Source organism: Schistocerca cancellata, chromosome 8 (assembly GCF_023864275.1).
Source record: "Schistocerca cancellata isolate TAMUIC-IGC-003103 chromosome 8, iqSchCanc2.1, whole genome shotgun sequence".
Lineage (NCBI taxonomy): Eukaryota > Metazoa > Arthropoda > Insecta > Orthoptera > Acrididae > Schistocerca > Schistocerca cancellata.
Genome location: NC_064633.1, coordinates 427,886,584 through 428,030,762, shown reverse-complemented (window position 1 = coordinate 428,030,762; position 144,179 = coordinate 427,886,584). Strand labels below are relative to the sequence as shown.

The window sequence follows — 144,179 nt, the reverse complement described above, 5'->3', positions numbered from 1 at the left end:
AAACTCCTGAAACTTGCACTTTTTCTGAGAAAATATGGACACTTCATTACTTCACCCAAAAAAAGGTTTCCTATCTTAAACGTGGTTTATACTTACTCATCTTCTTTCATAGAGACCATTATTAATATCCCAAGGAAGAAGATAGTTAATAGCCCATTATAATATCAAAAATTCGTCATTAGAGTTCCGGATAGCTCATACCCACCTCATAGCTGGTGTAACAATTTCTCACCTCATTCACGCCGGGCTAGAAGGAGCTGTAGAGTGTAAGTACTTGAATATATCCAGCAAGTAACTGAGGACGCAGATTCCAAGTGCCACTCTGAGAAGAAGAGTTTGGCACAAGGGAGGGATTCGTGGCGGGCCGGATCAAACCAGTCAAATGAAAAAACTGCAATAATTGGTAACTCCCTATCCCAGACTACCCCAATGGTGCGGAATAATACAGAAATGTTATTCTCGGTTAGCAGGCGCAGATATTGCAGTTTGCTGCTGAATCCTTTGCTTCCGTTGCGCTGTCGATATTATCTATTACATTAACCACTTCTCACTTAAATTGCTGCATCACACTATTCATGCTCCCTTTTTCCATAATATCGGTTTTGGTGTTCACGATTCCCATTAACACTTAAACAGAGCCCAGCCAGTTTCATTCAGTTAGCACGCTATAACCAGCAGCTACTACCAACTCACTGTATTCAATTTTTGCGTGCTCCTCGATATTTCTAATGATGGAACCCATTAGTCTGCAGTCTGTCACCACGATCTGAGTTTTAACCAAGGCTTCAGGTTGATTTTCATCATTTGTAAAAATATTGTTTTTACTCCCAATTTTTTTTACTTTTCCCAGTTGTGTGGAATTATTGTTTGTGTGGTTGTTTGTATAATTTCATTTTGTTTGTAATCCTTCCCTGTATAGGTTACTACTCACTGCGTGTGATTTAGTTTTAACGTAGAAATATGAAGTAATTTATCGAACTAATGCTCTCGTGCGCAGCTGAAACATTTAGATGATTTTATAAACCCCGGTGACGTCAAAATATTTTAGTTAAGGTAATGTCGCTTGTCGTATACAACATTTTAAAGAACTAGTTTGTCTTTCAAATATCGTTCATAGCTAGAGTTAGATACCACCATGCAAACAGCACAAGCTCGTTGCTACGAAATCACGGTCTCGCCGTTTCCCTCAGAGAGACCAATTAAATCTTACTATTTCTTCTATCTCATACAGATAATAACATGTATTATGAGCAACGCTGTAACATGATATACCAAGCAAGCAAGGAACATACATAAAATAGCAATCAAACAATATTTTAAACTACTGACTAAGATTGGCTGAATGATTTTAATTAACTTTAATTGCCAAAATTTACACTGAATTATATGATAATATTAATACGTGAACACGAAAACTGAAGTGCCGGTTTTTAATATTGATAGTACAAGGAGGGCAATGATCTTTAAACAATACGAAAGGTACTTTGCCAGAGATGTGCACAAAGAAAAAATAATGTGTGTATGTAGCCGTTAAGAGTGTTAAAGGGAAGCAGAGGCTTTCGCATATATAACACTCATGTTACATTCTTTATCACGCATTAAAATTTCCAATACCCGAACATCGAAAACTAAAGAGCTGCCAATCTCTGCCGTGCGCACCTATCAGGCGCTGTGGTAGAAATGACATACGAAAGTAACAGCATTTCGTGGAATCGCACTCTAGGTGCTTTCATGTTTGCATGGTTCACTTGCAGTAAAACGTGCATACCGGGCAGCTACACTCACAATCACGCTACTTTCACACTGGTGGACCCAACAAGAGGCGCCTAACGGCGAATTTTTGTAGTGTTGATTGTTTGCGCGCAATGTACAAATCCCTGGCAATTTTGGGTAGCAACTCGCATATGAGCCCAAGAGATTAGTATAACGTACAAGAAGGATAACCTGTCGACGAAAGAAAATATGTGTAGAGCGAGCTCATTGAGGGCCGACGGCCTTGCCGCAGTGATAACACCGGTTCCCGTCAGATCACCGAAGTTAAGCGCTGTTGGCTAGCACTTGGATGGGTGACCATCCGCTCTGCCAAGCGCTGTTGGCAAGCGGGGTGCACTCAGCCCTTGTGAGGCAGACTGAGGAGCTACTTGATTGAAAAGTAGTGGCTCCGGCCTCGTGAACTGACATACGGCCGGGAGAGCGGTGTGCTCACCACATGCCCCTTCATATCCGGAACCTGTGACGCCTATGGGCTGAGGATGTCACGGCGGCCTGTCGGTCCCGTTGGGCCTTCATGGCCTGCTCGGGAGGAGTTTAGTTTTTTAGTTTAGAACTCACTGAGGACGGAAGTAACCCTATTTGGGTCAAAGCTGACGATTGACACTAGTAGGAAGCACTTACTTCCTATCTGGGCTACTGTTACAACGTTACTGAGGCACGCAAAGAAGATTAGTAATCTTTTGCGACAGCAGTGGATTGTAGGGCGATATCAGTAAACAGAGGATGTATGTCGATGTAGAAAATTACTCAAGTAATTATTTGTCATGTGAATGATGATTAGGAAATCTTCTTTTATAGACTGTTTCGAGCGTACAATAAACAGTTTCACAAATTTAGACGAAACGTTTATACTCCAATATTTCGTGATCTTTCAATGTTAATGACTGTACTTCATACATTTATCGTGGCGCAACGCGTACGGTGGCAGTAAAAGAAATAATTACTAAACGTAGTGTACTCATCGTTAACTCTCCTTCCCCAATTTCCCACTGGCAAAAGTGTAGTTCAAAGAGAAAAATGGAATTGTGCAATACAGAAGATAGTGTCAGCCTATAATATCTCGAATTAAGGAAGTTCGAACCAGCGTCATGTGGGTCAGCTACTCTGGCCTCGCTCCTTGTAAGTAGTATTTTCTGATAGGCAGTGCACAACTGACTACACAGAAATAGCTGATACGTTGCCTAAAAGGTATACAGGAAAGGTAATTAATTTTTCGAAATATTATGTGCAGGTGATGTGGGAAATCGGTCACAATTGTTAGTAAAAAAAGTCGTATTTTGGAAAAAATTGAAAATTTGTGGTAAGGACCATGGGAGCAAACTGCTGAGGTCATCGGTCCCTAGCCTTACGCACTACTTATTCTAACTTAAACTAACTTACGCTAAAGACAACACACACAGCCATTCCCGAGGGAGGACTCGAACCTCCGACGGGCTAACTGTGGCAAGGCGCCCTAGATACCGCGGCAGAAATGTCAGTTGTTTCACTGTATAACACACATCTGCATTGTTTATTTTATTTGGCTGTCGATACGGTCAGATTTAGACTTACTTAGGCTCAAAAATCATGTCGTGCTGTGTATTTTATTATTGTCATGGGATGTCTTGAGACGATGGACGCGTTTGTTATGAGACATGCATTACCTAAGTAGGACATTTCTGATATTTGAGTAAGTAGTCCCTGCAGTTTTCGAATACGCAAGTGAGCAGATTTTAAAATTTGATAGTCGGAATGAAAAATAACTAGAGCTGCGTATCGTACGATGCCGTTTCTGATACTTAATTTTTCTTTGTATATTCGACTGCCACTCAATTTTGGATTTCTAGCGCAAAAATAAGTACAAAAGATTTTTTAAAACTATGTTATATCCGTGTCCTGCTTCATATAACAAATGTGACAGGAACTACGTATGATGTAAGCGTGCAGAGTACCATCTAAGGTATCTCGCAATATGACGGGCCGCAGCAACGAAGGACCGAGAAACGAGCGTCCGTCGTAATTTTCCGAATGCCGGTGATTTATGGCTGACCTGGCGAGAGGCGCTTCCAGAGGCAGATGCAGCTGTTATTGAAATCGGACTGCGCAAGGAGGGAGACTACCTCCTAGGAGGAGTTTCGGGTGGGGGTGAAGGAAGCGTGGCGGCGGGAAGGAGGGAGAGGTATAATACCTGGGCTAGGCCGTGACCTGGCCTGGGGGGGGGGGGGGGGGTCGGTGACTGAGACCTGGCCATCTACACACGCGGCGTCACTGGTTCCTGGAGAGCTCACGCTAACACCAGCAGAACAAAGTGTCTACTGCGAGAACGTACCAATCCCTTTGCTGTGTCGTCACTCCTGTCTTCGCAGCGCACTCTCTGTGATTTCACGTGGTGACCCATAAACCACAACCTCCTGGGAATCTGTATGTTACGGATGATGCAATTCTTTGAGTTTGATACACTTTTGAAAGTCTCAGAACACTATGGACAAAGTTCTTTAAGGCAGTTTTGTGAGAATGTACTAAATTATTATACATTTCGTCTAGTCGTACCACACTTTTCTGTCACACATGTGACAAGTAGAAAGGACATTATTTTACTCGTTATAGTTAGACAACACCGCAAGTGTTTTCATAAATTACGCTGTAGGAAGTGGTGGAACCAGTCGTAAAATTATAGAAATGATTTTATTGCACCTTTAATACTTTCGGGCCCGCGCAAATTGTCAGATGGAAGGGTTTATTTCTTGGCAGGTTTTACATTCGTGTCTTCATGAAACACTCTCCAGGTTTGATTCTCTGTTTAGATCCATGCTGACCTACAACTGAAACAAATGCGTAAATGTATCTTGTATAAAACGAATGGTGCTCTGATTCCCTCATACCTTACTCTTTCTGCCTCCGTAGCATATCGCGCCAATCCCGAACAGACTTTTACAATTAACTGCTACCTTTGTTTATGATATGAGCCACCGATTGTGATAAGTTTCTGCGGATTAGTTGGTAGAGTGTTCCGAATTATTCTCATATCGCCGTAAAATCATAGAATATCCAATTATTCCTCGTTAGCTGTACCTCTTAATTCACATGCTGTCTCAAGCAAAGACACTGTAACGACTGGCGCTCACTTCTCCTACATTGAGAACATATCCGTACGCTGAGCGAAGCTCAAGCATTCAGCAGAGGTAAGACTGTCTTGCCACTTAATGACGCAGAAACTATTTAGTAAGAAACTGATTATTAAAAGTCAAAATTTCACTGCATACATTAAGAAACGTGTTTTCATGAGCTCATTGTAAGAGCCTTCATATGTAACGAAATTACCTATATTTACATTTAAAATGTGGTGCATGCTTTAATGTTTCTGAACGTAAGTGATACCAGAGCTACAAAGAGGAGAAAGTAATTCCTCCCAGGTGTTCTCTTGGGTTGTTCCTGTGTAACGTCATTCGTCATGAGTCAGCTGTAGCAAGGTTATGTAACAAGGCAGTATATGTGATCACATTTATAAATGATAAACACAAATGGGTTAAAAAAAAAATGCAAGTACTAGAACAGGTATAATAAGTAACAGGTTTAGTAAGTATCATGAAAAACTTCTCCTGGAAAAAATACAAAATGGATTATTGACCTGAAAGAAGAAACGCACACTATGCTGAAAAGTAGTGAACTTCGAATTAACAAGTAGTGAAATGTGTATAAAATGTGCTTCATAGCTGTCCTTTCCAAAACTTTCCGTCATCCTACTATGCAATATAACACCTGCTGTCAAAACAAACTGCAACAAATACTTAAATAACTACGTAGCATAAATACATGACTTCAACATTATCCTCATCTGTAAAGAAAAAAATTCATTGTCAATCACTTCATTATTCATAACTCCATCATTATCATTACCTGTAAAGAAAAACTTCATTATTCATAATAGCATATTCTTCATCATTGTTCATCAGTATTCATTATCATCTGCAAAAATATCACTTCATTACTCATTATACAATTATTCCTTATCTCTAGCATATTTCATCACTAAAACTAAGACGTGTAGTTCAGTCTGACAGCCTGCATCAATCACCTTGTATTCTGAAAGAAAAAATTAGTTAAGACTGCTATTCTACGATAAGTATAGTATATTCTTGTTAATGCTTGTTAATCCTGATCCATTTACTCTTCCTCATAAGGTTATTGCATCTTCTATCGTTTATTCCGTAGGTGAAATTCCCATTTCTGTTTAATTTATTTTCTTTACACGTTATTTCTTTCTGAAAATGATGAACAAAGATTAATGTCTTGCATTTACATCATATACCCACTAAGTAATTACTGATTAACGGTAATATAATTAAGCATACAGCATAACATGACAGAAAACGTAATATGTCGAAAGCACAGACAGTGTTCAAAGGCAAAAATGTACACGGAATATCACAATGCAGCAGCAAAAAAAAATGTAAAAGTCACGATGTTGAGATGTCATAAGGCCAAAAAAAAAAAATGTCAAAGTCGACTGGTGTGTTTTATATCTTAACTATTTCACAGTGCATATAGACAAAACTGGAATACAATCGTACATAAAAAGTGGAAAATGTGCATGGTCTGATGTGTAACGACAAGAAAAGCGACCTGCTAACCTTACCTTGCCGGGCACTTGCCAAGAAAAAATACGATAATCATCAGTAATTAGTCAGGTGAAATAATTGCATTAGTAAATGGCATCATAGCATGTTACATTATAAAGTGATTTCATTCAATAAACGGTTTAATGTTTGAGATATGGTGATTGCCTTTCGATTTTCTGGTTCTCAAAGTTTCGACGTGTACAACATTGGGGTGAGGGATGCTGCGAATCCGATATGGACCTGCGTATAGAAGTTCAAATTTACTGCACTTACCTTTTATTCTGCTGGATAAATGGTGTGTACGTACTAATATTTTCTGTCCAACGTGAAAGTCGCGGCGTGTACAAACCTGTTTTTGCTGTCTTCTCCGGCGCTCTGCGGCACGTTTGATGTTGTTCAGCGCAATGTCAATTATTTCGTGGTGTCTTAGTCGACGACAGGTAGGGAAGTTGACTAATTCTTTAATTTTGTTTGGTGGTTCAACGTTTTTCAGTATAACAGACGGAGATAGCATAGTGGATTCATTTGGAATGGAATTAATTACATCTTGGAATGAGAGTATGTGTGTATCCCAATCAATATGTCTTTTGTGGCAGTATATTCGGCACAGCTTACCAATTTCTTTCATTAATCGTTCACAGGGGTTCGAAGAAGCATGGTACTTGGATATATAGATCGGAGAAATGTTTCTAGCTCGTAACATACGTGTCCATATTGCAGATCGAAACTGTGGTCCATTGTCGGAAATTACTTTCATCACATGCCCTACATGAAATAGAAAATGTTTTACAAATGCTTTTGAAACAGTTTTAGCAGTAGCTTTGCGTAACGGAGTGAAAGTAACAAATTTTGAAGTGAGCTCAACAGCGACAAAGATGTAGCAAAAACCTCTGTTAGTTCTCGGAATCGGACCAAAAATATCTACTGCGGCCATGTGTCTTAATTTAACAGGTACAATGGGATATAAAGGAGGAATATGTGAAGTGGTGTCTGATTTAGCTTTCTGGCAAATTTTACAAGACGCTAAAACTCGTCGTATTCGTTTCTCCATGTTGTTAAAATAACAGTTCTGTCTCAGTATAAGAAAACATTTTCGTGCTCCGTAATGTGCGTAACTTAAATGAGTATACCAGATTAGTTTGTTAACCAGTTCGTCGGGAATGCATAATAACCAATTGTTGGTGTCAGGGTGAGAGCGGCGAAACAAAATGTCATTGCGTACAGTGTAATGGTTTCTAATCGTAACATTATTCTTATCTTGCCAAAGGCGTTTAATTTCTTTCCACACGTTGTCTTTACTTTGCTCTTTTGCTATGTCCTGTAATGACGACGAAATAAAATTTTCAAATGCAACTTGTTGGATGTACATTACGCTGAAATTTGCTTTACAGAAGTTGGTTGCGATGTCTTGCTGATTGTTGCAAAGAGAACGGGATAATGCGTCTGCTACAACATTTTGTGTGCCGGGAATGTGAACAATTGTGAAATTAAATTCCTGCAAGTAAAGTTTCCATCTGCTTAACCTGTCGTGAGTGAATTTAGCTGAAAGTAAAAATTGTATCGCTCTGTGGTCTGTGTAAACGGTTGTATGTCTGCCATAAAGAAAGTGCCTAAATCTCGTAAAAGCCCAAACAACACATAATGTTTCAAGTTCAGTAACGGAATAATTTCGTTCAGCAGGTGTCAGAATGCGGCTTGCAAATGCGATGTTTTTAATTACTATAGAACCATCTTCTTCGATTTCCTGAAAAATATGTACGCCTAAAGCTGTGTTGGAACTGTCGGTGGCAATGGAAAAATTTTTGGTAAGATCTGGGTGCGATAAAAGTGGAGCATTCAACAAGGCTTCTCTCAGTTTCACAAATTCAGAATGTGCTTGCTTATCCCAAGACCAAATACTGTTTTTACCTGTTAATTGGCATAACCTGGGTGTGTCTAAAGCGGAGTGATGAATAAATTTACGAAAAAAGTTAATTAAGCCCAAAAAACTGCGTAGTTGCTTTTTTGTCGTAGGAACAGTAATGTCACGTAGAGCTTGAAGTTTTTCCGGATCAGGTGCAATGCCTTCCGCTGAAATTACGTGTCCAAGAAATTTTATAGAAGTTTTGCCAAAGTGCGATTTACTAAGATTAACTGTGAGTCCTTGTGCATGGAAAGTTTGTAACAGTTGTTCAAGAATCAGATTGTGATCAGACCAGTTAGCTTCTGCAATAAGAATGTCGTCTACATACGTCGTAATTCTGTCCTTAAGTTCTGTCGGAAGTATTGTGTTCAAACCGCGAATAAAAGCTGCAGAAGAAATAGTTAAGCCGAATGGTAATTTACAAAATTGATAACAGTCGCCGAAACAGAGAAAAGCTGTATATTTTCTGCAATTTGGATGAAGTTGAATTTGCCAAAATCCCGATTTCAAATCTAATGTAGAATAAATAGCTGTACCATGAAATTTCTGTAAAAGTTCCTCTAGTGTCTGTGGTCGATCTGTTTCATTAATAATAATGTCATTAATGTGACGTGAATCAAGTACGAGGCGAAGTGAGCCATCTTTTTTCTTAACAATATGTAGCGGGTTTATGTACGGACTAACTGCTGGTTCTATAATTCCTTGGTCGAGCATATCCTGCAATTCTTTTTTAACTTGTTCTCTGTGAATATATGGAATGGGATAATGCTTTGCTTTAAATGTATCATGCGGTTTGACTTGAAATTCATACATAAATCCGGACATAGTACCAGGAATGTTGTCGAAAACTGGAGCTTGCTGTAAAAGAATTTTGTGTAGTTGCGTTCGTTCGTCGTCTGTAGTTGCACTGCTCTCTTTAACCTTATCAGAAATCATCTGTATAACGTCGTAGTCAGCTTCGTCTGGAGTATTATAGTTGTGTACGTACGTATCCGTGAACAATGTGGAATTACAGTCTATGCCACGTGATACGGAAATGACCTCTGTGCGATTAATTGTTTGTTCTTCCGCAGATAGTGAGTGCTGAAAATCTAAAGCCAATTGTACATCTTCATCCTTTAGCATTAAATAGGAATTCTGAAAGTCAATGACTGCATCGTGTTGTACCAGAAAATTAATACCTAAAATTACGTCTGTTGTCAATAAAGGAACAATCCAAAAATTAGAGTGGAAAGTATGACCTCCAATACAAAATGATAAATGCGTCTGTAATTTAACGTCTACTCCTTTACTCGATACTGCTCCTTTCACTTTTGTTTTGCCTAAAGGTAATGTCGGATAGGTATTCTCTTTGTTGCACTCGTTAAAAGTCTCCTCATTTATTACTGATATAGGTGATCCGGAATCAATTACTGCTGAGAATTTTGATGAACCAATTTTAATTTCGATGACAGGATGTGAAATAGTTTTCTGAACAAATGGTCTTTCCTGCAAGAGAGTGTCTCTGATATCGTCAAAAGTAATTACATTTTCGTGAACAACATTTTGCTTGTCAAACGTAGTGCTTGTGTTATTGGAAGATGCGATCTGTACATTATCTAGTCAGATTCTGTCTGACGTGTTACTATTATTAGGAGGATTCTGTGGCATTTCGACGATTTGAACTGTCCTATTACTTCTTCCAGACGTATTACGCTCTGGATGGTACCTACTGTCGGGTTCATTCATGAGAATATGTTCTTGTTGATTACTTTGTTGCTGGTAAGACCGACTGTTATTATATGTACGCTGATAATTGTGTTCATCGTTTTTACGTCTGTCGTGATAGTCATTCCTATACGGTACATTGCGATAGGAATTGAAATATTGTCTTCTTTGTACGTAGTTGTTTCCTTGCTGTCGTACGTTACTATTTGTTGTATCTGGGACTATACGTGCTCGCGGCGGAACATTGAAGCCTGGTTGACCTTGTGCATTACATTGTTGGTTACGTATACTAACCGGTTGCCTTTCATGCTGTTGCGGTGGAAAACTTCTATTGTTACCAAAGTGTGGTTCCTGTTGCTGATAATTCTCTCGATACTGATAATTAGAATTTTGACTGTTATTAAAGTTTTCGTGGTTGTCATTCCTAAAGCGTCTGTTACCTCTCCTATTGAAATTACGTGTCTGATCATAATTGCTGTACGTTTGTTGGCCTTGGTTGTTATACGAAAAGTTTTTGTTTACGAAAGAATAATCAGATTGCTGTACTTCTAAAAGCTGCAAAAGATCCCTGAATGCTGAAATATTTTCTTTTTGATGACCCGTCAGAAGTGACACTCTTAATGACCTTGGTAATTTAGAGATGCATAATTGAATAAGTGCTGATTCACTGTACGGTTCACTTAGGTACTGGTTTTGTTGCACCATGTGTTCAAAAAATTGAGTGACACTAGGAAAGTTTGAGTTCTCATAATTTGGTAAACTAATTAATTGATCTTTAATTCCGCGTTGCGTCGTCTTCGACCAATACGCTGACAGAAATGCATTCTGAAATTCTTCTACTGAATAACATTGCCTCGCGATCGGTCTCATACGAGTTGCCGGCTCGCCTTCCAAAAAACTGCAAATAAATTCAAGTTTGTGTGTTACGGGCCAAGTCGGTGGAAAAGCAAAGCTAAATTGTTGTATCCAATCCAGGGGGTGAATCTGTGTTCTGTCATTCTTAAACACTTTAAATTTTCTCACTGACAGAAAATGTTTGTAATCAAAGTTATCGTCTCTATGTGATGGAACAGGTTCAGGATTGTAAGAGAATCTGTTGAACTGTGGTTGTTCGGAATCTAAGTCCCGTACTCTCTGTATATTACCCAAATTATACGCGCTGCGTGAGTCTGGCAAATGTTCGAAAAGTGGCGCCTGCTGTGATGTGTTATTAACTGAAATATTTTTCATCTCTGTTAGTTCTTGCTGTAAACTCGACAGTTTTCTACGCAACGTGTTGTTAGACGAGTCGATCTCATTAATTGTCTGCTGCAAATTTTGAAATTCAGGTGTTTGGTTAAATGAAACCGGTGAAGTATCGTCTGATTTATTGTCATTAGCACTTTCGATAGCATCAATACGACTGGCCAATTCATCATATTTTTCAGTCAGTATTTTTGCCTGATCATCGGTTTTAGAATCGGACGCATTAATCTGTTTTTGCAACTTACGCGTAGTTTCGCTCAGTTTTTTAACATCAGCTTTGATGACATCGCAATCCTGTGTTAGTTCTAATTGTTCGAATCTGTCTGTCACTGTTTGAATATCTACTGTATGTGTATCTGTTTTTGATTTAAGATCAGAAATTTCATCCCGTAATTCCGCGTTCAACTGTTCTATGGTATTAATTTTGTCGGACACTGTAGTAATATTATTGTCTACATACGTCTTCGCTTTCGCGAACATTTTACGTTTGTCTTCTTGTCTTTGTGCAGTGATTGTTTCCATGACCTGACGTTTGACTTTATTTTGATCTTGAATAAATTTGCGGAAACGTGTATTACTGTTTTCTATGTGGTGATTAAAGCGTTCGTCAATCTGAGTATTTTGTTGTTCGAATTTCGCGTCGATCTTTTCATCCATTGTGCGCGAAAGTTCTGCTGTCATTGCTTTAAACTCGTCGCGTAATTGTGTAGCTTTTTCAGAGCATTGTTTAGCGACTCCGCTAATTTCCTCTCTGAGTGTTTCTGTTGCGGCTGTTTGCATTTCCCTTAATTCTTGCGCAACAGACTTGATTTCTTCGCTATTTTTACGTGAACAAGCCTCAATTTCCACGCGCAACTGTTCCTTAGTGTCATGGCACTGCGCGGCAACGGCTCTAATTTGTTCACTAAGCTGTCTGGAATTGTCGTCTAATTTTTCATTTAAGTGTCTGGAATTGTCGTCTAATTTTTCATTTAAGTATTGTTTGAGTTTTTCGTTATCTTGTTTGACCTGTTCACTAAGTTTGTCTTGTTTTTCGTTCTGTTGTTTGACCTGTTCACTAAGTTTGTCTTGTTTTTCGTTCTGTTCACTAAATTGTTGTTTGAAATCTTCACTCTGTTGTTTGAAATTGTTGTCTATTTTCTCACTTTGCTGTTGTAGCAAACTTGTCATAATTCGTACCAAGTCAAAATTAGCGTTTATATTCTCTGTGCTGTTTAGTGGTGGATCTGGAATTGTCTCGTTTTCTATAACCATTTGGTTATTCTGAGACTTACAAAAAGGTTTGCCAGTCGAATGTACACGGTCGGTCACTATTTCGGAATGAAATGGATCCGTCGTACTTTGTGTATCCTGTTCATTTTCATTAGAAAAATTCGTCTGTACATCACTTGAATTCTCCGAACCGGGTGCGTTAAGCTGGGCAGCGCTCATTACAATAGAGCGCTCCGCGTCATCAATTGTCGTCAAATTCACAGAGGAGACAATTGAGTTGGCTTGTTCATCATTAAGATAAAAGTCATCATTAGTGATTGGAATGCACTGATTGTTAGTGAACGCAGCATTGTCATCATTACACTGCGTGTCACAATTACTATCGGTTACATTATTTAAGTCGGTAGTTTCGTTCATAATACCTCGCGATACACTATTCATAGTCTTTCGCGGCATTTTTACAGTAGTCACAATTATTCACAAAACAATAAACACAAATGCAAAAACAACACACAAATACAACAGAGCAACGAATTGTCGTTGACCTGTAGAAAGAAAGTCACAAGTTAATAAAAGCGTTGCGCCAAATCCTAATTATATCTAAGCAAATAAGAGCAGATATCTGACTGTTGTTCAAAAGACTCTCAACGAAATACGATCCTGGACTGGGTGTCGCCAAGTGTAACCTCCCCACAAAAATTTAAAAGACAATATTATATAGAAATGGGAGCCAAGTGTAACCTCCCCACAGAATGTTGACCGGACGATAATTTGAATGTTAACAAGAATACAACCTAACGTAATCTCCCAGCAGATAAATTTACTGACAATGACAATTAAACAGAAATTCGCAATCTGACTCTGGTGTAAGCTTCCGCAAAAATAATGAAAAACAATTCAGTGCTAATGAAATCTCAGTGATAATAATAATTCAATTAAACCGAAATATCGGTCTTTGGCCCTGTACAAAAATCAGAATTAAATTCTTACCTCATTGTAACTGCTAGTCACATTTCTGCTCTTATTCTTGCGCACAGCATGGAGGAACTGCATTGCAAATAATAATATTCTTTTTTTTTTGTAATTTAACTGAAATTTGTCTTTAAGGGAAGTGGAATTAATTCAATTAAATAAATTTTTTTTCTAAAATTGCTTTTGAAATCAAAATTATTATTGGGGCACTTGTTGGAAATTAATTACAATAAATAAACTTTACATTATCTGATAATTACCTTAATTAACAATATACCTCATTCAGCATCTTGACCAGAATGCCATGTCGACGCTCCCGACTGCGTCCTGCTCGCGACCGTGACCGGACCAGACCACTACTGAACTGCTCTCAACGACTACTACTGTACTGCCCTCAACTAGACAGAGCTACAGACTCGCAACGACTGACTGACAGACTGAGAACCGCTCGCAACACTCGCGCGGTCAAGCGCATACTCTCTGGTCACAGATGCTACAATGCCTCGCCATCGCTGCTATGTTACATACGTGTTTCAAGCTTTGTAATGGTAAATCTCTGTGTTCCACAAGAGCACGATGAAATGGTAAGACACAGCTGGTAAAGCATCTTAAATTAAGATGCGTGTGTGAGATACCATTCGGTTTTGAAATTGGATAGAATAGCACGTGTGACTTTGTAAGATGTCGTGGTCTCCTGACCTTCATTGTTTACATATTCTGCCCTCACAACCATAATCCAAACTCGATAAGATAAAGTCAATGTTGTATTAATTCATGTAAACGAGATACAAATAACTAATAAATCGCAAGTGCGCATCGTGGTTGAAATACTCGAGGCTGGCATACACACATACATTCCAGACACGACGGTCACAGGAGCTTTTAGTTCGAGAGAGGTAACCGCACTCCGGTGGCCGCCCGTGGAGCGGACAGCGTTCACCTGAGGGAAAAGAGGAACGATCCCATGTTCGGCTTAAAAGTAAATTCCGCTACGTTGTGTGGGAGCGGCCAGCATACGCATTCTTTACACATAGCACGCAGTTTCAGAGATTTTCTCAGGGAGACAGCAAACGCCAAAAGCCAATACTACATATTTCCGGATTGGTCGCCTTAAACGAAACATCATTCTCCCATTTTAGAAGAATAATGCTGATTGGTAGACGACATTTCTGACGCCTTGAGCTGAAGGAGTAATGGAAGAGACCGAAAAATATACCCCTTTACGTCTGGCATAGAGAGGCGCCATTCCATTGTCGCTCTTGGAGCGAGGAACAAGTCTCTCTTCAGTACTTCACTGGGAGAGCACCTCTGTCGAGAGCAAATCGAAGTGCGACTCTCTATATTGAGTCCTGGCGATGAAGCATTGTTCACGGTGTTGGCTGACACACTTATTGTGCGGTGTGAACGGACAGAGTTATAGTTAAACGCCTGCCAGCGAATTTTTTTAGCGGCATCGCGGTGGACTGGTTATCTGATCGGTGTACCACGCCAATAGTTAGACTAGGGGCGAATAGGAATCCTTGACTTCATCAAGGTGTAGGGAGAGTTTGATTGGCGATGGTCAATCCAGATAAAACGAGAGTTATCTTATTTGTCAGCAGCGAGTGGCGCAGACAGCAGTCATCGCAGCTTACGGTATTGTGCGCTATAGGTATTGCGAGCCCCATATTTCCTCCACAACATTACTCTTCACAGCATTTCACACGCGACAACGTAGACCATATCTAGCAACATTCTAAAGGATAATTATTCAAGTTGAGTAGGCGCGCCTCTCAGCCATTCTGCCAAGTCAACAACCATCTTAATCTTTGTATAGAAATTTCATTAGCGAATCCTATCCCTGAGAGGTAACTTCACATTCCAAAAAGAACCAGGATATGACTTGTTCAATTCATAACTAAAAGTGCCATTGTATTTCTCAGAATTTTTGCAAAATAATTAATAACTTTCATTAGCTTCATGTTTTTCTTACACTAACTAGCACTACTCCAGTACCCAAGTATCTCACTAGTTACGTAATAAATTTTGTGAATTTTTGTGTCATTTCCATACATCAAAATGGTTCAAATGGCTCTGTACACTATGGGACTTAACTACTGAGGTCATCAGTCCCCTAGAACTTAGAACTACTTAAACCTAACTAACCTAAGGACATCACACACATCCATGCCTGAGGCAGGATTCGAACCTGCGACCGTAGCGGTCACGCAGTTCCAAACTGACGCACTTAGAACCGCACGGCCACACTGGCTGGCTCCTTACAGCAGACGACTCCAGAAGATATTTATTGCTGAAAGTTTTCAGGCATTTCTCTTTAGAACTTTAGGAGCGTCTGTCTGACTTCTGTAGTAATGTGTGGGTGGAAATTGCATTTGCAGGAGCCACAGGGTAAAGGGTACATCTCAGATTAATCCGTTACGCAGAATAACAGAATCTCAGATCAACCCCACGCTCACAACTTATAGGTTCATTGTGCACGAGCACCCCAGTGCCGAGAACATGGTATGTGTAATGTGTTTCCATGCTCTGTGAAATTGTTATATGTTCTGGGAGTTTTGTATCGTGAAAGAATGGAATAGTAATCACAACCCGAGATTTAAATTGAATAGTAGACTAACAGGTGGACTTGGTGGCCACGTGGTAGGCAGAGTGTAGATCCACCGTTTGCTAAATACAGTGAATTAGTTACGATGGTAGAGAGTTTCTCTGCTTAACTGAGTAAATAATCCGTTGGCTTACAATAGCAAAGCACCCATGCGATTGACATTATTAATATATTGTAGGGCGATTTTAATAATTGTCATGTGGTAAATGTTTACGAAGGTTCCAAGTAACACGTGGGTTCGATCTTATTGTCCAAGGAATGCCACGTGCCTTGAGTGAATTAGCTTGTCTTATTAGCGTTGTGAATAGCGAGATCACTATTCTATTCTTGGACAGTTTCTCTTAGTTAAGATACACGTGCGACTCCACCGCAGGAACAGATCCTAGTCGGCATTTTGCTTGAGGAACCCTCTTAGCGTTCTAGTCTGAAAGGAGTTGGGCTGCGAGGTGAAGTACCGCATTGTGCAGAAGGGACAGGGGCTGGGCTGGACCGAATTCTGGTCGCTCTGGGGAAAATCCGCCGTCTTGGAGGGAAGCAATAGAGGCCCTCTAAGCGATGTGTAGCGGCTCGTTAGTGTGCGGAGTTTTCTGCCAGACCTCTGCTAATTTAGAATCGCGGAATGCACCTTAGCTCGGAACTTCAGAACCAAGTCCCGATAGCGTTCGACTATGCTGCAGTACTTGTAACTTGTTGCACCATACTAATCGTGACGTATGAAATAAAATCCGGTGTGCACTAAATGTACGACTCCAGTACACAAGTACTAGCATGAACGTGAATACATCCAGCCCTCATCCATTACCTGAGTAAATTATCCGTTGGCTTATAATGGTAACGCACCTATGAGAATGATGTTATTACCGAGATGTACAATGTTGCAATCAGCAAAATAAAATGGCTCTGAGCACTATGCGACTTAACTTCTGAGGTCATCAGTCGCCTAGAACTTAGAACTAATTAAACCTAACTAACCTAAGCACAGCACACACATCCAAGCCCTAGGCAGGATTCGAACCTGCGACCGTAGCGGTCGCTCGGCTCCAGACTGTAGCGCCTAAAACCGCACGGCCACTGCGACCGGCAATCAGCAAAATAAATTAATGTTTAATTCATTGTTTTGCTATTATTCCAAACAATTAAAATAGAATCCCATATTTATAACGAGGACGAAAATCAGAGTAATAATTATCAGAGGCAGATAGAATAATAAATAAGCTAGACGCGTTAGAAGGAGACAGGACTCTTTCTACTTGTTTCATTAACAAAGCTATTTCCATGAAACGAACCTTGCCCGTAACAGGAGCCATTGAAATATGTACAGGAATCTTTCAGTGGATCACAGCAAACAGCGTCATATGTGAAAACGAGTGAGTGTATCCGGGGTGTGGATTACCTCCTTTGTTGTAGTTGTGCTCTTCATGATAAGTGACAGTCTGCTGATCGACCAGCAGGTCTCATGTTTCTTTTTCACATTTTTATTTAAAGTCAGTTTTTTAATGCCTTGGATGTCGTTTGATAAGCGGTCAAGTTCACAGCAAGGAATCTCAGTGATTTCGAAGATTAGGCTGTCAATTAATACGAGGGGCGCTCAGTCAGTAATGCATCACATCTTTCTGTAATTGCCTGATATTGTCAGAAGTAGAAAGGTAGGCCTCCAAAACAGAAATTTTAGAGACCAGATCGCAGTAGATACGTAGCTTGATTACTAGTTGAAGCAAAGCTATTGACATCTTAAGATCATCGCACATGTGAATTTTAAAGTCCCAATGTGTGTCACATTGCTACCTGGCCTATGAAAATATGGACGTAAACTCACAGAAACGATAGTCCCATGCAACCTCTAAGAATTTTAAAATAAAAGCAATAGATTTATCAGGAAGGCAGAGAGGTGACAAAAACATCAGGTAGAGCACATCAACTGCTGTCAGATGTGTGGTGTTGATACGGAGCCTAGGCAATAAAACTTCTATTTTGGAAGCCTTAATTTTTTTCTCCGTTAATTTCGGAAGAAAAAATAGGGAATTTGTTGTGGACATCATGGAATATTCCCGCTTCAGCCCCTATACCTTCATGAAGTTCTGATAGGTGGCGGCGCACTACACGGTAGTCAAAATGGGTCTGTGAGGGAGGCGCGTTCCAAGCAGAGAACTGTCATTGAGTTTCTTTTGGCGGAAAACCAGAGCGTCGCTGATCTTCGTAGGCGCTTGCAAAATCTTTACGGAGACCTGTCAGTGAACGAAACAACTCTCACCGTTGGGCGGGGGGTCTGTCATCATTGTAATAAGGCGCGCAAACCTGTATGACACATGAGCGCCGGCCGGCTGCACACATCTGTAACCCTGCGATGCTGGAACGTACGGACACTCTCATTCGAGGGGACAGACAGATCACAGTCAAACACCTCATTGCTAGTGGGGTGACAGTCACCTTACAGTGCCATGAGAAGTGTGGAAGCTCTACTCTTCCGCTGTTGAAGCCAGGCCGCTAATTGAAAATTTACACCGAAACTTATTCTTGGCTAGGATAGTCATTGAGCAGAGGCGTGGAGCCGAACGCTAGTTTCCAGAAGATCGCAATGTGCAGTCCGGCTTATTGACTGGCGAGAAGATTCGACTGCAGAAAGGGGATTTCAGAGTTGTTAAGAGGTGTGTTTTTATGCGGGTTAATACTGAAAAACTCGGAATTTGTTGGTTTATTTACCGCTGTGCCACTGGCCAGAATACTGCAAAAGCTATCTCATTGGCGCACAGAATGTTGTGCAAACTCAGAAGCGAGACTTAATCTCGAGAACGAGTAGAGAAACACTTCTCCCATGGCAGGCAATGAGAGGTAACTTCTTCCATAGGAGGTGACAACTAAGGGACTTCTTCTTCAGCAGTCTACGAGCGAGGACTTGTTTGTTACCACAGCAATCAGCTGCACAACATCGCACACGCAGTATTCGGCTCAATGCCTTGCAGAATTTGGTGAGATCACTGTGGCTTAGGCAGAAGGCCGACGGGCATTGAGTGTTAGAGGGCTTTTTCACTATTCATCCTCTTGTGTAGTATATGTGTTACAACCAAACACCCAACAGTGTAGCGTAGCGATTAGCATACTGGACTCAGATTTGGGAGGATGATGGTTCAAGCCCACGTCTGGCCATATTGATTTACATTTTCATGATTTCCCTAAATCACCTGAAGGAAATGGCAGAATGGTTACTTCGAAAGGTACAGCCCCTCTCCTTCTCCATCCTTTCCTAATCCGAGCTGTGCTCCGTCTATAATGACCTCGTTGTCGACTAGACGTTAAACGCTTATTTCCTGTTCCTTCCCCTCCTGCAATTAAACATTCTTTGAGCGTTATCAAGTAAAAACTGAGCAGGCACCGAGAGTGTGTACTTCCACAGTTAAGTTGTTAGTGGACGACTTTACATTCTTCCATTGTCTTCCGGTCTCTACGAAGACTGTTGTGTCTTTCTTGCTGACTGTTTATTCATTCAGTGTTCATGGCACTTCTGAATTTCAGTTAGATCTTTAAAGTGTGTTGTTCACGCAAGTTTTCTGGCAAGGCACCGGCGATCGGTCGGTGGAGTGCCGTTTCCTTATTTTGACCTGGGGATTTGCCAAGCTGTGAAGGGCGTGAGCAGCCGAAAACGCGGCTGTCGAGGCGCTCGCACAACAGGAGCAGAGTTCAGTTGTGTCTGCGTCTGGAGACAGTGTTGAGGCCCGTTGTAGTTTGTTGCGGACGGCCCCTGCGCTGCTGCTATCTATCGTCCGAGCGGGTTCGTAAGGAGGCGGCAGATGCCGGAACAGGAGGTTGCCGTGCCGTGGCAGTCACGTTGAACTGCCGTTTGAAACTGCACAGACCGAGGCTGGGCGTTAATTTTCTCGTTACTGGCTGGACTTTACGGTGACCGTACCCGGCGTCTGATCGTTAAGTAGATTTTCATATTTCTGTCACCGAGGCACTTGAGTTGTGTTCATTTGGCTGTGAGCTAGGCTGACTGCATTTGGCCGTTAGCAGTACCTAGTAAATTACCACAAACCTGCTGAACTTTCATACAGTGTGAACCAGATTAATGCGTCGGCACGTCGCACGTGTTGTTATCCCGCCCGATGAGCGTTCGGATTTGTGTTTTGTAATTATTGTGATACATAAATTTCCTGTTAACTGGAGAGAATAGTGAGCGCTTAAAACTGTCTTGTTGTCTTGCGCCGATGTTATTTCTAAACTGTGTGGTCTGATGTATGTCAGTGTCAGTTCACATGTAATCCTTTTCACCGTGCACATAAGGATTTGTATATTGTTTTGTATCCCACCTGGAAAACGGCGCGTGGGACTGCTTCTGAAAACATAAAGGCTGGACGAATGAAGGAAGCGAGTAGGAGCATATAAGGCAAAACACGTCGGTACTGCAAGTAAGTAAAAGGGGTTTACTAGTGTGTAAAAATAGGCAATCTGATTACATAACTTTAGGTGAAACGCATGTAGGTGAGAAGCCTTAGACCAGTCATGGTTAGTGCAAAGTCTTTATTCGAAACGAAGCTTAAGCGAAGTGTCGCGGCCATTGCTCTTGAAGAACTCCGCGAAAGTCGTGCGGCGCTCCTAGAGCTGCCCAGCGTCGGCTAGAGGGTGCTGTGGTCGGCGAAGATCTTCCGCTCTGGTAGTGCCAACCTACGCTGTGGCATCGGAACTATCGACAACACATATTGTACTTCTGAAATTATTGTTTCTCCTATTTTTGTTGCAGGCAGACAGTTTGCTGGTTATGGTTTCTACATAATCCTGAGCACCGGCTCGTCGGTCGTGCCATTGAATCTGTCTACCTGTATTATGTCTGTTAGTCAAAGGTTTTTGGTATGAATCATGGTCAACCAAAGGAGAAAAAAAAAAAAAAAAAGTCCCCGATTTTATTGCCTGTTTTTTATTATTATTTGTTCTCCTGATCTTTGTCATACAATCAGTAGGCTGAAGAGCGGCGTACTAAGCTGCTGCCAGCCCGCCCCCTTCGGGGGGAATTGAAATTCAATAAAGGAAAAAAAAACCAAAGGAGCAGGTTAAAGAATTGTTACGTTCCTGTACTTGAAACGAAGCCTTGGGTGTTAGACCACTCAGTGTTAAACTGTTCCTTTCGATTTTACTTGGCCGGCCGCGGTGGCCGTGCTGTTCTAAGCGCTGCAGTCCGGAACCGCGGGACTGCTACGGTCGCAGGTTCGAATCCTGCCTCGGGCACGGATGTGTGTGATGCCTTAGGTTAGTTAGGTTGAAGTATTTCTAAGTTCTAGGGGACTGACGACCTAAGTCCCATAGTGCTCAGGGCCATTTGAACCTTTTTTTTATTTTACAAATGTGTACCGTTGTTTCACCAGCTGAGACATAATCACGTATACGAACAGTGATCCAATACTGTCAAATATTTTTTATTCCAGTCTTTGATCACAATATCAATTCTTTAGACGATGAACGGATTCAGTCCGTAGTGACCATCCTCAGATCTTTTCTACACCACGTCCTTAAGTGATAAGGCCATAATGGAATCGTCAAAACTATATATTTATATGTTTTTACGCTTACATGATCGGATCTGAAGGAGTGAATACAGTCTCTAAAAGGCGTTAAGAGCTTTTTTTATCAGTTTTTTTTTTCAAAATAGATATACTTTCCGTTTCTTTTTGACGGTTGTAGATGTTACGGTATTCAGCCTAATAGCAACTGCCTTCTGGTCGCTAATCCTTGTATTCGTCACGATACTCGATATCTGTTGTGGAATGATTTCAAAGGGAGAGTATCAATGGCAAGTGAGTGATATATACCACATAAATTAATAATCCCCCATGGTACACAAAACGGGTCAGATAGATGTTGCAGAAACAGCGAAAAAAGAATGCCAAATTTAAATGAGCGCAAAGTCCTCAAGACTGACAAAGTTTTGCAGAAGTTCGAAATATAGCGCATACTTCAATGCGAGATGTTTTCCACAACGAAATTCTGTCTCGAAATCTGGCAGAAAACCTAAAGAGATTCTGATGATACATAAAGCACACCAGTGGCAAGACGCAATCAATACCTTCACTGCACGATAACAACGGTGAAGTTACTGATGACAGTGCTACTAAAGCAGAGTTATTAAACAAGGTTTTCGGAAACTCCTTCACCACAGAGGACTAAGTAAATATCCTGAATTCGAATCAGGAACAACTGTCAAGATGAGAAATACAGAAGTAGATATCCTCAGTGTAACAAAGCTCCTTAAATCATTTAATAGAGCCAAGGCCACCGGTCCAGATTTTATAGCAGTCAGGTTCCACCCAGAGTATGCTAATACAGTAGCTCCATATTTAGCAATGATATACTAACACTCACAGAAAGATCCCTACCTAAAGACTGGAAAATTGGTCAAGTCACACCAATACCGAAAAAGGGAAGTAGGAGTAATCCGCTGAATTACAGGCCCATATCACTAACATCGATTTGCAGTAGGGTTTTGGAACATACACTGTTTTCGAACATTATGAAGTATCTCGAAGAAAACGATTTATTGACACACTGTCAGCACGGATTCAGACAATATTGTTATTGTGAAACACAACTAGCTCTTTATACTCATAAAGTAATGAGTGCTATCGACATGGGATGTCGAATTGATTCCATATTTTTAGATTTCCAGAAGGCTTTCGATACCTTTCTCATAAGCGTCTTCTACCCAAACTGCGTGCTATGGAATATCGTCTCAATTGTGCGATTGGTTTCCTGATTTTCTCCTTCTAATAATTTCCGGGTATGCAGCCGGATTCCGTCGACGGGAAATTATTAGAAGAAGAAATACACCGGGAAAATTTCAGAAGTCACATCGTCATTTTCTGTCAGAAAGGTCACAGTTCGTAGTAACAGCCGGAAAGTCATCGAATACAACAGAAGTAATATCAGGCGTTCCCCAAGGAAGTGTCATAGGCCCTCTATTGTACCTGATCTGTATTAACGATATAGGAGATAATCTGAGCAGCCGTCTTAGATTGTTTGCAGATGATGCTGTCATTTACCATCTTGTATGGTCATCAGATGACCAAAACGAATTGCAAAATGATTTAGATATCTGTATGGTGCGAAAAGTATGAATTGACCCTGAATAAAGAAAAGTGAAAATTATTCATATGAGTACTAAAAGAAATCCGCTAAATTTCGAAGTTACACAAATCTGAAGGCTGTAAATTCAGCTAAATACTTATGGATAACAATTACAAATAACCTACTCTGGAACGGTCACATCGATATTGTTGTGGGTAGAGCAAACCAAAGACTGCGATTCATTGGAAGAACACTTACAAGTTGCAACAGGCCTACTAGAGAGACTGTTTACACCACGCTTGTCCGCCCTATTCTGGAGTATTGCTGTCCGATATGGGAAGCACATCAGGTGGGACTGACGGATGACATCGAAAAAGTACAAAGAAGGGCAGCTCGTTTTGTATTATCGCGAAATTAGGGAGATAGTGCCACATATATGATACGTGAACTGGAGTAACAATCATTTAAACAAGGCGTTTTTCTTCTGATGAAATTTCAGTCACAAGTTTTGTCCTCCGATTGCGAAAACATTCTTTTGCCACCCACCTTCATAGGGAGATACAATCATCAATATAAAATAAGAGAAATCAGGGCTCGCACAGAAAAATTTATGTGCTCGTTTTTTCGAGAGTGGAACGGTAAAGAGACAGCTTGAAGATGGTTCATTGACCCTCTGCCAGGCACTTTAATGTGAACAGCAGAGTAATCATGTAAATGTAGATGGCATTTACAAAGGCTGCTACCAAATAATGTATGACTTTTTTTGGGATCAGTTCTAGTTCAAATGTTGGAATTGAATTTCTGTACTTTATTTAGCACACAAACTTTCTGATTTTGTCTTAGAGCCAGCTGTTTCTCTGGTATCACACTCTGAACGCTCCCAGTATATTATTTATTTTGTAATTTGTCTCATTTTTTGCAGTAATGTGCGGAGCTGCGTAACTCTGTGGTATCGGAAGTTTTTTCTCAGGGAAACACAAAAAGGTCGTCTGTGTAAAATGGGGCAGGTAAAACACAGTAATGCAGTTGTTGAAACGATCGGTATTGTAAATTGTCGTAGCTGTGTTAGGAAAGAACCAAAGCTCCAGGCTCTAATGGAAAGCACTGAAGCTCAAATAGTTACAGTAGTAAGAAATACATTGTTGTTTTAATCTCTCGTAAATGTGGGATTTGAAGCTTAGAACGTTTTTCATTTGTTCTCTTGAATCATATAATAACCGGATTGACATACTGCGCCAGGTCAGATCATTTAAATGAGCCGAATGTTCATTTTGACTAATTTATTTCAAGAGATGATAAGGAAATATGAGGTTCAGTGATTGTAACATTTAGTAATTCGAGATTATAATATGTTGAATTTCTGTTTTACGAGTATTTCAACGTTTTACTTGATATACAGGGAGAGCATTAGTGGCAATGTGAACTTTCAGTTTATTACGTGCCGTGCAAGATTTTAATAAATTTAACAACTTGAACCACTAAGTTTTATGTGTTGTTTTTTTATGTTGATAACTAAACTGCTTCCCTATTCTTAAACACGCGTATGTCTATGTTGTGAGGTTATCCTAAAGAATGCACGTGGTGTGATTACGTGAAGGCCATCCGGTAAGAGTCGCCAGACAATTCTGAAACCACGTAACTGTGTTACATTTAACGGCGGAAGAGACTCGACTTACTAAATGAATGAAAAGAGACTAGCGATCAGATCGATCGTCTGAGACAGACTGAGATGGGAATCGGAATTCGAATCTTCAGCAGCACCGGTGTCGCCGCTTATATAGGCTGGCAAGGCGCCCCTCCCACGCGATCTCGCACTGGCCCCCTGACCTCGGCTATTTGCAGAAGCTTCCATACTACTAGTTACGTGGCGCACACTACCCTTATCACAAAAACACAGTTCCTCCCGCTTCCTAGCGTCCCTGCTGACGTTAGGTTACTCGTTTACTCCCATACCTTGTGCAAAATTATACCCTTACCTATACAATCACAATACTGTACTTCGTGGTACTCATTCGCTACACATACGTAACACTTGTTCTCGTCTCGAAAGTGAAACTAACTGATCGAGACCAATAAGGAGAAAATCCCGCAAATTTGTTTTTTAAACAGTCAGGATAAATTACTTGTGAGCGGGCAATGCAGCAAGAACATTACCTGAATATCTTCACATCCCTCAAAATCTATTTTCATCAAATCATATTTCCAAAAAGCAGCATACTCTAAATTTGTATGCCTGTGTTTGGTCAGTTAATTTGAATTCACTCAGCTGTGTAACCGACAACCGACTCCTTCACTTACATCCCACTGAATGCTACCGGCAGAGACAGTGCTACTGACAACCAAAAATCACATTGCTTGTACTGAGAGCCTCTGCGGCGTAACAGATCGACTACTGAAGACCTCTGATTGAAAAATATTCAGTGTCGAATAAAAAGAGAATTCACCTCACCTTCAATGAACACGAAAGAATAAGCTAGAAATCTTACAGAATATTGGGAGAAGTGGATAGTAGTTATTTATTCTGTGGATCTCTAAAAATATTTTGACTTTAAAACTTGATGCAGAGAAGAACCTTGTTAAAAATGCAATCAGATGTATATTTAAAGACGCAGAAGTACAGTTTTGACCAAAATCCATTGTTTCAAAACCTGTACGTGGCTGGAGGAGCAATCGTAGAATGAAATCTTTTGTAGAAATAGTAAACAGCCAATCAGTCGCAAATTGGAAGATTCATTAAAACCCTCTTTACCAGGGTTTCATCAGAATCTATGTATCCGATTTGTTTGTATTTCACTCTCTAGAAAATGTATTTATAAACGTTGAAACCATGGCAAAGCGGTTTTATTAAACCTACCATCTGGCCACTGGTTGGCTGGTTAACATATCCACAAGAAGATAATCCTTTGAGCATTAAGGGGGATTTTCGATGTAAAATCCCTACTGAAGAAAGTTTCACCTGGGCCAGAGATTTATATTTTGATTCAGGCACTCAGGACAGGGAAGCCAGACCATTTTTTTCGCATTTTTGGGAAAAACGTATTTTTTAGGAAAGTTTTCAGAAAGCGGGTACGTTGGGAAAATTTTTGGTGCCGAAAATTTCGGTGCGGGGGAAATTGGGGAAGTTTTTTGTCTACATAGCCCTACTACTAACGCTTCTCTGATATTTCAGTTCAAACACACATAGCTAGTTTTCTAGATATTAACTAGGTGTCACTCTCTCCTCGTATCAATTGATATACCTTTCCTTTTGTGGGAGGCATCTGGCTCACTGTGAAGATATCTCTCCGTGACATCACTATGAATTGTACGTTCTCACCTTCGACCGTTTGGAATGTCTATCGTCTTTTGTGGTTGTACCGAGTTCTGAGGAGACTCCATACAGGATTCGTCGTTTTAGTTGAAGCTTGTATTTGATGGATTTTATATTGTAGCGGATGTACTAAGAATTTGTTTTTTCAAATACGGAGGGTCTCTGGAAAACGTGTATTGGTATCGTTTGCAATAATAAAATGTAATTTAATGACGGATGGGCGGTTAAGGACATTCAGGAAGTCTAAGCAGAAAACCTAGGTACTAATTTTGTGTTCACCATGGCGTAATGGATAGATAAGTCGAGCTGCAATGTCTGATATAGGTGATTCGCTAATGAGAAATCAATATAACAATGAAAAAAGCTTGAAGAAAGCAAATGTGGTGCTCTTAAAGCAGTTTTTTTATTTTTTCTAATCAGGCTAGTGCTTTTATTTACAAATTAAGAATTTTAGTTTATTTAGCAGTGCTATATTTTTTTATATGTACCATAATTTTACAGCCCTGAATACATAATTTCACCTTTTATAGTTCCCAGCACTAATAACAAACAGTACTTTGGGAAGTAGGTAAGAGTAAGATATTTTGGGGAAAATTTCCTAAACAGTATCATTTAGGGGGAATTTTTTATGATCTACGGGGGAGTTTCGAAAACTCTGTTTATAAAACGCTGATTCAGGAACGAGTGTCTGGTAGAGATAGCAACTGTTCCGCTATCAAATAAGAGAAACGCCACAATGGGGACACGCTAAAAGCATGGCGTTGTCCAACATGTACATATTTAAAGTTCTGAGGATATATGTACCGTCAAAGTGTCAAAGAAATATCGTGAAATGACCACGACTGCCGGATTAGATTAATTACTGATGATGTGTAGGCTTTCCGCCAGTCTCTCCACTAACAAGCATCTTTCGTAGCTACTACAGCAGAAGAGGAACGGATAGTAGTGCCCCGTTGTAACGTAGCTTGCAGAGTATAGACGTAATAATTTTGCTTATTGAACTAAAAGTATATGATTTATACTTTCCATTATCCACTCATCTTCCAAAAATGGGAAACATTTTACCTAATTTACTCTAACGTATTTTATGAACAAGAAAAAAAAACACCAGGTCTTGTCAGTGGAGAAGAAATTTTTTTATTGACGAAAACAATTATGAAATACTGGTTACCAAAGTGCTTCAGTACTGTTAATTAATATCATATATATAACCAGTTTCTCCTCAGACTCGTGTGCTGTTTCAAAATGAGAAATTAGACATAGATGTTTCAAATATTTACCAGAGATGTATTTACAGTTTTAAAATTACTGGAAATATTCTTCTGGTACACTCATGTTCCTGTAAATATTGGCAAGGAAGCTTGTTGATGCCTTGGGTGTCCTCGTCCGCTCAGTGCTGTTGAAATCCACATGATAAATTCCGAACTTCTGGCTGTAAGAAGAGAACAAATTGTAGTAAATAAAAGCCGTCCGGCTAAATATTAGAAGAGTTGGTTCATCACATACAAACACCAGCGATGAAATATCAGTCTGCATTTTTGTGCAGAATTATTATAAGTGTGTAACTTATGGCAGATGCCGTAAATCCCTGGCGATAAAAAAATCGGTCTGTGTTTCTCTGCAAATTTATCGTTAAGTGTGTAACTTATGGCAGGCGTCATAAATTGAAACACAGTGTAAAATAATAAGTATTACATTATTATTAATCCCACTATAAGAAATCCATAACGTCGATCAAGTTCATCATGTTCACTCGCTGTAAGAGGTATTGATCAACTTTTTTTTCATTTCTTAAAATTAATTAATGAAAACAAACTGAGATCTTGGTTCAGTTACTTACACACCTAAACAAAGGTGCAGGTTGGATCGTATTTATATTTTGAAAGCTACATGGAGATTTGTAAACAGATGTTTCCAATGGATGCACATGCGCAGATATACAGTATAAGCGGTGAGAAATGGTACCAGCGTTAAAATCGCGTGCCTATCCAGAAACTTACCAAAGGTGTGGCGAGATAGACCTCAGCGAAGTGTGCTAGTACAGAAGGGCGCGAAAAACGCGGAAACATATATACATAGAGGATGTTCGGAAATTCCTGTTACCCGCGCGACCGCTACGGTTCGAATCCTGCCTCGAGCATGGATGTGTGTGATGTCCTTAGGTTAGTTAGGTTTAAGTAGTTCTAAGTTCTAGGGGACTGATGACCTCTGAAGTTAAGTCCCATAGTGCTCAGAGCCATTTGAACCAACCAAATTGCCGTTACAGTTTTACAGGACTTTTAGTGAGGAGTAAGTAGACAAACTTTTGAATTGGAACACCTGTCCGTAAAAGTACCGTTTCCATTGTACCACCATTGGAAAACACGTTGATAACGTGACGACTTTTACAAGTAACTGATTAGGGTTGATCTAGTACATCATTTGTTTTTACGGCTCCATACATTAAAACCCAAAGGAATTGCTCTTATACTCTCTTCAACGGCATGCAATACAGCCTCTAAGAATTCGGTCTCTCCTTAGAGCACCACAGTCCCGCCTAATGACGGTGAAGGTAACCCTTATCGAAGCTGTTGCGTAACTGTCGTGAAAATGGTATGTGATGGTGTCGGACGTTGGCGACAACGATGTTGATAAAGGTGACGAGCAGCTTCTCCATTACCGTGAGTTTCGCCTTTCGAAAGGACCATGTCGGTGTATTCCGCAACCGTGTACTCAACAATGTTGCTCTAGCGTTCGCAGACAAATGAATCAAGGTCGAATCAGGTCAGAGAGGCAGGACGGACATCAAATGAAATCTGCAGATTTCACGTAACCCCCCCCCCTTCCATGACTATACTGTTGCATACCTACCCAGAAATCATGTTTTCAAACGGCTGTAGCAAGGAAATGGTACACTTCGGACATGGGTTCCAATTCAAAATTTTGTGTACTCACAATGAGAATTTCCGAACGCCCTGTACACACCAACTCTCCCTCTCTCCGGAAGAGTTCGATTCTTCTCTGGTCAAGAGTATCCGAAATTGATCACTAGATATCACGAGAGGTGGTAAGTATTGTGTTGAGGGTAGGCAGGCACACTGAAGCGCCAAAGAAACTGGTATAATATTCAAATACAAAGATACGTAAACAGGCAGAATACGGCGCTGCGGTCGGCAACGCCTATATAAGACAAATGTCTGGCGTAATTGTTAAAGCGGTTATTGCTGCTATAAGCAGTTTATCAAGATTTAAGTGAGTTTGAACGTGTTGTTGTAGTCAGTGCTCGAACGATGGGACACAGCATCTCCGAGGTAGCGATCAAATGGGGATATTCCCGAACGCCCATTTCACGAGTGTACCATGAATATCAGGAATACGGTAAAATATCAATTCTCCGAGTCAGATGCTGCCGGAGAACGATCCTACAAGGTCGGGACCAACGAGTGACAGAAGTGCAACCCTTCCGCAAATTACTGCAGATTTCAATGCTGGGCCATCAACAAGTGTCAAGGTGCGAACCATTCAACGAAACATCATCGATACAGGCTTTCGGAGCGGAAGGCCCACTCGTGTAATATTGATGACGGCACGACACAAAACCTTATGCCTCGAGTCGGCCCGTCAACACCGAAATCGGACTGTTGGTGACTGGAAACGTGTTGCCTGGTCGGACGAGTCGCGTTTCAAACGGTGCACGTGTACGGGTATGGACACAATCTCACGAATCCAAGGGCCCTGCATGTCACCTGGGGACTCTACAAGCTGGTGGAGGCTCTGTTATGGCGTGCTGTTATGTGCATTTCGAGTGATAAGGGATCCCTAATACGTGTAGATACGACTCTGACAGGTTACACGCAAGTACAGGGTGTTTCAAAAATGACCGGTATATTTGAAACGGCAATAAAAACTAAACGAGCAGCGATAGAAATACACCGTTTGTTGCAATATGCTTGGGACAACAGTACATTTTCAGGCAGACAAACTTTCGAAATTACAGTAGTTACAATTTTCAACAACAGATGGCGCTGCGGTCTGGGAAACTCTATAGTACGATATTTTCCTCATATCCACCATGCGTAGCAATAATATGGCGTAGTCTCTGAATGAAATTACCCGAAACCTTTGACAACGTGTCTGGCGGAATGGCTTCACATGCAGATGAGATTTACTGCTTCAGCTGTTCAATTGTTTCTGGATTCTGGCGGTACACCTGGTCTTTCAAGTGTCCCCACAGAAAGAAGTCACAGGGGTTCATGTCTGGCGAATAGGGAGGCCAATCCACGCCGCCTCCTGTATGTTTCGGATAGCCCAAAGCAATCACACGATCATCGAAATATTCATTCAGGAAATTAAAGACGTCGGCCGTGCGATGTGGCCGGGCACCATCTTGCATAAACCACGAGGTGTTCGCAGTGTCGTCTAAGGCAGTTTGTACCGCCACAAATTCACGAAGTATGTCCAGATAGCGTGATGCAATAATCGTTTCGGATCTGAAAAATGGGCCAATGATTCCTTTGGAAGAAATGGCGGCCCAGACCAGTACTTTTTGAGGATGCAGGGACGATGGGACTGCAACATGGGGCTTTTCGGTTCCCCATATGCGCCAGTTCTGTTTCTTGACGAAGCCGTCCAGGTAAAAATAAGCTTCGTCAGTAAACCAAATGCTGCCCACATGCATATCGCCGTCATCAATCCTGTGCACTATATCGTTAGCGAATGTCTCTCGTGCAGCAATGGTAGCGGCGCTGAGGGGTTGCCGCGTTTGAATTTTGTATGGATAGAGGTGTAAACTCTGGCGCATGAGACGATACGTGGACGTTGGCGTCATTTGGACCGCAGCTGCAACACGGCGAACGGAAACCCGAGGCCGCTGTTGGATCACCTGCTGCACTAGCTGCGCGTTGCCCTCTGTGGTTGCCGTACGCGGTCGCCCTACCTTTCCAGCACGTTCATCCGTCACGTTTCCCGTCCGTTGAAATTTTTCAAACAGATCCTTTATTGTATCGCTTTTCGGTCCTTTGGTTACATTAAACCTCCGTTGAAAACTTCGTCTTGTTGCAACAACACTACGTTCTAGGCGGTGGAATTCCAACACCAGAAAAGTATTCTGTTCTAAGGAATAAACCATGTTGTCTACAGCACACTTGCACGTTGTGAACAGCACACGCTTACAGCAGAAAGACGACGTACAGAATGGCGCACCCACAGACTGCGTTGTCTTCTATATCTTTCACATCACTTGCAGCGCCATCCGTTGTTGAAAATTGTAAGTACTGTAATTTCGAAAGTTTGTCCGCCTGAAAATGTACTGTTGTCCCAAGCATATTGCAACAAACGGTGTCTTTCTATCGCTGCTCGTTTAGTTTTTATTGCCGTTTCAAATATACCGATCATTTTTGAACATCCTGTAAGTATCCTCTATGATTATCTCATCACCTGCGTCCATTCATGTCCATTGTACATTCCGACGGGCTAGGGCAATTCCAGCAGGACAATGCGGCATCCCACACGACCAGAATTGCTGCAGAGTTTCTCCAGGAACACTCTTATGAGTTTAAAGACTTTCACTGGCCACCAAACTCTCCAGACATGAACATTATTGATCATATCTAGGATGCCTTGCAAAGTGGTCTCCACCCTCTCGTACCCTTAGGGATTTATGGACAGCCTTGCAGGAATCACGGTTTCATTTCCCTCGAGCACTACTTCAATTAGACGAGTCCATTCCACATCGTGTTGCGGCACTTCTGCTTGCTCGCGGGGCCCTGCACGATATTAGGCAGGTGTAATAGTCTCTTTAGCTCTTCAGAATAGTAACAGGAGAATCGGTCAACCAGGAGCGCTCAGTGGCTTCGAATCTTGATTAGTCGCTCGATGTCACCTGCGCAACCAATTCACCGGAAATCTCCCTACTAAAACTACCAAAGTAGAATGTTGGTGGTGTGACTGTAAAGTGGAAACGCGAAGGAACAACTGTTAAAACAACATTCGATAGACCTCAAGCGCTGACAAGCAGAGACATTCGACCATAGCAGTGTGTGCTTGTAAAAATTCGCATGGAATCAGCGGACGCTGCCACTCGTGTGCTTCAAAGTGTGTTATCAGCATTCCAATTTGCACAATGACTGTAGGTTAAAAAGAATAGGGTACAGCGGTTGAGCGGCTTCTCACAAGACACGCATTTCTGTTGTCTGCGCTAAGCGACACTTGAAGTGACACACTGAGCGACGCCACTGGACAGTGGATGACTGGAAACCAGTGATCTGGAGTGATGAATCACAATACACGTCTCAGCATCCCGATGGAAATGTTTGGCTCTGGCGAATTCCTGGAGAACCGTATTTAGCATGGTGTGAAACGCCAGCAGTGAAGTACGGAGGGGATGGTGTAGCGTTATTGGTGTGTTTTTAGTGATCAGCTTGTGATCCTCTTAATGCGCTTAAGAAAATATTTTACTGCGGCGTGTACTGAGTACAGTAGAGGAACAGTTCGGAGAAGATTACGTACGTGTGACAGCGCACTACTTCATAATGGCTCTGAGCACTATGGGACTCAACTGCTGAGGTCATTAGTCCCCTAGAACTTAGAACTAGTTAAACCTAACTAACCTAAGGACATCACAAACATCCATGCCCGAGGCAGGATTCGAAGCTGCGACCGTAGCGGTCTTGCGGTTCCAGACTGCAGCGCCATTTAAAATGGTTCAAATGGGTCTGAGCACTATGGGACTCAACTTCTGAGGTCATTAGTCCCCTAGAACTTAGAACTAGTTAAACCTAACTAACCTAAGGACATCACAAACATCCATGCCCGAGGCAGGATTCGAACCTGCGACCGTAGCAGTCTTGCGGTTCCAGACTGCAACGCCTTTAACCGCACGACCACTTCGGCCGGCGCAGCCCCTTTAAACGCACGGCCACTTAGGCCGACGCACTACTTCATAAAACAGAATCTTTGAGGCAACGATTTTAGGACAACAAAGTTCCTCAAACGGCCTACCGTGCCCAGAGTGTCGACCCGAAACCAAGTGAAAACCCTTGCTCCATAACAAAGCGTCACTACTTTTCCTGGTTTCGGCTCCCAACGAAGATGGCCAACATAAAGGCGAATGATGGACACACACGATATTAGTGCCCTCTAATGGATGTTCGGATACATCTCATCAGATAATGTACGCTAGCTGCGTTATGAGTAGATGTTCCTACGAGAACACACCTGTCCCTTTGGATCCCTAAATGGGAAAAATATCGACTTCTCTCCTTCAGGAAAGAGTCTAGGAGTATTTAATAAGTGATAATCTAAATTGGACTGAGCACGTAACTAAAATGTGCAAAAAGGTATCAGCATCTCTCCATGCCCTACAAAATAAAATAAACTCTTCCCACTTGACCTGAAAATGAAACACATACTTGCAATTATTGATTACAGCTTTGTTATCCTTCAAGGCCTTTCTCAGAAAATCTCACGGTGCCTGAAGCTGGTTATGAACACCTGTGTCCTTTATTGGGTAAATTTTTGAAAAAAATTGGAAAGTACAACAAAACCTATATCTTATTAATTATCGCAGCTACTGAATATTGGTCGCCACATTTACTAATGGGTTTGGCACGGTTAGTTTAGCTGGTGGCCAGATGCAGCTCTTATAGCTAACCCGTGGCCCCTAGGACGACGGAATATGTGATCCCGAACTGTCTACGTGCAGCGTTAGTCATGTGAAAGTGAACAAAAGATTTCTAAATGTTTGTGAATCGTGTAAATGAGGCGAAACTTCGGTAATGAGCATAGCCTATCAGTAACGCTTGGAATTTGCATAGACTGAGCTTTAACCTAATAACCTGCTCCCATTTTGACAGCCAACAGAGGTGGGTATTGAGATTCTCAGCAGCTGTCTTCAGGTTTATTGGTTTCGCACTTACATACAAGTGGAGGTCATCAGCGTGCATATGGTATTACCAGTAGGATAAAACTCATGGTATATCATTGACATTCATCCCTCGTGCCGGAAGCGACGCATTACTGGCGAGACGTCAGATAAGAGCTAAACCATTGCAATGCACTTGGCGAGAAATTTAAGATGCTAAGTTTGGCAGATAGACTCTCGAGGTCAACAGTACCAAAGGCTTTGAAGAAGTCTACGAAACACATGCAGTCGCCTCTGGTGCAGCCATGGCAAATTTCAGGTCATGTGCTACCTTTATTGATGCAAAAGTTGAGCTGCGACGTTTACGGAAGCCTGATTGGTATTTGGCATCAATACAGTTCTCTTTTCAATAATGCTTCATTTTTATTAAACAAATGTACAAAATTGTGAGATTTGCGATATACACACAGAAAAAAAATTCAGAAAGGTAATTATAAGGGTGATGGGAGGGGTGTTCGGGATACAGTGGATAGGGGTAGTTGTGCCATGGTATACTACCAGGGTATATTACCTATCGAGTAATAAAGCTAAAACTTTTTTAATTATATCCGATGCCACATGAAATAATAGCGGCTTACCTGTAACCAGAATTCCATTCGAAGTTATCCAGCAGGCTCCAAGCCGTATATCCTATTACGTTTGCCCCGTCTTCGTTAATAGCTTTCAACAGCTCTGCGAGGTATTGCTGAAAAGATTATGTTGTCTTCAACAATAATTTACTCTGATCATCAAACTCGAAGCACAATCACTCAACAAGTAACTGATATTTTCTTACTACTGTACGGGTTCCTTATGTAACTCAGAAAGACGTATCAGAATTTTTGTACTACACAACTCACCATATTTTGGCAAAATACCATTTAACCAAATTTAGATAAGAACTTAAAACATTTTCTACATTTCTTGCATTTCTTTATTGTAATATTAAACACTGGTGTAAGCTAGTGCAAGCACGACATTGAGCATTATGAGACTTTTCAGACTTGTATTTTGTCAAAGGTAACAATACTTCAAGATTCAAATTACAATTAAAGCAATACAATGAAATGAATACCCTCAGCTGCATACAGGCGTTGATATACGTCAACGGGGACAGTTGAAAATGTATGCCCCGACCGGGACTTGAACCCGGGATCTCCCGCTTACATGGCAGACGCTCTATCCATCTTTTTTTTTTTTTTTTTAAATCTTTAATCTCATTCAGTTCAATGTTGTTCGTTGCAGTTGTTCGGTGCGGATGTCCCAGGACACGTGTTCAAGTCAGTGTTGAGCCGTTAACTCAGTTTTATTGCAGAGGGCAGCTAACCCTCTGACCGAACACGCTGAGCAACCGTGCTGACATCCATCAGAGGCACCGAAGACACAGAGGATAGTGCGACTGCAGGGACTTATCTCTGGCACACCTGCCGTGAGGCCCACATTCCCAACTTATTGTCCCGCACTATATTCGTAGTGCCCCTGCCCATTACACTCATTACTCGTGGCTATACCGATTCCGGTAAGAGTTCGGTCAATGCGTGTGCATCTGCACAGAAGATGATCAAATAGCCGGTGAGCCTCAACTATATATATGAAGTGGCATCTGTTCTTTCGGACATATCCCCGTTGACGTATATCAACGCCTGTATGCAACTTAGTGTATTCATTTCGGACATGTCTGAAAGAACACATAACATCTTCATACATAAACCTTAAGATTCATTTTCTAAGTGATGGTGGCAGGTCTGGGAACATCACGGATAATCAGAATCGTCACCTAATATATCATAATAACCAAACATTCTTCATAATGAAGCTACAGGCTTTTTACCGTAGCTCCGAAAAGAACCTTGTTGCTGTGAAATAGAGCTCGATATTTTAAAATATACATAACTCGTCATCCCTTCGAACTACAGTGTAAAGAATGATTTCACAGTATTTAATAATTCCCTCGCTCACCGTCTAGTACGACGCAATTCTTGTGATATGAAATTAGTTTTTAATCTTTGGACAGTCCACGAGAGATGAGCAAGTTATTTTACTTCTGAATATCAGTAATTTGACAGGAGCCTGAAGTATTTTGATGTACAGAAGATAGTGTCGATTTCAGCAACTTGTTATTCATATTCAACAGGCAATATTCGTTATCGTGGGTGTGGGAACACCGCCACTGAACACTACACGTACAATGTTCAATCTGTACTGTCAGCTGAGGAGTACACTGATGCTAACAAACTACAGATCTAGCAATACCTCTTACCAGTAGCACAAGTAGCAAATGTTAGCTTGGGAACATTAATAATCGTCTCTTGGACGCGAATGTTTTAAACAGCATCAGGGTGGTCATCCTATTTGAAACCTACACATTCAAGGACGCAGTAATCCAGAAGTTACATGTCTCAGTCCTATTTGCGTTACGTGCATACCTCAGATTGACGCGCAACTGATAACACGGGATCGTGAAGCAGTCAAACGTTTCGGTAACTTGTGAAGTGCGTACAAGACGATTCGCAGTCGTCCTCAGTTTAAAACTGTAGTAATGGAGGATAAGAGGACGCATGCATTAAACGTAAAGTTCTTCCGCTGCCTAACTAAATTAAAAAAATACGAATCTATCAAACACCCTGGAATTGACTGCTTCTTCCTTATAATGAAAGTAGACAGTCCTTTATGAAACGATGCAGGGGTAGAAAGAACACAATCCTAATTTTGTTTATGAAACTGTTTTTATCATGTTTATAGAACTTTAAAATAAGTCTGTCTCCAAATACCAAATATACTTTGAGTTGTCCATTTGGTTAACAATAAATTCTCTTGATCAGCAGCGAGTAGATTTATAACAGGTCAATATACAGATAGTAATAACGAATACGCTGACAGCAGTAATTTTTAAGGAAGAATAGGGTTTAACGTCCATTCGGCAACAAGGCCATTAGAAATAGAGCACAAGCTTGAATTGAGAGGAGGAAGGATCTCGCGCATGTTCTTTGCAAAAATAACCATTCCAGTAATCACTCTCAGCGAGTCATCGAAAAAGCTAAGTTTCGGTTTCCATTGGGATTTCAACAAACTCCCCCAGAATTTATGTCTAGTGACTGCACCACCTCATTCTCAGTTAAACTGAAAAATTGATGCTCTTAGAAATATATAAAATTAATGCTCTCACCGATTAAGCTATCGAGGCCCGACTCACGACGCTAATTCTCAGCTTTTCTTCCGTCGTTACCTCTCACCTACCTTCCGTTCATTCTCCAGCATATCTATCTCGATTGGAATCCTGGACGTAGGATATTGTAAGGGATCCCCTAGGCCATGCCTAAGCTATGCGGGACAATTTCTGTGAGGTATGGAAGGCAGCGAATACTCTGTTCAGGAAAGACAGGAAAGGGATGTATAAATGAAAAAAGGCCAAGAAAAACCGGAAGACTGCAGCTGTATTACATCGCGGTGAGGCAGGAATTCCTAAATCAGATGTAGGATTGTAAGGCACACTCAGGAGCAGATATAGATTCAGATCACAATTCAGTACAGATAAAAAGTAGGCTGAAGTTTAAGAACCTAGTCAGGAAGAATCAACACGCAAAGAATGAGTGAGATACCGAGGTGCTAAGGAATGAAGAGATACGTTTGAAGATCTCTGAGGCTACAGATAATATGATAATGAATAACTTAAAAGGCAGTTCAGTTTAAGAGGAATGGACGTCTCTAAAAAGGGCAATAACTGAAGTTTAAGAGAAAAACGTAGTACAACGAAGTTAACTGCGAAGGAACCAGGGGTAACGGAAGAAATAGTTCAGTTCTTTGACAGAGGAAGCAATTACAAAAATATAAATAGAAATTCAGGAACACAGAAATAAAAGTCGCATAGGAAATACATAGTAAGTGAAGGGAAGCTAAGGCAAAGAGGCTGCATGAAAACTATGCAGAAATTAAACAAGGAATGATCAACGGCATGACTGACACAGGATACTGAAAAGTCAAAATAATCTTCGATGAAATTAAAAGCTAAATCTGGATTATTAAGAATGCAGTGGAAGTTTCACTGTTAAATGCAGAGGAGAGAGCGGATAGGAGCAAATGGTACACGGAAGTGCATAATGTAGGGTTGGACCTGTCTGATGCGACATATAGAAGAAAAATACATAGAAGAGAAAACAGTAGTAGATAGGAAAGGATTTCGGATCTGGTATTAGAATTTAAAAGAGCTTTGGAAGACTTGAAATCAAATTAGCAGAAGGGATGGATAATATTCAATTGGGAGGAAATGGTAGCAAACTGACTGTACACTTTCGGAAATCATCCACACAATTCCGAAGTTGCAAGAGGTGAATATCGCGAGAATTTTCGAACATTCAGCTTAACTGCTTAAGAATGTAAGCTGCTGACAAGAATAATGTACGGAAGACTATAAAAGTAAGTTTTAGATCTATTTGATGACCATGAGGTTGGTAATTTACACCATGTGCAAGAACCTAGAGGGAACGATAAATGTGGAATTCCAAGAACGGGAACTGTTCAGTGGTATGAACGCTCTAATGAGTGTAGGATATGGACTGAAAGTAAATTGAAGAAAGATGAAAGTAATGGAGAAATAGCAGGAATGGGAACAGCGAGAAACCTAACAGGAGAATTGTGGATCACGAAGTAGACGAAGATAAGGAATTCTGCTGTATAGGCCGCAAAATAACCCATGATGGACGCAGAAAGGAAGACATGAAAAGCTAACTAACACTGTCAAAAGTGCATTAACAGCCAAAAGGAATCTGCTAGAGTCAAACATCAGCCTTATTGTGAGGAAGAAATTTCTGAGAATGTGCGTGCCGAGAACAGCATTGTATGACAGTGAAATATAATCTGTGGAAAAATCGGAACAGAAGAGAATCGAAGCATTTGAGATGTGGTACTACACAAGAATATTGATAATTAGGTGGACTGATAAGGTAAGAAATATGGAGGGTCTCCGGAGACTCGGCGAGGAAAGGAATGTATGGAAAATACTGATAAAGGAAAGGGAAAGGAACGAAAGTTGGATTTCATACCCGGTGACATCGAGGTCATTAGACACGGAGCACAAGCTTGGATTGTGTCAAGGATGGAAAAGGAAATCGACCAGGTCTTTTTGAAGAGATCATCCCCTCATTTGCAAGGGACGATTTACGGAAATCACGGAAAACCTAAATCTGGATTACCTGACGCAGGTTTGAATCGTCGTCTTCCTGAATGAGAGTCCAGTGTGCCTACCAATGCACAACTCCGCTCAGTGGCAGGAAACAGGGACAGAATAACTGGACATCCGTTAAGACATCAGAGAACAACTTCTATGGTACTAGAAATAGCTTTAGAGCGTAAAAGCTGTAGAGGAAGACAGAGATTGGAGTACATACAGTAAATAATTTGTGACGTAGGTTGGCATTGCTCCTTGGAGATGAGGACGTTCGCACGGGAGGGGAATACGTGGCGGGCAGCATCAAACCAGTCAGATATCTCATGCATACAAAAAAAAAGGTAGGTATTGGTGGAAGTAAAAGCTGTGAGGAAGACCTGCGAGTGGCGGCATATAGTTTTAATCGGCCAGGGAGTTTCGAAATGCCGCACCCCCTGCTGCAGAGATATTTATTACTTAAACAGAAAATCATAATCTCTAATTCTGCTTTTAGTTAGCTTGTTTATTCTTAGAATATCACATTTATCTCGCAAGCAGATATGAAACGTCGAAGTTACATATGATTAATTCGTACTTACGCCATAATAGCTTATGCGTCCTTCATCGTCGAGTTCTCCCGTATCAGCATACCCGTTCTCCGCGATAAAGATTGGGTAGTTAGGATATCTCGAGGACACCCAGTTCACAATATTACGGAAACCCCACGGCACAACCTGAAGAAGTAATTACACAAAAAGTATTAGACAAGATTAAACGATGAATGATATGCAATTACTATGACGGTTTAGCCTTTTCCTCACTTGTGTTGCGGTAGAGACGAATGAGGGCTTATGGTACTTATGCCTGGGAGAACAATGGAAAGGTATAGAAACGTAACTCGAAAGACTTCCGTTATTTGTGGGCACAAGCACCCTGTGACAGCGGACTAATAGCATAGCTGATTGTGGTGCCTACTTGTAGAGGAAAATTTTATTTACATTATGTGACTAGTTAGTGGAAAGAGAAACGGTAATCGTTTACTCGATGCGGATGGTGCTAACAGCTTACAAGCATTACATATCTGTTCGAAGTGCACGTCACTCTGTCAGTGGCATTTGGAGATGTTGTTCACTAAAAGTAGAACACTGTACAGTATTATTCCGACTGGAAATAGTTTCTGTTAGCAGCAGATTTCGAACCAACTTAACTGTGTAGACAACACCACTCATGGATGACCTCGAACAAGGAGCCGCCTTCTAGCATTCGTGAAGTTCACGACGTTTCCATGTTGGTGACTGTAGTATAACACGAAGAAATGTTCTGCTTTGTGAGCTAATAGGAAAGCTGCTTTGGCATCATCAAGGCTAAAGTGCATCATAGATGTCTGTCACTGATCAGCCAGAACGTGGTATACAGGCAATGACGCCTTGGTAGGTCGCTAGAGCGAGCTGGCATCACATCTGCACACACAAATCATCAACTATTTACCGAAAATTCCAGGAAGTGGGTGATGAACTCTGACGCAACGTTCAGTCATATCCCAGATGTGTTCCATAGTGTTCAGATCTGGTGAATTAGGGTACCAGTTGCTCATGTCGTGGTGTTAACATAGGCACATGCACGGGTCATCGGCAGCGGAGGCCCGTCCTTAGGAGCGTTCGGTGCACTGTGTGTTCAAACACATCTGTTCTCTCCCAAACATTAAAGTTTGATGTTGGTTCCGCCACAGTACGCCGCCTGTCCTGTTTTACCAATTTGCCAAGCTTACCACGTCCGACATCTATGATGAGGCGTCTGGACGTACAGGGTGTTTCAAAAATGACCGGTATATTTGAAACGGCAATAAAAACTAAACGAGCAGTCATAGAAATACACCGTTTGTTGCAATATGCTTGGGACAACAGTACATTTTCAGGCGGACAAACTTTCGAAATTACAGTAGTTACAATTTTCAACAACAGATGGCGCTGCAAGTGATGTGAAAGATATAGAAGACAACGCAGTCTGTGGGTGCGCCATTCTGTACGTCGTCTTTCTGCTGTAAGCGTGTGCTGTTCACAACGTGAAAGTGTGCTGTAGACAACATGGTTTATTCCTTAGAACAGAGGATTTTTCTGGTGTTGGAATTCCACCGCCTAGAACACAGTGTTGTTGCAACAAGACGAAGTTTTCAACGGAGGTTTAATGTAACCAAAGGACCGAAAAGCGATAGAATAAAGGATCTGTTTCAAAAATTTCAACGGACTGGGAACGTGACGGATGAACGTGCTGGAAAGGTAGGGCGACCGCGTACAGCAACCACAGAGGGCAACGCGCAGCTAGTGCAGCAGGTGATCCAACAGCGGCCTCGGGTTTCCGTTCGCCGTGTTGCAGCTGCGGTCCAAATGACGCCAACGTCCACGTATCGTCTCATGCGCCAGAGTTTACACCTCTATCCATACAAAATTCAAACGCGGCAACCCCTCAGCGCCGCTACCATTGCTGCACGAGAGACATTCGCTAACGATATAGTGCACAGGATTGATGACGGCGATATGCATGTGGGCAGCATTTGGTTTACTGACGAAGCTTATTTCTACCTGGACGGCTTCGTCAATAAACAGAACTGGCGCATATGGGGAACCGAAAAGCCCCATGTTGCAGTCCCATCGTCCCTGCATCCTCAAAAAGTACTGGTATGGGCCGCCATTTCTTCCAAAGGAATCATTGGCCCATTTTTCAGATCCGAAACGATTACTGCATCACGCTATCTGGACATTCTTCGTGAATTTGTGGCGGTACAAACTGCCTTAGATGACACTGCGAACACCTCGTGGTTTATGCAAGATGGTGCCCGGCCACATCGCACGGCCGACGCCTTTAATTTCCTGAATGAATATTTCGATGATCGTGTGATTGCTTTGGGCTATCCGAAACATACAGGAGGCGGCGTGGATTGGCCTCCCTATTCGCCAGACATGAACCCCTGTGACTTCTTTCTGTGGGGACACTTGAAAGACCAGGTGTACCGCCAGAATCCAGAAACAATTGAACAACTGAAGCAGTACATCTCATCTGCATGTGAAGCCATTCCGCCAGACACGTTGTCAAAGGTTTCGGGTAATTTCATTCAGAGACTACGCCATATTATTGCTACGCATGGTGGATATGTGGAAAATATCGTACTATAGAGTTTCCCAGACCGCAGCGCCATCTGTTGTTGAAAATTGTAACTACTGTAATTTCGAAAGTTTGTCTGCCTGAAAATTTACTGTTGTCCCAAGCATATTGCAACAAACGGTGTATTTCTATCGCTGCTCGTTTAGTTTTTATTGCCGTTTCAAATATACCGGTCATTTTTCAAACACCCTGTAGTTTCACCTTGGGTTCGCCACGTGTTGAAGACACTCACCACAGCACTCCTCGAACGCCCTACAAATCGTCCAGTTTCCAAAATGCTCGTGCCGGCTTTTCGGGCCATCAAAATCTGCCCCCAGTAAAACTCAGGTCGCGCGCCTCCTCATTCTACACACGGACAGCAGCTCACTGACACTATACGCACCGTCTGTGTGTCTGACGAACAGTCATTCCTCGCCAGGTGACACTGCTATCGCCTGGACGGGCTTTTATCGATAGTAGGTCGAAGGTGAAAATGCTATAAACGACTGTGGCTGTGATGTAATAAATTTCATTTGATGAAAAAGGCATATCGTAAAGATATGAAAAGATGGCAAAATTGTACATATCTGCTATATGTGTGCAATATCCACGAATACGGCCTTTACACCGGTTCATTTCGTCTCCAGTTTAACGCGAAAAATTCTCTGTGTAGAAGTGTAACAGCATCATGATACCACAGCAGGTTTTTCTTGATAGTATTAGAATTAGGAGCTCTACGGAAAGAGGTCACGGCACAGCAACAACGTTGCCGAAAGGCACACCATCGAGTCAACGTCAGCATTGTACAGTGATCAAAATAAATGTTAGATATTGATCTTTTGGCAACACCAGGCATAACAGGAAACAAAAATTGACATCGTTTTGTCGAGTGCAGTTATGAGAAAACAAAAAGAAGAAAGTAAACACACTTCCACTAAGTAAACTTAAACAGAATAAAGAAACCTTAAGAAAGATTCCATTGCGGACACTACATTTTGTGTCAGTGTCAGTTGCGTAACATATTGTTTATGATCCAGTTTGCCTTCCTCATAATTGGAGACACTTTTGATTGCGGTTAGGCATATTCCTTACCAGACTTTCCAGATGAGTCTGCGGGATATTGTACCATTCCTCTACAGCGTCCCAATGATGCCCTGTAATGTCACAGACTGGACAAGATTACCATACAAGACTCATCCTTACAACATGACTGACCCACTTTGATGAGGGTTGCACTATACCACACAGTTAGGGTTTAAACGCTGTCCTTGTTGCCTCCACGCATAAATATCAGTATTTACAGCATGGAGACTAACACAGGTCTCATCAGAAAAGATCTCTGTATCCCTCTGCTACATAGTCCTGAAAGAGAGGTTTCGTGTCCATGCCCGAACACGACTGTAGAGGAGGACCCTTGAAAAGTCTTCTGGCAAGTAATTCCTCCTCGTTGGGCTTATTTCGTATCGTTTGTGCCGACATCTGCACTCCTATAGCTGTTTGGAACTGCCATCATAGACGTGTTGAAGGTTTCCGCCTGTTGTTACACGCAGATATCACTCGTGCACACCTGTCTTTTTTTAATTTTTTTTTATTCTGAGGCCACTTCTCTACCAATCCTCACTTGATTCTGTCACTAGAAATTTGTTCCAGATTCTAGAGAAATCACTTTCACTCACAGTAACATTCGATGCTGTTTCCACCTTTCTCATTCCCTTATCATACACTATTGCTTTTCGAACCATCCTGACGCAATACAACTCTTGAAATGACACACAGAACAGGTGCTGCAATGTTTACAGGTGAAACGACTGCACATACTGCCCCCTCATGATAGAAACAAGGTCTGTTTCCGCTGGAACCACATTCCAAACAAACCAATAGATTGATATCGTAAAATTTTTCTGGATCAGAACGTCAGTATTAAGGTTTCGGCGATATGCAACATCTATTTTGACCACTTTATTGTTTTCTTACTCTACAACGTTCAAATTTAAAATTTGATCGAGGACAATCTATCTTTTGGAAACTTCACGTCGTTTCATCGTTCATCAGTCCATTGCTCTGCCACATTCGTACAGCGTAAATATACTCCGTAAGGATTGGGACCAAAAGTCATTAGTTTCGGTCATCCTACGTTATCATTATTATAAGCCTTAATACCAGTGTCCACTTAGGAACAGATTTATTTCGTACGACAACGTGCCTTAGTTACATTGGTATGTGAATCAATGGCTTTTCTGCAGAATGCACGCTCTTACGAAGCTTCTTGACGCACGTCGGTAGTGTACCCCTACATAATTGATACCCAAATGCTAGATATTTGCCTTACACAGGGAACACTTTTACCGGTACAAGTTTTAATTTGGCAATATTTTTGATTTAATGACATGTAGCAGTCTAATATAGCACAGTGCTGTTTAAAGTACAATAGTGTAAGTAGGCTGTTTAGGTTTTTGTATTGGTAACGCCACGTAGCGCTTTATATGAAAATCACTGACTGTGCTGTATGCAGTCTGAGGCTGGTCGGCATTGTTGCAATAGTCACTATTGTAGTGTTGGGTAGTTGGCTGTTAACAGCGCATAGCGTTGCGCAGTTGGAGGTGAGCCGCCAGCAGTGGTGGATGTGGGGAGAGAGATGGCGGAATGTTGAGAGCGGACGATCTGGACATGTGACCATCAGAAAGAGTAAATTTGTAATGTTGGATATCATGGACTGATCTAATTGTATTATGACATTTGAAAACTATTAAGGTAAATACATTGTTTGTTCTCTATCAAAATTTTGCTAACCATGCCTATCAGTAGTTAGTGCCTTCAGTAGTTTGAATCTTTTATTTAGCTGGCAGTAGTGGCGCTCGCTGTATTGGAGTAGTTCGAGTAACGAAGATTTTTGTGAGGTAAGCGATTTGTGAAACGTATAGGTTAATTTATTCACGGCCATCTTCTTGTAGGGATTATTGAAAGGCAGATTGCGTTGCGCTAAAAAATGTTGTGTGTCAGTTTAAGCACAATCATGTATAATTTTTCTAAGGGGAAGTTTCAATAGTATAACCCAGAATTATTATAATAATACACATTTGTTAGTTATGAATGTTTCTAGGTTCGAATATCCATACTTGATAGGCTCTTACGTTTCCATGACATCTTACACTGTCTAGGAAGAGGATTTACAGCGCCATCGTTGAAAGGTAAATAAACAGCACGGAAGATGCATGGCGAGTAGCTATAGAAACCAAGGAGATTAACCACCTCTCACGTATCACTATGTCAGAATTATATAGCAAAACTACATAGATGGAAACACCTTTCCGATACTACTTTCGTGAGAACTTGCGATGGAACGGATACGTGAAATGACTGTTAATTAGTGCAGTCTACACACCTGACAATTGCCAGAGCGCAGGTGGGAGCTACCTGCGGAGTCTGCAAATCATTGTTTCGTTTCTTTCTTTTTTGGGGGGGGGGGGGGGGGGAGGGTGATTGTGGAACTCACCTTGAGCCAGATGGCGGAGCTGCTGGGCCAGGTGAAGTTGATTATCCGCAGAACACCACAGTCAAGATCCATTGACGGCGAGTGACCCAAAGCTGCAGATATCACTAGCATTGTTGTGTACGAATTCAGCCCGAAGAAATCCGCAGACCCTGTCGGTGAAATGTCAAGTTAAAAAGTTTAAAAATTAGCTCAGTGAGCCTTTATTTTAAAATACGTGGTAATGAGTTCAATTATATGTGCGTCTTAAGAGTTGTGGCGTATCTGGCTTATTGTCAGACGATACGTTAATATATTCCATGTATTTCTTTTGACATGTAGAGGTAGTAATGTAACTGAATGGAACAATATAAAAAGCACAGATCAATGCCAGTCAATTGAAGACTGTGGTACTACCTAAGTTTCGTATTTCATTGTTTCAAACTTACAATAGCAATATTAAATGAATGTTTGGAGTGTGAAAAGCTCAATCAGTTTACTCAATGTTATCTGATAATGTTGTCAGCTTAGTCCGAATGAAAACTAATGCCCAGACTACAATTTCTCACAACACCATACAATAGAGCAATAGTAATAATTAAAGTAATCATTGTAATGCTGTCAAAAACATGCCAGCATTGTGTGTTGTTCAGTAATTCGAATGTTGCAAAGAATCCAACACAGAAAGCGTTTCACAACGTTCCGATGTATAGAGGAATTTATGTCAAACGAATTATCGTCTGGAACTTGTTGCTGTAATTCATGAAACCAAATTTTGTAATCTGTCTCAAGAAAATTCGAAGATTTTTATTGCAAGTTTAACTATGTACAGTTCCAACAATACGTAGAGACCATTTGTAATTGTTATTTATTATATAAGCACTAGTGGTGGTACCCACAGTAAGGGAGTCTTGGGTTGAATTCCGTGATGTGTAGCCTGTGTATGTCACTGTATCAGTAAATTTGCTAACATACCAGAAGTGAAGTGTTATACATGACTTAAACATTAACAACCGGTAAAAAACGTTTTGACAATGCCAAAAGAACCAAAGGACTTTTAAGGACAGTCATTTATACGTTTCGGGTATCTGGATTACAACCATTCATGCAAGGACAAGACTAAAGTTGAGTATTATTCGATGTATGTGTATGAAGGGTGATCTAGCAATATTTTATGCTGACATACTAAGTGTCGCGAACACTTAGTGTGACAAACTGAGTATTTAGAACCGGGTACCAATGGGTAGAAATCAATATTTCAAGTGGTACAAGCTGTTGAATGAGCAGAACGTCTCTAGCACGTGTTATGTAAGCTGATGAGATTTAATGGTAAGTCATCCGTTATGTGTTTATGGGTCAATTGTTGAGTCAATCAAAGTTTTCAGTTCATGAATAATTGCTGACGAGGGTACAGTACATGTTGCAGCCAACTACATCTGCCTCATTACGCCGGGCTCCACCTCGCGCTGTGTGGGTTATGGTACTTCTGGTTCCACTAACTGATCGCCTTCACCCACCTTCCCTGATCCACTCGGGGATGGCGAGTGGGAAGAAGGTGCTTGAACAGAAACACTGAATATGTAGTGTAGCGGAATATCATCCCCGGAAAGCTCAAAGAATATGCAAAGAAACGTTATGGGACAGAAGTCATCCTAAGTGGCATGTACTAGACAGGCGAACTCTTATTAATTGAGCCACGAAGAATTAAATACCACAGATATATATCTTAGTAACATCAATGCTGCAGAAGCAAATAAAGCAGAGGCAGACTTGTCATTTTAACATTAAGCGTCCGTAGGGAGACGTAGTGACAAATAAGATAAGAACGTAGAGGACATCACAGGAGCAAAAGGAAACACGTAGAACGAGACAGAAAAGAGACTGCCTGGTTTCTGCATCCTCTGGTGCAGGTGACTGACCGTTGATCATCCGCTTCTCCTCCTCTGTGAAGCTGGGCAGCCGAGACCTGGGTCGACCCTCGGCTCTGCTGTTGTTGTCCACACGTTCCCGCACCACGGCCGGGTAGTCGCCGTCCACGTATATAGGGTTCGCGTACAGACCCAGCTGTAAGGTGTGCATAATACAGCCGCTGCTTAACACAATACTGAAGCATCTTAGTGAAGAGCAGCTGAGAACTGTTATTTTGATCTAGATCCTACGGTTAAATGGTTCAAATGGCTCTAAGCACTATGGGACTTAACATCTGAGGTCATCAGTCCCCTAGACTTAGAAACTACTCAAACCTAACTAACCTAAGGATATCACATACATCCTTCCCCGAGGCAGGATTCGAACCTGCGACCTCAGCAGCAGGGTGGTTCCGGACTGAAGCGCCTAGATCCTATGGTTAATCTGCAGTAATTCCCATTCCCGTCACCTGTCCCCATTTCACTAAAAATGCTACATCACAACCCTGTACTGCCTTATGTACATATTTTCAGACCTGCCATTAGTGTTCTCTCTTTCTTTACCGCTCTCACCTTTCATTCCCTCAAATACAGTTTCTGCTAGTGACTTATTTCGTAGTCCAAACACATTATAAAAATGGATGTGTATGTGAGTGTGTGTATGTACAGTGATACTCAACAGCCGCAGTACGCCCTGTTATGAAATCTGCAGGAATGGGGAAACCTGAATATTCCAGTAAAGTACGGGTGAGATGGTCTATCTTTTACCTTATGTACCGAACATGGGCGCCATCTTGAAATCGGCTATCTGGAATCTTTTTCTTACATGGAAAGGGGCTCGTGTTATATATCAAATAACATCGGAATTTTCTGAGATGTTCATTCCTTTAAACATATTCGTGATGGTTGTTATAGTTCAAAAGTTACAACACGTTTTTGTTACAGGTAACTGAAGATGGCTTTGACCAAGGAGTAGACAACTGAGGTCATTTTGTTCTCTGGAGAATCGTACTTCCGAGGCATGGCGGCAGATTTTAACAACCGGCACCCAGAAAGACAACACAGGTGATTACTTTCCAAATTCTAAAAAAACTGGGACGAGCTGACAAGGCACAGTGTGGCCGCCCAAAAAACGCTGCTAACGAACAACATAAAGAACGGTTTTGGTGTCTTTCGTGAACAGCCCACACTGCAGCACACGACGTCTGTCAGCAGAATATTGAATCAGCCACTCATCGATCGTACGAATCCTTCGTGCTTATCAGTTCCATCCACTCAAGAATCACCTCCTCCAGCACCTAACAGAGAATCACCCGGACAGACGTATGTAGTTTTGCGCTTGGGCCCTAGAGCAAGTTCAACAAGATCCCTCCTTTGTACACGATATCTTGTTCAGTAAGGCAAACGTTTTCGTCAGTGGTGAAGTCAACTGTCACAGTCACGGATACTGGAGTGACCAGAATCCGCACTGGATGGAGCCTTCAACGGTAGTTGATGAGGTAAAAGTTATGTTGTGTGGAATATGGGGTACCAGCGTAGTTGGACCCATTTTCATTGCCCATAACCTAAATTGTCAACGCTACCTCGAAATTCTGCAAAAAACGGTATTTCCGTTAGTTCTGAATGTAGATGGCAGCTTTACTCCTTAATTTCATCAGGATGGGCAACACCATACTACGGAGCAGTTTTTTGTCAGTGGTTAGATGCTAAGATTCTTGTTCACTGGATTGGCCGACGTAGTTCTGTGGAATACCCACACAGAACATCTGATCTCACACCACTTGGTTGTGGGATCACTTGAAGAACTGGAATGTGCTGAGAAAATAAGAAGCAGACGTCATCACACGTTCTCGAGCAACCTTAAAGAATCGTGTGCCTGCATTTCTGCGGAAACGTTAAGCTAGTGCATGATTATTGGATCCAGCGCCTTCAAATGTGCGTTGACCGAGAGGAATTCGATTGAGACCACATTAAATGACTGTCCGTTATGGAGAACAGTCCAGCCTGTAATTCCAGCCAGAATGATTTGTTAACTTTTGAATCATAATTGCTACTTCCAATTGGTTTATATCACAATAACCATTTTGATTAAAAAAAAAAGACACATTCAATATGGTCGATTTCTAGATGGCGCCCATTTTCGGTACATATCGTAAAAGATAGACTGCCTCTCCCTTACTTTAAATGAATATTTTGACTCACCCTGTATAATCACTTACGTCTAGAAAGAGTAACTCTGAGGTAAGAACCATCTACCAATCACAGGGGTTTGGGGGGGGGGGGGAGGTTCGTAATTAAAAAGAAATGTAGCCCACAATGGGCGAATACTCAGATTTTATTCATGCAGCATTTGAGAATGACAGCAATAAACTTTCCAAATCATTTAAAAGCTTTGCGAAACAGTTTCTCGCTGATAACCCCCAAAAAATAATGAATGGATAAATGTCTATCGCTTACTTCATTTTCCCCGTTAATGCAAAAAAATATTAAATCAGGCGCGACGTTTGATTATTACTTCTTCGCTACTGACTGTATTCGGAAGTTTGCAGACAGTATTCACATAAACCAGTTAATATACTTGCAAAATTACATTATTATACGACACACACTTCAGGGGAAATGACTCCATAAACATTGAGATGATTAAAAACTGCCGCATGATTTATAAGGTTTGAATTTATTTTTTTTATACTAACTCCATTTGCAACCACGTTTCGCAGGCAGTATCCACGTATACCGCTGAAATTGCGTCTCATACTTTAGGAGATACTATATCATAAAGCTCGATCTGCGGGAAACGAATCTGCAGCACGAAATTAGCTAGACATACATATTAAATACGTGCACAGATACGTGTATAGTGTATTTAATATGCGGATTCGGACAAAGCAGTGGGTAAAATACTCCTCCTAAACTTGTGGATCGATTTCGACCAAACATGGTACACGTATTACTTATTCTGTGGTAAGAAACAATGTGAGGGTGAGAACTAGCAGCCTCCCATTGCAGTGGGAGGGATAACTTGGACAGAGAAGGGAGCGAAAAGAGATGGAGAGACAGGCAGGGGGAAGGAGGGCGTGGACACTGATATGGTGGAGGAGGAGATGGACACAGACAGACTGAAACTGGAGATGGACAGAGAGATGGAAAGGATAAAATAAACAGAGAAAAGGAAAAGATGGACAAAGAGAGTGAGAGGAGGAGATGGACTAGTAGAACTGTACTAAATGCATACCCAAGCAATGCCGGTACTCAGAAAGAAAGGTTTTTCATCAGCATTATGAATTGTATGATTTCTAAATTAGTATGGGTATTATTATTACTAGAATCCTCTTTCTCAGCTTTCACATTTACAACAGAGGCGTAAGTAAAGTTCAATAGAGTATGCTGTGTATAAACGTGAACAGGACAATTGGGCTTTTGTACATTGTTCAGTTTTTTCGACATGCCAAGAAAGGTCGTTTAGAACTTAGAATATGCACGCATTGTTACCTGAAGGCTAGCAGGTTGGTGAGCACAGCAAGTTTCCGAATTGGTTGCACTACAGCAACGTTATACGAACATTCAGTCACTGTTGCGAGACAAAAGCCATTGAAGATTTGCCTCTTAGTGCCCGTGCACAGTCAACAGCTCTAACTCACAAGTAGATTCCCGGAGCAGAACGCAACATAAATGAGCACCATCGTTTTGGAGGCAACTGCGACGGTCTTGGCGACCCTCGCAGTACACAAGTGATTTCACACGATAAATCCTGTCTCTATATGTCCGTTACCAAAAACTGTACGAATCTCCCAGTAAGCTGGTGCTTGAAGAACATGGCTTGGGAACGCGTGGAAAAGATCCTTAATCTGTGGCGTCAGGTTCTCTTCACTGATGACAGGGGTATATGCCTGACGCCTGAATACTGCCATAGAAGAGAGAAAGCCGCCCCGGTATACCATTGCATGTTCTACGCAAGCAATTCCCTATGTTTAGCTCAGAGGTATCTTGGTCATATTTCGGCGCATAATCAAGTGCAGATGTCGAACGATTTCACCACTGTCGACGTTAATTTGAGAGTGTACGGTATCTACACAGTACCATCGAATCTATTATCCAGCGCGACAGTATTTTGGCGATTGATTGATACTTGAAGATAATACATAAGCACATCGAACCTACTTCATGAACACTTTCCTTTAGCAGACAGTATCAACGTAATTCAGTAGCCTGCGGTACTTCCTGCCAAGAACCGGAGTCACCATTTGTGAGACCATCTGAAATTTGCAATACAGCGTTTGCTAGAACGCTCCTGTCACAATGAATGGCCTGATAACAGCCTATGTCTAAGAGGTGGGCAAGCTTTAGTAGCAACTTGTGTACAATTTTGGGGAGAACACGCTAAGGAGGATCCAACCAAGTAATCCAACCAAGTAACAATATTCAAGGTGAGTAAAATGGTATTCAGTTTTACCTAAGTAATTTCCTTATAAAAGATGTACAAAGATGTTGACTTCCGAATACAGAGTGTTTTTTTCGGCTATTGTGTTCTTTTCCTCGTTTCCGTGTAGTCCTCCTAAGACAATGCTGTTTCAACAATGCTTCTGCTTTTCCTGTGCCTTGATCTTGACTTTATCTCAGTGTTTCTGCACTATTCTTTCTTAGTTTCACTACCCGTTTTTCACGTTTACAGCTTCTAAACGTAATTCTTTTAGGATTTATAGAAGAGTTGTTCGGTCAATTGAATCGTAAACATTTCTGAAATCTACGAACGTCGCTAACAATGTGTCATGTAAGATATAACATAATTACGATTCAGTATTAGTTAAGCACATGAAAGTTCTTTCCTGAACCCTCCCCTATTGTTTTATTCCATCGCTTTTATTTGAAAGTAATTTTATTAATTTCATAAGCCTTATTCTTAGGTTACCTGCTCCCCTTGAATCTAAGGACCCTCCTTTTCGTAGTTATGCATGTGATACAAAACCTTGTTAGAATTTACACTTAGAATAGTGTATTAATCCATGGCAAATGCTTTATTATGTCCTAGCAACCATTAATAGTAAGGTAGTAGACCTCTTGACAATATTGGACTGTTTCATTCAAGGATTATGTCGATAGACGAGCCAGACGCTCGAGCTGAAGACCAACAGAATACTTTAAAATAAAATTATCGTACCTGGAACTGGAACATACGTTCCTGAGCCTCCAGAGTCTCTTCCAGGTCATTGTACGGTTCGAACCAGTCACAGTTCAGCGTGATACTGATTTTACCTGCAAAAGAGACGCATATTTGAAGCACCAAAACACAATGCAGTATTTTATAATCGTTCTGTGTAACTGAAAGGGGAAAAATAAACTGAGATCAGACAGATACATGGTGATAAAACATGCTTTCCTATCACATAGACGAAATAATATTATGATGTGTTGGATATCGATCTCACTAGGACCAACAGTTATCAAGAGATAAGAATTTCACTAGCCATCTAGTGTAAACGTGACCACGACGTCTTATAATGCGTGTTTGAAGACTATCAAGATGAAAAAGAAGTGCAAGAACTGAAGCTATTAAACCCGCACCTAACGGAACAGCCATTACGCTCTTTCTTCTGGAGTAAATAATCAGCACACGTTTAGGAGCCCACAACCATATTCCATCCGATGAAATCCCACATGTCTTTGTGGAGAAACGTTTTCAGGAACGTATCTCTGTAGATTTGTGGTGTGGTACGACAAGTAGTGGCTTGGCTGGGCCTAATGTGTTACCGCACTGTCGTATCGGGCCAGGTTATATGGACTTTATAGAAAGAGCTTCCAGCATTTTAGGAAAAGGTTCCTTTGGCTACAAGAATGGATATGTTCTTCCAGCACGAAGGGCCCTTTGCACATTCAAGTTGTCAGGTGACATACCAACTAAAGCATACTTCCCATAGAAATTGTCACAATTCTTGAAGTACAGTACCACCATAACTTACTCCTTTACCTTTTTGCCTGTGGGGACGAAAGATGGAGTCTACAGAGAGAAAGAAAATACAAAATATGAATTGATCATTCTGTTGTGAATAACCTTGCCGTGATAAAATAATACCAAGGTGGCATAAGAAGAGCAACACGAGGATTTGTCAAGAGAATTCCTAAATGCTTTCAAGTAGAAAGTGGAACATATGGAAATAGACTTTGAATTATTTGCCTTTGCTTCTCTCCTACGAGCATATTGTTGGGTTACACCATAACCTGTAACCACTGAAAATGAATTCCTGGCATAAGGAGTGTTTTCTTATAATTAGTCTGTAGTACTATCTTCCAAAGTATTTGGCATACCTCCTGAAACCCATTATGCAGCTGAGTAGATAGCACAGAACCTTAGACCACACTAGTATGCGGTGTTGCGTGCAGGAACCTCTGTTGGAACCTCACGACGGCACCACAAGTGAAGACAGTCAGTGTCAGGAACCCTCGTGTTTCATTGTGGCTTCCCACCGGGAAGTCATTTATGTCCGAGCACAGAGGCGCCCAGCCAGTCTCGGCCCAATCACCGACCACCTGTAATCATCGCTAACGACGACAATGTCGTCACAGCTACAGAACTGTACTCTCAATTTTAATCACGTTAATGACAGTTACACTCTGATGTGAAACAACGTTTCAGTGTCAGAATCAAATGCATGACATTCTTTGGACAATAATTATTGCAAGCCTAAGTACTTACCATGAGCAAGCGTTAATAAATTACTAATAATTAGTGTCTGTGTTGCAATATTGCCCGACCTCTCACTGAAGCAATCTACTTGCTACGCCACAAGTATCGTGGATGATACAGATGTTGGTGTTATGTAGGGTGAGGACGGGCGACCATAGGTGATGAGAGCACTCCACGAATCGTTTCACGCAGTACAGCGAGCGAACATAACGATGAGTTTTAGCACTCCCTGCGTTAACTGTGAAGAAACTAACGTAAACACTCCACTTGATCGCTTAGTATTTCACTTCAGTATTAACCGTGGAATGAGCTATAGTCCAGTAGATTGCATTTGTGCACTTCGTCACCATTAACAATGGTTTTTGTACTGAATTTGATGCCGAGTCAATTTGACACAATGATGATGCAGAAAGTGTGGTGTAAAATTCTATTCAAACCCCCATAACTTTATCGCGGGTAGATATCTTTGTTTTCTTAGTAACTGATAATGCCCAAGATCCGAAATCAGCTGATACAACAAGTGGGAAATGAAATTTTCTTTTGTTTTTTGAGTATTGCTTGACGTTGAATTTTTCTTTGTGTAACTCTTTACGTATGTTTAAGTTAGGTATCTAAAGTATGCTTCTTCATCTCATCAGTCATCAGTCTTCATCTCATCATGTCATCAGTTACTCCATGGATGTGTTCAAATCTCTGTCATGCCCTACAGTTTTTACCTTCTACAGTTCCCTCTAGTACCAAAAAGGTTACTCCATGACGCCTCAACACATGTCCTATCATCGTGTCCCTTTTTCATGTCAGTGTTTTCCACATGTTCCTTCATTTGTCGATTCCGCAGAAAACCTCTTCATTCTCTATCTGTCCACCTGATTTTCAGCATTCTTCTGCAGCACCACATTTTTAACGCATCTATTCTCTTCTGTTTCGGATTTCCCTCTTTCCATGATTCATTAGCATACAATGCTGTGTTCCAAAAGTACATTCTCAGAAATTTATGCCTCAAATTAAGACCAATATTTGATGTCAGTAGAATTTTCATGGGCAGGAATGCTCTTTTTGTGCCTAATAATCTGCTTTTTATGTCCTTCTTACTTCGCCCGCCATGAGTAACTTTGACTACAAGGTAGCAGAATTCCTTAAATTCGTCTGCTTCGTAATCCCCAATTTTGATGTTAATTTTTTTGGTATTCTTATCTCTGCTAAATCTCATTAATTGTGATTTTTTCCTGTTTACTCTCAGTCCATAATCTGAAATATTTAATAAGCGATTCGCCAGCAAACTGTTTACAAGTTTTCGACCTTACCCAATATACACATGAACAAATACACATTCACGAACCGTAAGCTTCTTATTTTAGTACATACAACTGCAAAACCCAGTGTGTGTTTCATATGATTACCATGATGGAGAAAATTAGTTGAAAGCTGGACACACCTGTAAGACAGGAGCTGAATTACTGTGCACAAACGAAATTATGGCACTAGCTGTCGAACCTAAAGTGGAGAACTGCACAATATTAAAATAAGATTAAATGAAAATGTTAACTGAAACCAGTTTCAAATGAATACATTCATTTATTCAACCAAATACTCAAATATGAAATACATAGGACTATCTAACAACCTCAATGTTTCAAAGATGCACTGCATGGAATGTACTACGTGTATCTGCTGGTTCTCAGGGCTACTTGAAAGTCCTGATAGCATGCCCACCGAGCTTTTCCATAATTTTCCTAAATCGCTACAGGCGAATCCTGGGATGGTTCCTTTGAAAGGGCAGGTCCGACTTCCTTCCCCATTCTCCCCTAACCCGATGAACCGATGATCTCGCTGTTTGGTCCCTTCCCCCAAATCAACCAACCAAAACATATCCGTTTGATGCAAAAATAATCAATGTACATCTAACAAAACGAACACAGTGGCTATGGGCTGTCGGTTGGGCTGGGAAGTGCAAGCGTCTGCCCATAGCACTACTGGATTTGAGACATATCTGCAGTGCCTTGACTAAATTCTGATCAAGGGTTTTTCTAAGGTGCCGGTGCTACTAATAATGCTGTCCATAAAGTATCAGCATGAGACATGCAGAGCATTTCCGTCATAGCTGTCTCTCTGAAGTATGGAACATGGAGCGCTGTTCCACCTATACGAACACTGAACCGTGAAGGAACTCCTAAATCCATCCCCGTCTCCATCTTCGGACGAACTCTTCCATGCACACCCGCCTCCCTCTTCTAACTCGGTCTCCTTTCTAGAAGAACCGTACAACCTACTATTTTCTTCCTGCCAAACAAGACATGACCGCCTATCAATGAATAAGAACACTTAGCCCACAATGCTATGATTGCTTCTTCCGCAAAATTCCCACCAAGAAAAACACGGCACATTAAAAGTCCAGTGACTCTTTCATCAACCCCTCTTTCCCTAAAAGCCTCTCTTTGTGATCCTTGTTCATCACACCACAATCATTTCCATCAGCATTTTTGCACCCATCAGGTAGCGTCATATCAGAGGTTCTCAGAAAGTAAAAACTGTAATGGAGCCGAGGCTTTTATTTTCGTGCTAGCCGCGATTTTTAGGAAAGTGCTAGACTGTTATTTACTGAAGGCACTCTACAGAACATGGCAGAGCGCCGGTCTGCCACTGACAACAGCTCGTCGCCTAGGCACTACTTGGCTGCTAGGCTGGTGACGAGCAGTAGAAGTGATCCCGCAGGGCAACTTTCATGGAGACAACACCTTTCCTGTGAGAATGTCAGAGACTTTGGTGGCTTTTAAATTCTGCTGCTTTGTTTCGTCCCACACTGTTTTGTCTGTCACGGATCCAGTGTGTGCCCCTATCCCAAGCTCTCTGAGAATGTGAAGAAAAAAACGACCTGCATCATGTTACAGGTATTTAGTTAGCGGCCAGCATGCAGAGTCACTGCAGTCCATTTCGCTTTTATAATCCGTTATTCTAACATTCTGCTTGTTCATTATCCTCTTAGCAGAGCGTCATTCTCATATTAAATGAAAATAGCCATACCAATGGCTTGCCGAATATCTGAGATTGTAATAATGTGGAAAAATGGATTGTGTTTTCCTGGTTTCATAGCACCGATAACCGAGTACCGCAATCCCAAAATGTGTTTCATAAACCACATATTTAGTACAATTGCTGTGTATTAACTTCTGTACTCTCTCATATATTTTGTCTAAGACACGTCATTCCTGAACTAAATTAAAAATAGTTCCAGTCGCCTAGTTCAAAGCAGGGTTGTCGGGGCCCTTGGTCGTAAGGCAAATGTTTAAGCTGGAAGTCCCCGTCCTAGAAACGTGGTAACTGGTCCGGACAGTTGTCTATTGTAAGGCACCGTTTTCGAGTTGGTGTAGTGCACTGGCCTAGGATTGAATCCGCCCCGTGCACATTGATCCAACTCAGGTCAGACCTGAATAGAACAGAAATACAAAAAATATGCGCGTGCCGACTTTAATCTTCCGAGATCTTATGTAGATTGTACTCGTGTCTCAAGTGGCGGGAATAAGGAATTCACTATTGGTTCCGGTATATGTTGAGTAGTGGAGTTAAAAGTGTAAGACTTTGATCAGAGACGGGAGCACTAAGCGTGAGTAGTGTGGAGGCTGCATGAGACATTCTACGATATTGCGGAGGACACGTTTAGTGTGAAGACAGTGTGCTTGTAATGTTACTTGAGTATCTTATGATTTGTTCTGTGGTCTCCGTTTGAAGGGGTCGTGACTTTGGTGTCTTGTATTATGGGTTTTTATGCTCTTGGTTCAGCAGGCCGTTAACTTCTCCAGACTATGCTTGTTATTGGGGTCTGCCTGTAGGAGTACAGAATTATGAGCTGGAAGAAGTGAATAATTTCCCATGCTGTTTGTTTGAGGTCTTCCATGCATTAAGGGTATTAAATTTAAATTGGGCATAACTCTCAAAATAAGAGGGTTTGTGTTGTGTCCTTTGGTTTGGTTGTCTGGTTTCTTTTTTTGGTACAGTGTACTACGAGCAGCGGGCACAATTAGCTCCGGATTGACCAGTACAGGGGGCGGCGCCTTGATTGAAATATGTTCGGACGCCGTTAGCTCGGCCAGCTACGTTTTGGTGAGGTTCGGCGCTACTTCTCTGTATCCTGACAGAGTCGCTGCTCGCCCCAGTAGTTGACAGAAGTTGAGTACTCTCTCTTGTAATTATTTGGAGATTCCTCTCGTCAATGTGTTCTGGCAGCGCCAAGGCGCCTCCCTTGTTCCTAGTAATTGGGTCACTCTTGTATTAAGGTGGGTCATCCGTTGGGGGTTTGGCCGCTGTTGCGTGGAACTTGAACTGGCTATTAACATAACTTTCTTTTCTGCCTAAATATTATTGTTATACTTGAAGGGATTTCACGAGTGAGTTCAGTGGAATAGCTCACAATATAATTGGTGAAATTACGTTGATCTATGATCTGTTTATTAGTCTAAGTTTCCCGTTGGGGAATTTGCTCCTTTACTTAATATTTGTTATTTAATGTTCTGTTCTGTTGCTTGTTTTACCAACGAGGATTTAGTCCCGGTAAATTCCTGTTAAATTTGTGGGCTATTATGCTTGCTTATCATCTATATTTATCTAGGTCTATTTGTTGTTTAGTTAAGAGGAAGGATCTTTGCTTTTCTTGTTTCATTCCATTTACTCTTGTAACGACTGTACAAGGTTTGTAAATATATTTGTTATTGGTGGCTATTGGAAGGCCGGTTTTGTAAAAGATTTTGTAAAACTATTTTTGGGGACGTGTGCAATAAATCTTTATGAACTACAGGCCTATGTTTGTGTTTCCTTATGATTGCCCTTTTTGACGGTTTGAGGATTGCAAATTTTACGTCACACTAATATTTACAGAATTAATACACTGTCAGAATGAAATATACGTGGGTTGAAACTTAAATAGTGGCAACTATTTATTCACAACCGATACAAAAGAGTTACATGTTTGCACCTGTTACTGTCCTTCAAAATAGTCACCAGCGTTGTGTAGAACCCGTTGCCAGAGAGGTGGAAGGCGTAGTATACCGTTAGCAGAGCCTGTTCTGTTGATGGTGCGAATGGAGCTGTCTACTGCCTGTCGAATCTCTGGAACAGTTCTGAAGCGAATCACACGAAGTGGTTCCTTCATCTTCGAAATCAAATAAAAGTCACAAGGACTTAAGTCCGGGGAGTATGGTGGATGGTGCAGTACTTCCCAGTCCCATCGACCCGACAGAGCAGCCACAACTAGCGCTGTGTGCGACAGCACATTGTCGTGCCAAATGATGGGTGGGTTGCGCAGAAAGTGTCACCGCTTATTTCGCAAAGCTGGTCGTAGGTGATGCTCCAAAAACGAACAGCATGCACTTCTTCTTCACAGATGCCAGAACGACCTGACCCCTGCATGTCTGCTACAGTTTTCCGACCTTCGTTAAAGGCTTTCACCCAGCGTGTCACTGTTCTGTACGGCAATGCCGATTCCCCGCACTCCTCTTGAAGACCTTGATGACACTGTCGTGCTGTACGACCTCTGGCACATACAATCTTGATGAAACTTCGTTGTTCCTGTTTAGAAGACATAGTGACACCGTTACGCTAGACTGCTCGCTCACAAGTGACTGTGTTCCCCTCGACAGTGCGCACGCCGGTGACGTAGGACGGGCGAGTCCATTTGGTCGGTGGTAAGGTAGGTACGTCAACAACGTGTGCTGTCAGCGACAATAGTAGATTCCATTGCATAGTGTCTCCACAGCAGATTGCCACTATTTAAGTTCAAGCCTACGTAGTTATACACTTTTAATAACTTTATGATGCACAAAATATCTAATCTCGACTGTTGTAACCAAGTGCTGTGAAAACTGGTATCTACAAATATTTTTACCTAAGCTGGTCTAACAGTTTCTGTTAAGACACCTATCCATGGAGCAGAAGCAGTTGCCTAGCAAAGAGTCTTTCAAACCCTCTTTAAACTGTTCTTTATCTAAATCCAAGTTTTTAATGGTTGATGGCAGTTTATTGAATATGTGTGTTTCTGAATACTGGGGTCCTTTCTGAATCAAAGTAAGTAGTTTTAGAGGTTTCTGTAATTCGTTATTATTCCTAGTATTAAAAACAGAGATATGTTATTTGCAACATAGCCGGCCGCTGTGACCGAGCGGTTCTAGGCGCTTCAGTCGGAACCAGTGATGTCCTTAGATTAGTTAGGTTTAAGTAGTTCTAAGTCTATGGGACTGATGACCTCCGATGTCATGCTTTGGGCCATTTGAACCATTTGCAACATATTCCATTAAGGAATAAATATACTGAGAAACAGAGGTTACGATACGCAGTTGCTTGAACGAATTTCTAAACGAATTTCTACATGATCTTCTTGAATTTACACCACAAACATATCTTATTATATGCCTCTGACTCTGAAAAGTTTTGCTCGGTTTGACGAGTTACCCCAGAATACGATCCCATATGACACTATAGAATGAAATTAAGCAAAGTAAGCAAGTTTTTTATATTTATATCTGCTACATCTGACGTCATTCGCATTGTTTAGGCACTTCAGCAATTCAGTGGTACGCTCTTTGCATGCGTGACGTATTCCCTCGGCCTGTGCCACTTTCGGAATCGCTCATCCGGGGATTCCAGAGAATGACAACTGAAGTGGATAAAAAGATGCCACCTAAGGTAAAAGATCGGTTTTTCGAACCATCTGTCGATAGACAATCAGACAGCGGTGCTTCTGGTAGCGATAATGATACAAGCGACAAAAAAGACTACGATTTCGATTTAAAAATGTAAAATATAGAATCCAGCATTTCAGTACGTCATCTCGACTTCTGCTTCATTATAAGCGACCTCACAATACTTGACACCCGATGTTTTACTGGAATCTTCTAAATTTATAATTTTTGATGTGTCAAATAGGTAATTCCAACATCAGATCCCTGCTCAGTAATGCAAAGAATCTAAAAAGAACACCGTTTTGCAGGGTTTTATATCCAATTTTCTGTTATGTCCAGGTTTTGAAGCGAGTTGGCCACTTCACGGCGGATTTAACACTAGGACCGACGTGCCGGCCACCCTTGAAGTGGTTTCTAGGCAGTTTCCCACATCTCACTAGATCAATACCGGTCTGGTACCAAACCTCCACTTCAGTTACACACTCCGCAAATATTTAGAAAACTTTCGGTCACTTTCATATGAATAACACTACAAGCAGACAGCTAGGCGTACATACGGTCAGTCTCTGGGGGTAACGGGATAGCAACGTGAAGGGTATCCGGTCACCTCTTAAATTAACTATGCCAAATGCGTAAATTACGTCGCCTACCCTGCACTGACGCGGGACAAAGGCATAAGAAAAAGAAGAAGAAGTAGAAGAAGGAAGATGAGAGCAGGTGAATTGCTGTGAAGCGTCTGGACCTACCATTCTGCGTGGGGCGGTACTGCTCGTCGTAGAGCCGGTAGACCATGCCGTGTGCCCTGATGACGGTGTGCGCCGCCAGGTAGTCGCCGATGCCCGGAGCGTTCTGTGAAGGTGCCTGACTGCCGCTGGAGGCGTAGCCGCGGGTGAACGTGTACGGCTCGTTGAACGTCAGCCACCATTTCACCTGCCAAAGAGTCGTGGTCCCACAACAACATTAGGTACAGTGGCTCTGCATTCTAGTGGTAGTAAATGTGGTTTGATTTTGAACATATTATAATAAACGGTTATACTAATTGCTTTTACAGATTTTTCTTATTATTTTCCATGTGTTTTCCTATTTTAGTTCAAGTCATTTTTTACTTATGCCAGTGCTCACCTGCCAGTGACTTTTGTAACAAGATAAAAACTGGCATTTATCAAATAATGAGTGGTGCAAGGAGATACATTCTATTTCTCAAGTCTATATTTGCTACATTAACGAAGGTAGATATATGGGTTCAATAATGAGTGGCACTTCGAAGCTAAAAGTTGACTTCCGTGCTATCTGTAATTTGTCGGTTGAATTGGCTGGTGCAGCTAGCTCTCTCGATCGCTCGTTCTTCACCTACCTTGCGTGTGCTTGGCAAAGGCCTTGCCGCAGTGGATACACCGGTTCCCGTGAGATCACCGAAGTTAAGCCCTGTTGGACGTGGCCGGCACTTGGATGGGTGACCATCCAGCCGCCATGCGCTGTTGCCATTTATCGGGGTGCACTTAGCCTCGTGATGCCAATTGAGGAGCTACTCGACCGAACAGTAGTGACTTCGGTCAAGAATACCATCATAACGACCGGGAGAGCGGTGTGCTGACCCCACGCCCCTCCTATCCGCGTCCCCCTCGGAGGATGACACGGCGGTCGGACGGTCCCGGTAGGCCACTCGTGGCCCGAAGACGGAGTGCTTTTGCGTGTGCTTCATAGCAGTTAGAAGATATCAACCAAAGCCGTTTTGCGTTCTCAGTTTTAACAAATGCAAATGAGTGACAGTTGTGTGGCGTCGGGAGAACTGCCGCTACGATGGACTGGCCGATGAGGATCTTGCCGTTCTCGCATCTCACCGTTCGCCTACAAGGTCGGCTTGCCTTGCGTTGTGTGAAATTTTGTGGTGGCTTGTGGAGGACTGCCTGCCTTCGAACAACTTGGGTGAAATAAGACACAGTAAAGTAACAGAAGTCAATGCTGTAATTGCAGTACTTTGTGTAAGTTAAAATGTAGCCCATGTGAAAACCTTTGTTCTGAGAACGAGTAGACGTATGAATTTGAAATTTATGACACATAGTGAGGTCTGTGGTTCTTTTGTGTTCCTAAAATAAGGAAGCTTCTAAGTCAGTGCAGTTGTAAGACACAGCCCTTCAGGTTCTATGTTTTCCTAATCGCACACTCACACATCAAAAGCTGTTGATTACATCCCGTTCATCTAGAATCATAAAATTTTGCTAAAAGAACGGTTTTATACATACATAAAAAATTTAGCATCATCTCAGTTTTGAGAGTTCCAGATCCTGTACAGAAATTTGGAATAGAGATCAACATATCATTCCCGCCCTTTTTATTGCTCATGAAAACCACATATTGCATGCTGTGCCACCACACAGCAAGACCTTCAGAGGTAGTGATCTAGACTTCTGTATACACCGGTACCTCTAATACCCTGTAGCACGTTCTCTTACATTGATGCAACCCTGTATTCGTCGTGGCATACTATCCACAAGTTGATCAAGGCAGTTTTGGTCCATACTGTCCCATTCCTCAACGGCGATTCGGCGTAGATCCTTCAGAGTCGTTGTAGGGTCACGTCGTCCATAAACAGCCCTTTTCAATCGATCCCAGGCATGTTCGATGGGGCTCATGTTTGGAGAACACGCTGACCACACTAGTCGACGGATGTCATTCACCAGATGTGCACGATGGGGCGTGAGCTGTCGTCCATGAAGACGAATGCCTTGCCAATATGCTGCCGATATGGTTTCACTGTCGGTCGGAGGATGGCATTCCTTACGTTACGGTGCCTTCCCTGACCACCAACGGCGTACGTCGGCCACCCCAAAAGTGCAGAGAACCTCCACCTTGCTGCACATGCGGGACAGTGTTTCTAAGGCTTTCAGCTTGACCGGGTTGACTCCAGACACGTCTCCGTCGATTGTCTTGTTGAAGACATATGCGACGCTCATCGGTGAAGAGAACGTGATGCGAATCGTTAGGGGTTCATACGGCATGTTCTTGGGCCTGTCTGTACCGCGCTGTATGGTATCGCGGTTGCAAAGATGGACTACGAAATGGACGTCGCGAGTGAAGTTGCATCATGCAGCCTATTGCGCACAGTATGAGTCATAAACAACGTTCTGTGGCTGCAAGGAAAGCCCTTAGGCGGCCTGAGCGAGGCATCTCATCGACAGTTCCTGTCTCTCTGTATCTCCTACATGTCCGAACAACATCGCTTTCGTTCACTCCCAGACGCATGGACAATTCCCTTGTTGAGAGCCCTTCCTGGCACGAAATAAGAATGCGGACGCGATCGAAGCGCGGTATTGACCGTCTTGGTATGGTTGAACTACAGACAACCCGAGCTGGTGGAATGACTGGAACTAATCAACTATCGGATCCCCTTTCTAACAGGCGCTGCTCATGCATGGTAGTTTACATCTTTGGGTGACATCTCTGAACAGTCGAAGGGACTGTGTCTGTGATGCAATATCTACAGTCGACGTCTATCTTCAGGAGTTTTGGGAAGCAGGGTGATGCAAACCTTTTTTGATGTGTGTAGTAAATCAAAGAAAAAGATCGGAAAAGTTAATTTGTGATTATATCGCACGACGGAAAATATTATTTTGTCATTTGTTATCCGACGTCAAACTTGAAATTAAGACAGTCAGTACTTCTGCATTGCCGGCCGGTGTGGCCGTGCGGTTCTAGGCGCTTCAGTCTGGAACCGTGTGACCGCTACGGTCGCAGGTTCGAATCCTGCCTCGGGCATGGATGTGTGTGATGTCCTTTGGTTAGTTAGGTTTAAGTAGTTCTAAGGTCTATGGGACTGATGACCACAGATGTTAAGTCCCGTAGAGCTCAGAGCCATTTTTTGAACTTCTGCATTCAGGCTGACTTCGTCGAAATGGAAAAAGTCAAACATCAGGCACAGAATAAATTCAGTGCTCATACGACGTCTTTGGGAATCTATCCATTATCATATACAGGGTGTTACAAGAAGTTACGGCCAAACTTTCAGGAAACATTCCTCACACACAAAGAAAGAAAATATGTTATTTGGACATGTGTCCGGAAAAGCTTACTTTCCATGTTAGAGCTCATTTTATTACTTCTCTTCAAATCACATTAATCATGGAATGGGAACACACAGCAACAGAACGTACCAGCGTGACTTCAAATACTTTGTTACAGGGAATGTTCAAAATGTCCTCCGTTAGCGAGGATACATGCATCCACCCTCCGTCGCATGGAATCCCTGATGCGCTGATGCAGCCCTGGAGAATGGCGTATTGTATCACAGCCGTCCACAATACGAGCACGAAGAGTCTCTACATTTCGTACCGGGCTTGCGTAGACAAAAGCTTTCAAATGCCCCCATAAATGAAAGTCAAGAGGGTTGGGGTCAGGAGAGCGTGGAGGCCATGGAATTGGTCCGCCTCTACCAATCCATCGGTTACCGAATCTGTTGTTGAGAAGCGTGCGAACACTTCGACTGAAATGCGCAGCAGCTCCATCGTGCATGAACCACATGTTGTGTCGTACTTGTAAAGGTACATATTCTAGCAGCACAGGTAGAGAATCCCGTATGACATCATGATAACGTGCTCCATTGAGCGTAGGTGGAAGAACATGGGGCCCAATCAAGACATCACCAACAATGCCTGCCCAAACGTTCACAGAAAATCTGTGTTGATTACGTGATTGCACAATTTCGGCGGATTCTCGTCAGCCCACACATGTTGATTCTGAAAATTTACAATTTGATCACTTCGGAATGAAGCCTCATCCGTAAAGAGAACATTTGCACTGAAATGAGGATTGACACATTGCTGGATGAACCATTCGCCGAAGTGTACCCGTGGAGGCCAATCAGCTGCTGATAGTACCTGCACACGCTGTACATGGTACGGATACAACTGGTTCTCCCGTAGCACTCTCCATACAGTGACGTGGTCAACGTTACCTAGTAGAGCAGCAACTTCTATGATGCTGACATTAGGGTTATCGTCAACTGCACGAAGAAGTGCCTCGTCCGTTGCAGGTGTCCTCGTCGTTCTGGGTCTTCCGCAGTCGCTAGTCATAGGCTGGAATGTTCCGTGCTCCCTAAGACGCCAATTAATTGCTTCGAACGTCTTCCAGTCGGGACACCTTCGTTCTGGAAATTTGTCTCGATACAAACGTACCGCGCCACGGCTATTGCCCCGTGCTAATCCATACATCAAATGGGCATCTGCGAACTCCGCATTACGAAACATTGCACTGACTGCAAAACCATGTTCGTGATGAACACTAACCTGTTGATGCTACGTACTGATGTGCTTGATGCAGACTGTAGAGCAATGAGTCGCATGTCAACACAAGCACCGAAGTCAACATTACCTTCCTTCAATTGGGCCAACTGGCGGTGAATCGAGATAGTACAGTACATACTGACGGAACTAAAATGAGCTCTATCATGGAAATTAAGCGTTTCCGGACACATGTCCACATAACATATTTTCTTTATTTGTGTGTGAGGAATGTTTCCTGAAAGTTTGGCCGTACCATTTTGTAACACCCTGTATAAATATTTTATGTGTAATAAACATTCACTGACTATTCTGCGAAAGCTTGTTTCACATACAACATAAAAATTCATTCCAAATAAATGATTATTACTGTAAACTGAGGCCAACGGCCTTGCCACTGTGGCCACAATGGTTCCCGTCAGATGATCGAAGTTATGCACTGTCCGACAGGGCTAGCACTTGGATGGGTGGTCATCTGATCTGCCGAGCGCTGTTGGCATAGGAGGGTCCACTCAGCCCTTGTGATGCAAACCGAGGAGCTACTTGATTGAGATGTAGCGGCTCCGGTCTAGCAAACTGACATACGGCCGGGAGAGTGGTGTGCTGACCACATGCCCTCCATGTCCGCATCAAGTGACGCCTGTGTGCTGAGGCCTGTTGAGTCGGAGTTAAGTTACTGTAATTTGATGTATAAAGCCACCACACTCATTTTATGGTATTTTTATTGATTATTTTTAATTACATTTATACATTTGTGGTTGTATCGTGTTTTGAGTGCATTCTTAGTGCTACTGAAGTGTGTCTCCGAAGAAATGTTTTTGTGTAGTGCTGCTAAGCCCCCTGTTTTATTCGTGTGGTATCACGTGAAAAATGCGATACACCGTATTCCCGTTATAATCACGTCAGGCATCCCCTATAATAAATAACCCAACTGCTGAAGTAAGGCTACCTTATTAATATTCCGTTTGTATTGTCAATACAGTGACGTGTTTACTTAACCGCTATTAAACAGAATATCAGAGCGAACGTGTCAGCGGACGGTCCCATCGCCATAGACAAAAATCCATTTCCTAATTAAGTAGCCTACACTTTCGGCACAAGCATCTTGCTTAATAACATATCTACAGATGTTTTGTTTTCCGTAAAGTGCGCTAAATATTTCCTACGTAACCTGTGACTAAATTCTGCACAAATATGAATGAGAACCAATTTCTAAAAATATGAACCAATTTTAAGAGTTTGGGCGTGCTCTTAATTATGAAAGTGGAGAAGCAGATTGCAGCTCACCATCACTCCTGCATTATTAAAATGAATCCAATATTACACAGCGTAGATCCTATACAAATTTAAACCACTCGTTTAAAGATGCCAAAATACAGTATTTTAACTAAGAAAGCGATATGAAGTGGAACGAAAACGTGAAAACAGTATTAGCAGAGGCGAATGGGTAGCAAGTTGCTTTTGAGGTTTTGAATCTGCCAAAAAATATCATGCTTGTCACTAGCCCATCTTAATTCCAATTCCTCCCACATCAGGTGTCCTTTGAAGTAGGCGTGGCCGTAGTCACCGAACGAACTACGAGACACGCAGTTACGTAAATGGTTAGTCACATGTCACTAAGCGACCATTAGTATAGTCATAGCTGTTGTACTATCCGAAATTTTCTGGATTAGGAACATAGCTTGTAAAGTCTGGAGTATTGAGCTCTTTAAATTCCTTATTGCAGTAACGTGGTGAAGGAGACCGAGTGCAAACTTTGGACTTATGGTGGCCGAGGATCGGATTTTTGGGACGTAACCCTGCATTCCTCCAAGGAGACTAGAGCCGCGTGAGGATGCTGGTGCAAGTAATGGCGCTCCCAGACAAGGGTACCATAAGGCGTGTTCTCAGAGCTGTGAGAAAAACAAGTGGTGCCTGTTTGGTAGCCAGAAACGCCTTCGGGATATCCTAGAAGCGATCACAGGGAAAGAGACACCGCCATATTACAGTACACAACGTGGGAACGAGCTGCATTTTGCATCACACCAATTTTAGCCTATCGGGATCAAAGCCCGTCCACCACCAACTTCTAATCAGTTTGCAGAAATACAACAAGCATATTTGGAGAAAATTTTGGGACGTCAGCTGCAGTTATGAATGTGACGAGAAATTCTCGGCTGCCGTGGTGGCAGAACTCGGAATTCGACCCCTCCTCCAGTAGCGTACAGGAGCGGTGAGGAATATATGTGGGTCACTCCAAAAGAAACGCACACTATTTTTTTAAAACTCCATCTTTTTTCTAAATGTTTGAAAGTTGTACCGTGTGTAGATACATCCTTTAGGAACAATATTTTTATTTCTCCACATAATTTTCTTCCCTCTCAACTCCCTTACGCCATCTTGGAACCAGCGCCTGTATACCCGCACGGTAAAATTCTGGACCAACCTGTTGGAGCCACTGTTTGGCAGCGGGCACAAGGGAGTCATCATCTTCAAACCTTGTTCCACGGAGAGAGTCTTTCATTTTCCCAAAGAGATGATAGTCACATGGAACCAGGTCAGGACTGTAAGGCGGATGTTTCAGTGTTGTCCATCAGAGTTTTGTCATCGCTTCCGTGGTTTGTTTACTGACATGTGGCCGTGCATTGTCGTGCAACAGCAAAACACCCTGCTTTCGCCGATGTGGTCTAACACGACTCGGTCGAGCTTGAAGTTTCTTCAGTGTCGTCACATATGCATCAGAATTTATGGTGGTTCCACTTGGCATGAAGTCCACAAGCAAGAGTCCTTCGGAATCAAAAAACTCCGTAGCCATAACTTTTACAGGAGAAGGTGTGGCTTTGAATTTTTTTTTTCTTGAGTGAATTTGCATGATGCCACTCCATTGATTGCCTCTTCGTCTCTGGTGAAAGATGATGGAGCCATGTTTCATCATCTGTCACAATTCTTCCAAGAAATTCATCTCCACCATTCTCGTACTGTTAAAAAGTTCGCTGCATATCGTTTTTCTTGTTCCTTTGTGAGCCACTATCAACATACTGGAATCCCACCTGGCACAAACCTTTTTTAACGCCAACACTTTCAGTATTCTGCAGACACTTCCTTCCCCTATCCAAACGTGACAATTCGTTCACTGTGATGCGTCTGTCAGCAGTCACCAACTCTTTAACTCTCTGCACAATGTCTGGAGCATGTGCAGTACGAGGCCTGCCGTTGCGAGGACAATCCTCAATTTTGCCGTGCCAGCTTTCATCACGTAACCTGCTTGCCCACCGCCTAACTGTACTACACTCAACAGCAGCATCTCCACATACCTTTTTCAACCTCTTGCGGATGTTTCCCACTGTCTCGTTTTCACAGCACAGGAATTCTATGACAGCACGTTGTTTCTGACGAACGTCAAGTGTAGCAACCATCTTGAAGCCATGCTGCTGTGACGGCGCCACTCACGGGAACAGGTTGACCTAAGATTGAAAACAAGTGGGAAGGATGTATCTACACGCCATAAAACTTTCACGTATGCATAATGAAAACTGTATTTTTACGAAAATAGTGTGCATTTCTTTTGGAGTGACCCTCGTAGGTCAGTCAGTTGTGTTCGGGGACATGGTGTTCACAATCCGGTGGATGTTTTGTTTCGGAGATATAGAAACGTGTCCCTCCCAGCTTCTTTCGCTGTTCTTTTGGAGTAAGTGTATCGGTTTGCATTTACCCTGTTTTTCCTCTGAGCAACTCATTATTTGCGGGTTTATTTTACGGCGTGAATTTCCTTTTTATATCGGATTTCTTGGACTTTGATTATGGGTCGATCTTCTCCAGTATTATTGCATTTTCGAGCTGCTCAGACTTTGAAAGGTTATTGGCTTGTTTGGTAGTAGTATTCCAAGAGCATTCATATGGCGTCCCCTTTTATTCAGTGAAGTCAATACCACCACAATTTTTTTTTCAAGACCAGTTTCTTCTGCTTGCAGTTCCGTGTGGAGTAATTCCATTATCCATGACATAATGAACTGTCACTGAGAGTTTTCTTTGATCAGTGAATCATCTTACATTTCAATCGATAAATTAATAATTGACTTGAACGAAATGATCTATTTCTTGTGTTGTACAATCGTCTGACGAGGCGACCCTCACATAAATGTTAACATGTGGATCAATACGCCTGAATTATGCACTCGCTGTGTCGGAATTCGAGTATAAAACAGGTGCCACATTATGGAATATATTTTTAGTAACCAGGAAAGATAATTTTTCATTCTTTTTATTTATGAATTTTTGATTGTTTATTTATTGGTAATTAAACTTATCCTGCACCTGTACTGAACAATGCGAGTGATTACCACCGCAAGTGTCGTCCTCTGGTGTCGTAAACTTACAAAGCGTCGAATAGCTTGTAAAATCAATTGTGTTTGGAGTATGTAAGTGTGACAGGCCGCTTGCATTCACTATTACCGACCTCCAACGGCTCCAACGAAACTAGAAGAACTTCAGGCACAAAAATCATAGCATTACAGCGCTGCTGGTATTCTAATAGAACGGATTATCCCGTATCAAATTGTACCAGGAATGGCTAAAGAACTCACATTCATCTACATATACATCTGTATCTACATACCTCAAGCAACTTTACGGTTTGTGGCGGAGGGTACTTTGTGTTTCAGTGTCACTTCTCTCTTTTCCTGTCCCAGTGGGATTGCTCGTGCGAAGAACGATTGGCTATGTGTGGGCTTGAATCTCTCTAATTTTGCCTTCATGGCCTTTTCCCGAGATATACGTAGGACGAAGAAACATACTGGTTGACTTCTAGGAAAGTACACACTTGGAACCTCAAAGAGAAACCATACCGTTATGTAGAATGTCTCTCTTGCAGAGTGTGCCACAGCAGTTTTTTGGGCATCTCCGCGACGCTTTCGAGCTTACGTAATGAACCTGCTACGGATCGTGCTGCCCTTCTTTGTATCTTCTTCATTTCCTCTACCAATCCTATCTCATATGGATCCCAGAATACCGACAATATTCAAGGTATTGAACTGGAATCCCATTTTGCAATGCAATAAAATAGATAGATAACACTACGACCCATGCTGACCTTTCTATCCTTCATTCTATTCCCCTGCGATTTTGGGTCGTCCACTAAGACATCCAGTGAGACTTGTAGTGAATATCGTTCTTTTCACTATAGTTAAATGTTCGTGATGTGTTCGCATTAACATAAGTAGCATGTAGCTAAGCATAAAAGGGTTTCACTGCAGTCAAGGAACACTGTCCTCGGCTACGAATCAAAACGTCCAGTGTTCCAGTTTCGATCCCAGGCTCTGCTTAAATTCTGGATAAAAATTGTCACTATATCGGCCGAAGACGTCGGAGAAAGCCGTCATTCTCCGTCTGCCAATAGCCTTGTCAAAATGAGAGGAGAATTGGACAGAGTTCGGGGCACTCTCTTAGCCTGAGAATGAAAAACTGGCCTTAGAAGGAGGAAAAATTAGCTACGATTAACGATAAAAGGGATACATTAGATAAGGGGGTGGTACTATAGGAAAATGTCAAACAATCAATATTCTCTTTTCGGCTTAAAATGTTCTCTGGGGTGTCTACTTTATTGCAATGTTCGTCTTATGTTCGTAGAAACCGCGTTGTCGGACTACAAGGGAATTTGTGATGAAGTGTCTCCAGAAACCATTCGCTGCCGGAACAAAATAATCGACATGTAATTCCAACGACTGTCTAACAGCCATTATGGAAGTTGTCAACGAGCACAAACTGGAGATAGGGTCAGCGGTTTTCAACTTCTGCAGCAAAGCAGATGAAAAGCGTTTCGAGCTTGCAGAGCAGCGAATGATAGAAGCTGCCAAAGAGGCCCGCAGAGCTACCGTGGCCACGAAGAAGATGGAGGAGGACTTCCTTTTGGATGTGGAAGAAATGAACCGGTGATTAGAGGCTGCACGTTAAGAGCACAGCGTTGTATGGAAGTGAATCGTTGACAGTAAGAAAACCGGTGAAATGAGAACAGATGCGTCAGAGACTTGGTTCTACGGAACACAGGTTGTAAATTCGACTGATGAGATAAAAAAGAGGATGTTCTCTGCTGAATTCAGGAGGAAAGGAAGATATGGAGGACACTGAGAAGAACAAGGAACAGGATAACAGGGCATGTGTTAAAAATCTGGGTATAACTTCAGTAGTACTAATAGGAACAGTAGAAAGTGGAAACTGTAGGGGAGACAATGGTTGGATTACATCCAATGGATAACGGAGGGTGTGGACTGCATATCCTAGTCTAATATGAAGAGGTTGGCACAGGAGAGAAAAATGTAGTGGGCCGCGTCAAACCTCTTAGCAGACTGATAACCCTAATAAAAGAAATTGCAGTTAGGCATGTGTTCAGTAGCATGCAGTCAAGGAATCTTAAGAAGTGGAAGTGTGAAGGTTTCCAGAGCCACTGCTAATTTGTATAGAATCCTTTTGATCATTGGATCGTGTTGTTTTGAAACACAGTCACCATCAAACATGTGCCAACCGTTTTTCAGCCGTGTTCTTCAGGGCGACCAAAAAGTATTCTTTGTAAATATAGTCGCATACACTGCTGTTGACATGCTATCGTGAAATAGGTTTATCTATTTTCTGACAAAACAATAGGTGGGCCAATACTTTTTGCTGTTTGTGATGCACTTTCGTCTTTTGTGCTCTGCTCCAATTCAATACGGCGTTTGTTTTCCGGCGTACGTCTGGATATTCTGTTATCATACTGTACATGAACAATATAGACGAGTCATTGAAACTCTCCATCAAACAAGTGAATCGTTTCCTTATGATGACTCCCTGCGTTAATAACTCTTATGAGAGCAGTTCAACTTGTTAAAGGTACATTATCTGTCTGTATCTTAATCACCCTAGTCCTTACAAGATCCACGGCACGTTTAGGTACGGCAGCCGAAACTAATGACGGAAGTTTTCTTGCCTTTATAGGTCTCAGTATCTTCTATTCAGCTTTGTGTTTCTGCCTAGGTTATGTAGCTCTCATAATCAATTAATAAAATCTCTCCTCGATTACGTTGGTGTCCGTAACCGAAAATGCATTTATTTGTAACAAAAAGTTATATCTTTCGCTGAGACTATAAATCTGATGATCACAGAGCTACGCACACCTTACGTTGCTTTGCTGACAATATTATGAAGGATGACGAGCAACACAACAATAACAGTCCCGTTTTTTACGAAATTCAACTAGATGAAGGCACACAAACCCATAGAGTAAAATGATCTATTGACTACCCTGACATATCTAATTCATTATTAGGAAAATAACGTAAAACCGTGAAGATATTTATTTGAGACCGTCCAGCATGCTGGAATAATTACTTGTCAGCAACTTCTGTTAATCAATAAAACAAACTGTTGGCCTTAATTTCTGTCATGATGCACACGTAACTTATGCAAATATTTTATCCTGTAACTCCTGTTACAGTTTTATTTTCACAAGAGCTTCTACCAGTGCTCATTTACAAAGTACTAGTACGCTAAACGTAATCTGGCTGCTATCTAAAGCCATTGCTTGAGATAATTCTTCTTTTGTCAATTTTATATATTACAAGAGCCGATTGGCTAATCTCATGTATCATCACGCGATGTAACAAGGCCCACTCTTTCCGAAGAAGATATTTTTAAAAATATCGAAACATAGGCCCAGGGCTAATAAACGTTTGTTTTGCAACTGGGTGGCTGATTATTTCAACCTCTTCAAAACCTTCATTGTGTTTTCTAGATGTACCTGGCCGATGACCCTCATTTTTTAAACGCTGTCCAAAAGCAGTTTGTCAGAAGGACCCACATGTTCTTCAAAATGGTTTGTCCAATACAAAATGATTGACAGGATCCTCATTGATATGTACATATGCCTGATGAATTATATTTACCACCCTCGTGACTCCTTTCCTGACTGCCGAGCCTATGTTCCAACTTAAACGTTAGTTGCCCACTCGTAAGGAACCATACCCCAAATTCTTTTGGGAAGGAGATGCCCAACCTTTTAGCGATTGGTCCCCTATATTGCAACATTAGGTACTTATTGATATCATCTGTCCGTGGTGGTTTCATTTGCCTCTGCCCTCTGTACAAACCGAAAACCAGCGATTGCTTATAGCCATTTGCCACCGCAACCTGCTTCAAAACGTTGAACTGTTTATTAACTTTGTCCACATTTAGAAGCCAACTCGACAATCTTACTAACATAGAACGAAATTAGGCTACCTTGTGTATAATGCGATGATTGAAATCATAGCATATTACAGCATCAGATTGCGTTGGCTTCCTACAAATTCAGAAGCTGAGGGTCTGATGACTTCGAGTAATAGGAAAATCCAGAAAATTCAGTTTACTATCCACTTCAACTTCCAGTTTGTACTTAATCATCGGAAGTTGCTCACTAAATAAATCAAAAATGGAAACAACTTTATCACAGGGCCCTTCACTATCATGATAACATTTTCAACGTATTTTTTATAAAAAAAACCAAATTCATCAGAGAAATCCTGATTTAGATAAAAAATTCTTCATAACATGTATGTATTTTAAACATGATTTTTGAATTTTCAGAAGTATCATTTCGATTATCTTTTACGCAAGTCTTGAAATGATATGATCTGTATTTTTCCATTTGCTTCAAAATTTTGTAACACCTGTATTGATCAAGAGTATATCTTTGGTCTTCTGTAGTATGATTTGAATAAGGGTCCCGACTCGAAACTAACCATCGAGTAAATGTTGTTGTTGTTGTTGTTGTGGTCTTCAGTCCTGAGACTGGTTTGATGCAGCTCTCCATGCTACTCTATCCTGTGCAAGCTTCTTCATCTCCCAGTACCTACTGCAACTTACATCCTTCTGAATCTGCTTAGTGTATTCATCCCTTGGTCTCCCTCTACGATTTTTACCCTCCACGCTGCCCTCCAATACTAAATTGGTGATCCCTTGATGTCTCAGAACATGTCCTACCAACCGATCCCTTCTTCTGGTCAAGTTGTGCCACAAACTTCTCTTCTCCCCAATCCTATTCAATACTTCCTCATTAGTTATGTGATCTACCCATCTAATCTTCAGCATTCTTCTGTAGCACCGCATTTCGAAAGCTTCTATTCTCTTCTTGTCCAAACTATTTATCGTCCATGTTTCACTTCCATACATGGCTACACTCCATACAAATACTTTCAGAAGTGACTTCCTGACGCTTAAATCTATACTCGATGTTAATAAATTTCTTTTCTTCAGAAACGCTTTCCTTGCCATTGACAGTCTACATTTTATATCCTCTCTACTTCGACCATCATCAGTTATTTTGCTCTCCAAATAGCAAAACTCCTTTACTACTTTAAGTTTCTCATTTCCTAATCTAATTCTCTCAGCATCATCCGACTTAATTCGACTACATTCCATTATCCTCGTTTTGTTTTTGTTGATGTTCATCTTATATCCTCCTTTCAAGACACTATCCAATCCATTTAACTGCTCTTCCAAGTCCTTTGCTGTCTCTGACAGAATTACAATGTCATCGGCGAACCTCAAAGTTTTTATTTCTTCTCCATGGATTTTAATACCTACTCCGAATTTTTCTTTTGTTTTCTTTACTGCTTGCTCAATATACAGATTGAATAACATCAGGAAGAGGCTACAACCCTGTCTTACTCCCTTGCCAACGACTGCTTCCCTTTCATGTCCCTGGACTCTTATAACTGCCATCTGGTTTCTGTACAAATTATAAATAGCCTTTCGCTCCCTGTATTTTACCCCTGCCACCTTAAGAATTTGAAAGAGAATATTCCAGTCAACATTGTCAAAAGCTTTCTCTAAGTCTACAAATGCTAGAAACGTAGGTTTGCCTTTCCTTAATCTTTCTTCTAAGATAAGTCGTAAGGTCAGTATTGCCTGACGTGTTCCAGTATTTCTACGGAATCCAAACTGATCTTCCCCGAGGTCGGCTTCTACTAGTTTTTCCATTCGTCTGTAAAGCATACGTGTTAGTATTTTGCAGCTGTGGCTTATTAAACTGATTGTTCGGTAATTTTCACATCTGTCAACACCTGCTTTCTTTGGGATTGGAATTATTATATTCTTCTTGAAGTCTGAGGGTATTTCGCCTGTCTGATACATCTTGCTCACCAGATGGTAGTGTTTTGTCAGGACTGGCTCTCCCAAGGCCGTCAGTAGTTCCAATGAAATGTTGTCTACTCCGGGGGCCTTGTTTCGACTCAGGTCTTTCAGTGCTCTGTCAAACTCTTCACGCAGTATCTTATCTCCCATTTCGTCTTCATCTACATCCTCTTCCATTTCCATAATATTGTCCTCAAGTACATCGCCCTTGTATAGACCCTCTATATACTCCTTCCACCTTTCTGCTTTCTCCTCTTTGCTTAGAACTGGGTTTCCATCTGAGCTCTTGATGTTCATACAAGTGGTTCTCTTATCTCCAAAGGTCTCTTTAATTTTCCTGTAGGCAGTATCTATCTTACCCCTAGTGAGATAAGCCTCTACATCCTTAAATTTGTCCTCTAGCCATCCCTGCTTAGCCATTTTGCACTTCCTGTCGATCTCATTTTTGAGACGTTTGTATTCCTTTTTGCCTCCTTCATTTACTGCATTTTTGTATTTTCTCCTTTCATCAATTAAATTCAATATTTCTTCTGTTACCCAAGGATTTCTTCTAGCCCTTATCTTTTTACCTACTTGATCCTCTGCTGCCTTCACTACTTCATCCCTCAAAGCTACCCATTCTTCTTCTACTGTATTTCTTTCCCCCATTTCTTTCAATTGCTCCCTTATGCTCTCCCTGAAACTCTGTACAACCTCTGGTTCTTTCAGTTTATCCAGGTCCCATCTCCTTAAATTCCCACCTTTTTGGAGTTTCTTCAGTTTTAATCTACAGGTCATAACCAATAGATTGTGGTCAGAGTCCACATCTGCCCCTGGAAATGTCTTACAATTTAAAACCTGGTTCCTAAATCTCTGTCTTACCATTATATAATCTATCTGATACCTTTTAGTATCTCCAGGGTTCTTCCATGTATACAACCGTCTTTCATGATTCTTAAACCAAGTGTTAGCTATGATTAAGTTGTGCTTTGTGCAAAATTCTACCAGGCGGTATCCTCTTTCATTTCTTAGCCCCAATCCATATTCACCTACTACGTTTCCTTCTCTTCCTTTTCCTACTACCGAATTCCAGTCACCCATGACTATTAAATTTTCGTCACCCTTCACTATCATCATATATTTCTTCAATTTCTTCGTCATCTGCAGAGCTAGTTGGCATATAAACTTGTACTACTGTAGTAGGTGTGGGCTTCGTATCTATCTTGGCCACAATAATGCGTTCACTATGCTGTTTGTAGTAGCTTAACCGCATTCCTATTTTCCTATTCATTATTAAACCTACTCCTGCATTACCCCTATTTGATTTTGTGTTTATAACCCTGTAGGCACCTGACCAGAAGTCTTGTTCCTCCTGCCACCGAACTTCACTAATTCCCACTATATCTAACTTTAACCTATCCATTTCCCTTTTTAAATTATCTAACCTACCTGCTCGATTAAGGGATCTGACATTCCACGCTCCGATCCGTAGAATGCCAGTTTTCTTTCTCCTGATAACGACGTCCTCTTGAGTAGTCCCCGCCCGGAGATCCGAATGGGGGACTATTTTACCTCTGGAATATTTTACCCAAGAGGACGCCATCATCATTTAATAATACAGTAAAGCTGCATGCGAGTAAATTAAAAAGTGAAATTTGCAGGTTTGGCTAGTTTTTCGTTGTACTGATATTTAATTTCAGTCAAACCCCCTTTGCACTCTCATGCCGTTATATCGTAAATCGTTGAGAAGAGAATGCACTCCACCCTTTATTTATTTGTAGAGCAACGTCACACATTTCAACATGTATATGTTTCGTTTGTGACCTACATAATCGTTAACGTGATACAGTTTCCACAGGAACTACTTTTCAATTTCCTCTATCAGAGGGGATATAACGTTCGACCCCTACTGTAGTGAAAACATTGTTGATATCTTACAGAACTTCAGCGATTTGTCCTTTCCGGTTTTAGTTTTCTGTCTGAATTACCAACATATGAAGGCAAAGTTTTTCAGCTGTTGTGATACTTTTATAGTTCATTAGCCTTTCTAAAGCATACGTATCAGCCATCAGAGTGCTATATAGAATTATTTTTGTAAATGGAAAATTGACGACCAATGAATAGAGATTATGTTCACTGACTCTCTCGTCGCTTCGAGGTAGAACTACTTCATAATTTAGAATAGAAACACAATATTGTTGATGTTCTACAGTACGAATTTATTTCGCTAACCGGTTTCCGGCTTGCATCAATGACTACAAGTGTAATAAGAAATGCCAAGAAAGGAAGGAAAATATATTTGCTTAACAAGAGTGATAGGGCACAAATCGCAGAATATCTGAGTGACCACCATCAAACGTTCATTTCTGAGGAAGAGGATGTGGAACAAAAATGGAAAAAATTCAGAAACATCGTCCAGTACGCCTTAGATAAGTTCGTACCGACTAAGGTCCAAAGCGAGGGGAAAGATCCACCGTGGTATAACAATCATGTACGAAAGGTACTACGGAAACAAAGAAAGCTTCATCATAGGTTTAAGAGTAGTCGAATCATAGCTGATAAGGAAAAGCTGAACGAAGCGAAAAAGAGCGTAAAGAGAGCAATGAGAGAAGCATTCAACGAATTCGAACATAAAACATTGGCAAACAATCTAAACAGGAACCCTAAAAAGTTTTGGTCATATGTAAAATCGGTAAGCGGATCTAAATCCCCTATTCAGTCACTCGTTGACCACGATGGCACCGAAACAGAGGACGACCGAAGAAAGGCAGAAATACTGAATTCAGTGTTCCGAAACTGTTTCACTGCGGAAAATCGTAACACGGTCCCTGACTTCAGCCGTCGCACGGACGCCAAAATGGAAAATATTGAAATAAACGATATCGGAATTGAAAAACAACTGCTATCACTTAGTAGCGGAAAAGCATCCGGACCAGACGAGATACCCTTAAGATTCTACAGTGATTATGCTAAAGAACTTGCCCCCTTTCTATCAGCAATTTATCGTAGATCGCTGGAAGAACGTAAAGTACCTAGCGACTGGAAGAAAGCGCAGGTCGTTCCCATTTTCAAGAAGGGTCATAAATCAGATGCGAATAATTATAGGCCTATTTCGCTTACGTCAATCTGTTGTAGAATAATGGAACATGTTTTGTGTTCTCGTATTATGACGTTCTTAGATAATACAAATCTCCTTCATCATAACCAACATGGATTCCGCAAACAGAGATCATGTGAAACTCAGCTCGCCCTATTTGCCCAAGAAATTCACAGTGCCGTAGACACTGGCGAGCAGATTGATGCCGTATTCCTGGACTTCAGGAAGGCATTTGATACGGTTCCGCACTTACGTTTAATGAAAAAAATACGAGCTTACGGAATATCGGACCAGGTTTGTGATTGGATTCAGGATTTCCTAGAAGAAAGAACTCAACATGTCATTCTTAACGGTTCAAAATCTGCAGATGTAGAGGTAATTTCGGGAGTACCGCAAGGAAGCGTGATAGGACCTTTATTGTTTACAATATACATAAATGACTTAGTTGACAACATCGGTAGCTCCGTGAGGCTATTTGCAGATGACACGGTTGTCTACAAGAAAGTAGCAACATCAGAAGACTCGTACGTACTCCAGGAAGACCTGCAGAGGATTAATGCATGGTGCGACAGCTGGCAGCTTTCCCTAAACGTAGATAAATGTAATATAATGCGCATACATAGGGGCAGAAATCCATTCCAGTACGATTATGCCATAGGTGGTAAATCATTGGAAGCGGTAACGACCGTAAAATACTTAGGAGTTACTATCCGGAGCGATCTGAAGTGGAATGATCACATAAAACAAATAGTGGGAAAAGCAGGCGCCAGGTTGAGATTCATAGGAAGAATTCTAAGAAAATGTGACTCATCGACGAAAGAAGTAGCTTACAAAACGCTTGTTCGTCCGATTCTTGAGTATTGCTCATCAGTATGGGACCCTTACCAGGTTGGATTAATAGAAGAGATAGACATGATCCAGCGAAAAGCAGCGCGATTCGTCATGGGGACATTTAGTCAGCGCGAGAGCGTTACGGAGATGCTGAACAAGCTCCAGTGGCGGACACTTCAAGAAAGGCGTTACGCAATACGGAGAGGTTTATTATCGAAATTACGAGAGAGCACATTCCGGGAAGAGATGGGCAACATATTACTACCGCCCACATATATCTCGCGTAATGATCACAACGAAAAGATCCGAGAAATTAGAGCAAATACGGAGACTTACAAGCAGTCGTTCTTCCCACGCACAATTCGTGAATGGAACAGGGAAGGGGGGATCAGATAGTGGTACAATAAGTACCCTCCGCCACACACCGTAAGGTGGCTCGCGGAGTATAGATGTAGATGTAGATGTAGATAGTGGGCTTGTCAGAAGAAAACAGGTTAATGAATTAATACCATTCAACGTCCACCATACTGTACTTTTCATTTTATGTTAATATTAAGCAGTTGATATATCTTCTCTGATTTAATTAAAATCAAGGAATATTTAGTATTACTTGTAGCTGTGGACTTTCGATACAGAGTTCTTACAGCTCCTGTGAAGTGGATGGAAACATCTGTTTCTTTCAAGTGAAGCTACCAAAAGCCCTTGCAAAATCATTAATGTAATATGAGTTTCAAAGGTAGAATTCTTCCATCCTTATTTTGCTTGTATTGGTGTTAGAAACACAACCGGTACATATTTGTCGTCTTATAAAATGTTTCTACATCAGATAAATGAAACATTCTGTCTCCCTGAGCATCTCCCGAATAATTGTATCATAAAATGTATGTGCTGCCTTCTACAGTTGCCGCAGTTGATTTGTTCATTCCTGGTCCTATTTCTCTAATAACAGTGATGTTGACATATCTTTCTCAGTGATAGAATAATTTTTACCACAATGGCTCCAGTCCACAACTTTTCCTCATCTTCCCATCCGAATTCACTGGTGCGTATTCGAACGGGACCTTGCGTTCCTTGTATTAGAGGGTATCTCAACTCGTTTCGCACTTCAGTCCACTCATCGTCCCTTACGCTAGCTCCCTTTTCAGTATTTCTATCAACTTGATGTCCCAAATTTTAAACAACAAATTAGTTCGTCCGGCTCCTCACAGTTTCTTCCTTACAATTTTTCCTCACTGAAAGGCCCACGACTGGAGACCTAAATCACCTGTGGGATTTTTTTAATGATTAAAACCTTATGATAGGAAGAAAGTTGTCCCACCTATCTTACTTCTGTCATTAATACTGTCGACTACATTCATACTATGAATATCCCAGTTCAAGTTTTGAATGACTGATCATGTGAAACCGCCTGTGGTAAAGAAGAAGGAAAGGTTTTGAGTACAGATGAACTCACCCTGTCGCCGAAGTTTTCAAAGAGCACCCTAGCGTATTCCAGGAAGTAGTCCGCGAGGATGGGGTTGGGCCAGCCTCCTAAGTACTGCAGGGCTTGTGGAAGGTCCCAATGGTACATCGTCACCTGCAAGAGAAAGACAGATGTGACACACAGCGATAGCTAGACTATCGATTTTATAAATTTCTAGAATATACTGGATTGTTTTTATACTTTAAACAGAAACTTTATGACAGCCGTAAGTTTCTACACTGAATTACGACACTGATGTTCGACTAATTAGGCTAAATTAGTCTAGTCAAAAATTAAAAAATAACTGAGGATTCCGGCAAAGAGTATCCACAGCACAAAAACCATTGTCGGCCTTCGTGGAGGAAGCTTTCAAACACATCATCCCGGAAAACGAAGAGCGAATATGTGCAAATGGCACAGTACGAAGCACCTTCTTTTCTGTAGACCAGGAGGTTTTTGTTTTTAGCGCAGGTAAATTTTAAGAAATACAAGTATTAAACAAAACAAATCTTAAATTAGGTTTGAAGATCAATCACAGTGAGACTGATATTGTTGTTGTTGTTGTTGTCTTCAGTCCTGAGACTGGTTTGATGCAGCTCTCCATGCTACTCTATCCTGTGCAAGCTTCTTCATCTCCGAGTATTTACTGAAACCTACGTCTTTCTGAATCTGCTTAGTGTATTCATCTCTTGGTCTCCCTCTACGATTTTTACCCTCCACGCTGCACTCCCACGAAACTGATATAATGCTTAAACAAAACATCAATACTTATGGAACGAGTAAATGAGTTTTGGGAAAAGGGTAGCTGAAGATAGAGAGTGGATGTAGGATTTGAAATAAACGAGTAAAACTGTCTTGAAGTGGTGTATTGATTTTGGTTATCAAAGCTAAATTTCCAACGCCTCTGGAAAGGAAAACTTACAAAAGTGAGATATGGGATTTTCTCCGAAAGCCATTGGAATGTGAAGACTGCTCAGCCAGCAACAGAGGATGTATGATGGGTATCACCATGATAAATTGGAAAAGAAACAAAAGTATCATGGAACAAACTGGAGGGACATTACGAACTGAACGCACAATGTTGATAACAAATCCGACAATACTATGTTGAAAACCTTCTAGCTTTATGTGAAGAACGATCAAGAAAGGGATAAAACAATAAATAAAAAACAGAAAAATATCAGCAGGTATAGTAATATTTAAAGTATAAGCTAAAAAAACATTTTAATGACTAATTACATAATTAGCTCAATATATTTCGTAAACTCATACCATTGGCTCGATGCCATTCTCCAGCAAAAGATTGATGAGATTGTTGTAGTAATTAATCCCTGCCTGATTAATCACGTCCAAGTCCCCAGTAGGCAGTATACGAGACCATGAGATGGAGAAACGGTAGACCTTTGCCTGCAACAAATAGTGGAGTTCAATGTAAGCGATGCTACGAGACGCCGAGGGCGAAATGATCAGCGTTACGTATCTGTTGAACATCATGTGGCTTACTACAAAGATCTACATTACTTTCTATTGAAAGCAAATTGTTTTATCCTTACATACAAATATTACATGTATAGGACTGGAGCAAATAAATGATTTTGCTCAAGTATTTGAAATGGGATAAGTGAAAACATCCACTCCGGGGACAGACATACTGTGTGTGGTGGAGGATACATAGTCTGTCCCACTCATATACCATTATCAGATGGTACACGTCTTAAACTACTGTCTGTACCCTAAATATGTAACAGAATGTATGGAAATTTAGCGTCGGGATCGTTACGTGAGATTTATGTGGGAGGAAGCAATACATAGGCTAATTAGAGGTGTAAGTGCACATATTCTGATCGTTGCACCTTAATATGTTCCAACTTCAGTGAGTAAGTTATCATTCCACTGTGTTTAACTGCTTTCCCGCAAACGCATCACATAACTTGCTACCTCATGTTTTCTGCGCTGTAATAACTACGCCAATAAGTGTAATACACCCTGTGAGTACAGGCTTCACGTTTTGCATCCACGCGTGAACACTTCAACATCTGCAACATCTGATCTGCTGCTCAGGGGAAAATAAGCATTAATTGATTGCTCTTGCCACATGTGCTGCTTGGAATTACAAACGAATCTAAAAAATAGTATTCCTATTGACTATAATTATTGGTCCGCAATGAAGTAAATATTTATGCAATATTGAACCTAAAAAATAGTATTCCGATTTGTTATAATTATTGGTCTGTAAATGAAGTAAATATTGATGCAATATTGGTCAGTACAAGTCTTCAGTCACAATAAAAATATAAGAGTTTAGAATCCTGACACTGTGGATACGGGGAATTGTTACGGAACATGGGCTCTTTGAAACTGGTAATGAAAGCTACACACAATGCAAAACGCGTTTGTGTATGAGCGAACTATATTTCGCTAATGTTTTTCAACAGATCTGAGCCCGGTGGCTGCACTACACGAAGCCAGATATGTGTAGTTAAACTATATAGAATATATTTCATAATGGAGTTTAAATAGATCAGTGGCGTTTAGAGTCAGCTTTAGGATATCAGTCAACAGGATCCTGCATGATGTTTCGATAAATGGTTTAGATAGTACCCATTACCCGCAGTCCGTTCGAGACGTACTGACAAAGATGTTTTCCGCTAGAGGATATTGCATCAACGCGACACTACGCCACCCCACGTTGATGTATATGTAAATGAGCCCCTATATAACAGGTACCTGCAACGATGGACTAGAAGGAGAGCTCATGTTTTATCGTCGGATCTGGCTACTGTACATTTTGTAAAAGTTTTATGTAAAGTTATAGGTGTATCAAACCTTAGCAGAAACTTAAAATACAGTAGTTAGTAGAGTCAAAGCTGAGCTCATCATTCAGCACACAACTGGGATGCTGGAAAGAGTGAGGTAACAATTTTTGGTCCGTCGTAATCCATGCACTGACAATGGATATCGTCACAGCGAACAGATGCAATGAGTTGTACATGATTTGCAATAATTTATGCTGATAACAAAGTAAATATTCTTTCGCAATTCTGGTTTCTAAACTACGACTTATGATGCTTTAAATACTACGTAGTTGGTTTTCTACGTATTTGGTGCTCCCTATAGCTCTGAGCTCTCTGCCCAAGGTGTCTGTTGCATGTACGTAGCTGCTACTCTGGTCATAAACCAGCCTTTCAGTTCTTCCAAAGTCATAGTTTAGCTCATACGATGTATCAAATCGAGGGTAATATCAATTCTCCTGAAGTGAGCCTGGATTCGAACGGGAGAAATCGTAGTGACTTCTCTGACAGAGACGATTCAGCACCATATTACAGCTTAGGAACACTGATTGATGTACACCAAGGTGACAAAAGTCATGGGATAGCTGCTAATATCGTGTCGGACCTTATTTTGAACGGCGCAGTGCAGCAGCTCGACGTGGCATGGACTCAGTAAGTCACTGGAAGACCTATGCAAAGATGTCGAGCCACGCTGCCTCAACAGCTGTTCATAATTGCCGGCCTGGCTGGCCGAGCTGTTCTAGCCGCTACAGTCAGGAACCGCACGACCGCTCCGGTCGCAGGTTCGAATCCTGCCTCGGGCATGGATGTATGTGATGTCCTTAGGTTATTTAGGTTTAAGTAGTTCTAAGTTCTAGGGGACTGATGGCCTCAGAAGTTAAAGTCCCATAGTGCTCAAAGCCATTTGAACCATTTGTTCATAACTGCGAAAGTATTGCCGATGACGAGTTTGTGCACGAAATGACCTCACGATTATGGGCCATAAATGTTCAAGGGGATTCGTGTGGGGCGATATGAGTGGCCAAAATACACGTTCGAGCTGTTCAGAATATTGTCCAAACTAGTCGCGAACAATTGTGGCTTGGTGACATAGTGCACTGTGATCCACAAGAATTCCAAGGTTGCTTGGGAACATATAGTCCATTAATTGCTACAAATAACCATTTGCAGTCAATGATCGGTTTATTTGGATCAAAGTATTCAGTCCATTCCAAGTAAACACCGCCCACACCATTGTGGAGGCACCACCACCTTGCGCAGAGCCTATTCGACATCTTGTGTCATTGGCTTCGTAGGGTCTGCGCCATGCTGGAAACCTACATCAACTCTTACTAATTAAAAATCTGACAAATCCACAGTTTTCCAGCCGTCTTGGGTCCAACCGATATCGTGTAGAGTCTAGAAGAGGCACTGCAGGCGATGTCGTGCTGTTAGCAAAGGCACTCCCGTCGGTCGTCTGCTGCCACAGCCATCAAAGTTCGCAGCACTGCCCTAAAGGATTCGTTAGACGTACGTACGACATTGATTTCTCCGGTTACTTCACGCATTGTTGCTTGTCTGTTAGCACTGACAATCCTGAGCAAACGCTGCTGCTCTCGGTCGTTAAGTGGAGGCCGTCAGCCACCACGTTGTCTGTGGCGAGAAGTAATGACGCAAATTTGGTATTCTCGGCCCACTCATGTCACTGTTGATCTCGGGGTGTTGAATTTCCTGACGATTTCCAAAATGGAATGTGCCATGCATCTATCTCTGACCAGCATTCCACGTTCAAACTCTGTTAATGCACGTCGTGTGGGCATAATCACATTCGAAACTTTTTCACATAAATCACCTTAATGCAAATGACATCTCCGCCAAAGCACTGCTCTTTTACATCTTGTGTACGGTGTTGCCAGACATTATGAATAAACAGTTTTCTCTCAGAAGAAATAAGAGAGATTGACTGGTCCCCAAGTTGGCGACATCTGACGTCTGGTTTTAGAGACGCGAGCACGCATTCCAACAGAGGGCGAACATGTAGTTTCACCTTTACGCATGCGCCTGCACGCCACAGGCAGAACAGTATTTGCAGTGGGTGCGGATTTCGGTAGAGGACGCTCCTGTGACGGTCGCCAATGCCCGTGCGTTTCCGCGCCGGTTTTTACAATAAAGCTGACGCCGGGAACTTGCAGTCTCCAGTGGCGGACACACACCTGAAGATGGCTGGCCGATTGCCAGCCGAAATACTGTGGCACGAAGTCAACCGACTGCCATCCCGAAACCTCTTCTATTATTCAGTACGTCGGGAAAGCTTCAAGAATCACATAGTGCACTTTGGTTATTTTAATTCCGTAATACCATAGGAGACTCTAAATTGAGAGTAAGTCATCAAACCAATCTAAAATTTCCCGAATCCGAAAGCGTGTAATACAAATTACTTGCGGTGCGTAGTAAAGAACATCCTTCAGAGACCTGTTCAGTGAAATGAGAATAGTTAAGACGGCTGTCCAGTAAATAATATCCTAAATGTAATTTGTCGTACAGAACACATAGTTTTTTCAAACAAACAGCCCACCTATTAGAATAAACTCTAGGAAAAAGAATAATACACAAACAAAACTAAACTAAAAACTTTGTTTAGGGAGGTATCCAGTACCCTACACCTATTTTCAGCATTGTATCGGCAGCATTGGCTACCAACAGTTTACAGTTTCTCAAAAGCTTGATGAACTTGTTCATATAATTAACTAGTGTATCTTGCGTTCATAATGTGAAATAACACGACCGTTAAGTAAAATTGGACTTCAGGACAACTTCAGTGCTGTGATGCGATTGCGTAAGTATGCGTTGTACACTGTTTTCATCTTGAAGATTCGGGACTGATGAAAATAAATTTCTGATTTTTTTTTTTACTTATCAGCAACCTTGATCACGAGATTACCAAAGATGCAAGGAAGTAATTTCTTTTCTAAATACACAGGGTCATTCAGCTGTCCCTACTGACGTTTTATGCAACCCGAACTGTGTATCTGACCTTCTAAAGCCGCGGGTGAGATTTTCGTATTCTCTCCTTCGCTACACGCAAACTGTAAGTCCTACAGAAAAAGTGAACAGGACTTTCTTTAGAAAATTTAATTTATTTTAATTTCATCCAAGAAAAACGTACAAAAGTACCTTCAAATGCACCTCCACCCACAGTCAACTCTCACCAATCAGGCTTTCTAGTATGTTGTTAATCGCATTCCCTCCTACCACATTACAAAAATTTGTGACTGCAAGAATTATTTTCCCATGATAATCCAACTTTCTTTTGTCTTCACTGACTGGCATTATTACGCCACTGGCATTGTGGAGCAATTGTAAGTTGTAAAATTGACATTTGTGTAAATTTTATCTCACAGTTTTGCAAATTTTAACAACGTAAAATAGACAATTAAACCATCAGAATCTTCAGGCCTTTTGACTCTGAAATTACTATGGTCGCAGCGGTTAAGTTTAGATCGAGTCGTCACAGTAATCAGTTTTGGCGTAACGTATTAAAGTAGTTTATCTTTCATTACACTCACGGGCACGTTTCAATTATTAATGTTAACGAAGGAGCTGACTATGCTAGAGGCGTAATAGCCCAATCAATAGAGACCAAAGAAAGGTCGAATATCCGGAATAGTTTGGTTACTTGGAATTATTGTGTACGTTGGTAGGGGGGTGTGCCGTGAACAGCATATTAGAAATCCTGACTGGTGAGAGATGAGTGTAGGGGTTGAGGTGTGTTTGTAGCTCACTTTTGTACATTTTTGTTGAAAATCCCAAAAGTACAGCCTCCAGTGAAAACGTATCCCAGTAGAGATTTAAGTACAATTTCCTACAGAAGCTCCTGTTCGTTTTCTCCTCTAGGACTAATAGTTGACGCTTAGCGAGATACAGAATATGAAAACCTCGTGCATGGTTTATCAAAACCAAACCTAGACTTACGGGTAGCATAAAGCAACATTGTTAGGGGCAGCTGAATCACCCTCTACATTGTATAATTTCGTTAATATGATATTTTCTTTATCCTTCGTTCAATAAGTATGAACGAAAAGTACATGTGCCTATGATGAAAAAAAAAATACATAAAGAATGTCACAAGCGTTCTCTCTATGACTGCATTTGAGGATAAAACTATATTTTGTGACAAAATCTGATGATCAGCAACCGTACGCTATCACTTCTTGTCCTTCATTCGAAAGACTTCCAGCATTAGTAGCCATAATAGCTAGTTCTCAGCCGCGCACAACCGCGCATTCATGCGTTAGTTTCCTCGGCTGTGGAGCCAGGTTGCTAGACCCAGCTAAGTGGTGGGTGTTTTCATGTGCGACGTTGGCGAACAGTCTGCTGTCGGGGAATTGCCCCTTCAGTGTTGATACTCCTGTTGGCAACAGCCTAATATAGGTGCGATTGGTGGCTTTGCCTTGAGCAACAGAAAAGTAGGACTAAATTTCGGCTTACAGTTCTCTGATAAAACTGTTAGGAGCAGGACCTTCTGTAGCTGCTAGTTATAGAAATTAATGTTTAACTACAGAGAGACACAGTGCTCTACGTTTGTCTTGCTCTCTTCTGTACTCACCCCCAGATCCTTGAGAGCCTGCACGTCCTCAGCATACTTGTGGTACGAGTCACAAGCCACGTCCCCATTGTCCCCGTTGTTGCCGTACTCTGGATGTTCGTGCAGCATGTGGTCCCATATGTTCTCTCCTTTGCCTGTAAAGTAATATGGAAGCTTACAACAGAAAGCACGAGTTTACACAATACAGTGGTACAATGCATAATATTGATGTATACTGTCCAGGCAGTTATCAGCATGTATGTCACGTAGGAAATGTATAACACAAATGCTGACTTTAATAGAATCTAGTTACCGACTGGTTTCAGGTCAGGACCGTGTTCAACGCAGTCGGATGTGCATTGGTTTATAATTGCATATTCAGCTACTATGAACAAGGACATGGACTGAAACCGGTCGCTAAATAAACGGTATTATGGTCTGCGTTTGTGCTATGTATTTCCTGCAGTATATTATTGACACATTGGATGTTATGGACAAATTTTAACTTTGGTGCGTAAACCTTTTCTGTCCAGTTCGTGGAACGTCACGTCTCTATCCACCAACATACTCTAATTGAGACACTTCTCGCCCAGTTCTTAAGACTTAGAAAATGAAAAAAGTTCAAAAAATGACTTATCGGTTCCTAGAAATACACAAGCGCTTACCCCTTTAAAGAGTGTCCAAGGACGAATGGTTAATATTCAGGGACATGAAAACTTCATATGGAGATATGTGCACTATCCCGAAAGGTTTCCGAGATGATACATGTTTACGTACATTGTTATTCATATCTCTGAGTATTAAGCACGTCGGCACTTATATATGTGCACATGTACAGCAATTAGTAATCACTTAAACGTACAGTTTAAAAAGAAGCAATTGAAAAATGCGTATTATTAACCTACTCACCTCTAAGCATCATCACACACTTCACATAACAGTTCACAAAACATGTCTGAATATCACATCATCAACTGCAGTGCATTTGCACGCTCAAGGGAAAACATGTCGTGTTGTCCTTCTGAGGGCTTCTGCACCTTCCTTGATTGGGGCAGCAGCGTCCGTGTGGCCAAGCAGTTGGTCTCGAGTATTCTCATTTTGTCTACACACTTCAGACTTATCCAACCTCATAAACAAAAATCTAAGGGCTCTGTTATGGTGATCTTGGTGGCCAGTTAATTTTACTACCGCGACCAATCCAGCGATTGGGGTACGACATTAAATGTGTTTCATTTTTGAAAACCATTAGGAATACCTCGTACTTTCAGGTGAAGCTTTCCCGCTTCAAATAAGAGTTCCCGTCATATATCTGAATATTGACCTTTCCTCTTGGGACCTTTTGGGAGTAGCTTTATTCGCTTAAAAGAGCGTTCCTTTTTCGTTAGAAGTGTGATTGAGGGTACTGTCTCTCAACATAAGCCTCAAGATACGTGTAAAACCAAGGAGCATCAGAGTAGTAAGGCAATTAAACTGTCATATCCCGAGCCTCAAAACCCATCCTGCTCGAGACATTTTTGAAACTTTTGTCGCTTACCATCTTCGTTCCAGGCGCCCTCTATCTGGTAGGAGGCCGTGGCTGCTCCTAATAGGAAATCTTCGGGAAACTGGTTCACCGCTCTCCCGTTGACCCGGTGAATGGCTGCCAAAAGACAAGCGAAACTCAGAAGCTCCAGGTACAGTGTCGCAAGTGCCATCGTGCTGCGTGCCATACCAATAACAGAAATTTTCCTTGCCTTATAAACCATCATTTATCTGGCATCTGAGAAGAGTTCGATGTAGGTGATAACATCCGGCACTTCTTGTGGAGAGACAGCCGGTAAACGACTATAACTGTTGCGACACACTTATCGTACTCATGGAAAACTTCTACATAATGTTAAAGAGAACATTGCGTGTAATCTGTCGTCATCTTATCTCTAGTATGTGCACTCAGTCGAAGTGTCACTACACATTTTTAATCTCTTTCGACCCTATCAGTGACATATTTATCAGTCACTTAGAAAATTAGTTTTTTGAAGTGAGAAATATACTTGCGGAAGAAGTTGTTGATTATAGGAGTTAGCCGGCCAGAGTGGCCGAGCGGTTCTAGGCGCTACAGTCTAGAACCGCGCGACCGCTGCGGTCGCAGCTTCGAATCCTGCCTCGGGCATGGATGTGTGTCATGTCCTTAGGTTAGTTAGGTTTAAGTAGTTCTAATTTCTAGGGAACTGATGACCTCATTAGTTAAGTCCCATAGTGCTCAGATCGGTTTGAACCATTTTATTAGAGGAGACAAAAAGGAAATGACTGGGTTGAAGACGAACAAAGAAAGCTCTTTACTCGATTCCTTGAGGTAAGAAAATATCAATACCACAAGTAATGGAAGGCATTAGGAAACAAGCAGAAACAGCATGGGTGCATGTGTATAGATTGTAATGTGTGCATAGCTCTTTGTATTACTATGACCTGACGAAGAAAAGAACGACCCTTTTTGCACATTATTAAGGAAATTGCTCTCGTTGGGTACTATTTGGCAACTGCTTTTGGTCATAGACCTATTTCCTTCAGGATGTCTAGTTTCGTCCAAATCAAGTTACTTTGTGACAGTCGCAGTTTATTAGTCATGCCCAACACCGAACAGTCTTATGAAACACACTGCTGTGCGTGTATATATACGGTTATAGCATTTTTATGTTTTGAAAGAATTTCTGACAATTGTGACTGGAACAAATATTTGAAATTCTGAAGGCGGCGAAGATAAAATAAAGGGAACTTAAATGGAAACGAGACGGAAGTTATCAGAGTCGAAGGACTTAAAAAGAAAGCAATATTTGAGAGGGAGTTAGCCAGGTTTTATCCCATCCCGAAGTTTCCCGGTCTGTAGTTTGAGACAGCGGCAAAGGAAATCAAATTCTTCAGGGGGAAGGAAAAGAAAAAATATTAATTATGTCCATTGCTGTCAGCGTTGCTTCTGCGATAGTACTGTCATAAAATGAAAACTCGATTGCCTTAAAGCACAAAGTATGATTTTTATTTCCATTCATGGTGAAAATTTAGCCCTTGGGCTTCATTTTTGGATGCTTCATCAGTGTACATCATTTTCCTACTTTATGTTACTATTGGTCCTGTTGGCATTATATTGGTTTATTGCAAGTTGGCACACTATGATTACTGTTTCTACAAAACTAAGACAATACCAAAAAATTTATTAATCTTTCCGCTAGTGGTTACATGATTTTTAAGTACAGCATATACTCTGCGTCCTACAGCACATTTGTGAACACAATTGAGTACAAGTCAAGGATTGTGAAAATGTAAACATGCTACCCTTCTACAAACTCACATGTGCTGTTATGACTAAGAAGGTACAAAGATGTTACATTATTAATTACATATAGACGTCATTTTTAAAACCATTATTTGTATAGGTATCAGATATGACTATTTGTTATGAAGTGGTTGTACTATTAAGCGTTTATTTCATTTGGAAAAAAGTGTCTTCTGAAATTGGTGAAAAATTGTGGCTAATAAATTCTGATGTTCGTTTAACATGTTTTCGGAAGATTTTTCTTTGTCTATCATTATTTGTAATTGTTTTAGTAGATCAAGGTTTCTACCATTACTTTTTTCTATATAAGTACAGTTAGGCTGTTTGTGGATATCAGTTTTTATCTATTAAGGTACTTTTGGTTAGCTATTGTGGTTTTGTCAAAGTGGATGAGTGAGAGAACATCAGTGCTCTTTTTGTAACGTGAATGGGAAGTTCTTCCCGATTTCCTTTTGTAGAATGCATGTGAGCTATTACACGGTAATTCGTATATTCCTCTGTTTCTGTTCGTGTAGAATGCACGGCAACTGTTACGCTGCGATAGGTACATATACCATTGTGTGCTATTATTGGGATGATTTATGTTTACTGCGTCAGGCAAATGATGTCTACGTATGGTTTTCGTAGACAAAGATATTTTTGTATTGTTGTTTAAAAATATTTTTCCAATTTTGTGCGATGTTGTGTCTAAATAGGAAATATGAAGATTTATGGTGTATCAGTTGTTTTTTCTGTTGCGCTTTTATTACTGATACTGGCTTGTATTTCGTAGGAAAGTTGTCAGTTTATTTTACTAAATGCGCTTTACTAATTTCATTTGGTTTGATGGTATCTGTTTCTTGTGTTATTGATCTGAGTTTTCAAGACAATGTGTGTGCCCTGAACAACTGGACCTAATTTCCACATACTTGTGCGTGTGTGTGTGTGTGTGTGTTTCGATGATGTAACGGTCTGTGTATTGTAGCATCAGTGTAACCTGGTTTCCCGTAAATTCCCCGACGCGGTTTTCTGCCTTCTTGACAGTCTTAGTAATCCGTAACATACATCTCTCCATTTCTCGCTGGGAATCATTAAGGACCTGTGTAGTTTTTCGATTGTAAGTTGAAATCTCCATTGGTTGGTCGGCTGATTTGGGGAAGGGGACCAAACAGCAAGATCTTCGGTCATGTCGGATGAGGGAAAGATGGGAAAGGAAGTCGGGCGTGGCCTTTCAAAGAAACCATCCCTTCATTTGCTTTAAGCGATTTAGCGAAATTACGGAAAACCTAAATCAGGATGGCCTGGCGCGGTTTTGAATCCTCGTCCTCCCGAATGCGAGTCCAGTGTGCTAAACACTGCGCAACCTCGCTCGGAGAAATCTCCCTTGGTGTATAACCTTTTCCCTTCTCTTTGTTGATATTGTTGCACGGTTGGGGAAGCCCCTCGCACCGACGTAGGAGCCAAACAACTGAAAGCTGAAAACACTAATGGTTCTGTGCATAATAGGAGTTTACACACATGGACTAAACATAGACACACTGTACGAAAGTGAAATACTCGTGGATCAATGGTGATGCTAACATTAAACATAACGAAGTAGTCAATGGCAACGAAAACCGCAGCTGATGACGCTGTAGTTGAAAGTATTAGACTACATCATCCGAGCAGAATATTACATTATGCAGATGACACCATTAGGAAGTGGATTATCAACTATAGAAATGTACTAAATCGAAACACTTTGGACACAGATAGCCGAGCACTCACTCGAGAATCCTGGTTCCTTATGGTTAAGGCGAATAAAATGTTTAAGAGTGCCTTAACTGTCTGGAGATATAATCATGGATCATTCACCAATCATCTTCACGAAATACACATGCGAAGTAATTCTTATTGTGAATGTGTTGGAGTGACAGTAGGAGACATGACTCACAATCTGTTAGCACATAGAATCCATGCAGACAAGCAACAACAGTAATCAAACATCATCAGCGATTAACAATGTGTACAGTAATCCTGTTGTGTAAAGTAGCGTAACACTTCTAAAAATAATTACGAAATTTGTGCATAGGTGTATCCTTACCCTTACCTTCTGTCTACTTGAGAATATTTCAAAGGTGTGAACAGAGAGGAGTGAGAGAGAGAAAGAGAGAGAGAGAGAGAGTGGTTATTGTGGTGTCACCGCCAGACACCACACTTGCTAGGTGGTAGCTTTAAATCGGCCGCGGTCCATTAGTACATGTGGGACCCGCGTGTCGCCACTGTCAGTAATTGCAGACCGAGCGCCACCACACGACAGGTCTAGAGAGACGTACTAGCACTCGACCCCAGTTGTACGACGATATTGCTAGCGACTACACTGACGAAGCCTTTCTCTCATTTGCCGAGAGACAGTTAGAATAGCCTTCAGCTAAGTCCTTGGCTACGACCTAGCAAGGCGCCGTTAACCATTTCTATAGAGAGTCTCACTTGTATCATCAAGAATGCTGTATACAGATGATGGATTAAAGTTAAGTATAACCGCAGCTACGTACGTTTCTTTATAGCATTCATTAAGTATCCTGTTCCAGACTTCACGCCAGTCGGCGTGAGTTGACGCGTGCCCTTTCGGTTTCCTCGCCTTGTGTCTAGACTGTCTTGTCTAGACACAACAGTTATAGTGCTGATAAAGAGGAGGGAGTGTTACCTGAGCAGCAATCTGCATCAGCTGAACATCCGGCCCATATATTTAGATGGGATATTACGTGAGATGTAGAGTGTACAATTTAAAACAGTTGGTTGAAGGGAACGGTTAAGATATCACCACCTGGAATCTTTGAGTGCTCTTGCTCGCGTAGTAGGTCGGAAGTTGCATCGCAGCGGCAAGAATCTTGGCATGAGCAAAAGAACAGCTTGCCAGAAGGAGGACGCTCTGCTACTGTTTGTTCCATTCAAGTGGTGTAATGCTTTTCTTCTAAACGTGAACACGTACTCTAACTTTTGTAGTACAGTTTGCAGAGGATCCTTGTAAACAAGTGCAGTCATGGCTTCGAATGAACAGGCAGTAAAGTTTAACATTCTGAGTTTGAAGCCTAATTTAAATTTCACGATCAATGCCAGAAAATCTCGGGCAAGAACCATAGAAAAAAATTCACCCTAGTTCTCCCTCCCTGAGAATTTTGCATCACAGTCCACAACCGTCCAATCACCCCAACTAAAATACTAAAAGACCAGATACTCGCAATATATGAGAAACTAACCTGGTATCATCACCTATTAATACTACAGAAGAACGCCCACAACAGAAAATCTACTGATAAGCCGAATATGGGGACTAAATCTATTTTTCATACCTACAATACCCTCATCTATCTCATCCATAACTAGCCCACGGTTGTGGGGACCTCCACCTTTCCTTAATTTAACCACTGCCACAAAATCCTAGAGCGCCATGCGCTCCGACTGGTTTTTCTCATTTGTCTATTTTTCCACAGTGTACCAGTCATCGAATTTTCCCATCTCTTTCGACACGTTGAATACCTATTCCTCTTCTACACTTTCCGTAAACTTGTCTCCCACAGCCAGTAATCTGCTCCATTCTTGAGAAGCCCAGCTAGCTGTTGCACCTGTATCAACATGTCCCAACTTCCCTCCACCTCCATGCACTGCATATCCTTTCCCAAGAGAATTTCAGCTGCCTTCCTCTCTGACACTATGAACTCGTCCTCGACATCTGCCCTTTCTTCCAACTATACTCAACAACAAACATCCCTTCCATCGCCTCGCTGTCACCACAATTCTATTCGAACAACTGCGTACCATTTCTCAGTTCGTTCCCTCAAAGACATCCCTCAGCTATCTGTATCCAACATCCTCCCCAGTATACACCACATCCCAGTTCTCTCTCATTTACCACGAAGCCATCCCTCCATCTAACAGGCGCTGCTTATGCATGATTGTTTACACCTATGGGCGGGTTTAGTGACATCTCTGAACAGTGGAAGGGACTGTTTCTGTGCTACATTATCCACAGTCAACGTATATCTTCAAGAGTTCTCGGAACAGGGGTGATGTAAAACTTTTTCTGATATTTGTATTTTAATTCACGCAAGGTATGCAGAGACAGAATTTTTTTTTATTACTTTATATGTACAGTTGTAATGGTACTTTCGAACTTCGAATTTTCTTTTTTCGATAAGGGGGAGACTCACATAATATATGAAAACTTGAGCAGAAAGCTGTACAAAGGGAAACCTCTGTCAAACACTTTTACCTAAAGTCTTTCTTCCTTTTTGCGTTATTTCCTTGTCTTTTCTCCTCCTAGCCTCTGTCTGTACGGCTGTCTGCAAACTTTTAAGTCCCTTATGATGATAATTACAAGCAAACAACATATCACATTATACTTTTCATTTTATCTGGCACTAATGCTAAGATTGTACCGTATTTTTAACAGCCCCTAATTTTGAGTAACTTTCTTATTCTTGATCAGGATTAGCTGGCTTGTATTTGATGTTTAGCAACTATTGTGGGTGTCTCATTGAGGTAACTGAAACTGCAGTGTTATAAAAAACCTACTTGCTGAATTACATACGAAGTGCAGTTCCCCAGTGCAAACAAGATAGGCGCCATTGAGATATTTAAAACTCATGGTGATAGAATAATTAACCAAGGCAGCTACTTGCAAATCATATTACTTCGTTTTCCGTATATTTATTTCGAACCGTTAACGTGACCCACGTCTTAAAAAAACGCGCTACAAACACTACAGTTTATTTTCAAATGGAACATCTAATTTCACAAAGATTTACCTTGAAGTAATTTTTAAAGTTACGTCTGGAAGCAATGATATCATTTACGTATCACAAGTGTTCAGAAGCATTACCAAGCTTCAGACTATACTCAGACCCGTGCTACATTTTTTTACAAATATCTGTGGACTTACCGCATTCATTTCTGTTGCTATACTATCCTCTAGATCGCTCAAAGTTTCCGGCAGGTGAAGCACATAGGCAGAGTCCCTCATACCTACAAAAAAATAGAATCTAGACGGCACTTGGTAGGGTGAGTTGTAGATTGATGGTCCAGTGTGCCCAGTGGCACACGGCTGGTCAGGAAAACTGTTTTATTCAGCTTCAAATAACCTCTAAAAAATGGTTCAAATGGCTCTGAGCACTATGGGACTCAACTACTGTGGTCACAAGTCCTCTATAACTTAGAACTACTTAAACCTAAGTAACCTAAGGACATCACACACATCCATGCCCGAGGCAGGATTCGAACCTGCGACCGTAGCGGTCGTGCGGTTCCAGGCTGTAGCGCCTTTAACCGCTCGGCCACTCGGGCCGGCTCAAATACACTTCTACATCTACATCTACATCCACTTCTACATCTACATCTACATCTAAATCCATACTCCGCAAGCCACCTGACGGTGTGTGGCGGAGGGTACCTTGAGTACCTCTATCGGTTCTCCCTTCTATTCCAGTCTCGTATTGTTCGTGGAAAGAAGGATTGTCGGTATGCCTCTGTGTGGGCTCTAATCTCTCTGATTTTATCCTCGTGGTCTCTTCGCGAGATATACGTAGGAGGGAGCAATATACGGCTTGACTCCTCGGGGAAGGTATGTCCTCGAAACCTCAACAAAAGCCCGTACGGAGCTACTGAGCGTCTCTCCTGCAGAGTCTTCCACTGGAGTTTATCTGACATCTCCTTAACGCTTTCGCGATTACTAAATGATCCTGTAACGAAGCGCGCTGCTCTCCGTTGGATCTTCTCTATCTCTATCTCTATCTCTCTTCTATCAACCATATCTGGTACGGAACCCACACTGCAGAGCAGTATTCATGCAGTGGGCGAACAAGCGTACTGTAACCTACTTCCTTTTTTTTCGGACGGCATTTCCTTAGGATTCTTCCAATGAATCTCAGTCTGACATCTGCTTTACCGACAATCAACTTTATATGATCATTCCATTTTAAATCACTCCTAATGCGTACTCCCAGATAATTAATGGAATTAACTGCTTCCAGTTGCTGACCTGGTATATTGTAGCTAAACGATAAGGGATCTTTCTTTCTATGTATTTGCTGCACATTATACTTGTCTACATTGGGATTCAATTGCCATTCCCTGCACCGTGCGTCAAATCGCTGCAGATCCTCCTGCATTTCAGTACAATTTTCTATTGCTACAACCTCTCGATATACCACAGCATCATCCGCAAAAAGCCTCAGTGAACTTCCGATGTCATCCACTGGGTCATTTATGTATATTGTGAATAGCAACGGTCCTACGACACTCCCCTGCGGCACACCTGAAATCACTCTTACTTCGGAAGACTTCTGTCCATTGAAAATGACATGCTGCGTTGTGTTAACTAGGAACTCTTCAATCCAATCACGCCATTGGTCTGATAGTCCATATACTCTTACTTTGTTCATTAAACGACTGTGGGGAATTGTATCGAACGCCTTGCGGAAGTCAAGAAACACGGCATCTACCTAGGAACCCGTGTCTATGGTCCTCTGAGTCTCGTGGACGAATAGCGCGAGCTGGGTTTCACACGATCGCCTTTTCCGAGACCCATGCTGATTCCTACAGAGTAGATTTTGGTCTCCAGAAAAGTCATAATACTCGAACATAACAGGTGTTCCAAAATTCTGCATCTGATCGACGTTAGAGATATGGGTCGATAGTTCTGCACATCTGTTCGACGTCCCTTCTTGAAAACGGGGATGACCTGTGCCCTTTTCCAGTCCTTTGGAACGCTACGCTCTTCTAGAGACCTACGGTACACCTTGCAAGAAGGGGGGCAAGGTCCTTCGCGTACTCTGTGTAAAATGGAGCTGGTATCCCATCAGGTGCAGTGGCCATTCCTCTTTTGAGCGATTTTAATTGGTTTTGTATCACTCTGTCATCTATTTCGATATCTACCATTTCGTCATCTGTGCGACAATCTAGAGAAGGAACTACAGTGCAGTCTTGCTCTGTGAAATAGCTTTGGAAAAAGACATTAAGGATTTCGGCCTTTAGTCTGTCATCCTCTGTTTCAGTACCGATTTGGTCACAGAGTGTCTGGACATTTTGTTTTGATCCACCTACCGCTTTGACATAAGACCAAAATTTCTTAGGATTTTCTGCCAAGTCAGTACATAGAACTTTACTTTCTAATTCATTGAACGACTCTCGCATAGCCCTCGTCACACTACATTTCGCTTCGCGTAATTTTTGTTTGTCTTTAGTAACATGAGGCAGAGACACTCCACTCCGGCGACCCTGGTCATCATTGATGGGTCCAGGTAAAGCGGTGCACGCGTAGGCAGCCTGCGTTGCTGACGTCAGGTCAAGCAATAGCCGGCGGCCTGACAGTAGCGTCAGCGACGCTCTCCTACTTCTATTGCGATGGTTAGGAAAGGACGCTGCCGGCAACTCAGGTCCCGCTCGCGTCTACGGGAGAGGCAGGTGAAGACCGCTGTGCATGGCGAATGACGCGCCGCCCACTGCCAGGGCCTGCAACTGAAGATGCCATGGGCAGCTCAGCGACGCTGTGAAGTCACCTCCCAGAGGCAGGCTCAGTGCAGGAGGCGGCTTGCCCGACCCAGTGCCAACCCATTGGCTGCAGCTGTGCTGCCAAGTCACCTTGTCATATAGCATGGGCATGGTGTCGTGATGGTGCTGCTGGACTCCGAATGAATCTGATTGAAGATACATAATTATTTATACAATTCTGAGGCGCACTTGTTGCACTATTACGCGGCCCACAGTGATTTACCTTACAAAATGTGTCTTTCCCAGGCATGGGGACACCTACATGCCCGCTTCTGTTATTACCGCTGCGAGTTGCATGTTTGGCCAAGCTTGGCTGTCCCATCTTGCAATCCTTCTCCACCTACTGTACTCACAATCCCGCAGATGGTACTACGTCACTTTGAGGGCGCTTCCTCACAAGTTTCATTAAAAGTGAGTAATGACACTGCAATACTCACATACCATGAGATCGGATGATCTTCTAGGCCAATGGTGGAATGAAAGATGCGAATGCCTTTTTCAGAAGATAGACAACTTAGGCAGCTCATTATTCAGAAATGCTCTTGTATGCACATGGCCATCACATCCCGTTGTTAAATGAAAATTTCAACATGTTTCTCGCAGTTGCTTAAAAAGCGTAATTTCCAAATTATGCAGAATAGTCACTTCTACAAATCCTTCTTCCGCGAAAGAAGAACAGACCGTAAAAGTTTTCTCGGGAGATTCTGCGAAACACAAGCTTTTGAGGGTCTTTCTTGTGCTCAACTACAGTATATGATTGTTGTGTTCATATTCTCAAGCTGCGGCGTTTCTTTTCCGCTGAAATGGAATGTACCGTCATCACTGAACGCTAAACATAAAAGTTAATCTCCACATACGGAATGGTTTCACTAAACTCTACACTTTTTTTATGAACACTTTGAAGGGCTAGTAGCTACTGAATTCTATATGGTTTTAAACCCGAAACACGCCAAACAGGCACACGAGGAACAACCGACTCTTGGATTGCACGACGAGTGGATCACTGCGGACTGTGTGCAAAAGCTTTGTGGATGCATTTCGTCCCCTGGAAGTGCACATTGCGGTTATCTGTTCATTTCCCCTTACAAAATCGGTTAGCGACTTGAATCTGTTGATGCCGAATCGAATGTTGTGAGATGCAGGAAGTGTAGTCTCGGACGAAAATCACGCCGCACTGCTCCAACGGAATTGGATCTCTTGAACGAAAACGCAACGTTACTTTTGTTACTGAGTTGTCGCTATCTCGGCGTAATGCACATGGAGTACTGTAAGAGCGAGCTAGCTACCATGTGAACCGGCCACTTAAAATTGGCTTCAAGGTAAACTTTACGTTCGATGTCTAGGGATAAACTTCCCAGAATCTCGAATCCAGCCAGCCCTGTAATACAAGTCCAATGTATTTTAATATTCTATGTTTAAATAGTGGCGTTCACTTTTCTAATGATATAGTCTTTTTCTGAAATTATACAAATGTTCCGGAGCCATCAAATGACTAGCGCAGTAGTGATGTAGATGTAGACTGTCGAGGTATGTCTCATTACTGATATTTCATAAGTAACAACCACGCTCGGTCTGCTTGTGGACAAGAAACAAAATGTTATTTAAAGTCAGTGAACAAATATTATCGGAGAAACATTTGTGGTACGTTTTACCGCGAATCATATAAAATGAAGGCCTTATACAACAATGTGTTAAATGATGATTGCATTGCTATATAAAAAGACATTTCATACCATGGAGCAGATGTTCAGCAGCAGCGCAGTTAATTTATATTTTGCCTTCGGCAAGGGACGAAATAATTTAACACAAACAGGATCAGTTTGGACTTTGGAGAAATGTAGGAACACTCGAGGCAATTCTAATCCTACAACTAATCTTAGGAGATAGATAAAGGGAAGACAAACTTATCTTTATAGTATAAGTAAGCTTAGATAAAGCTTTTGACAATATTGACTGGAATTTTCTCTTTGGAACTCTGAAAGTATCAGGGGTAAAATACACAGAGCGAACCGGACGGCAGTTATAAGAGTCGAAAGTCATGAAAGGGAAGCAGTGGTTGAGAAGGGAGTGAGGCAGTGTTGTAGCAAATCGCCGGTGTCATTCAATCTGTATACTGAGCAAGCACTAAAGGAAACCAGATAACATCACTTGCTCTTAGTACTATCTCCTCCTCTTCATTTCTGATTCTATCAGTGGCTTTGTTCACTATAAACTGATTTTATTTTATTTTGTTATGTAACTATTTTTTCGTTGTAATTCATTTGCTTTCAGATCGGTGTTACTATTTTCATGTGTCAATAAGTAACTATGCAGTTCATAACTTGCCCTATCAAAGTAGTAGAAGTTATGAAGAGATGCTGGAAGTGATCCCTTGAACATGAAGACACAGTTGCACACGTTTCTACATGTTCTTGAAGACGTGGACAGAACATCGGGAGCGATGATCCGAATGTGACGTGTCAATGCAGCTTCGAGTTCTTGGATGGTGTGCGGATTGTCGTCATAGGCCTTGCCCTTCAACGTACCCCATAGAAAGTAATCCGGTGGAGCCAAGTCGGGCGAACGTGGAGGCCACAGCCCTCGAGAGATGATGCAGTTCATTGCCTTGTGGGCTGTATGTGCAGTCACCCAATCCTGTTAGAACCAGGCATTCTCATTTTCGCCCTCATTCATTTCAGCTAGGAAGGGCTCCAGAACGCAGGTGCAGTACCGTTCTGCATTTATAGGTCCTTAAAGTAGATCGGCCCACCGATGCGATTACGAGTCTCGGAGCACCAAACACCAACCGTTTGATCATGCACTGGGGACACGTTAAATTCGTGCGGATTCTGGCTAGTCATGTAACCGGGGAGATGAAACCATGCCTCATTCGTGAAAAACGTTGTGTCAAGAATCCCCTCACCATTGTTCTGCAGGAAGGACAGAAACCAGTTGCAAAAGCTCACATGCACCGGGTGATCGGTGTCTCTCAGTTCATGCGCGACCGACATTTTGAACGGATACATGGACAGTGACGTCCGGAGAATCCTGCGAGAGGAACCCACGGACACGTGGGGTTGCTGAGCTAGTCGTCTAACCGATTTCTTTGGACTTAGCAGCATCATGTCTTGCACCTCCGCCACCGCCTCTTCGGTTGTGGATGTGGATGGCCTGCCTGATTTTGGAGCAGTATGAACGCCACCGTTCTTTCGAAACTTAGTGATGAAGTTCCGAACAGCATCGTGGTTAGATATCTTCACTCCTGAGAACTTTGCTCCAAACGCATCTTGTACTGCTTGAGATAAACTTGTCTCCATTGCGGAACGCATGCTCCCCAAGAAAAACTCTTTGTTCAATCGTTAGCATGATTACCTGGATCACAATGATGTCACACAAGACGTTAGTCTTAAAAAAAACAGGACATTCAAAAAAAAGTACAAACATCTGGTCAAATATGGTTCTAATGTGTTAAACAATGGAAAATGTTGTATTAATAATTGACAATCATGCTGGTCATTACTTAGCACACCACAATATAGAACTGCATAGTTACTTTCTAAACACCCGGTATAATATCAAAATCAGAGCTATTTCTGACGACAGATAAGGCTTCTTTTTTGTCTTACTTGGGTAATTTATTATTCGTTTTGCTAAATTTGGTCATAATGTAGCTTACTCTTAAGGGAGAACAGCTTTCAAAAATGCTAAGAGTTTTATTAATAAACCTGTTGTACTTTTAATTCATGTCATGAGTACTGTTTTTACCGCTGCACTACATTTCTTTAATAATTTTCTAAAGCAGTCAGTTTTTGGCTTACTTACGTCTATCTTGGCTTCATATATAGTAAATTTCACATAGAGATCAGTTTTAACTTCAAAGTAATGCACTGCTTGTCATGGATTGGGAGGTCATTGACTCTTGGTTCTATAGAATTATTTCGTTCCATAGATCATTCCTTAAAAACATTATCAGTGGCTGTTTTGAGCAGTCACTTACCCAAGACGGATAGTTTACAACAGGGCGAGAGATCAGTGATATGTTACTGACTCCACGAAAGCTGACTCGAAGGGTTTTTAGAAAATCTGGGTTAAGATCACCAACAACAAAATATTCCGATTGTATTTTACTGTTATATAGGCCAATAGATCCATAACATATTACAGTTGTCTATAGGTGCTACTTACTACTGTAAAATAAATAATGAAAAAATCAGGTAACCAGCTGCATTAGACATATTTATCAGAATTGTTGACCTAGGTTCCGTTAGTTTAAGATTATCATCTTCAGAAGGAGAGCGTGACACCTAGAAATTACAACTTGGTTACAGAATGTCCAAGGAAAACAAAAATTGCAAAAGCGAGTAAAATACTAAAAGTCAACAGTATGCACTGAATTGTTATATGTAGTTTTGGAAAGATAACGTAGTTATGGTAACTTCCGAATAGACGACACCATGTGTATAGCACGCAATACTAGTTAATACACAAGTAAGCACCCTGAGCTGCTTGCATGAAGTCAATTCACAAACAAAAATTGCACGTGATTAAATGCATGTAATCATGCTGAGTAGCTTAAGTCTGATAATTGACAAAAACTGTGCGTTATTATCAAACACTTTAAGCATGCCGTTAATACTGTAGTTAGTTACATAAAATATTTTACGAAATAAATATGGTAACTAAACATTTAAAAACCCTTTTCTTTCAATTCATTATAAGAGAAAATTTCTATAAAATATAACATCATTCACACGATTACAAGTCTAATTGGTACGTCTCTCTTCTCTAGCAACGTAGATTGTGGCTTCAGGTAGATGGAATGTACAGTTAAATTTCATTTTGAATCTAATTAAAACTCTGATGATGTAAAAAAAACATGACACCTTATAATAGCTGTTGATACTGGATATGTTTCTTTCCAAGACTATCGCTTTACAGTTGCTGTTTACAGCTGAGTTTAACATTTCCTTTCGATTAGAAAAATTATGTCTACTTCTATCGCATATGCTTTCATATGCTGCTCCACAAAAAAATTATAAATATTTGTGTTCTTAAACTTAGGGTAATTTTAAATTTGTTGTCACTTGCCATATCTATACCAGCGGTTACACAATGTTCACAGAGGCAGATTATGTTCACTGGGTTTGGTAACTAATCCATCAAGCAGTTTTTTAATTATTTTACTCGTCAGTCCTTGAATACTTGATACAATAATTACTTATGACGATTCACACCGCGTGATACATAACTCGAGGGAAATAAAATTTCTCGTGATTGCTGAAAATTTTTAATTTACAGCTCTTTATATTGATGCAGTTGGCTAGAATTATGCAGTTTAACATCTTCTCAATCCAACTGGAGGTTTGTTTCAATCGTAACCTCATTTATGTCTTCTATCCTAGCTAATCTGAAAAAGATGCTGCACCATACAGTGGTACGGCGACTTTCCTTGCTTGGTGTCGAAAAGGTGCTGCCTGTCAGTTACGATATGCTGACGCAAGAAAGCAAAGCACATACTGTAGCTAGCGTACACTGTACAGTTTCGAAGATATAATCAATATGCAGGTTCAGTTTTAACGGTAGATCGTCGGGGATGTAAGCGCATTGACAGTACCAGCTTTAGTAGTATTCATGATTATAAAAGTTTCCTTATCACGGTCTTGTTTATTATTTTGTTGACATAGCAACCCAAAGATATCCACTTTCTGTCAGGTTTTCACAGCAATTGATCTTTGGACCTGATAACATTTAATGTTGTAACAGTTTATGATTCTTCACTAAAAAAACACAGACTTACGAAGTTTCACTTTCAAAGAATAATTGGCTTTTGGACTAGTTCCACCTAACACTGTTCCATAATTAGTACGACTTTCCACTTTAAAATTACATTTAACGTAACTTACTATATCCAGTGACTGTAGCATAGTGGTCTGCCGTAGCTTCGCTTCAAGTACAAAGACTATCTTTGTCTGTTGATTAATAACTGTCACTTGAAGACTTATTTCGCCCATAATTTGATAAACCTTCCTTTATGCAGTGTTATGAATTTAGATTTATATTTTGTATACCTGCTAAAGAAAATCTCAGCTTGCAAATCGCCGTGAGATATAGTTTATAAAATATCACGTCCTTGCATTAAATATTCCACAGGTAGCATTATCCCATATAATTTGATCTCCCATTTCATTAATCTCAGTTCAACCTTAAAAACCCAAATTCAATTAATCCATAATATATTCCACTCAAACTTACTTCGTAACAGTTATCCTCTTATAAACTTTTCGACTGAACACTTCACAATTAATAATTTCACTTTTTATTCACTTTTTACCTGTGAAATTACACAGTTACAAATAGCCACGTATCAAACATTAACAACGTGGATGAGTAAGTTTGCACCCATTCGTGACTAAAGCTGAACATGAAATCCCTCGGTCTTTACAGTAACAATTCCATGCAAAATCATTTTCAGTTTGTAACATTCTTCTTTTTCCCATTATTACGGCAAGGTTGGGCGAGTCGTTTTGGGACGTCTTCTTTGGAACTGACCGACGTTGTTACATCTCTGATGGCCGGTCACTCTGACTATGTAACGACGGTATGACCTTTCCTTTCGTCACTACCACACCCATGTTACTATCATGAAACTGAAATAAACGCAAACATTTCTTTCAGTATTACAGTTGTAATAACAAACTACAAATTTCATTTTACCATATGTAAACATTAGAACTAACCTACAGCTACTTACATTCCATATGTCACGTGGCGGGAACAAATCGATGGTACAGCGCTCCAAACACTTTATCAGCACATAACCCCACCGCCAGCTACGTGACACGTGGATTCATACTGATGTCCTTAATACTAAAACCCTCATTTAATACTTATCACTTTGTCCTTTTTCTTCTTATAAATTTAAATTATGCCTTTTACAGTCCGCTACGACTTAACTCTTTTATATCATATGTACGCATTGTGAAATGTCCTCACAACTGTCTTACATCCCACAACACACACCAAAGTGTATATTCTTCTGCACGTTCTCGTACATTACCACAATAGTCCTCACGGGTATAATACACTGTTTATCGTCCCTGGTGTGCCCATGTCTATGTACATAGTTTCCATGAATACCCTCTTTCGTATCATTTCACTGGAAAATATTTCTTAAACTAAATCAGATAGCCACTGAGCTTTGAACATTAAGTCTTATTGTATGATCTTCTTTAGTATGAATTACTATCATGCTTATTAGCTTGTTGGGCATTCATTAGTATACATTCTGTTCTCATAAGTTTTAAACTCAATTATTAATATTATGCATTAATCACTAATACCATATCCTTTGTGTTATTTTATAGATTCTTTTCTATACATGTAAGTATATTTATAAAGTTACTTTTCGGATATTATATTATTTTTATGGTGGACCCTGGTAGAGAATAACTTTGAACAGTATATCGTGGTTCCTTGATTATACATGCATATCTACACCGTATCCCCATCTCAAGGCATGAGGTTTGCTCTGTAATTAGTCCGAATGTATCTTTTGCAGTGAAATACAACTTACACAGCTGTGGTTTGGTTCATGTTCCATTGATGGTCCCAATAAAATATTTTATTTTTATCCTATGTACCGGTATAGTAGTATACTTATAGGTTCTTGTTAGTATTTACAGTTCATTATTACTTTTACTAATTAATAGTTACTACTACAGCGTAAGAGGGATGACCAAGTTCATCATTTCTTCATACCTTAACCAACCTAATCATTATGATCAGTTTATGAAGATCCAAAGAACTCGCAACTGATATCCTTTCCCGAAATCTGCTTGTATCTATTAATATTTTCAACTACCTCCCATTATAGAGCTTACTAACTTAAACATTTCAGTTCATTCCCCACTATTACTTTCTACTATATCACATCGTTACTCAAGATCTTAATATAAACTGTATGGTACACTAACAGGAAAAGCTCATTCACGTACTGAACATTTCCTTGCAACCAATCCATAAATGCGGTTTACAACATGCAGGAAATTGAACTACAACTGCTTAAGTTTCCTTCTTTATTCCCACTAGCGAATATCCTTGCTACTACATCTGTATAAACTATTTTGCACACTGGCCTTTATATTTCTTTGACAAGTTGATTGTTTGGTATTTCTCCCTTATCGCCCAAAGGTGGCCACTGTACCATTGCTTGGAGGGGCTCCCCTACGAACATTTTTCCTAGTAGTTCCACAGGCACCAGTCCTGTACTTAAATGTGGTAACTCATCCAATATTTATCAAATTCTCTTGCTAGATCTACCCCACTACTATGCTGTTTAACACAGTATTTTCTACACAGTCTTCACTGTTCTTTCATAACTCTCTCAGAAATATTTCCTTGTGGATGAAATTTCGATATCCTAACATGTTTTATACTACGACTTTCCAAGAATTGTTTAAATATTGTGCTCACAAATTGGCTACCTTTATCTGATAGAATTCTTTTGGGCACTGCATAGTTTATAAAATAATCCCTTTTTAAACATCTGATTACACCAAGTGAGGCAGTAGTCTTTAAAGGATATAATCGAACATACTTGCACCGACACTATAGCACTACCAACACATACTTGCAACTCCTTTTTCCTGAGGGTAACGGACCGAAAAAATTCAATGCAAGTAAATCCCATAATCCTTTTGTTATTACAGGAAACTTTTGATTCTATATGATATTTCAAATCTTTCGCCTTCTTACAAATTAGCAACCTCTTATATTGTTCCTCACTAACCTGGCCATGTTCTTACAATAATAAAACCTATTTAGATGCAATAGACATTTCTTTATTCCAAAATGACCATTTCCATTATGTTCATAATGAATGAGCTTAGATATTACATATTTAGTTGCACAGATTCTCGATTGCTCATACTCCACGTTTTGCCTCCAGTATAGTATTCCCTCATGGCATTTCCAGTGATCTGACTTCTCCTTGGGCCATAGATCTTTTCCAATATGTTTATCACATCTCTTAAATGAATGTCTCTGTCCCGTTCCTTCATAATTGATAGTGCCAAAGTCTTTTCTCCTGTGGCGATAGTTTTCGAGTGTATAAAATAAATGTGAAACTCCTTCCCTACCTTTTCTACTTCTGTTTGTCCGTTCATACCTACCGGTAGCCGTGATAAAGCATCCGGTACTACATTTTTAATCCATTCAACATATTGTGCCTCAAAGCTGTATTCTTGTAAAAATAACATCCATGTCAATAGTCTAGAGTGTAACAATTTGCTATTCATCAAGAAGGATAGATCCTTATGATTAGTGTGTACAATTATATTTATATCTGACGGTAAATATCGACAACGCGTAAAACCCCACACAATAGCCAACGCTTCCATTTCTGTAACCGAATAATTCATTTCGTGCTTGCTTGACACCTGAGTAGCAAAAGATATACTTCTGTGATATCCACGAGTGTTCTCAAAGTCGCCCTGAAAAATCTTACATGCTGTTCCATATGAGGATGTGTCCGTGCACATTTAAAATGTCTCACCCATTTTCGGATGGTGCGACAACTTAGCATTTAATAACTCTAGATTGACAGCATCAAATACTTCTCTCTCCTTATCGCCCTACCCCCATTTCGAGTTTTTCTTCAGTAAATGTCTGGATGTACGATGTTCAATGTCTTCAAACGTCGTCTATAAAAACCTACCATTCCTAGAAGGGCTTTTAGTTGTTTCTGATATCTTGGGTAAGGACACTTAGCAGTGGCTGCTGGTTTAAAAGGATCAGGTTTGTTTCCGTCTGTATTAACCCTGTGTCCTAAATATTTCACTTCATTTGTTGCATAGGTTGACTTACTCAATTTTACTGTAATTCCGTTTTCCAGTAATTTCTGTAGTACCTCCATCAGAGTTTCTTGGTGTTTCTTCCATATCTTGCTTATAACCACTACATCATCGACATAAAGTACTATATTGCATACTAGTTCTGGACACAAAGCTTGATCTAACGCCTGCACAAATTCACTTACCGACAAATTCAAATTAAAAGAGGGAACTTTAAACTGATAGGATCGTCCCTCAAAAAGGAAACCTGTGACTGGTCTGGAAGCTAAATTTAACTTAATCTGCCAATACCCGATGCGAGATCTGTACAGCTAATATATTTAATTCCTTCTAGTTTAACAAGCATTTCTTCAAGGGGTAGAAATCTCGTTCTGTCTCAATTATTTGGTTTAATGTGCGGGTGTCCAAAATGACCCTTACATTCTCTCATGATTTCCTTACTATCAACATCAGACTATTATAGGGGCTCAGGGATCTTTCAATTATACTTTGACTAATCATCCTATTATTCCTTTACTAGCAGCTTCTTTCCGTGCAAAATGGATGGGATACCGTTTTTGGAAAATAGGTTTTTCATTCTTTATTTTAAGCTTACATTCGTAACCCTTTATCATTACCGGTTTCTCAGAAAATATTGTGTTGTATTGGTGTAATAATTCATCTAATTCCGCGTTCTCTGTCTCACTCAGAATACTACTATCTTTTATTTTTCTTCTATCATTTCATCAGTTCTTTTATCCATTTCTGCGTTGTCTTTTGTACCCTGGCCAACTCCAAGATCCTCATTTTTGACACTTACATAAATTCTCAACTCTTTTTAAGCTCAGTATCATCTTTGATACTTGGTCCCATAAATCGTATTACTGCTAACTTGCCGTGAATATGTAAGCATACATTTTCATTTTCAAAATCTAAAATGGCTTTTTCCTCACTTGTCAAATTTAAGACAAGCAGAAGTTGAACATTCAAATTAGGTACTACTTAAATGGTACGGGTAAACGCGTAATTTGCTAGATTAATAGTTGACATCATCTCCTCAATTACTGGTTTACCTCAGTTCCCGGTAATTCCAATTATGTGTTCTCCAGTAACTGAAAATATTGGATAGGATCTGTGTTGCCTAAGTTTCGCAAACTATTCTTTACACATATATCGCTAGCTACTGGCTGCCTGTCAGTGTGCCCTCCTACTAGAGGTATGATAACTGTGTTTGGTTATTTACCTCCCCCTCATCTAAAAATTCTTGCCCCATTACTTACCCCTGACAATTAGTTCGAAATCTCAACATTTTAGGCCGTATTTGTCTCTTATTGGTCCTAAGGTCTGGCACCTCCCACAGGACCACCTTCGTTTGCCGCATTTTCTACGATTACCCTATATATGTGAGATCTGTCCGGGTTCCAATTTCCATTCCCCTGGACGGATCTTTAGTACGAATTTTGATTTCTAGTCCCTTTATTGTAAAATTTGTTTCTTTTTGCTTCACAATACTGACTATTCCTAACCTCAGACTCTTTTCTCATTCTTCCTCCACCACTATCAAATCCGTTTTCCGGTTTGCATGTCCACTCATCTTCATGATCCTTCCTGAGGATGTCTAGCTGTTCTAAATAACTCAATACTGAACTTATTTGAGTCCATTCTCTATCTAACATCATTTCTCTTACATGAGTGTAGTCGACTGGTAAGTACTTTAGTTAAATAACTTTTCCTTATTGGTTCATTAAATAATTTGACCTTATTTAAGTGCCACTCGAAGTATTTATAAAATCCACCCCATTTTCTATCATATGGTTTAGGGTCTAACAATTGTAAACAGAAATTATGCTGCTCTCCCTCTGACGAGTATTTCTCCTTGAATAAATTACAAAACCTTCGTAATTTGTAAATTCATTTCGATGAAGCACTCCCCATTCTATAGCCTCACCAGTTAATTGTCCTATGACTAACTGTATTTTCTTGTAATTCTATCATGAACTTTGGAATGCTCCTTCAAATGGTCTTAAGAAAATAATTGAAAGTAATCAATTTTCTGGTTTGAATACTGGGAATTTATTAGATTATCCTACGCCGCTTTCGAAACGAAGTTCCAATCTTTAGCTGAACTCGGAGACTCTGTATTGTCAGTTCCTTATACTCTTACACTCAAGCTTTCCTTAGGATTATTTCCTTTAGTCTCATCTCTAAAACTACTTGCACAGTTATCATTCGATATTTGCCCACATATTGTATAATTAATTACAGGTATAGTCTCACTCGAAATTTTGGCGATTCATGAACTTGCTTCAGGTTACACTGCTGTCGCTGAAGCTTGTTGATCCTACTAAGATTATTTACTTTTAACTTTACCTTTTCTAACGGTCTCATATCTATAACACTTTTTCCTTTCATAATTTCCATTTCATCTATAAAAGCTCTATATCTCCATTTACCTTCCCAAACACTTCTCCATGCAACCCAGAGCCACCAGGTTTCACCTCACGTAAGGCATCCAGGCTTCCGATACCTCTTCCTGCAGTGTACTAATTTCATTATTCACATGTTCTGCTAAGATTTCTACCCCTTATCTATTTCTTGACTTGTGCTATCTTGCATTCTACTAAATGTGTTAGTTAACCTATCTGCTATTTGAGTTGCACCTTTTCATGCTTTGATTCTTCAAAATGAATATGTATCTTCTGGTGTACTTTGCCAATTTTAGCATATAACATTCAAATACTATGTACGAATTTGTCCGACAGAGCGTCTCCCGCCTTCAGCATCTCGGCTTTCAATTCTCTATTACTACTATCAATCTTATTGGACAACTCAAAATTGTTACGATTTATTAGCTGTAACATTTTATCTAATTTAACACTCAATGCTTCCATATAGTCTACAATAGTTGAATATCTTTCTACAAAATTAATATTACTGTATGCACTGACTTAATAAAACATTCAAAGTCATACGTATTTGCCTCTAACACCTTTCTAGTCTTAATGTTAACTTCCCTTTTCTCCACAGATCAATCAGTTGATTAATATTGAATTCTGTGTTGCCATTATCAGTCATTGGATTCGACTCACCCGCTGTTTTTTGTATATTAAATACCACGCTGGAACTGCGATTCGTGTGCTCGTTCTCTGCACCGCGTCGTCGCAGCTGTGTTGCCCACCAACTGCTCCTCAGCTGCGGAGTCGTGCTACAAGCGTCGTCTGCGACTGCCCACCTGAGGATGGTTTACCGCGAGCCGTCGACTGCGTCTGCGATGCGATGCCGACGACCTGCAGACACCAACTGCGACTGCTCTATGCGAAGCCAGAGTACTGCACCCACTGACTACGATTCCGATGCCAAGCCGACCATTTCAGCAGCTTGATAGAGTAAAGTCCTGTACCCTTGCCCAAATGGCTTCTCCTTCTTGTGACATTGTTCGTCTTCATTTCATTTTAATTATTATGTCAACTAATACATCTTATGTAAAATAGACGCACTTGTACAGAATATTGTGAAGCCAGATGAAAATGTTGATAATTTTATCAATTTTAATAAATGGGATTGCTTTAACATCTTGAAACCATATCAAAATTTCCACATTTACATGACACTCAAAACTTTAAAATGAAAGGAAAATCTCAGCCACGTGGATGAATTTAGTTTGTAGCCTCAGATGTTTGTAAAGTTCGAAACAAAACATCATTGTTTAGGTAGAGAGTTGTTTGTTAAAATTCATAAGCAGGATTGAATCAACATACTATAAATATAATCAATAAAATTGTAATTAGACGACATTTGCAACAGTTGTTTAGTTTGATTCTATCATTACTGAGGTGCCTGATTGCACAAAGTTAATCAGCAGTCAGATATTCAGCCAGAAAGTTGAAAGAGTAGATGATCTGGAAATACACAATTGCTATTCCAAGTTGTAGGTTTCAGTTATTACTAAAAGTTGAAATTTCGAAAAAATTAGGTAGAAGGTGTTTTAATTAACCCTCGCAGTAGCAAGAGGGTGACATGGGAGGGGAGGGGTTACTTCACGACCATCTTTGGAAAATACTGTAATACATAACTTACTTTACATTTATAAATTTGAAAAGAAAGTATTTATTGTTTTTAATGAATTCTTCTATCAGGTTTTATAAATGTTTAAATTTCTCATTTAAACTTAACCCAAAAATTTAAATCGTAGTACCCTGTGCAACAGAATTAAAGGAAACCTTCTTCGAAATTCCTTAATTTCCTCCCATTGCGACACATACGAGTTAGAAACTTTCTATAGTAAATTCTGTAGTAAGTATCTTTGAAACTTGGCTCCCCTGAAACAGTAGAGAGTGGGCACATAGAGAAAAAAAACCACAGTGCACAACTTCACATGACGTTTAAAAGGGGTTAACGATATCAGATTGGCCCCAAATTTTACCATATTATTTGCGGAACGCCATCGTGGAAGTGTCACCACTTACTCCGATTTCACCCCCCCCCCCCCCCCCTTTTGATGTTCCTGCGGATGAGGTCAACAACACAAAGCCCAGAGTTGACATAAGTCGATTTTCTTATGAGTGGCCGAAGAAAACATTTCACTAAAACCGACGCTCAGAATCCGCAAGGAAAAGCATCAGGGGATGGCATAGAGAACATCAGCGAAAGTGCCATTTACCATGCGGCGTTGATTCCTACACATTTTTCTCTCGAAACAGCATTTTGGAGTGGAATATGACTACCTGCTTGACAACCTTTGACAGTGCTGCCACCCAGAGCCCTTCAGTCCTTATTCTAAGGACATTATGGGTTTGTACTACCATTAAACGCAGTCGTTAAATTGACAAATGCGTGGATAGTATGTGAAAGTGTTCCCCTATAGCCACCCCCTCCCATTTTGGCAAAACCCTTGATGCCACCCCTCCCGCCTCCCAACTTATTGACAACTTTAGAAATGACCTTGTACAGACACAAACTGTGAAGTAGACCAAGGCGCCAGCAGGCACGCAACGGTTTGACACCTCTGCCGGCCGTCTGGCTCCTCGGACTACTTTACAGGTTCTCTGTATACAGTCATTTTTAAAATTGTCAACAAGAATGGGGGAAGAGGAGCCATCAAGCGTTTTGTCAAAATGGGGGGTCTTAAAAGGAACCTTTCCTGTTTCATTCACGCATGTGCCAATGTCGCGCCACCTTGTAATCACGCCACAGGAGGATGAGAAATAGGAGAGGTGGAAAAGAATAAGCAACCTTTATTGCTTCAGATGACGTTCAAATTTCGAAGAAAAATTTTGAACAGTCGCTAGTGGTTCCAGCCTGTACACGAGATCAAAATCTGCGATAGGGGTGTTCTCCAAAGGGGTGCGATCACGTTTAGGTGACACAGCCCCACAATGTCCTAAGACAAGATTTGAAACGGCTGGAGGTGGTGGCGGCATCAACAGAGTCAAAGGTTATCAATAACGTCTCCAGCTACTCACCATCGGACAGTGAACTGTCGTTTCGACCGTGAAATGTTTGAGAGGAAGCTGCTATTTCGTGAGGCTTTTTTGTGTCAATTCTTTGCGGCGACTTTGTCCACTCAAACCACGTGATTTCAGTGCTGGGTGTCTTCGTGTTTGACTTTAGTCGCAGAGACATCAAAGGAAAAGGTGAAATGTGGGTAAGAGGGGTTGTGACGATCTTCCCCTCGGCGACATTGCGAAGAATTGTAGTGAAATTTGGTGCCAATGTTGTACCGTTAAATCTTTCTACCCGTCACTTGAACTTCTGAGCTGTTTCATTTCCTCCCACGTGTCGACTCTTCGCTGTCTGAAGCGTCGTCGAGCCCAACGCTGACGTCACAATGCTTTACGCCTTGCAGCTTTACAGAGGGGATGTGTAGGCACCTTTGAGCCATATTTCAAATTTATGCGTCGTGGTGGGAGACAATTAAGTTGTTTCGAAAAAGTGATACTTTAATTCTGTTGCTCAGTGTAATAAATCGATATGATGGTCAACTGTGGTCCTGAAAAGGACCAAGATGATGTTTCTGGTGTGAAAGGATCAGCCGCCAGAGTAACTGACAAGCTCTACTGCCTGGCTGGAATAGTGCCACCATGGATACGCAGAACAGTGGCTGCCAAGAAGGAGAGACTGAAAGTGGAACGGGAGGGTGCCCATCCACTGCACGGACATAATCCACCACAGCAACGGCTGAGATCGCGAAAGAGCTTCCTCAGAACATCCGAGCAGCTCACCATTTCACCAGAGATGGCAAGGCTGGAGTTATGGAAGAAGTCGACGCCTCACCTGCAGACACCAGAAGCTGAAGAACTACCACCTGGACACAACGAGAGCTGGCTGGTGTCGAAATCTTTAGATTACGATCAGGAGTTGGACGATCCAGAGACAACCTGAAGAGATGGGGCTTCATAACAGAAGATACGTCCTGTGATTGTGGACAAGAACAAACCACAAGCCACATACTCCAGTGCCTTTTGTGCCCTACATCCTGCACGAAAATTGATCTCCTGCAAGCCACTCCAAGCGCCTTGGAGCTTGCAAAGTACTGGGCACATGTAATATAAATACAATTTTTGTATATATATGTACATATTTATTGATGTGTATGGTTACTGTAAATTTGTATGTTTCTGATTCGAGAATAAAGTGTAATAAATAACGTAAAAAACATCGCAGAATGCACTACGTTCTTTATTAACTCAAGAATGACGCGTTTTGACGGGGTAGAACGTCATCAGATTATCTGGAAAAATAAAGAGTAACCCGATATGATCCTATACCTCACAGCAAAGTGAGAACTAGAAAACAGGCCGAATGAAACGACACAGCGGATCACTGAAACAATTATAAATTTACTGTCAAGATGCATCCTTCAATTTTAAGTACGATACCATACGAAATAAACTGAAAAGCAAAACCATAAATACAGTCTGGAGAAAAACAACGGGAACAGGAAGCGGTAGAGAAAAAGGAGAAAAGGAGAACACCAAAGAGCCGTGGTACTTCATGAGCATTGGTGACAACAGTCACAGCAGTGCAGGAGAAAACCACACGCTTTAAATATGACCCCTGATAAAAACAGTCCATGAGACCCGATCGCACTCACGCAGAGCATATGTATGTGAATGATAAGAGTACTAGCCAAGCACTGGGCTAGAAGTCATGGCTGGCAACAGTCGGCGCTGTAACGGCGGTGAAATGTTATACCAGCAAAAATTCGTAAAATAATAATGGTTCAAATAGCTCTGAGCACTATGGGACTCAAATTCTGAGGTCGTAAGTCCCCTAGAACTACTTAAACCTAACTAACCTAAGGACATCACACACATCCATGACCGAGGCAGGATTCTAACCTGCGACCGTAGCGGTCACGCGGATCCAGACTGTAGCGCCTAGAACCGCTCGGCCACTGCGGCCGGCTAAAATAATAATGAACAGTTTGACAAATAAAAGTAAACCGTACTAAAATATATGCAGCTCTGGACGTACAAGAGCAAAACGTTAGTGTGGAAGCCTATACAGTAAGGTTCACAGGTGCAAGCGCATTACAATAAAATAAAGGTAAATGTAATAATAAATGAAAAGACTGACAAACATAAAGGTAAAAAGATGCAGTGAAAATACAATAAAACATGCACGATAAGTAACAGATGCCCTGGTCATAAAGAACAAAGAGATACTAAGAAGCCACAAATTATTCAAGAATTGGAAACATGGAATCATAGAACATGTGATTTTTACTGGTAAACTGTTGATCAGGTAACATATCATTCTTAGTGGATGGATGTTTAACAATTTTAATCTCTGCCTTTGGGATCGTGTGGTAAAATCATTAGGTTCCCTAGTATGGATGGCTGGTAGCTACCAGATCTGAGATATTCCGGAAAGATGAAGTTACGTTTAAACTGGGCCTTCCTTCTGAGCAGATGTCCTGAAACCTAGTTTTAAAAGCCCTGGAATATTCAGGTTGCTTGACAGTCATAGCACTCAAGTTCAGTTAAGGCAGAGGGTGCATACATTGGAATATGTTAAATCGGTTAACACTATTCTTATATTTTAACGGAGAAAAAGTTTAGCTAGACGATGAGACACATCACCTTAAAATGTAACAATGGAAAATTTGCATTTCCGAGGCGCGTGATTAAGAACAGTTTCTTCGTCACATGGTGAAATTTTTTTAACATACATTCCTTGTCAATCATGGGGAAGATGTAGCCATTGTTAACACAGACATATTTAAGGTTTTCCAAATCTTTGTACTAGATTCACCACTAAGATAATTGTCGGTGATATGATGTATAACTGATCTGAAATAACTCGTCTTGTAGTTACGAGGATGACGTGACGTGGAACGTATCACGAATTCCTCCATAATAAGGTCACTTTATCACCACGAGACAAGGGAATGGGCTAATTTTTAATAGTAAATGTCCCTTCCTTCAATGAATATCATATTCGTATTTCCACGCTCACGACCATACTTACACTTCAATATCTCATAAAAAAGTTTGTTGTGAATTAATGAAATCACCCATTAATGAGATTTTTGTTTTTTAGATTTTTTGTAGTGGTCATAATGTCCCCCTCCGCCTTTGGTATTACCCATTACTGCAAGTCCCATGATATTGCTACGAGTGTTTCACAATAATTTTCAGGCTACGGGTGTAAGGTGTCAGGCAAATCCAACACCTTCCATGAAAACCCTGACATGATAAGCAAATCCAGTAGTACGTCACATAGCTCCGAATAAATCGTGGCATTAAATTAACCAAAGTAATACGACTAACGAGTGAGCAAATGGAATACCACAGACTAACACAAGAATACCTAAATGCATGTCATACCTCTCCACCATGTGACAGACGCAGTTCCGAGGGGAGAAACGAGAACTGAAGCCGAGAGCAAAACCGTGTTAAGCTACAAGGCCCTACGATAAGGGACGGACACCCACATCGCCAGCTAACCGACAGGACCACCCCCAGCCCATGTTAAAAGCTATAGCCCCCCAGAAGAACAGTATAGATCTTACGATAACACTAAAAGGGCCACACCAGCCGCAAGTTTTAGCGTGAGACTTTTTCGCGTCTCTGTTACGTTGCAAACGTTAAAAACATTGACCCACCACGAAAAGTATAATGTTTGTCATTGGATAGACAGAATTTTTGTAGGCGGAGCTTAAGGTTAACATTGAGACCCCGATTGGTCAGATGAAAACACAGCCAGATAGTTTTTTTAAACCAACTTCGGTAAATGGTGGTAACGAGAAGGTAGGAGAGAGTTGCTTCGGAGACGGCGAGCTGGATGGAGCTGCGCCAGCCGTCGTCCCCTGACGAACACCGACAAGGTAATGAACGCACGCGATGCCGCATTTTTGAGCGCATAAGGCTTCACTCAGAACTGCAGAAGTCTCATCTGTTACATCCCATTTTTACGTAATACCAGTGACGATCGTCAATTGAAGCTCATGGTATTCACATTTGCAACGTAAGTTAAAATATGAAACGCGATGATCTTTCTGTTATATAATTATTGAGAAGCCACATCAGCCACTGTAATTTACAACAAGTTAGATAAGTAATTAAAGAGAATTGAGGGTCACTGTAGACCATATTGAGAGGTTTATCTATTGTGAAACTTAATTAAAACCTAGATTATAGATGTGATATGGTATAGGTCATCCTTCGATCCATTGTAGAACTTGAAAACCCATTCAGGGAATATTCGTTCACATTTTTGTTGAACGCAGTTGGTTTTTATCATCCTGTATTAAACATTTCCTTTTATCAATAGTGCAATATATAAACAATGTTTTGTGAGTCGAATAAAATTTCCAGTGGTAAACTTAACTGCTTTTTCGACGTTATTTTACCAGCTAACTAAAAATAGGAAAGCCTTGAACCCATTCCACTAAATTTTGTTAGTATTAAGATTCTATTACAGGGAGTACAGTGGAGCTGACGCTGAAATCGTTAAGTATTTGGTTATATCATAACTAGTCTCACTGAACTCTTCTGAACTGTACGTGTCATGTGCGGTCTGGCGTCTCCTTACCAGCAACAGGTCCGAGGTTCAAACTAGTCAGTTCCCTAAGAAACACGCTCAGAGCATCGTTGCGTGAAAGTGGTAGGGAGACACAACTTAGAACAAACAGACACCACGCAGAAAATTAGAAAACGGCGACCCTGCCAGGATGGTAAAATACCATGATTGAAGGTCGACCACATGCCTAACTAGGTCAGAAAAGTATCTTGTTGAAAAATTTTTGTAACAAATTTTTTTTCTTATAGTTATACGTAGTCTAAAACAGGAGCTGCAGCGATAGATAGTAAGAAAGCATTCAATAGAAAGTGAGACATTTTAGCAGAGACAATAGCATAATTAAGTTATGAATTTTAATATTGTTAGAATTAAGTTTTCTCCTCAATGCAAGCGCAGAGGTGGCGGATACATCGTTGACAAGTTGGTTCTGACCCAACAAGTAAGTGAATTGATTGTCAAGTCGTGTGTGCCAAAAGTTTATGAAACGCGTGAGATCGTACGAGCGCATGTTGACGCGAAGTAGGGCGCGTGAAGTGCTTTTAAAACAAAAGATAAGGGATTCGGTAAGATTAGCAATGGCAGATCGAGACCTTGGCCGAATTGAGGTAGAGACCCAACATGAAGACGGACAGAGAATAGAGGGCAGTACAACAGATGATGCAGTATCGGAAGAAATAGGACAGATAACGCACCATGTTTTAATTTGCCGGATATAGACTGGGAGACTCAGACGTTCATAACGGGTGGCAGGGACAAAGAATCCAGTGAAATTTTTTTAAGTTATTTATCTGGAAACTACCTTGAGCAGTTAAACAGAGAACCGAGTCATGGCGATAACATATTAGACCTTCTGGTGACAAACAGACCCGAACTATTAGGAAAAGTTAACGCAGAACAGGGAATCAGCGATCATAAAGCGGTTACGGCATCGATGATTTCAGCCGTAAATAGGCATATTAAAAAGAATAGGAAGATTTTTCTGTTTAGAAAAAGTGACAAAAAGCAGATATCAGAGTACCTGTTGGCTCAACACAAAAGTTTTGTCTCAAGTACAGATAGTGTTGAGGATCAGTGGACAAAGTTCAAAACCGTCGTACATAATGCGTTAGATGAGTATGTGCCAAGCAAGATCGTAAGAGATGGAAAAGAGCCACCGTGGTACAACAACCGAGTTAGAAAACTGCTGCGGAAGCAAAGGGAACTTCACAGCAAACATAAACACAGCCAAAGCCTTGCAGACAAACAAAAATTACGCGAAGCGAAATGTAGTATGAGGAGGGCTATGCGAGAGGCGTTCAATGAATTCGAAAGTAAAGTTCTATGTACTGACTTGGCAGAAAATCCTAAGAAATTTTGGTCTTATGTCAAAACGGTAGGTGGATCAAAACAAAATGTCCAGACACTCTGTGACCAAATGGTACTGAAACAGAGGATGACAGACTAAAAGCCGAAATACTAAATGTCTTTTTCCAAAGTTGTTTCACAGAGGAAGATTGCACTGTAGTTCCTTCTCTAGATTGTCCCATAGATGACAAAATGGTAGATATCGAAATAGACGACAGAGTGATAGAGAAACAATTAAAATCGCTCAAAAGAGGAAAGGCCTCTCGACCTGATGGGATACCAGTTCAATTTTACACAGAGTACGCGAAGGAAATTGCCCCCCATCTTGCAGCGGTGTACCGTAGGTCTCTAGAAGAGCGTAGCGTTTCAAAGGATTGGAGAAGGGCACAGGTCATCCCCGTTTTCAAGAAGGGACGTCGAACTGATGTGCAGAACTATAGACCTATATCTCTAACGTCGATCAGTTGTAGAATTTTGGAGCACGTATTGTGTTCGAGTATAATGACTTTTCTGGAGACTAGAAATCTACTCTTTAGGAATCAGCATGGGTTTCGAAAAAGACGGCTATTTGAAACCCAGCTCGCGCTATTCGTCCACGAGACTCAGAGGGCCATAGACACGGGTTCACAGGTAGATGCCGTGTTTCATGACTTCCGCATGGCGTTCGATACAGTTCCCCACAGTCGTTTAATGAACAAAGTAAGAGCATATGGAGTATCAGACCAATTGTGTGTTTGGATTGAGGAGTTCCTAGATAACAGGACGCAGCATGTCATTCTCAATGGAGAGAAGTCTTCTGAAGTAAGAGTGATTTCAGGTGTGCCGCAGGGGAGTGTCATAGGACCGTTGCTATTCACAATATACATAAATGACCTGGTGGATGACATCGGAAGTTCACCGAGGCTTTTTGCAGATGATGCTGTGTTGTATCGATAGGTTGTAACAATGGAAAATTGTACTGAAATGCAGGAGGATCTGCAGCGAATTGACGCATGGTGCAGGGAATGGCAATAGAATCTCAATGTAGACAAGTGTAATGTGCTGCGAATACACAGAAAGATAGATCCTTTATCATTTAGCTACAAAATAGCAGGTCAGCAACTGGAAGCAGTTAATACCATAAATTATCTGGGAGTACGCATTAGGAGTGATTTAGAATGGAATGATCATATAATGTTGATCGTCGGTAAAGCAGATGCCAGACTGAGATTCATTGGAAGAATCCTAAGGAAATGCAATCCGAAAACAAAGGAAGTAGGTTACAGTACGCTTGTTCGCCCACTGCTTGAATACTGCTCAGCAGTGTGGGATCCGTACCAGATAGGGTTGATAGAAGATATAGAGAAAATCCAACGGAGAGCAGCGCGCTTCGTTACAGGATCATTTAGTAATCGCGAAAGCGTTACGGAGATTATAGATAAACTCCAGTGGAAGACTCTGCAGGAGAGACGCTCAGTATCTCGGTACGGGCTTTTGTCAAAGTTTCGAGAACATATCTTCACCGAAGAGTCAAGCAGTATATTTCTCCCTCCTACGTATATGTCGCGAAGAGACCATGAGTATAAAATCAGAGAGATTAGAGCCCACACAGAGGCAAACCGACAATCCGTCTTTCCACGAACAATGCGAGACTGGAATAGAAGGAAAAACCGATAGAGGTACTGAAGGTACCCTCCGCCACACACCGTCAGGTGGCTTGCGGAGTGCGGATGTAGATGTAGATAACGAGGATAATGTACGCCAAGGCTCAGAAAACCTAGGTCAGCAGTCGACACAGGAGCAGGAAAGTAGAGTGACCGGCGACGAGGATTCTAACTTGCGTCTTGAATACGTAGAGCCCATAGTACAAGTAATCAGAGCTCCGTCACCACAGAGCACAAGGAATGCGAGCAGAAACGTGTCACAGCACAGTTCAATGCAATCGGTTGCGGACCAATACTTGGGCGAAAACACAGACCGTAGGACGTCGGAAGGAAACGCAATAGGACCCACCAATCTGGCAGAATTATTACAACAAATTACGGAAACCATGACAAGGCAAAATAAAGACATAGAGAACCAAATTCAAATTCAGAATGCAGAAACCACGAGACAAATGCGTGAGATTAAAGATCAAAGAAAAATTCAGTTACACCTAAGTCATATTGAAGACGAGGCAAAAGAATCTCGAGAAGTTATAGGAAACTTAATAACAGGTCACAATCAATTGAGAACAGACATTGACAAGGTACAAGTGGACGTACAAACATTGCGTAATGACACTCAGGACGTGATCAAAACATTACGTAACAACACCCAGGGAGAATTCAAGAAACAAGAGAAACAGATAAACGTTATTACTAGACAAGCAGCAGGTACAGCGCGTGAAATTGTTGAAAACAGTGTGTTACACAAACGTATCACAAAAGCAGCGCTGAAAAGATATGATAACCGCATAGTCAAAATAGAAGCGCAAAAGAAGCGACAATTTCAGAAATTGTGAACGGAGTTGTTGCAAACCATTGAAGAGCGTAGTGAACAAGATCGAACAAGCACTGAGTCTGCAACCACATCCGTATCTGTAACGGCACCGGAAAAAAAACAAGTAATTAACGAATATATCATGCATTTTCGATTCCAATCACAGGTGGAAAGTAACATAAGTGAAATCAGACAGCGCCCGCATCTCGTGATCGTGCGGTAGCGTTCTCGCTTCCCACGCCCGGGTTCCCGGGTTCGATTCCCGGCGGGGTCAGGGATTTTCTGTGCCTCGTGATGGCTGGGTGTTGTGTGCTGTCCTTAGGTTAGTTAGGTTTAAGTAGTTCTAAGTTCTAGGGGACTGATGACCATAGATGTTAAGTCCCATAGTGCTCAGAGCCATTTGAACCATTTTGAAATCAGACAGCCTGCACCGCCGGTACGCGAAAGTTACAGTGGACAATATCCAATGGATCTACCACAACCAGAAAGATCGACGGGAGAAATGATCAGAAACAAAAGTGGCGAAGAATCGCGAATTTCATATGGAACTATGACGAAGTACGACAACGATCATTTCCTCATAGTCAGAAAATTTCAACACTTCCGAGTAGGACACTCATTACATCCAAGAACTTTTATTGATCAATTCCGAGTAGGATTACCAGAACACTGGATGCTAGCACACAAATTAGACTTTATATGTGCACACATGTCAGGAACAGTCGCAGAAACCATGCAGAATTTTGCAGCGACATGCCGATCGTACGAAGATTTCAGAGAGAAGTTTGTCTCACGATATTGGTCCAGCGAATCACAGAACAGAGTGAAGTGCGAATTGATACAGAACAAATATTTTGAAATTCAGGAGAGAAGAGTCCCGTGAAATTTTTCGAATTAATGGCAAAGAAAAATCACTGCTTAGATGTACCATACAGTGACGGAGAGCTGATTAAATTATGCGCGATGAAGTTACCATTGAAAAACCAGATATCATTAGTAGATCGCGGAGGCAATGACGTCGAAGCATTTAAAGGTATTATAAGGGAACTAGAGTTCATATTTTTGGAAGATGATGCAAGAAAAAGAAGAAGCGCAAGTGAAAACGAAAGCAAAAAGCAGTGGAATCCACAAGACACAGGAAGAAGAAACAATAATTACGAACCACGTGATAAGTTTGCACCACGAAAAGACAATACATTTCAACAAAGAACCAGTTATGGATTTAGAAGAGAATATGGCAATAACTATAATTCACCCAGGAACGGCAACAACTATTACAGAGGGAATAACGACAACCGGAACGGGTACTGGAGAACCAATAGACCGACAAATTATCAACAGAGAAACCACTATCAACAAGCGGAGCAAGAAAAGAGAACACAGATAGAAAAGGTGGAGGTAAGACCACCAAAACACGAAAAACGTTCGAATTGACAGCTAAGCGCCCATGCCAATGGGAATGATGCGCCGACCCAGGACAATTGCAGCACCTTGAACAGAGAAGTAAACACCTTATCACGAGAAGAGAAGATGGAAGAAACAAATCCGCAGGGACCAGATGAAAACGAAGACAGGAAAATAACAATATCGTGTTGGGACGAAATTAATTGGGAGAATACTGACGAGGAAGATGAATTACCAGAGGCACGCACAACGAATGTAGGAGGAAAGGACGAAGTTATGAGTGTTGCAGAGCTGTTTGAGATGAAAACCAGGGAAAGCGAATTCAATGAGGATAATGCGCAGTCGACAGAAGTTGAAAATAAGTTACTAGCGGGCGCACAACCCAACGTATATAATGAAGGAAGCTATGAAGCTATAATTAGAGCATTTAGATGCGATTATGTGGAAGTAGCAACGAAGAAGGAGAAGATAGACGAGGATGAGGAATAAGTAGAGGATGTTGAAGAAAGCGTAAATGAAGGAAGAAATAGAGAAGAGGAAATAAAAGAGAGGGAAGTAGCAGTCTAAGCTTATCCTACAGAAATTTTGAATTCACAAGGGAAATTCCTGAAAAGACTCATGTATGATTCAGTGGAGGATTCGATGATGCAAGAAGAAGAAGAACAGAACCAACTCTTTCAAATTCAATCAATTGTGAAGGCCATGGTAAAGCATATCCCAGTCAGTATTGTAATTGATAGCGGAAGTGAATTGACTGCAGTCTCAGAAAATTTATTCATGCAGTGTAATGCCAATGAGGAATTGCCAGTTGTGAAAACACGTAAGATTAAAGTAAGAGGGTCCGATTAGAAACAATGCTGCGGAAGTTACGAGACAAACAAGGTTAACTCTTTCGTGTCAAGGTCAAAAGATCGAAGCCAACTTCATGATTATACCTAAACTAACTGTAGATTTGATTATAGGTGCAGATTTTTTAAAAATGGTTCAAATGGCTCTGAGCACTATGGGACTCAACATCTAAGGTCGTAAGTCCCCTAGAACTTAGAACTACTTAAACCTAACTAACCTAAGGACATCACACACACCCATGCCCGAGGCAGGATTCGAAACTGCGACCGTAGCAGTCTCGCGGTTCCAGACTGCAGCGCCAGATTTTTTAAATGTGAGACGAGCGATAATAGATATGGGGAAAGGTAGCATAACATTCGGGAATGTCACACCTCTCTTTGAGCAAAAGCTAAAATTAGAAGAAATACCAGTTATAAATAAACAATTAAGAATGACGCGAGATAAAGAGGATGAAGAATTAGAATGGTAAGCACAAAAGGGGGAATCACCTTAACTCATGTTAGAAGTCCATAACGAAATCGACGAAAAATTGCAAGAAGTTCAAGGTATTTTGGGACACAGTAAAAGAGAATTAGATGGTATTTTACAAGATAAAGCAGAGGTATTTTTACCTAAGACTGGCAGTATTAAACACTTTTAGTACAAGTTTGAAGTAAAACAGCACAAACCATTTAGAGTGCCACCCTATACAATCCCATTAAGCTACAGGAATAAAGTATTCCAGAAGATATCTAAAATGTTAAATGATGATATTATTGAGCCAGCTACCTCCACATATAACAGCCCAAAAACAGGCAAAACCTTAGGACTTCACCAGGTGAGCCATATCAAAAATTTTGAAGATTAATTTTATTATTGATAAATAATCAGCACAATATTTCAAGATTATGTTGCAGATAAGATCGTCAGGAGAAAAAAGAATGAAGAGAGAGGAAGGTGGAAAAAAGAAAGTAGTTTCAATAAAAACAAAAATAACACCAATAGTACCATAGATTAAGGTGAAGGGATAAAACGTAGATAGTCTAACAGCATGAAATACTAAAATGCTATACACCACAACACTACACAAAAATAAGAAACGAATTTCAAGATTCTTGTAGAAGTTAAGACTAAAAATATCTTAGAATTGTAACATGGAAAGGGCGCCGAAATTTGTAAAGCTTTTTAAGAAGGCATAAAACAATGTTAGTACTTTTTGTAAGAACCATTGTAAAAACTCCAGCAAAGACCAGATGCAACGACCCACAAGATGCAACGCGAGAAGTACAAAGAAAGAAAAAGACATAATTAGCAAGACATGATTCCTACAAGGCAGAAGTGTCGTGAGAAGGGAAAGGACAGCGGAACCACAGAGGGGCGGAACCCTGCAGAGACACAACAGGACATGGAACGCCAGAAGTGTCCCCGGGGCGCCCCAAATGAATGGAGCGAGCAAAAAATGGCCGGACGAGAAGACCGCTTCGGCAAGCCACCACTGGCAAAAAAAAAAAAAGTAAAAATGTCACACTACTGCTATTAAGCGGCACGCTGATTCACGAAACTGAAAAAAACTTCCACAAAGTAAAAATGACATGCCCAAACAATTTATCAAACTGTTACTAATAGGAGAATTTCAAAGTGACTAGTTATCAATAAATATTTCCTTATCCTGCCCATAGAAGAACCAGGAATCAAGTAAGAAGCAGAGAAAAAGCAGGAAGAACGGAAGCTGAAGATTCGCAAGAGTGAGACCAAGAAAGAAGATGTGTGAAGAATAGATGACATACCTTCCCTAATCCCTATCCTATTGTAAACTAGTCGTCAGCAAAGTATTAAAACGAAAAACGACCGCTTTCAGCGACACATAATGATGACTGTCACGCATACAAAGCCAGTAAACCACGAGATTCTGCACTCACAACTCCATTCCATTATGGGACCTCTACAACAGCAACATACTGTTACAAAGCCAAGAAGGAATGACGAACGAAGCTGTACATCAAATACTTGCCCACATCCATCTTGCTGAAGTCCATCACCTTCGTGCAAAAACATTCGCCAACCTCATGCTTAAACATTCATAGGATTGTGTGAATGTGTGAAATCAAATTATGTGATGTAGGAATTGTGCAAAAGGAATGTGTGAAAAACTAAATAAGTTAAGCACACCAGACAGTTAATAAACTAGAAAATAACAGTCATCGACTATGGACTTAAGTAAAAAATAGACTGTCAATAAAAATAAGTCATTAGTTCTGAAATGGACAGTATATAAAGAACAAAAGTAAGGCATAATAATCACTAAAACTATATGCCACTTATTTTCTCCTCATAAAAATAAAACAATAACTATATTTTACTTATTTTCTCCTTATAAAAACATAGAATAAAAAATTATCTTGTTGGATGTTTTCCCTTGTTTTAACATTTGTACCATTAATTAGGATAATATCTCAATACTTGTGTATGTATATTTCTTTGTCAAAGCAATTCTTGGAAATAATTCTTATTTGTTAGTGTAACAATGTTGAAATGAGTGTCTAGAAACAAAAACATTTTACTTGTACATGATATTTAGAAAATGTGTTAGGAATAGATTTTACTTAATTACGACATTTATAAAAAAAAATATTTCTAAGAAAATCGATGTGAAAGACTTCTCACTTTCGATAACAAACTTCTTAAAAAACAAACTTCACACTTAAATAAAGAAAGAAAATAATTAAAAAATAATAATCATAATAGAATAAAAATATTCTTCTCTTGTCAATATAAACATATTTTTGAGAATAATGTGGAAGATTATAAAAATATAAATTAGTAATACAAACTAGCATAGAACCAGAATAACGCGGCTGAACTGTAGGCAACAAAATTTACATAAAGGAATAATTTTTGACTGACCTAGGCAACGATTCAATCGTTGCCTAAATTCAGTGCAAAAATTAAGTTCGGAGGGTGGTGATATGTAAGGTGTCAGGCAAATCCAACATCTTTAATGAAAACCCTGACATGATAAGCAAATCCAGTAGTATGTCACATAGCTCCGAATAAATCGTGACTTTAATTTAACCAAAGTAATACGACTAACGAGTGAGCAAATGGAATACCACAGACTAACACAAGAATGCTTAAATGCATGTCATACCTTCCCACCATGATACATACGCAGTTCAGAGGGGAGAAACGAGAACAGAAGCCGAGAGAAGAACCGTGTTAAGCTACAAGGCTCTACGATGAGGGACGGACACCCACGTCACTAGCTAATCGACAGCACCACCCCCAGCCCATGTTAAAAGCCATAGCCCTCTAGAAGAATAGTATAGATCTTACGATAACACTAAAAGGGCCACACCAGCCGCAAGTTTTAGCGTGAGACTTTTTCGCGTCTCTGTTACGTTGCAAACGTTAAAAACATTGACCCAACACGAAAAGTATAACGTTTGTCATTGGATAGACAGAATTTTTGTAGGCAGAGCTTAAGGTTAACATTGAGACCCTGATTGGTCAGATGAAAACACAGCCAGATAGTTTTTTTTTTTAAACCAACTTCGGTAAATGGTGGTAACGAGAAGGTAGGAGAGAGTTGCTTCGGAGACGGCGAGCTAGATGGAGCTGCGCCGGCCGCCGCCCCCTGACGAACACTGACAAGGTAATGAACGCACACGATGCCGCATTTTTGAGCGCATAAGGCTTCACTCAGAACTGCAAAAGTCTCATCTGTTACATCCCCATTTTACGTAATACCAGTGACGATCGTCAATTGAAGCTCATGGTATTCACATTTGCAATGTAAGTTAAAATCTGAAACGCGATGATCTTTCTGTTATATAATTATTGAGAAGCCACATCAGCCACTGTAATTTAAGACAAGTTAGATAAGTAATTAAAGAAAATTGAGGGTCACTGTAGACCATGTTGAGAGGTTTCTCTTTTGTGAAACTTAATTTAAACCTAGATTATAGATGTGATATGGCATAGGTCATCCTTCGATCCATTGTAGAACTTGGAAACCCATTCAGGGAATATTCGTTCACATTTTTGTTGAACGCAGTTGGTTTTTATCATCCTGTATTAAAACATTTCCCTTTATCAATAGTGCAATATACAAACACTGTTTTGTGAGTAGAATAAAATTTCCAATGGTAAACTTAACTGCATTTTCGACATTATGTTTCCAGCTAACTGAAAATAGGAAAGCCTTGAACCCATTCCACTAAATTTAGTTAGTATTAAGATTATTTTACAGGGAGTGCAGTGGAGCTGACGCTGAAATCATTAAGTATTTGGTTATATCATAGCTAGTCTCACTGAACTCTTCTGAACTCTACATGTCATGTGTGGTCTGGCGTCTCCTTACCAGCAACAGGTCCCAGGTTCAAACTAGTCAATTCCCTAAAAAACACGCTCAGAGCGTCGTTGCGCGAAAGTGGTAGGGAAACACGACTTAGAACAAATAGACACCGCGCAGAATCTTAGATACACATCGGGTACATATTTGAATAGTATATTGTTAACATACATCAACAAGAATTAACGAATTTTTTTTCAGTTCTTATATGGTAGTCGTAAATCAGCCCCCATCCTTGGTAATGTGTATTTATGAAATGCGTTGGTACTTCGATTGTTAAAGTAAACTTCCAACACAACTAGTTATTTGTCATGAAATACTGCCCATGTGGTCCTGAACTTAATGTATAATGAATAACTACAGCAGCGACGATTAAACTGCAGCCAAACACAGAAAATTTTTAAATTGTTATAACTTCTGATTACCTGCTCAAGTAGAATTTAAGTGCATAAGACGCATAACATGTAGTTTTGCAGTCAACTGAGATGGAGAACTGAACTAGTGTTCTGTGCAGCTGGTTCCGATGGAGGTTCGAGTCCTCCCTCGAGCATGGGTGTGTGTGTTTGTCCTTAGGATAATTTAGGTTAAGTAGTGTTTAAGCTTAGGGACTGATGACTTTAGCAGTTAAGTCTCATATGATTTCAAACACATTTGAATATTTTTGAACTACTGTTAATCTAGGCAATATTCTTGTAAAGGGAAATAATTTTCGGGTTTGTTTTTATGCAATGATTCCTCAAGAAAAGCTGATGCTTCACAAACTAATTAATGTTAGACAACAGATAATCCATAACTTTGACTGATAAAGTTCCTTATAAATAGCTTTTCATTTAACGTAGTCTCAGAAATCTAGTGTCTCAAATATGGCAACTGATAAATGTGTTTAGTTGTTTATGAGACACTATTGTTTCAGGAAAAAATATGTTTGGTGGAATGGTTGTATGACCTTCAGTTCTTTGGTTTCAAAGAATTAAGAGAATGACTTACTCGAGAAGTAATGATGTGAACCTGCTTTGTTTCAGTTTGGACTTGCTTTTTTTTGCTTCATTCCCTCTTTCGTTCTTTATTCTCTTCCAGAGTGGACAGAACAGGCTATTGGGTGTGTTGGACCCAAGCTGAGCCAATATCTTTCCACAAAGAACCTAGCGGTTAGAGATTCTAAATTCCCAGTTCTGATTTCTGCAGTACAAACAAGGAGAGCTTTCCAAAAGATCGTATTATACATATTACTCTTCTGTATCGTATTGAAAAGCATGTAACATGCTGTATCATCACTTTAAAGGTAGTCTCATTCTCTTTCAATCCTACGTCACCGAACACAGCTCGTTCCTGAGAATTGCTAATGGCTCAAAGAAGCCGTAGCTGTAACGTTTACACTGCCCGCTCCGAGTTCCTATATATTTGTCATCATTTAAGCTTAACTAATGAACACATTTAATTGCAAAATGAGATGGTAAAGTCAAGAGCTGTATGGCCTGCCCGGTTAGCCGAGCAGTCTAACGCATCACTTTCCGGAGCGGGAATGCGCCCGGCGGACTTGTGTCGAGGTCCGGTCTGCCGGCCAGACTGTGGATTATTTTTAGGCGATTTTCCATCTGCCTCGGCGAATGCGGGTTGGTTCCCCTTATTCCGCCTCAGCTACGCTATGTCGGTGATTGCTGTGCAAACAAGTTCACCACGTACGTGTGCACCACCATTTCCCTACGACGCAAGTTTAGGGGTTACACTCATCTGGTATGAGACATTCCCGAGGGGGGTGGGTCCACCAGGGGTCCAACCGCACAATAAACAATAACCCTGGGTTCGGTGTGGGGTGGCGGAAGGCTGAAGTGGACTACGGCAGTCGTCGTGGGGTTGTAGACCACTGCGGCTGCGAAGGGGACGGAGCCTCTCCGTCGTTTCTAGGTCCCCTGTTTACATACAAAACAAGTGCTGTATTCAGGGTGTTCAGAGATTCCCGGTATAGACTTGTAGGACTGGTAGAGGGGAGTGTGTACATAATATTTTGAATAGAAACTTATGCCTGGAAACGTAACGTTCCCGTTCTACGAAATTTCATTTCAGATGCTTAATTAAGCGTCTTCTGCTTGAGAATCTGAATTATGTGTGAGGCATTACAGTTATTAACTAACAATTCGGAAGGAAACACAACGAAACGTTCATTTACCACTTAGGCATATTTTCTTGTATTAACACTTAAGGATTCGGTGTTTACATTATTTCAAATTAGAAAAGAAACCAGCATAATTTACTTACAGAACAGTGGTGACGCATTACTATAGTGGTTAGATGTGGCGACCACCAACGTTGTTACGGACATTGTACCTACAAAGCTTGTTGTGGTACATACTCTCCATTCCACTTCGTGCCTCTTTAATTTCTACTGCAACAACTTGAACTCGTGCCAGCAGATCTTGTTCTCTCTTTACAGGAGTGTTGTAAGCTAACACAGACGTTAAGTGACACCAGGTGGCCGTTTGACATACTTCGCATCATACTGTCTACCGTATTGCATACCAGGACGAGCAGCTTTCAGACTTCTCTCTTTTCCTCCGCAGACGTGGATGCATTACACATCTGAACAGAAACCGTCACAGCAACGGTAACCGTACGTTTCCGAACATGGGTTCTTATTCAAAATACTACCCACTCGTTCCCCTATAAGAGCCCTTGAAGTTTGTTACGGGACTTCCCTAACACCATAAATGTTTATCGTAATGACTAGTTTACTTAGTAAACAGTAAGCGGCATTCGCAGAGTAATGTTGTAAACATTTGAAATGCACTAAAACGCGGATCGACAATGCATTGCTCATTGCTGATGGTACAGGGTCATGAAGGCAGTGGGTCTAGTTATCTTACTTCTCGTTCGTTACTTTCAAACAAGAAAACAGTGCGTTTCCTGTAAACGCTTTGAAGCTGATAACGAATACCCAATATAAAAAGTCTTCCATCAAAACGTTCTCATTATTCCAGTTGAGCAATCTACAGAACTCTTCGCATGTTCTTGTGATTCATCGTAGTGTTTCAAGTGAATATTTGTTATCGATCAATCGCTCCACGTAACAAAGTTTCCTGCTTTCAATTACATCCTGCGAGAGATGTCAACAGGATGGGCATTAGGCCACTTGCTACTGCTAAGATTTCCAATGCCGGATTAACATGACTCGGTGAAGATAAGAGATAAGGCCAGGAGAAAGAAAAAGAATTACATCATGTGACACTGTACCTTCCTGGGCAATGTAAACCTCTGGTTGTCACTCAGGATGCAAAATTTAGTTCTCAGCTTCTCTGACTGTTGTAAACATATCTGTATGATGTTATGTAGGCCACACAGCTGCTGTTTGTTCCTTAACAAGGCCCCTATCAATTTTAGCAACATATTCCGTGAACACGGTGCATTATTTACAGTGCTAAAATAGTACGGAAATTTATCAAATGACATCTTAGTTGTACTTGAATATATTTAAGATCTGAACTTCATGTTTGAGGAACATGCACAAGCCGGCAAGTTAAAAGTAAATACACTATGAAGATACAGAGTGACAACTACTGACCTATATGACTTCTGAACGCTTTGCGTTAGGACGTTAAAACTGAACCGTTGGCCACAGGGCATGATAGGAATTAGTACGATTTGGTTTAGCGACGAAACCCACCTTCATCTAGATGGGTTTCTCTACAAGCAAAACTGGAGCATTTGTGTGACTGAGAATCCGCATTTCGCGATCGAGAAATCTCTTCACCCTCGACAGGTGACTGTGTGGTGTGTAATATACAATCACTGAATAACCGGTGACACATTCCTTGATAACACTGTAGCCACCGAATGGTACGTGAATTTTTTGGAAGATGATTTCATCGCCATTACCTCAAAGTGACCCTGATTTCGACAAGTTCATGCAAGACGGAGCTCTCGACTCCATCGAGGTAGGAGATCGATGTTCTGGAGGAGCACTTTGGGTTCCCAGAGGCTACTGGCATGGGTCTCGATTGGCCGCCATAGTCTCCAGATCTGAACAAATGCTACTCCTATTTGTGATATTACATTAAATACAAAATGTACAGCAATAACCCAAAAATATTGTTGAGCTGAAAGAAGCCATTAGGAGGTCATCGACAGCATCTTTGTTTTGACACTTCAGCTGGTCATGTAGAATTTCGCTATTCCTCTGCGACACTTCATCGCCAATGATGGCAGGCATATTGAACATATCCTAACCTAAATCCGAATCTCTGTAGTGACGTTTAAATGTCGAATAAAGTGTGTCATGCCGTAGTTTGTAAGTGATTTACGTTTTTTCATGTAGTTGAATAATTGTCACCCTGTACAAGTAAGTCTGAAAAAAAACAGGTCTCCGTTAACGAAAGAACAAGAATATTAGAAAAAACAGAGCATGAGCTACATACAGTTGCTTTGAAAAATTGGAAGGGAAAGACAGTTAGGCTTTAGTCGTATTTTCCCTTCACAGCAACTATTCACATACAGTGAATGATAATAGTTTACTGCGTACCAGAGTGGTATAGGTAGACCAGTCACTAATAAATTGATGTAGGACACTTGTCATCTATGAAGTTGGGTAGCAGGTACAGATTGGTCTACGAAACACACCTAAGCTAACCACATGAGGGCCACGCGAGATTTTGTTAAAATTGTCCATGGATATTAAAAACCTCTTGGTCTTACACTTACAAAATGTAAAACTGACGTTTGTCAAAGTTGTAACTAAAAAGTTTCTATGTTTTAAGAACTTAATATCGATTATTAAATTGGTTTGTTTGTCTGGCTTCCTTATTACAAAAGTACTGTGGTTGTATCTGTTAAATTTAGATCGATTTTTAAGGGTAATTGACTATTGCAGAAGCCGGCCGGAGTCGCCGAGCGGTTAAAGGCGCTGCAGTCTGGAACCGCACGACCGCTACGGTCGCAGGTTCGAATCCTGCCTCGGGCATGGATGTGTGTGATGTCCATAGGTTAGTTAGGTTTAAGTAGTTCTAAGTTCTAGGGGACTTATGACCACAGCAGTTGAGTCCCATTGTGCTAAGAGCCATTTGAACCATTTTTTTTTTACTATTGCATAACATTTAAAACTTTTTTCTTTCATTATCCTCAAAGGGAAGCTATAAATTAACATACAGTCAACTAAACCGAAGGCGGCAGAGAGGGAGAGGATATTGAAAATCTAGCTCGACGTGCATCCACTAGACGAAACACTGGGTTTTAAGGTGAAATCCATTCGACATCGGCATAACAGCCCGGAACATATTATTAATTGTGACATTCCCGACTCTGTAATTTTACATTTTACACAACAATATGACGTTATTTTCAGATTGATAGACCACAAAATGCCCTGCGTGAAATTCTCGGCCTACCCTGTACCTATGATAATAAATAGGTATCCTCACATTTTGCTTTCTTGCTCTTCTAAAATTAGTATATTGTGGAAAAAATGTTTAACAGTTAACATAATCTGAAAGTACGAAAATAGGCACCAGATTTACAACACAAAGAAAATTATTTTATGAAAACTTCCTTCACTGTGCATCGCAATGATTTTTTGAGCGGATTAAGAGATGAGACACAGTGATGTTTGTAAGGATGAAATCTGAGGTCATGGAGATTCCTTCTCACTGATGTGTTCATTATTCCAAAGCGAATGGCTTGCTTCCTGATCAACATGGATTTGTGACCGTTGTCTGTTAAATAGCAGCAATGTTTTCAGTGTTGGTTACACTCGCTCCCGTTTTGTAGATATCGACCCAAATGCCGGAAGTTGCTTATCCACAATCGAATCACATTACCTGACGTAATGGGTTGGTTAGGCGGCGTTTTAAAATAACATCGAAAGGCCCGTCGCTTTTTCACTAAACACTCGCCATTTTGATGACAGGCTTTTACCGTGTAGCCGTGTACTCCAGCTGCTGAACGATCTACGTTCACGTACATACTCTACAAACTATTATGAAGTGCATGGTAGGGAGTACTGCAACATGTGTTACGGTTTCTTCACGTTCAAATCATGTGGGACGTACAGATTTTTAAACGTCTCAGTGCAAGATGTAGTTATCCTCGTTTTCCATACGGGTGCGATACGGAGGGGATGGGGATATCAAAGTGAAGAATATTTCTAGGCTCTTGATATTGGTTCCTGAATCTTCGAAAATGGGAGTATTTGTTCTGGCGTGTGCCAGTACATGCTTTCCAGCATTTCCTTGACACTCTCACTTGTGACCATAATCCAGTGTTCTTTCATATAGCCTTTAGTTTAGAACGTTCAACACCCCCTCAGATAAGAAAACAGTGTACCTCAAGGAGTCAGTTTATAGAAACGTGTGCCATATGTGGACGAGTATTGTCCTACTGAAAATTGTCATCACAACACCGTCGCATTGGACGTAACACGTGAGGACTCAGGATGTCTCTAGCTTACCGCTGTGCAGTCAGAGTCCCCTCAATCACTACCAACCGCGACCTGAAGTCATACCTGATGGCTCTCCAGAACATAACGCCAGATGTTACACTGGTGTCCTCTCCAAAACACGGTGACTTCCACCCAGGTCTCCGCCATACCAGCCGACGATAGTCATCTGGGGTAGCACAGAACGACGACATTCGTCAGCACTCCATGCATCCCAGTCACTATAAATGCAGCCGTTGTTAATGTGTTGCTGAGGGCAGCCTGTGGATGGGATGGTCATTCACCAGTCTGGGGGCTACTAGTCTCCAACCAATGGTTGGGGTCACACAGGATGTTGAAGGTAATCCATGTTTTGCAGATTGCAGGCGCAAGTGGGATTAGGTAGGGTGTGTTAGGCTCACAGTACTGTGATCCTCCTTTGTGCTTGTCACATGTGGTCGTTCGGAACCTTGATGTCGAGTGTGCCTGCCCTCACTTACCCATGCAGTCCAACATTGGATTATTGTCACTTCCGAATGCCCCACAAATCTGGATGTGGCACGATTCGACCAGTTGGCCAAATGCATGTCCCCTAACGAAGAACCTTTCAAACTCTGACAGGTGCTGAAACGCTGCCTCCCTCGAGTATTCGGCACCTCCGTCTTGACTCTACGGCTGACGCTGTTCCTGCCCTTTTCGGGCGACTAAAGTCATGGGATACGGATATGCACGAATACAGATAGCGGTAGTAACGTACACGAGGTATAAAAGGCAGTGCACTGACGGAGTTGTCTGATTAGCTTATTGATGTGAAAATGTTTCCGTTCTCCATTCTGATTATGGTCGCACGACTAGAATTAACAGACTCTCAAAGCGGAATGGTAGTTGCAGGTAGACGCACGGAACATTCCATTTCGGTTGTTAGGGAATTCAATATTCCGTGTTAGACAGTGTCAATGGTGTGCCGTGAATATAAATTTCAGGCATTACCTCTCTTTACGGACAAAGCAGTGGCTGACGGTCTTAACTAACGACCGAGAGCAGCGCCGTTTTCTTAGATTTATCATTGCTAACAGACAAGCAACACTGAGAGAAATAACAGCAGAAATCAATGTGGCACGTACGATGAACGTATTCGTTAGAACAGTGCGACGAAATATGGTGTTAACGGGCTTTGGCAACAGACGACCGATGGGAGTGCCTTGCTAACAGCAGGTCATCACCTGCAGTGCCTCTCCTGGGCTCTTCACTACATCGGTTGGACCCTAGACGACTGGAAAACCTTGGGCTGGTCAGATTAGTCCTGATTTCAGTTGGTAAGATTTGATGTCAGGATTCGAGTGTGGTGCAGGCCCTACAAAGCCATGGACCCAAGTTGTCAAGGCACTGTGCTAGGTGGTGGTGCATCCATAATCGTGTGGGCTGTGCTTACATGGAAGGGGCGGGTCCTCTGGTCCAACTGAGCCGATCATTGACCGAAAATGGATATGTTCGGCTTTTGAAGACATTCTTGGACTGCATGTTCCTAAGCAAAGATGTAATTTTTAGGGGTGACTATTCGTCATGTCAGCGAGCCGCAACTGTTCGCGACTGGTTTGAAGAAGACTCTGGACAATTCCAGCGAATGATTTGGCCACAGAGATCGCCCGACACGTATCCCGTCGAAAATTTAGGGGATATAAACGAGAGATCAGTTCGTGCACAAAATCCTGCACCGGGAACTCTTTCGAAATTGTGGATGCCTATAGAGTCAGCACTGCTCAATATTTCTGCTTGGGAGTTTCAACGACTTGTTGAGTCCATGCCACGTCCACTTTTGTTTTGCTGCACTACGCCGGGCAAAAGAAGGTGTGACACGATGTTCTGAGGTATCTCACATCTTCTGTCGCCTCATTGTGTACTCCACAGAAGTCGTGGAAACGACTCTAAGCTGGAACAACACTAATCCACGCTGGTGGCTATCACATATATCACAGAGAATTTTATACAGCGTGTTACAAAAAGGTACGGCCAAACTTTAAGGAAAAATTTCTCACACACAAAGAAAGAAAATACGTTATGTGGACATGTGTCCGGAAACGCTTACTTTCCATGTTAGATCTCATTTTATTACTTCTTTTCAAATCACATTAATCGTGGAATGGAAACACACAGCAACAGAACGTACCAGCGTGACTTCAAACACTTTGTTACAGGAAATGTTCAAAATGTCCTCTGTTAGCGAGGATACATGCATCCACCCTCCGTCGCATGGAACCCCTGATCCGCTGATGCAGCCCTGGAGAATGGCGTATTGTATCACAGCCGTCCACAATACGTGCACGAAGAGTCTCTACATTTTGCACCGGGGTTGCGTAGACACGAGCTTTCAAATGCCCCCGTAAATGAAAGTTAAGTGGGTGGTTGGGATCAGGAGAGCGTGGAGGCCACGGAATTGCTCCGCCTCTACCCATCCATCGGTCACCGAATCTGTTGCTGAGAAGCGTACGAGCACTTGGACTGAAATGTGCAGGAGCTCCATCGTGCATGAACCACATGTTGTGTCGTACTTGTAAAGGCACATGTTCTAGCACCACAGGTAGAGTATCCCGTATGAAATCATGATAGGGTGCTCCATTGAGCGTAGGTGGACGAAACTAAAATGAGCTCTAACATGGAAATTAAGCGTTTCCGGTCACATGTCCACATAACATCTTTTCTTTATTTGTGTGTGAGGAATGTTTCCTGAAAGTTTGGCCGTACCTTTTTGTAACACCCTGTATATAATCATTCACACACTCGTCAATGGTGCGTATGTATACGAAGTTATAGTGACAGCCGAGCATGTCCTTATTTTTGTTGTGAGGCAGTAAATATTATTCCCTTTTGATCTTTTTTAAAGATAAGTGGACAGTTCGAAGGGAACTCATTAGGAATGTTTCCATGAAAATACTGTTTTCTAAATTCATCCAGAAAGTTTTAGTAGTTTCTGTATATCTGACTATTCATTATTTTGATCCTTAATGTCCAGATATAGGGTATTGCAAACATGAGAAGCGAGCTGCCTGGCGGTTCGAGATAACAGAGGTTGGCGAGTAAGAAACTGGACATGCTTTGCCTATCGCCAGCACTTTTCCCAAGCGTGGTTGAAGCGGAAAACTGTTTCAGTATCGACAGGGTTGAATGCGGCATAGATGGGGACTTCGCAACTTCTAGGATTAATTGCTATAGCTGATAATTTCGAAATTAATTAATTAATCATAGGAGCGTCTTACCATACACCATGTTACACCAGAGTAATACGGACAGTGAGATGCACGCACTGCTGCTTGAATGATATCTGTACTACAAGAACAATAGAAGTTACGTCACAGCAATTGTTTAAACCATTTTAATTAATTTTAAAAATTAATATATAGTAAAGCTATTGCGCGGTAACTATAGTCAAGGTGTCAGATGATAACCGTGGGAGTTTCCTATGATTATCTCGCATCACTAAGTAGTGTACAGTTTAAATCACAGTGCATTTTAATTACAGCTCATTATTCAGAATGAGATGGAATGAAGGTTCCTCCATACAACTACTCATAATGAAAGCAGCATGTAATACCCATAACTTTTCCCATTTCCCACTACTTAATGCGTACAGTACTTAGCGAGGTCTACTAGTTAACTAATCATTCATTTATCCATTAATAATGACACAAGTCATTTGATTTTGGTGCAACTTAAGCATATTCTGATACTATCAATATATGCATGAAAAGACACTCCTTATGATTAAGTCATGTTGATTTGTCTTCATATATTTCGTATGTTTTCAATACGTAAGCACATGTGATCATAATATATACTTGTACTGTTTACAAATGAACCAAAAATCTTAGCTGTACTGCGACTTCGGAAAAGTACCAGCTCGTCTCAACAAGTATTTACTACACATGTATTGGTAGAAAGTAATCTATCGTTCACGCATAGTGCCTGTCATCTTTACATATGCAAGTACAGATCAGAATCTGGTCAGGACTAGGTGAGAAGTGATCTGCTCGTTATTAATATACCTGGGTGAGGTCAGAGGTTTCTAGGTCATGCATGACGACAGCCACGATGTATGTACGTCCTTACCTGTCGAGTGGAATATATGCTGTCCACTCACTTTAATATGACCGCCAGTCAAAAACCTGAATAAGCGTCTTTTGCTGCGTGTAACGCTGCGAGACGCACAGGAAGAGAGTCAATGATGTTCTTGAGGCTACTGACAGGAATGTGAATCCACGCCGTCTTCACTGCCATGGCCGGCTGTGGCTATGTTTCTCGTTTGAGAAAGTCTCCTCTAGATGCTAGTGTGCTTTTTAAATCCGGAGGCTTATGGTCAGGAGAGTAAGGTAAAGTCACCCTGGTGCCCTTTGAAACTGCGAGCAGTGTGACACGTTGCGTTGCCCTGCTGGTAGAAGCTACAGTGTTGAAGAGAAACAAACATCATGTAGAAGTGGGCTCGTCGCCAAAGCTTAGATGCATACTTTTGCTGACCCATTGTGCCCTTCAGAATGATTAGGTCCCCCAGGCAATGCCACTAGCATTCCCCCCACCATAACGCCCCCTCCTCCAGCCCGGACCCTTCCGAAGATTGTTGCCAGGTGTTGCTTTCAGGCGTTCCACGCTGATAGAGCATAAAACGTTATTCATCTGAAATGACCTCCCGTTTCATACTCTGTGGACGTCCAGTCGGGTTATTGGTATGCTAGTTTTCCACTTCGTCGCCAATGAACTGTAGTCAGCATGGGTGCATGAACCATTAGCTGAACGGTCGTTAAGGAGACCCTGCTGCCAGATTCTCAGTTCACCTGGTAACTTAGTCACTCAACATTTGCGCGTCTAATCGCCCGGACACATCTCCGCGGTCGTCTTTCACCCCTTTGTCTACAGCCGGTTGCGCACCACTATTGATAGTGCAATTTTACCCTGCATGGTATGCTTTAATCATGCCGGTAGGCAAATACTTTACATACGTAGCCGTATCGGAATTGCTTTCACGGCTGGCCCAAAAGCCAGTGTTAATGCCCTTTTGAGCGTCAAGTAAATCGCTCCGTTACAGCCTTAAGATAACGACTGCACTGTTTCCGCGGTTTCCCTACACTCTTTGTTCACCATTCACTGCTAGTGTAGTCCCCTGCCGTCCGTGAATGTTAATTGTACTTTGACGTCGAGCATAATCGGTGGTCACGTTAATGTGACTGGACCGTGTATTTCGTACTCAATGCTGATGTCCAATGAGTTTCCTCTGGGGCATAAACATCTGAGTGACATCTGCCAGCATTAATCTGTCTTTCGACTGGAGAGATGATATCAAACGAGTATGCAACCCTATACAATCTCAAGTAAATATGTCGTAACGTGAACTGGATACACTGCTTGAATTTAACAGTGATTTCGCAATGCAATGTCTTCCCATCATGATAGTCATAGTGTGCTGTGAATTGAAACACAAGTGATTTTTCTCAAAGCTCTTTCAAGCAGTGACATTTAAACTGCACTAGCTATAATCTCCGCTTGTTGGTTCCGTTAAGTAGCAGAGATTGTCGAGTAGGGCTCTAACACAGATTGTGAAGTGTGGCTGTGTCCTTTCCGCCATTATATGAGGAAATCGTTCTGTACTCTGAAAGAAAAACCGAAAAATGTAATAATTTGAAAATAAAAAAGCTGAAAGAGTCAATCAAATGCTCTATGAAATGCTTTGTCTAAAGCTAAAACATAACATAAATTAATGGAATAATTGACTCGCCTTTGAATGATGCTCGACACCATGTATTCCGCGATTTATTGCGAGAGGAATTATTATAACGTCTCTGTCCGCAGTGGACTTCATCAGAACAGGTAACACAAATACAGGAATGAAATTTCGGTTTAGGGACAAACTGTAGGTTTATTTCAAAATACGGCACACTTCTAATTTAGAAATTTTTCAAGGAAATTACGATGACTGCAAAATTCTATGCACATATTGCTTGCATGCTGTTCTTTCCTCGTATCTAACGTGATACAAACATGAGATTAATTTTTTCGTATGAAGTTGTGTTTATTGGAGAGTCATAGATATCTCTAGTAACATCAAAGAGCGTCCACAGAGCTGTTAAGATATGTCACGTTTTACGTGCTATACAAAGTCCACTACCAAGAAATTACTACAGTGCAGTAGCAAAATTACATGTGGTCTTAATGGTTTCGTCGTCCTTTCAAGATTAATTCGCGGCACATTGCATGCATAAGTCTAGTATATGTGTTTGTTGTCATTTAGGTTGTAATTTCCAAGTAATCGCGACTGGGGGATAAAACTGATAAAAAATGTGATGAAATCTGATGGTAACAGCGTATACTGGTCCGATAAGAAGTGCAGCCACATACACGGCCAGTCTACAGGAAGTCACCCTTGTTACGATAACTAGAGGAGTTTCTCAAGATGTTACACATCGCATATGAAAACAACAGCAATCAGTACATGCTATTGGAAGGCGTTATCAAATAAATAATGCTTTATAAGCGAGTAATGTGATGTGTTGCTGGTACGGTAAGGAGCACCATGGCGCCACATCGTACTTGGAATTGCCGGGTATTTTCTGCCTGTTAGCAGCCATCCACGGGAGTGAAAGCAGAGCGTTTAATGAGTTTCCAGAGGGTTTCCTGTTTGGAGCTGCCACTTCAGCCTACCAGGTGGAGGGCGCCTGGAACGAAGATGGTGAGCGGAACTATTTGCGTTGATCAGCATTATCTTGGACTCTAAGAATATAGTAATAACTCTAATAGTGCTGAAACGAAAAATTACAAAGCAGAAATGCTTGTATATTTTGAGCACCCGGGACGTGCATCTCTACTCGTACAAGTTGTATTTATTTTCTGTTTTCTGTTAATAAATAAAGGTTGGGAAGTTAGTGATCTGAGCCATTGTAGATTCAGGAAGTTTTCAGTCAGAAGGTGAGCCAGTAGTGGTGCAGAGAGAGAGGCACAAATGGGGATATTTGGAAAGGGGGTATCTAGTTTCGGCACTTGCCCTAATACCAAGGAAATCACCTGATAGCGGTTAAAGCAAGAAGACTAACTGCGTATCCAGGAAACCATGTAATTAACCATAGAATTGTCTGAGGGATATGTAGAGGACATTAATAATATCAAATGTTTCAGAAGAAGTAGTAAGAAATCGAGGAGGTGGCAGTGCATATGTTCTATATAACACGTGCTGAAGTTTTTAATAATTACCGAGTTACAACCGTTCGAATGGAACACAAATATATACTCATGGGTTTTAAGCAAAGAAAATGTTTAAGTTCAAAGTTAAGTCACATAAATTCCACCACCGACTTCAAAACACTTACGACTATTTTTTTCTAAA

General features: G+C 41.2%; 1 protein-coding gene and 1 non-coding gene across 2 annotated transcripts; both read right to left on the bottom strand.

Moving 5' to 3' along the window:
• Window positions 1-27,550: 27,550 nt before the first annotated feature.
• On the bottom strand, window positions 27,551-91,075 carry LOC126094839 (myrosinase 1-like). Its single transcript, XM_049909435.1, has 11 exons — window positions 90,916-91,075; window positions 89,403-89,536; window positions 83,298-83,432; window positions 82,017-82,139; window positions 62,008-62,191; window positions 53,070-53,164; window positions 47,924-48,068; window positions 46,029-46,177; window positions 39,997-40,131; window positions 34,854-34,960; window positions 27,551-27,807 (listed from the first exon to the last, which is right to left on the bottom strand). The coding sequence occupies exons 1-11, from the start codon at window positions 91,073-91,075 to the stop codon at window positions 27,681-27,683; spliced, it is 1,494 nt and encodes a 497-aa protein (XP_049765392.1). The 3' UTR covers window positions 27,551-27,680.
• Window positions 91,076-97,905: 6,830 nt separating this feature from the next.
• Window positions 97,906-97,989, bottom strand: Trnas-gga (transfer RNA serine (anticodon GGA)). Its single transcript is given in 2 exon segments — window positions 97,906-97,940; window positions 97,950-97,989. It is a non-coding gene; the product is annotated as a tRNA-Ser (tRNA).
• Window positions 97,990-144,179: the final 46,190 nt, after the last annotated feature.

Coding starts and splice junctions, on each gene's coding strand:
- LOC126094839 (XM_049909435.1), bottom strand. CDS start 91,075: ATGGCACTTGCGACACTGTACCTGGAGCTTCTGAGTTTCGCTTGTCTT. Junction 46,178..47,923: donor GGAGAAGCGGATGATCAACG/GTCAGTCACCTG, acceptor TTTCACCGACAG/GGTCTGCGGATTTCTTCGGG. Junction 34,961..39,996: donor GACGCATAAGCTATTATGGC/GTAAGTACGAAT, acceptor TAATCTTTTCAG/CAATACCTCGCAGAGCTGTT.